At 37.3% G+C, this 144179-nt stretch overlaps 4 protein-coding genes across 20 annotated transcripts; 2 read left to right on the top strand and 2 right to left on the bottom strand.

The window, feature by feature from the left end:
- Nucleotides 1–19012: 19012 nt before the first annotated feature.
- On the top strand, nt 19013–20868 carry LOC105060425 (membrane protein PM19L). 2 transcript variants are annotated; one of them, XM_010944108.2, is made up of 4 exons: nt 19013–19182; nt 19465–19684; nt 20307–20352; nt 20481–20868. In XM_010944108.2, exons 1-4 carry the CDS (start codon nt 19056–19058, stop codon nt 20595–20597), a joined length of 510 nt encoding a protein of 169 aa, XP_010942410.1. In that variant the 5' UTR covers nt 19013–19055; the 3' UTR covers nt 20598–20868. The 2 variants fall into 2 exon arrangements, with proteins under 2 accessions (XP_010942410.1, XP_073116829.1); XM_073260728.1 differs by having other exon boundaries at nt 19378–19684.
- Nucleotides 20869–21011: 143 nt separating this feature from the next.
- LOC105060426 (DEAD-box ATP-dependent RNA helicase 57) lies at nt 21012–30972 on the bottom strand. The gene is made up of 12 exons (XM_010944109.3): nt 30599–30972; nt 30372–30480; nt 30157–30275; nt 29969–30060; nt 27148–27244; nt 26860–26940; nt 26540–26772; nt 23467–23661; nt 23291–23381; nt 22628–22750; nt 22274–22424; nt 21012–21680 (listed from the first exon to the last, which is right to left on the bottom strand). The coding sequence occupies exons 1-12, from the start codon at nt 30677–30679 to the stop codon at nt 21472–21474; spliced, it is 1581 nt and encodes a 526-aa protein (XP_010942411.1). The 5' UTR covers nt 30680–30972; the 3' UTR covers nt 21012–21471.
- A 32133-nt stretch (nt 30973–63105) lies between these two features.
- On the top strand, nt 63106–84151 carry LOC105060427 (protein ABCI12, chloroplastic). Of its 10 annotated transcripts, XM_073260752.1 has the most exons (9): nt 63107–63553; nt 76134–76250; nt 76820–76886; nt 76965–77056; nt 78535–78699; nt 78883–78958; nt 82442–82506; nt 83410–83580; nt 83719–84151. In XM_073260752.1, the coding sequence occupies exons 1-8, from the start codon at nt 63200–63202 to the stop codon at nt 83560–83562; spliced, it is 1089 nt and encodes a 362-aa protein (XP_073116853.1). In that variant the 5' UTR covers nt 63107–63199; the 3' UTR covers nt 83563–83580; nt 83719–84151. The 10 variants fall into 10 exon arrangements, 9 of the variants coding, with proteins under 9 accessions (XP_073116855.1, XP_073116853.1, XP_010942414.1 ...); XM_073260754.1 differs by lacking the exon at nt 76134–76250 and having other exon boundaries at nt 63106–63553; XR_834427.4 differs by lacking the exon at nt 83719–84151 and adding an exon at nt 83108–83230 and having other exon boundaries at nt 76820–77056; nt 83410–83543.
- A 3200-nt stretch (nt 84152–87351) lies between these two features.
- LOC105060429 (branched-chain-amino-acid aminotransferase-like protein 2) lies at nt 87352–128419 on the bottom strand. Of its 7 annotated transcripts, none has more exons than XR_834428.3 (20): nt 127838–128077; nt 127203–127301; nt 126726–126797; nt 118593–118685; nt 112396–112533; nt 107080–107138; nt 104507–104609; nt 100261–100446; nt 100068–100168; nt 99822–99876; nt 99534–99620; nt 99324–99375; nt 96858–96943; nt 94740–94793; nt 94568–94651; nt 94420–94491; nt 92962–93042; nt 90137–90172; nt 87630–87832; nt 87352–87520 (listed from the first exon to the last, which is right to left on the bottom strand). XR_834428.3 is itself a non-coding variant. In XM_073260696.1 (20 exons), the coding sequence occupies exons 3-20, from the start codon at nt 127290–127292 to the stop codon at nt 87707–87709; spliced, it is 1575 nt and encodes a 524-aa protein (XP_073116797.1). In that variant the 5' UTR covers nt 127293–127301; nt 127694–127747; nt 127838–128077; the 3' UTR covers nt 87352–87706. The 7 variants fall into 7 exon arrangements, 5 of the variants coding, with proteins under 5 accessions (XP_073116797.1, XP_010942422.1, XP_073116798.1 ...); XR_834430.3 differs by having other exon boundaries at nt 87352–87514; XM_073260696.1 differs by adding an exon at nt 127694–127747 and having other exon boundaries at nt 87352–87832.
- Between the last annotated feature and the right edge of the window lie 15760 nt (nt 128420–144179).

The following is a 144179-nucleotide window of genomic DNA, read 5'->3' as shown; positions in this document are numbered from 1 at the left end:
TTCTTTAGACACCAATAAATTGATCAGATAAGCGAACGAAATTAATTAAATAATCATCTTTCAATTACTTACCTTAAACATCAATTGGGCAATTGATCTGAATAGGTCAGCTTAGGTGAATCAGACTCGAACCACAGAGCCGAATTAGATCCTTAGGTTAATTAATTCTATATATGAATGTCAATCGATTTGATCAATAATAATTGAAGGATCTTAGGCTCTATTGACCTCAACCTAATCAATACTTGACTCGGTTTGATCAACTGCTAAATCGATTTAGATCCAATATGATCAAATCAAAAACTTTTTTATGTAATTCAATTACAAGACCTAATTTGATCTACCCATGACCAATCTCTTATGCATAAATACTAATTTCAGATCTTAAATCAAAATTTTTAGATCTAAATTCTTTGCATAAAGAGTAAATTTTGATCTCAAAATAATTTCAAATCATGCATACAAATATGTAGCATGTACATAAACAAGTTCAGGTCATAGAAACAAATTTCAACCCTAAACATACATTTATATATTATATATATGAATCAAAACATATCTCGAAACTTTTTTCAGATCTAAATAACAAAATATATATCACAAATATGTTAAAAAAATTAGATCTAAAAATTTAATCTAATTAAAAATTTTAATATTATTCTAAGATAATTATACAGTATAACAAGTTATGCCAGGACAACCTTATGTTAGAACAACATCAAAACCTTTCATATCTGAAATTTTTTTCTACAGATTTCAAATCTAAATCTTAATCTCATATATACTGATACCACTATTAAAGTTTTATGATTTCATGCATGCATGATTTTGTGAAATAAGTATACAGTAGAATTTAAAAATTTTAGATCAAATCTAATTTAATCTAAGCATGCATAAGATCAAATCTTCAAACCATAAACAGGACCATCATATGTGAGATAAGATTCAGATATAAAAATTAAATAAAAAAAATAAATATAAAATATATCTGGATATAGATCAATCTTCAACATGAACTGATGACCATGGATGTCCTTAGAAGGTCCCTTGTAGCGGTACAAGCGTCCGGCCTCTATGGGTATCCACATGAGACTCTGATCTAATCAGAAGCCTTTTGATCTCATCGGGGTGCTAACTCTCTTGTAGAGAGAGCATCTTGATGGTTAAAAATCTTCTTTTCTTCTAAGACATCTTAGAGAACAAGAAGATATAGGAGGATCTTGATCTCTATGCTAGAGATCATGGAAAGAATCTTTTCTTCTCTTTTCTTTCTAAAATCCATGCACCAAATCTCTACAATAGAGATGTAAAAATTTTATCCAATTTTTGGACAAAAAAAAGAGAAGACATTCATATCTAAACATGGATAAGAGGTAGAGAAGAAAATATCCAAAACAACCAACCTTTGGTTGTGTAAGAAAGAAGAGATCAAGGCTAACAAACCTCATGCCATCCTCATCCATGCCGTGCCCTCTCCCTCCATAATTTTTCATGAACAAGTTCTCTCCTTTTAGGCATCAATACCTTGTCATGATCAGCCCTCTAACCATCCTAAAGGGTGCTGCTTTTATAGGCAAATAGGAGTTATAAGTTAGATAGCAATCAAGAGTCCTTACTACCTTGGACTCTTCTAATTATACCATCGCCCAATCCAAATCAGATGCGCCCAGATTTGTGCACTATTATTCATGGGAGAAAGAGGTTTTAACTTTCTTTCTGACACACACAAGAGAGAGAGAGAGAGAAAAGGGGGTGCGAAACCTGGTTGTATGAGGCATCAAATTGGTTTGGGGCGTGAGCTGAATTGTTGGCGCATGGAAAGAAGAAACTCAAGATCTTGGGACTCTTTTTAATGGCTGTTTTAAATCAAATAAAAACACCAATAAGTCTTAATCATATTAGGACCAAATTGGACTCAAAAAGATAAAAAATCAAATCTGATTTGGAGCTCAATTTATTTAGATTAGATGTCTCCTAATTGGAAGAGGAATCCTAGTCCTATTGGATTCTTTCTTGATGATGAATTTTAATCCTAATCCAATTAGGATTTGATGCATCATGAAATGAAGATTCTTAATCCAATTAAGAATACATACATTCTAGTCTAATTAAGAATTGGATCAAACTCAAATCCTAATTCAATTGGGACTAATCATCCAATTCTTTTGGGGTTATCCTACGACCCTATAGAGTTGATCAAATCAACTCCAAAATGAGTCAAATTAAATCCAATCAAATTGGACTTGATACAAGCCCTATTGCTCAATCAAATTGAGCCAATTAGCAATCCTATTGCTAATTAATCCTCCTATAACTTACTAATTCTTTAGTAAGTTACATAATACAATATTTGCTTTGGATCAATTATCAATCAAATTGATAATCAAATCTTGTTACGATTCATAATCGTAATTCAACTATCTGATCAGTCAAAAGTCTCTTTTGTGTGTGACTCCATAGGTTTTATTCTATCTGATAGTGAGATATATTATGATCTCTATCACAATATCATTGAAATTTTTTTCAATAGATTGAAATAATTTCAACTCAGCCCATCAAGGATCATTGATCATCAAGATGATCCTTATGAGTCTCACAATCCATCAGTGACACCTAGCAGCATGTAGTGGCAATCTAGCAGAATAAAATATGAACTTCTAGGTACAGTTAGTATATAATACAGTCCCTCTATCGTGAGTCCCAACTAGATGACAGATCATGGATAAATCGTCAAACCTCAACGTCGGTCATATGATAAATTCAATAGCTTAAGTCCATATGTGATTCTATGAAAACTCTTTTCATCAGTCACATTGCTATGGTCATAGACTTAAAGATTTAGCCTCTTAAATTTTATAAGACTACTCCCTTCTGCTAGGGTCGATAGATCTCATCTTGATACACACCCCACTCCTACAGTGGACCAACTGTCGCCAACATCCACTACAAGGGCTCATTGAGATCCATGTTGATATGTCAGTTAAACTCCAACAGCCTCACTGGGAGCAGTAGTGTCATCTCAGATCAAAGGATCAGTTATACGAATGCAGCATCGAGAAAGTCACTAACGAATCAACAGACATCCATGTGACTTCTCATGTTGGTCATACTCAGTGCTAGTTATTCTCTAACAACCACCTGCACTCTCACTCCAGTATCTCTACACTGCAGACTCGAGATCTATCTATCTGAAGGAAGCGATCCATGCACTGATCTATCTGAATCAATCACCATTCTCATGATGATCCTATGATCAGGAGCAATTTAGGAATTAAGCATCAATGACACATGCCTCAAATTTTCAACTCTTTGAGAATATGTGTCATCATCTTGTTAATCCCTTGGATGATTCATAGATACATAAATATGAATGATAATATAACTGCCCAATAAGTATAAAATTATGTCCTAGAAATATAAAATATCTCAACTAAGATTGACTTTTAGGACATACATCCAACAGTATCGGGATCCTTCTTTTAAAACTTTCAACTTTTTCAAAAAATCCTATTTCTTGTTCATCCGAGCTTGCCCTATTCCTCCATTTTGTGGCTTTGAGTCCATTCTCTTCAAAAATCCCATCTTCCCTCTTCATCCAACCCTCATCTACTAGGATTTTTGAGATATGGCTCTAAAATCTCGTGCGGCCGAGGTAAAGAAATGACTGGCAGCTGGATCAACTAAAACTTGTTCGTCGAAGAGGCCACATAGAGGTTCTGCTCGATTGACCCCATCCTCATCAACCTTTGCTTCGGCTCGAATTTCTATGGCATCTCGAGCTATTACAACTGGCAAGAAAGTTGATTTCAGATTTTTGGACCAGTAAGGGTTTAGGATCAGATCGTGGATCTGACAGTAAGGGTGGAAAATGATATGTTCACTTGAGGTACCAACTTATCCCCACCTTGTTCATAAATTTTTTGACAATCTGAAGTTGGGAACCGAGTCGATTGAATCAGAAGTAAAAGGCATAGAGATTGTTTTTGGATCAACGTAGTTTGGGGCACCTTCTGAAAATGCCCTATTCTAGTCTCCAAAATATTGAAATGCCACATGACTTTGAGACAATGGAGAAGCTTATGGGCAAAAAATTTTCAAAGAAATTTGACATCAATAATGCCAACCTTCTGCTCATTGAACTGAAGCTACTCCACAACAAGGTCGGCAGAATCTTTTTTCCAAGAATTGGAAGATTTGATTGGGTTTTCTCTAGGGATTTGGGCTTTATGTCTCATATGGTTGAAGGTACTACAATCAACCTGTCATTCTTCATGATTGAACAGATTAAGACAACGACAGAAAAATCAAAAACTAAGGCCTATCTGCCATATGAAATGGTGTTCCCTTGATTTTCAAAGAGGTTGGCATAGATTTGGATGGCGAGGACTGTCAATCACTCAGGCATGCTGACTACTATACTGTCCAAACTCTCCATTGCATGAAATTTGAAAAAGTGGGAAATGAGTGGGTCAGACAAGTTGAAGGAGTTCAGCCAGAAGCAGAAGGAGAACAACCTGAGGATTCAAAGTCTTCTGAGTGGTCTTCCCCTTCTGATTTTGCTCGAGCACCGTACCCTGCATCCACTGCTGGCCCTTCCTCACCTGCTCCAGTTGCTGCTCCACAGTCCCCTTCTCCTGCTCCAACCCCTACGTCAGTGGCTAATGAGCATCATCTAACTTCTCCTCGCACACCTCGCATGAACCACACATTTTCTATAAAGGAATTTCTTGATCAGATTTTGAATAGGATGGAGAGGATGTTTGAGGATTTCAAGACTTAGATTTTATAGAGTCATGAGGTATCTCAGGAGCACACTCAATCTCAGATACAGTAGCTCTATGAAAATTTGTTTAGAATCACACTGAGGCTTGAAAGCTTGGAGCGAGTTGTGAACCACAGACCCATTGCAAATCAGAGGATTGACCTCTTCAACTCTTCAACAATATATATCACAGAGTCTTGATGAGCAGAGGATATCTATTGAGGAACTTTTTAATTCATTGAGCCAGTAGATCAGCAATTTATCCCAAAATTTGGATATTTTTAAGAAGAGGCAGCTTGGGATAGCTGAGATGGTTGATCAGTCAAAGGGAGAGGCTACTAGAATTCTTCGACGAGCTGAGGAGATCATGATTTCTTAGCAGGCCAGTATAAAGATTTTTGTCACTACACTTCATCAAGTTCAAGAGCATTTGGATCAAATTTGATCTCAGATTTCACCATCCTCCACCCAGCCCAGATCCTTCACTAGCCAGGCCCACCCTTCCACTCCTAAACCTCCTTTTAATGCCACTATTAGACCTGGCACTGACTTTTCTTCCCTTTGTCCAAGCCCTTTTGCTCGCACCTGGAGCAAAACATCAGCCCCATCCTCTTCATCATCCTATCCCCTTGATCTTATTATTGAAGAACTGATAGATGAAGACTAGAACCTTTACCATAGATTATCCTATATCTAGCTTCATCTTTTGGTTATCTTTTTTTTGTAATAGATATTGTATTGTTTGAATAGCCTCATTTTGTAAGCAATACAAATTTGTACTAAAGCTAATGATTAATGCATATTTTTCTTTCTTATTCTTCTTTGTCTGCTTATGTCTTATATTGAATGTTCCATGTAAATATTTCTTATGACTGTCTACTTTCAAGTTAAATACCCTAAACTAGCTAGACACCTTGTAAAAAATTTTTAATCAGAATTATAATAAATTAAATAAACAAGTCTAGCCTAGAAATTAAATTGAAAAAGTAATTCTACCAATGACCTCACTCTTTGTCTCCTCATGTGATTTTGATGATGACAAAAAGGGGGAGAGTTAGCAAAGAAATAGATAATGCATTGGAACTTAAGACTATGTAAAAATGAAAATTTAAGCTAATGCAAAAATGATTTTTTTTTTTTTTGGTTTCAGCATAATCTAAGGGAGAGCACAATTGGAACTTAAAGTTGAACTAGAAAATAATTTCGCACAATGTAAGGGGGAGCATTATTAAAAATCTAAAAATTTTAAAAACTTAAAGCATTTGGCTGTCTTGTAATTAAATTGTACATATTGTATATCTTGATCATAGTAATTATTCTTTATTGAGTGCTCAATATTTTATCATCATCAAAAAGAAGAAGATTGTTGACCCCCTAAGTGATTTTGATGATGACCAAACATTGGAGGACATAATTACTAATATTTTTTTTTAAGTATTATAAAGATTGAAAGAAAGTAAGCTCTTTGATCAAAATGAGAAAGAAACTAAGTTTGGAGAGTTTTGGCTCAAGAAAAATCAATTTGAACAAGTCGAGCCGACTCTGTTAGCAACCGAGCCGACTCTGGCATGATTCGGATTTAATAATTAGGCTTGGTATATAGTCGAGCCAGTTCGAGGTGGATCCGAGCCAGCTCTGTTAGGGTGACAAAAAGATTATTTTTTTGGATTCTGAGAGCCAAGCTAGCCAAAAGACAATCCAAGCCAGCTCTATCAGAAAAATAGAAAGTTGATTTGTGGTGGATGCTATCCAGCTAGCTTGAAGATTAATTCGAGCCAGCTCTCTCAGTCGAACAGAAGGTCTGATTCTTAAAAATTACTGATCAAGCTGACTTGAAGTCAATCCAAACTGACTCGAAGGTGTCTGACAGTCTCAATGACTAATTTTCAGATGCAATTTTTTGCTGCCTGTCAAAGTTTTCAACGACTATTTTTCACCTCCAATAGTCAGAAATGACTAGTTTTGAGCTCCAATCACTTCAAACTTTGTGAGAATACTCAAGATATAAAAAGAAGTAAGAGGAGCATTTAAAAAGAAATTGTTCCATTGAAAGAACAGGATTTTTTGAATTTCAAGCAATCAAAAGAGCTGACCTACTTTCATCCAAATATGTTTTGATTCTTTAAGAGTATTGAAGAGCCATTGAAGAGTATTAACTCCAAGCATTCAAGACGACAATAATTGAGCTTCATCGACAATAAAATCTGCTCAACCAAGGAGCTATACTTCTTGTAGAATTTTTGTTCTTTTTTATCTGCTATAATTAATTTCAACTGGGGCTGAAACTAAGAAAAAGATTTAATCCACCCCTATAATTAGATTGTGTGGTCTTGGTTAAGGCGTGTAAAAGTTATGGCTAGTAAACCAAAGGAAAAACCAACTAGGTTAGTAGATAGTGAGTCTGATTAAAACTATCCAGTTATAATCTTGAGGGATTACAGTAAAATTTCTAAGAATATTACTGGGGGAGTAGACGTAGGTGTTGGGTGTGCATCGAACCACTATAAAAATTCTTTTGTCTTTGTGTGTGTGTTTTCTTTCTTTATTCTTTCATTCATACATTGCATTCACTGTATAATTATATTAAAGTTAAATTAGATAATTTAGCACATATCTATTTTATGTTTTAAAAATTCAATTCAACCCCCCTCTCTCTTGGGTTGTTTGGCTAGGCAACAGTTTGGTCATGATGAGTTCAGAGCATCATTGTTCTCATGTTATGCTTTTATTTCTTATTTAATTTTTTTTGTTTTTTTGACTTTTTTAACCATTCAATGCGTATTTGGAGTAATCTTTCTTGTTATCTATCTGAAAATGAGAAACAATATACTCTACCTTGTTATAAAGGGGGTAGGGTGGGTCCCAATTCCATATGGCTATTCTGAATTATTAACGACAAACTAGTGTGCTTGGTTAAAGTTTAATCATGTCTAGCATTGTAGCACATGCATCAAAAGAAATCCAAAGCAACAATTATTCTAGATTTGTTAAACATTAGTTATATACTGGTTTACATTTGAATTAGGCTTCAAGTATTGTAGGTGTTAAAAGTGGGTATTGCATAAATGGGTTATATTTATCAAGGAATAAATGGAGAAAAATGGCTTGTCTAGGAGATTAATAATCCATCAAGCAATTTTCCAGTTCTTTATTCTTTTCTTTTCCATTTTTTTTCTTTTCTTTTTCTTTTTCCAAGAGGAGGAAGAGCACTTTCCCCACCTTGAGTGCTTCTTAAGATTCAATAATATCCTGGCTTCAGATTATATTTTTGGCATGGTGGATCTTGCAATCTTGAAAAGAATTTACACGAACAGGATAAATGCATTGTCTGGTTATTCAGATGAAGAAAGAGGGCTAACTAGAGAAGTGAGAATACACACACACACAGATGGATTGTGCTCCTTTAGAATGGATCTAGGGCCAAATTTAGTCGAATCCTGGATCATCCGATATGCACAAATCCTAGAATGTATGCATACACATAAACATACAAAAATATATGTATATATATAGATATATATAAAGAGAGAGAGCAAGAGAGATGGATTGAACTCTTTTCAAATGGATCTAGGGCCAAATTCAATCGAATCCTGGATCGTCCGATATGTATGAATCTTAGAATGCATACATACACATGTACATGCATAAATATATATATAGAGAGAGAGCGAGAGAGATAGATCAGGCTCCTTTCAAATGGATCTAGAGCCAAACTCAGTTAAATCCTAGACAATTCGATATACGTAAATCCCAGAATCCATACATATACATACATATATATGTGTGTGTGTGTGTGTGTATAGAGAGAGAGAGAGAGAGATGAATCATGCTCCTTTCGAATGGATCTAGGTCAAATTTTAGTTGAATCTTTGACTGTTTGTTATGAATGAATCCTAAAATATCCACTTTCTAACTTAACATTAATGTTAGCTATTTAGAAGAAAGAAAAATAAAAAAAATATTTAATGAGATCGGACGAGAGGTCACATACGCCTGTCTTTCAATCACTTCTTTTTAAACCACCAGCCTCACCTCTCTCTCTACAATATAGAGCTTTCTACTGAAGCCTCTGTCTCCATGAACTTCGTATTGAACCCTCTCTCTCTATTGAACCCTCATACCTCTCTCTCTCACCAATAGCAACCCTACTGCTCTCTCTCTCTACTGATAGAAGGAATCCCACATCTCTTTATCTCTCTCTCACTCACTCACTCAAAAGGAACCCCCAACCCTCCCTCTTAGCCACTTAACAGAATCCATCATCTCTCTTAGAGAACCCCATACCTCTCTTTCTCTCTCTCTCTCGGCTAAAAAGAATTTCCAAATCCTAAACCCTCCCTCTCAACTATTCGTTAGAATGCATCCTTTATCCTGGTGAAAAGAAACCCTCAAATCCTTTCTATTTAGCCCTCTCCATAGGATGTCCCTCATTCTCTCTCTCATCCAAAGGAAACACCCAAAACCCTCCTTCTTCACCATCATCAGGAGCCATCTCTCTTACCAGAAGTAGCCCTCATCATACTCACCAGAAGTAGCCCTTGTCATACTCACTAGAAGATATCCTTCTTCCACTCTTAATCCATTATGGTTTAGTTGTCTGATAATAATTTTCTAATTTATGTGTTTTAAATGGATATGTTTGAATGATAATAAATTATTTATTTGATGTTAAAAAATTATTTAAGAAGAAATTTTTCATGTAATGATAAAATATTTTTTTGATTACTTGGTGCTTGTTTAGACCAAGACTTACCATAATTAGTTTAATGCCATGTAATATTAAAATATTTTTTTATGAATTATTGCTTACTTGTTCATACTATGAGTGATATGCTTATATATATATGTACAAGAGGTTTGTCCTTGTTATATGTGTTACCAATTGTGCATTTTCACTTGCCACTAATCCAAGGACTCCATATGAAATATATTCTTGAATTAAATTTTTTGATTTAAAACTCCAAATGACATGTTTGTCTATGTGTAAAAGCCTTGATATATATTCATCTTTGTGCAAGTTCTTTATTAAAAGCTAATTTTTCCAACATTAAATATGAGCATGACCTTGTAGTTACAATGGACATGATAGGTTCTTTTAGATTTGATGATATTGGACATGCCTATCAAGTTGATTTTAGATTTATGTTAGTTATATTTGTCTTAAGGTTATCGAACCCCACCTCGGGCTTGTGATCTTCCTTTAATGGTCCAGAGGTCAGGATCGAAGCCGTTGTTGGTCCCAAAAGTGTAGCATCTATCCGCATTCACGAGGACTTAGAAATTATCCATCTTCATGTTTTTGCGAAGTTCTACCTTGAGCTCATGGATCCAAAGGTCAGATGACTGATCCTCCCTCAAGGTGGCTAGGTCTATGCGAACAGATCCTTAAGGCCGGCCTTTGACTTCCTCTTTATCTCTTGTTCAAATTTTAAAATATTTCTCCTTTGTTTCAACCCTCTTGGTGCCGAACTATTGGAGGTTGATTATAGCTTTCCTCTTCTTCTATTTTCTTTTAGATGTCTGACTATCAATATCGCTTTTTTGAGTTTTCTTCATCCTGATGAATCATCCTCAGTTACGAGAGAGAGAGAGAGAGGTGGGGGTTCAATGGAGTAAGAGGGGCTTCAGTATAAGATCTGCACTATGGAGAGAGGGAGGGACTAAAACAAATGTGGCCTCCCATTTGGTGTCATTAATTTTTTTTAAAAGATTAGCATTAATGTTAAATTAAAAAATAGATATTTTGTGATTCTTGTAGAATTTGGATGGTCTAGAATTCAATCGGATTTAGCTCCAGATCTATTCAAAAGAGGCCTAGTCCATCTCTCATACATACATATATATACATATATAAAGAGAGAGAGAATGAGGGACTAGGCTCAGATCAACTGGATTTGGGCTTAAATTCGATCAGATCCCCATTGGTCCGATTGGTGCATATCTTGATGCAATCTCTTTAGCTAATGAAAAGAGAGATACAACTATTTGGATAATCTCACGAGAGAAAAAAAAAATCTAGCTTTAATGTGGATGGGATGGGTGCCCACGCGCACCCAATCTTTTCTCTATCTCATTTTAGGATCAGATCTCCTGGACAGAAGACCTTCAGCTTGACTTTTGCATTATAATATCGGGCTACTTTTATCGATATACTGTCATCCGAACTTGAGCTTACTGTCAGACTTTCGAAAGTAAATTTAGATCGGCTCTTCGACATTCTGAATTGCTCGGCTCATTATACTGTTCTACTCTTACTGATGGTAATCCGATCTCAAGTAGAATCATCGATTCTATTTCATAGGCCAAGTTGAATAGCGATTCTCTCGTCGGTATACGAGCAGTTGTCCAATATGCCTATAAGACTGGATACAGTTCTTCCACTTAGAAGCCTTTAGCTTCATTTAGTTTGATCTTGAGACCATATAGGATTGTTCGATTTATTATTTTCACCTCACCATTGGACTGTGGATGGTCGACTGATGTGAATTTGTGCGTAATATAAAATTTTGTATAAAATTTTTTAAAGTTATGATTGTCGAATTATCGACCATTGTCAGTGATCATGGTGTGTGGTAGATCGAATCTGCATATGATTGACTTCTGAATGAAGTCTTCCATCTTATTTTCTGTGATTTGTGCCAAAAGTTCAGCTTTCACCTATTTGGTGAAGTAATCAATGGCAACTACTATGAATTTTCTCTGACCAGATGTCGGAGGAAAAGAATTGAGTATGTCGATTCTCCATTGTGCGAAGAGCCATAGTACAATAATTGATGTCAGCTGATTGGTCGATTGATGTTGTATATTAGCATATTTTTGGCATGGTTCACATCTTTGGACAAGTTCAGCTGTATCTTTTTTCATGATGGGCCAATAATATTCTTGTCGTAAAACTTTATAAGTTAAAGATTTATCTCCCAAGTGATTTTCATAAATTTTCTCATGAACTTCTCGAAGTGCATAGTCGGCATCCATTGATCTCAAACACTTCCGTAAGGAAAGAGAAAATAATCTTTTATAGAGTTGTCCATTCATTAAAATATGTTGTGAGGCCATCCATCTTAGTTGTTTGGCTTCTGAAAGATCTGCAGGTAGAGTTTCATCAGTTAGGTACTGAACGATCGAATCCATCCAGTTTGGCTCATCATTGGCTTGTAGCACTTCTTTGAATTTGTCAATGCTCAACTGTTCGAGACATTCGATGAACATCCGACCCAGCGAGTTAAACAAAGTGGTTGCAAATCGAAAAAGTGTGTCGGCTCAAGCATTCTCTGTTCTTGGAATGTGAGAGATCTCAAAATATTTTAAAGTTGATGTAAGATCTTTCATCTTTTGAAGGTACTTCATCATAACGGGATCTCGAGCTTCAAACTCACCCTTGACTTGTCCGGTAATCAACTGTGAGTTGGTGAAGATCTTCAGATTGTCTATGTTAAGTTCTTTGGCAATTTTCAAGCCAGCTAGGAGAGCTTCATACTCGGCTTGATTATTTAAAATTTTGAAGTTAAATCGAAGGGCATATTCGGTTACAATCTCTTCGAAATTGATGAGGATGAGACCGGCTCTATTGCCTTGTGCATTGGATGCTACATCAATATGTAGCACCCACACCGATGTTAAGTCGGACTCAAGAGTTTCAACTTGCTTTAATTTATCGTTAGGTTCATCCTCAGAGTTATTATCAGATATAGTACACTCGACGATGAAATCGGCCAAAACTTGTACCTTCATCGATGGTCGCGGGCGATATTGAATATCAAACTCATTGAGTTTTATTGCCCACTTCGTCATTCGATCTGAAGTATCAGATCAGTATAAAATTATCTTCAACAGCTGATCTGTCAAGATAACAATGGGATGTGTTTGAAAGTACGGATGAAGTCGCTGTGATGATATGATTAGAGCATAGATCATCTTCTCCGTCCTTGAATATCTTATTTCAGTATTATGAAGCACCTTGCTGGTGTAGTAAATTGACCGCTGAATTTGATTTTCATCCTCCTAGATGAGTATCGAACTAACTGCTTCCGTTGAAGTCGCCAAATAGAGATACAAAATTTCTCTGACCTTTGCTTTCATAAGCAATGTGGAGATGCCAGATATCTTTTTAGATCTTCGAAGGACTATCGGCACTTGTCTGATCATGAGAAGTCTTTTGCTTGTCTCAAGATCTTTTAAAAGGGCAAGCATCTTTCTGTCGACCTTGAGATGAATCGACTGAGTGCGATGATCCTTCCATTAAGTTATTGTATCTCTTTCTTAAAGTTTGGATGCTTCATATTGATGATAGCCTTTATTTTCTCAAGATTGGTTTCAATTTCTTGTTGTGATACAAGAAATCTAAAAAATTTTTTGAAAGTTACTCCAAAGCATACTTAGTCGGATTCAATTTCATCCGATGTCGTTGAAGTATACTGAAGGCTTCTTTCAAATTTTGAACATGATCAAAAGTTTGAGGGTTTTTCACCAGCATATCATCAACGTAGATTTTTATATTTTGCCTAATTTCACCCAATAAGTAGCTCCGATATTTTTTAAACCGAATGGCATTACTTTGTAATAGTAGATGCCTTTATCGATTATGAAGGCAGTGTGCTCCTCATCCTCGGGTGCCATCCGAATCTGATTATAGCCCGCAAAGGCATCCGTGAAACTTAAGAGTCGGTGTTCCGAAGTCGCATCAACTAGTTGATCGATCTTTGACAAAGAAAAACTGTCCTTCGGACAAGCTTCATTTAGATTTGTATAGTCAATGTAGATTCTCCATTTTTCATTGACTTTTCTCACCATCACTACATTGGTAAGCCAATCGAGATAATTAACTTCTCTGATGAAATTAGCTATGAGGAGCTTGTCAACCTCTTCGTCGATGACCTTCTGTCTTTCAGAAACAAAAGGTCTTTTCTTTTGTCTCACCAGTCTTACTTTAAGATCAATGTACAACCGATGGATTATTACTTCCAGAAAAATTTTTGACATATCTATTGTCGATCAAGCAAAAATATCGATATTTGCTTTTAATAGATTTACCAGTAGTTGCCGCTCTGGATTAGACAACTGTGATCCAATTTGAACTGTCTTCTGAAGATCTTCTTCTTTTAATGGGATGGAAATCAGTTGCTCGATCGGTTTGCTTCTTTCTTCATTATCTTTTTGGTCCAATTTATCAACAGACAAAGAGCCTTCAGATTGATTATTTTGTGTGGAGATCAAGAAGCAATATCGAGTAAGCTGTTGATCTCCATGCATTTCTCTGACTCTATTTTTTATTGAGAATCGGACTAGTAAATGGTATGTTGAAACTACTGCTCTCAGGACATTAAGTCCAGATCGTCTAAGTATGATGTTGTAAGCCGACAGAACTCGGACGACTGTGAATGTCAGGAGAACAGTACTTTGTTATGGATCTATTCCCACGGTTAGTGGGAGAGTAATTTTTTCTTCTACGGTAACTGTATCTCTAGTGAAACTGATAAATGGCATCGAGACTCTTTTAAGTCGGTCAGTCGATAGTCACATTTGAAAAAAAGTCGAGTAAAAAAGAATATCAATTGAACTTTCATTATCAACTAATTTTTTTTTTACATCATAATTTGCTATCATCGTCGAGACAATGACAGCATCATCATAGGGAGTTTGTATTCTTCGGATATCATCTTCCAAAAAAAAAGTTATATTGTCAAGTCGTCATTTCTTCGCCGACTCTTCTTCGAAAGTTATCCTCTGGTCCTTCGGTCATCCAGAGATCATATTGATTACTCTCATCGTTGGCCGATTATTGATCGTTTTCTCAGCTTGTGGCTGAGGTTGTTGGTCGGTGGGAGGTTGAGTCGGACGATCTCATCAAAATTTTTCAAGATAGCCTCATCGAATCAGGACCTCTATTTCATCCCTAAGTTGGATGCACTGTTTGGTATCATATCCGTGATCACGATGAAACTGATAGTACTTCTTCCTATCATGGCTCCTCGGTGGCACTTTTATCGGTGGGGGTTATCGAAGATACTCCTCTTCTTCGATGTCCATCAAGATCTGCACACAGAAAGTAGAAAGAAGAGTATAAGAGTCATACCTGCCATAGTTGTTCGGCTTTGGACTTCGTCGTCGAAGTGAAGCTCGCTTATTGATGGTTGACCGACTTGATTCGATTAGAGCTCCACTTTTCTTCTGCTTCTTTTTCTGACTTTTTTCTTCTGTCTGGCGTCAGTCAAAAGCACCCTCATCTGTCCAAATATTCTTGTATGCGTGCTTCAAAAGTTCAGCATAGGTCCAGGAGAGAGTATTATCTAGAGAATAGATAAATCTGGATTCCCTTAGACCCCTCTTCATGGTCGATATGGTCATATTTTTATTGATATCCCTAATCTCAAGTGTGGTCGCATTGAAGCGAGCCACAAAATCTCTCAACGTCTCTATCTCGCCTTGCTTGACAGAGAAGAGACTGTCTGAGGTCCGCAGTATCTTTCGGCTAGTACTGAAATGGGCCATGAAAGAATATTCGAGCTGCTCGAAGGAGTTTATACTCTCCGGCTTAGCCCAGAATACCAAGCTCGAGCAGCTTTCCGAATAATCACCGAGAAGCCAATGCATAGGAGGGCGTCGGTTGCGCCCTGGATCATCATGAGAGCCTTGTAGCTCTCCAGGTGATCAATTCGATTGGTGGAGCCGTCATATAGCTCCATCTGCGGTATCTTGAATCAAGATGGAATCGACTCGTCCAGGATGCACTGAGAGAGTAGTTGGGCAATGTGGAAGTTATAGTCGCTGGAAGATTTCTGACCTTCCATTTGAAGTCGGATAAGTTGGCGGTCGATCTCCTGAAACTTGCACTCATAGTCATCGAGCCGTCGTTGCTGAGATAATCCGGGGGTAGAGTCCTCCAAAGAATTTGAAGATGGAGAAGGAGAAGGTTCACGCGGCCTTTTTCCTTTCTTGATACTATATACATGAGAAGGAGAAGGAGATCGTCACGAAGGATGGACGGTGTGGCGAGAATGTCGAGAACACGGTTGCTCGACTCAATGAGAATGCTGAGACGGCCGTCGTTCTGGAGATGAAGAGGGTGAATGCCGTGAAGGATGGTGGCTGTGCCTAGACGGTACTGAATGAGCCACCGACTCCTCCACCGACAGTTGTTGTTGCTGCTATGTTTGTTGCTGTTGGAGGCTGTGAATTGCCTCCGTTAACATCTTCATTTGCTGCATCAAGACAACAATTTATGCATCCGTAGTGACTACAGGATGCGAAGAGCTGGGCTCTGTTAATGGGAGAGAAGGAGGAATATCTTCTCGGTGGGAAGATTGCCTCGCGGATCCTGTTGAATGCTGAGCTCTGATCTTAGCCATGGTTGCTCATATTCTCCTCCTACCTAACGCGCCAATCTATTGCGGCCAATCTCCTGTTGCGCATGTTGCTAGAGAAGAGCAGCTGCAAAAGAAGTCCGCACTAACAGGAGTTGTGTCTGGTGGGGACTCTCCGATGCTTAATTCAGTGGAGAGTGGTGAACAGCAGATAGAATTTTTAGGAAGGCAGAGTATCAGCCTATAAATGTCTTACCAAATGCTGTTCATTTACATCCTTTTATAGATGAGTAGTTGATAACCGTTTGTAACAGTTAGATATATGGGTCCCACATATTCTGGCATTATGTAATCGCGAGATGGATAGTTATACCCACCACTAATCATGTTCTGACCATTATGTGCTTTTTGCGCTGGCAATTTCAGATAAGCCGACTCTATGTTGGTAATAATAGTACGTCGATCGTATGTCGGTAGTAGTCGTGAAAATTCGAATGAGCATCGATCGGTAACTCTGTTATACCGATGATCATCAATCTAAGATTAGCCGAGTTATCGTGGTTAAGTCTGTCGATGGCTGAGGATCGCTGACTGTAGGTCGGTCAAGTGATTGTTAGTCGGCATCTTATGTTCGTGAGGCCGATTTAGAGTCAGAATCGAAGGTCGGTTGAATAGTCCCAACAAGCCATATGACATGTTTGAAGTCATGGAGCTTCTTATGCACTCATAATTTTATTTTGTTTCAACAGGAAGTTGAGCTCAATTATGCTTTGGAAAACGGCATTGTTTTGTCACAGTTACAATAAATATCAGCCTGCTTGCGTGTGCCTGAGAGTGATTGAATAGAGCAAAAGTGAAAAAATGCTTCTAAAATATTATGTGTTATTGGTTAAAACATCATTGAAGTAAACAATATTAAAGCAAATAAAATAGAGATAATAAAAATATTTTAGGAAGTACAATACAAAAACAAGGATTCAAAAATCTAGTACAAAATTCTCTCTTTTAATAAGTTTTAACATGGAATGCTTAGCAGGCTTTAAATTTCCTCAAGTTCACAAATTCTAGAAAATGTCTCAAACAATTAAAACATTTCTACTCTTAAATGAGGGAAAAGATTTTACCAATGTGTAATAGCAATAACAGCAAAGGTTTGATTCTGCCTGGATCATCTTAGAAAAAGGATTTTTGCATCTTTTATAATGAACAATTTTTCTGAGTAATTACATTACTAACATAGACAGGCAGACCTGCATATCAGTTCCAGTCAGGCTTAACATGCTAGTCCAGAGTTCCACCTCTTTGATAACTCTGAATTATCAAAATTGTTTGCATGAAAATTTACAAACAACATTAAATTTATGCACTACTTATGTAGTACTAAGAGTAAATAAAAAAGGCAATTCTTGTCAACCTCCCACTCTGGCACAAGGCGCATATCAGCGTATATGGAGAAGGAAATGCATGGAGGTTGACAAGGAAGCATGAGACAGCCAACATAAACACCTTCTCTTGCTTATGTGCTGGGAGGCACATCTAAAACTACTACGTAGAAATACATCTATTTATGTGTATACTTCTTTTAATTTGACCATGTTTCACTCAACATATATTTACGCATACCAACTTTTGCTAACAGGGTGTGGCAAATCATTGCTGGTTTATTCATGTGGGACATGAAACCGAGAGACGAGGCAAAGATGTGTTTTTGCGTCTAAAATGTTTACATGATTACTAACGAGCAGCAGCTGCCCCCCTGCTGATGCAAAATCTACCTGTTGCTGAAATTTTACATAAAAGGTTAATGTAACTGCAATTGTGACATTTTAGACCATGTTGTTTATATTTTACTTAGGCTACTTGGAAGATCGTTGCCCAGCTTCAAAGATGGAGCCATATGTGGTGACTTTTGTGCTAGTTGAAACAATAATTCTTTGGGAGCCAACTTTGAATCTGAGGCTCTTGCTGCTAAGAAGTTGCAGGTGCAGGTTTGAAGCAAGAAATTGATTTGAAGTGGGGCACAAAGCAAAGATTATATGCCCTTCCACTTTATACCACCTCTTTTCATGTTCTCTGACATATTTTTAGTCTCCTTTTCTTTTCCTTGGTTTGTTATTTTTTTTTAATAATTTCATCTGCTTTTTTCTTTTGGGAGTTCAAGATAGAATATTCCATGAATAGGAGCAAATTGTCAGCAAGCTCTATAATGACAACTGGAGAATTTCTTGCAGTTTCCTTTTATTCCTGCAGAGATTACTTGAATTCAGATTATTATCGAGATCCAGGCTTAGATTACTTGCTAATTCCATATGATAAACCACAAAAAATGGGCCAACTGTTGTTGGTTATGGATGCAATTAGTAATAGTTTTGGCAATACCTGACTTGGATGGCTCACTGTAGTAGAATCTCTTTTTGCTGCTAGTAGATCATAATCTATCTAAATATACTAGTATCAAACAACATTTAATTAATAAGATCTGGGATGCACATCCTGATGAGGAAGTATTGGTCCCAAGGACCGTTAAATGGTGCTGCTAAGACAATAAGGTCTGATTTTTTTTTCTTTTTTTGATGGTGATAAGGTCTGAAATAATAGAAATGTGAATCTGACATAGTTCATCCCAATAAGGATTGCATTTGTAAACACCTAATTTCTGTGTTAAATGCATGTATCGATATATTTGTATAGCAAATCATAACTTCTCCCAGATGATTCTTCTCGTGTATGGACTGGCTTGCAGGCATGGAATACTAAAAAGAAATACTTTCCTTCCCATAGGAGAAAGGGAAGGAGATATCTCCTATAGCAGCAAGGAATGTCATCCATTCCTTTGAACTTAAGGCAGACCAATTTGTTATGCTGCAGTCATTAAATTACAATCACTCCCTTTATAGACTTGGCCTATATATATATATATGCATTTGAGCTTGCCAAGTTAGTCATACTTGGTTCTTTAAAACACATTCAGGCTACACTTACCACCTTCTACCATGGCCTCTGAGGGGCCAGCAGCTCTTGCATCCATCCTCCTCTTTCTCAACCTCATAATGTATATTATTGTCGCAGCCATTGCTGGTTGGGCCCTTAACTATAGCATCGATGAGACTCCTTATGCAGGTAAGTTGATTAGCCTACAATGGTGCCCTAATTTGAATCGGTGTTGGCAATATCTTCATCTCAGCCCTATATGAAGGATCCATGATCTGATGAATTTTGAATCACTCTATTTTACATACTTCTACTCCTCCTTTCCAACTTAATAATACTTTACATTTCTCGAATCATGGATCCTTGATATGTGGCTTGATACAGGGCCAGATGAAAATAGAAGGGATGTGAGTTTTGGGCAACTTAGCAGACATGCTACTGATAGTGTTCAACATTCATATGCTTTGGCAGTGTTAAACTTGCCGGTACCAATTAGACTGTTTCCAATATATGATCCGATTGGAAACCTGGCAACTGGATTTTTTGTGATCTTTGCACTCATTGCTGGAGTTGTGGGGATTGCTACTTCGCTCTCTGGCTTACGAGATGTCCTCGAAGGGAGTCCGGCTAGCTTATTATCAGCCGCAGCCTCTTCTATAATTACTTGGGCCCTCACTCTTCTAGCCATGGGGTAAGCACTTCAAGTTTTTGTGGTTGAAACTTCTCATTCTAATAGATCAGTTAAAAGTTTTCCATCATTAATGTTGTCACAGCCCGAGCCTGAACATAGATGTAATATTTTTGAGATGCTTGAGAACTGCTCATCTGTCATGTGAAGTTTCAGAATGCTCATTACGTAGATAAAAATTATATGGGCATATAATATGCTTGAGTTCTCCCCCTTTTTTTTTTTTTTTGTTTTGATTTTTTTTTGTACTACTTAGAGTGAAAAACCTGAAGTTCAAATTTTTTTCCAATATGAATATTGATTTAATAGGTGAATTTTGTCAACCAAAATATTTTAGCCATCAAATTGATTTTTATGGATCAACATTAGCTTCCACTGTAAGCATAAAATTTGCAGTGGGGATTCATGCTCTTGCTTCATTAACAAGCCACCATTAACAGCTCAAGTTCGAATCCAAAATTATTTGAGCAAAGATTTGAGATTGGAAGCTTGGCTGGAGCATGGCACGACATCCACATCAAAGAAATAATTGACTAAAATCTTCAACATTTAGGCCAGCAAAGCCAGAATATCTATGAAAAGAACCAATCATCATGTCATTCACCAAAACTCTTCTTTTCTTCAGGTTGGCATGCAAAGAGATTAGCATAAGCTTAAGGCCTCCAAACTTGGTAAGTGCTTGTTGACTCAACTGATAGCAGACCTGGCTTGATCACCACCATGATTAACTTTGCTCCGGGACACGAAGCTATAGTTTCCAGTATCTAAGAGGACATCCATTTCATTACCATTTGCGCAGAGAACACTGGAGGCACTGACCATCATCTTGAGTGGCACACAACTGCTGTGCGCAGGGGCTCTTAATGCTGGAGCAACAGCCACCACCGCGCAGGAGCGCTTCACAGGACGACGCTAAGACCATGAAAATCATTTCTGCTATATAATCTATTTCTCCATATTCCCTATGTTTAAATTACTTAGAGCTATCTTCATCCATCAGTTTCATGTTCCACATTTTTCTGTAATTCTTGGAGATGACAAGACATCAGTAAATAAAAATTTATAGAGTTTATGAAGACAGATCTCCTGCATGCACCATGGAACTCCATGGATCGGAAAATTACAGTTCAATGAATAACATACACACAAAACAAGATGCAAAAAAATTATGATTCTAAAGATTTGCCAGTCCTCAGATATTTAATATATCAACCTTTGTTTCTCAGGTTACAAAGTAAGACATGGAGAGTCAAAAATCACTATAATACAACAGGAATCATTACTAGGCTTCAAGTATAAATTCAGACTTCAGGAGTCAAAAAAAGCACTCTTTCATAAAACAGGAACCATTACTTTGGCTTCAAGGACCATAAATAGTCTTATCCACATGATACAAATTCACAAAAGAGATAAACAAAGAATGAGCAGAGAACGAGCAATATCTAAACAAACGACAACCATCCTCAACATCTAATCACTTACAAAATTTTTTTGTCACAAGTAAATGGATTAAGAATGGAAATGATTAACCTTGGTCAGCTTAGGCAGATGGCTTCAGTGATTGCATTTAGACTTATATCTGAGCATCATGATTGGAGGCTCTTGGATATTACTGATGGCAAGAGTGAAAAGATAAAGGGAAGTAAACAGCAGCAGGTGTCCGTATAGGCAAAAGCTAACAAGAGTTGACTAATCATAAGGTCATGATGCCATAAGGTGAGTAGGCAAACAAAATCCAGAAGATCCAAAAAGAAAGGATTTTTGATGTTGTCGATGGACTTTTTGCATTCTCATTCCGCATTATCCTCAGGAATAGTTGAGATTGAGTCTCGCTTTGGCCGGTGCTTCTTACGCTTGAGCTTGGGCAATGCCAGTATCCAGTATGGAACCTCACATCCTGAAGCTACCATCACATTGGCTATGTTTCGCAGGAATGGCTTATCCTCTTCAGTGTAGAATGTTATTGCTTCCCCTGTTCTTCCTGCTCTTCCAGATCGACCTGATGGTGCATTGAAATTTGTAGATTTAGTAGCTAAGAAAATAAATGGAAGACAGGGCAGTCATAACCATGTCTAGTTTAACTTTCTTCCCATGGGCATCATTATGTGGTCATATTAGCTTTATCAACTACCTCTGTTGTAATAGTAAACATCATCTAGAAGCAACGGAAAGGTGTTTGGATGAGCTTTTGGATTCTGCATGCACAAGACATGCAGAGCCTATCAGGATGACCCCATCACATCTGGGATGTCTCCCACATGAGTCAGGGTGAAAAGAGATGGAGAGCTCCAAATTGATTTGCTGGGATTTTACAACCCCAACCACACCACCTCTTACTTCCTCAAAATCTATGCTTCCTCCAACTCACAAGGGAGGTATACCAGAGTGTCCAGATACAGGCTGCCGAACAGGCCTGCCGTATGTAAAACATGGTGACCCTGACTGCTCAAACAGGCAGGTTGACAAACTGGCTGATGAACACAGGATACATGTAACCAAACATAGAATACTATGACATTTTGTTATTTTAGACATCATTATCACTTGCTGATATTAGTAAGAACAGCCAAGAAGTAAGATCCAGGGTGTTACCAATTCGATGAATGTAGGCTGCAGCTGATTCAGGAAAATCATAATTAATAACACAGTTGATGCCCTTAAAATCCATACCCCGAGCAACGACATCAGTTGCTATTAAAACCCATGTTTTGCCTGCTCTGAAGTTATCAACCGCATCCTCTCGCTGGACAAGCAAAAATGAAAAATAAACAATGAAAATCATTAGAAAAAGTGATAAAGAGTGGATTAACAAAAAGAAAAAAAATAATAATGTTTAATGGGCCTCCCAATTATGGCGTTCAGAATTGTAAAGTCTTGGTGCATGAGATAGAAAACTAGTTCGTAGTAGATTGCTCTTCATGAAGAATCCATGCTATATGGGTTTACCTGCTGCTGAGTTAGATCTGCATGAATGACATCAGCTTTTATGTCATCAAATGCCAATTCCTTGTAAAGCTCCTTCGCCCTTTCCTTGCTTTGTACAAAAACTAATACTGGAGGATTCAGACACTACCAGTTAACAGAAAACAAGAACTAGTAAGCAGAATGAACATGCTGCAAGTACTAGAAAGCAAAAACCTGAAACAAAGTGATTCAGATGCATGAACTAACACCTCTGAAATGATGGTTCAAGTGCATGTCTTCTATCAAAGAATGTTTAGGTAAAAACTTGAATAACTCTAACAATTAAAATCAACAGTCAAACAGCATATTCCAGTTAAAGAGGGTAGCAACTTCTACTGCTCAGATGAATCAATATTAATGTACCCAAGTATTATATCAAAATCATGTAGACACAAGCATTAGTTTACCAAGATAAAAATAAATAAGGAAAAAACTTACTCTTCTGCTACAGAAAAGGGGAATCAGACAAAAGGAAGCATGACCCAGGTGTAATTGGAGAATAGTAGCATAACTAGCTGAAAATATATCATTTTTGTGTAGCTTTATTCACAGCATGCAACTACACAAGCATCAAATTGGCACAGCTACAAGCCCTACATTTGCCTCAAGCAAGAGACGTGGACACCATGAAAATAAGTAACATACCTCTGCAAAGCTTTGCCGTAGAGCAAGCAGCTTTCCTTTTTCACTTCCAGCAAAAACCAGCTTTTGCTTTATCAACTCTGATGCAGAATTCCTATCAAAATTTCTCGTAATAAGAAAGAATGATTTGGAAAATTAGATATGGAAATGGTGATTCTTATTTAAATTGTCGTACTCACTTTCTACCCACAATAACTCGAACTGCATCATGCATTATGGAGCGTGCAAGTTGTTCAACAGTATCAGGCAGTGTGGCACTAAACAAAGAACGTATAATTGAAGGGTTGGAGCATGCTTTAACCACAGAATCAATTTGCTCTACAAATCCAAGCTCAAATAGCTTATCAGACTCATCCAAGACAAGGTACTCCACCCTGCATGAAGCAAATACTAGAGCAGTTACCAAAGTATCATGATAGAAATGGAAGCATATTAATGTGGTATTCACTGTTAAAATAGCAGATAGATGCATGATCCTGCTAAACAGCTGTTTTATTTTAATTTCAGTTCTAATTAATTCTTGGAACTTAGCAATCTGAGGGAACAAAAAATATAATTTGCAGTAAGTGCCACACGTTCACTATTTCCGGTACATGATTTTTTTCATAATCGATGGCATTTATGTTTTCTTTATTTGTTGTTCTCTTTTTTTTTTTTTTTTAATGTGATAGCAAATTTAATTTTTGAATACTCACATAGTTAACTATCAGAAGCATTAAAAGTTTCCATAAGATTTCTTCGGTGTATTTCTTGAATCTCTTATTTGCCTTAGATTTACATAAAAATGCATGAATGGAAAATAAATCAAAAACATAATTAATTATGACTGCATCATGAAAATTCATCAAAATAATGTCAATATGGTACTTGAGAAATCTATGCTACACCTGCAGTTTCGAAAAATGACGACAGTTATCATGTGACTATTACATTGCAAGTGTAAAGCCACTCATAATTGAGTACTCAATCAATATCTGGTGCTCAGTGATCAATGCAAAGGGAATAGAAATAAGAGAGGAATGTACACATGTCAAAGAAATCATGTGTACAAGCTATGTACCAAGGGCTCTAAGTTTGCATCAGATTTTCAAAGTTTATTTGGACTAATCAGATCATGTTATTCCGTCTTATGAACACACCAGCTTATGACGTGTTTGATTGGTTTCATTATGGTCAGCAGCCACAGCCCAACATCATCAAGTCTTTATGTAGCTACAAATGTTTGAAACTAACAAGGATAAACCAGAAATTGTTAATTGAAGAAAAATTAGAAAATATGGCTCAACTACATAACTTCATTTCAATAATTGTTGTTACTCATTATTTTAATAATATCAAACAGTGAAAAGTGACATTATGTAATAGTTTGTATGATATAACTTGAAGGAATACCTGGTCTGTCTTTGGCATGTGTCCACTACTCCTTCAAGGACACTTTCATATGTTTACAAAAAGCAAAAAAAGATTAATCTCTATACACACTGAAAATCAAATCAGAGATCAAATGGACTTTGAAGATATGTGGACTCTCCATACTAAAAGAAATCATGGTCCAGACTCTCCATAGTTCAGAAAAGGATCTAGCCCCACAATGAAAACTTCCAATATTCACAAGTCCATGGCTCAATTGCTTGCGCAAATACAACAACTTTAGCCTGCAAGGACCTTAAGTCCAATCTAAATTCTTAGTAATGTCCTATTACATCATACAGAGTTACAGACTCAAGGCACTCAAACTCCAGCAAAATCCTGGGAACTATCTGATCACGTGAGGGATGTTTGTGGGATCCCAAGAGGGATAGAGGGAAAAGCATGTAACACTGGCATTGTAATAGGGATGCTGGGATTGGGATCATGAATCCTAACTCGCAACATCACTACAATAGCTTTCTAACAAACAGAATAGTTGATGGGAGTGTTCTGGATTTTGGAAGAATCACAAAAAGAAATGAACTTTGCACTCTCAACAGCTGAAAATTGGAGCTGGATTTAGGAACGAAGACATCAAAATTTGTGCCAACTCAACGCCCAATGATTTATATGGACCGAAGCAAACCCAATGGTCCAGAATTTCTCTTGCCAGACACTATTCATGCATGAATGCATGCACATGCAGATAACATATGTATATGTATATATGCATACTGTAATCTACATGTACATGCATATGTATTATGTATACTCAGACAATTATTTGTGATTTTCCTCATGTAAGACTATTGTGCTATGTGCTAACTTTAATGATTTTAAGGATTTCTGGCTCTAGTTGCCTACTGCCTAGGCATTTTGCCTCAAGGTTCTGCCTACACATTTGTACATAATAAGGATATTTCCAAATATCTGATTTTACAAAATATCATGTCAACTCTTCCGGACACTTGGACAATCGACACCCATGTCATATGTCCATACAACATTGAGTCTAACAATATTTGTACATGATCTTAATTATTAAGGATCATGTATGTTTAGATGTGATCGGTGGTCTTACCTTTCTCCCAAGTTATGGTTTCCATCTGATCTAAGAAAAAATTTTGCACAGCCTGTATACCACCACACAGAGGGGGGGAGCCCAAAAGTTTCATGGCATCATTTTCTGCTGAAATTCTTCCTTGGGTATGCATGCCCTGACACTGACAAAGAGATCTGTGTCACTAAAAAAACTTCTTCATATTCTCCCCCAAGCTTTTCTCAGTTCTATTTCCTGCCTTGAAGTTGGGCAGAAACTATTCTACCAGAGTATCTAATATTTTTTGTAAAACAAGTATTTATCAGTCTCACTCCCTTTTTCATATTAACTACACTTCTCTTTGCATACATTGTGGTCAACTTACTACAGCTTATCAAGAATTTCACACATCCAGATGTACATGCTCTACACCAAATCCACCATGTAATCTAGGCTCTCTGTTCTGCTATTTGTCATCCCACCCAATAATCCTTGATCTTATGCTTTTAAATTTTGCAATGCATTTGGGTTTCACCATGCAATCTACACTACATATATTCTAAACACTGACATGTCCCCTGTGTGGTGAAGCTTACTAGCAACAGTCAGCATGACAGAAGCCATGACAAAAGAGACAATGTTTCCATGCACCATGCCAAGCTTTGACCCTTAAGAATAGCAACCACTATTAGAATGATCTAGGAAACTACAAAACAAAATTAAAGCATAACTTAAGACAAAAGATGATCATGTGTATTATGTCTTAAATGCAATAGGATATTTTGGAAAAATTTAGAGCATACCTACTTAGGTCAAGTTTTCTTTTGCGCATAGCAAAATCCAAGCGAAGTGGAGTCGATATGAGAATGTCACAGGGCATTTTGTCAAAATTACCACATCTTGAGAGCTCCTTAGTCATCAATTTAATGTAGAATTTCCTTCCTTTTACCAGCTTCTTGCACTCTCTAGTGGTCTGTGCAGCTAATTCTCTTGTGGGACAAAGTATTACAGCCTTTACACCATCTTTGCATCCTGGCTAATGACAGTAAACGAATCCTCTCACATATGTGAACACAACATTTTAAAGAGATGATTGTCCATACCCTTTGTAATATAATGCTACCTTAATTTTCATAAGAATCGGGCATAAAAAGGCCAAAGTCTTGCCAGAACCTGTGGGGGCACATGCAAAGCACTCCCGACCCTGAAACAAGTTAGGACAATTAAACATTAACTGAAACGATCAAACAGTAGCTAAGTACATTAACAGTAAAGGATAGTAAAATTATTTTGGTAATAGTCAGAGAATGCTCAAATAGAAAATTATTGAGCTAAGACTAAAATCTTTGGATGAAAAAAGAGCAAGAGGAAAAAAAGTGCCAGAGAAAATAGCTTAAACAGAAGAGCATACCGAGAGCAGTACTGGAATAGCCTGCCTTTGAATAGGTGTAGGCTCTTTAAATCCACGCTCTTGTAAGTTGCGCATTAAATATGATTTACAGCCATACCTGTTCACAAGATCAATATCTTTTCAGCATAACTTGAAAATAAATTTTTCATATGCACACTAAAATACTGCCTTAGGACAAGAAAAGCAGTTTTTTGGAAAAAAAAAGGTATTAAAAAAAAAAAAGAACCAAGAGTTTACATATATAGAAATATGGATGCATCAAAATATCATGATATAGTGGGTTAAACTACATGTAGCATCCTCCTGAAAATCAATTTTCTAACACGAGAGAACTTCAACAGGTAGGTTATGTCCCAATCCAACTGATTAAGCAAGTAGTCATGAACAACAACAAACTAGAATTTTATTCTTCTATCGATATAGATATAGAATCTCATCCCTCATAAATTGAGAATTTTCTTTTGGGAGTTTCTATAGCATTGCCTAAAGTTATGACACTTTTTCCTCTTGTGGACATGCCAAATCAAGTTATGATAAACAGGGATAATGGGAACAACCATTTTTGCATTGTGGCCTAAAATTAAGTTTCTTTCTATATCATTCATTTTGATGCTTAATCATAAACTTTAATCAATTATCGGATGCTAGTAGTTTGCAACTATATTGATCTTAGTGGCATCATCTTGCAACAAAATGACAGACACTCATGTAGCACAAGACAGGTCACAATTTCAAGAACAACAACACAATCATCTATTTTTCTACAATGACTAAACCATTTAGGAGAGGAATCCAACACTAATAATGCCCTTACGTATTAGCAAAGAACAAAGAGCTTGTAAAGCTTCCCAGAGATGTGCATAAGGGCATGAACAGTGAATATAGCTACAGTCTATCTTGTTTTTTTTTAAAAAAAATTACCCACAATAAGTAGTTATAAGTTTATAAAAACAATAAACCGCTTAAGAAAAAAATTAACTAATCTCATGCATAAGTGAATACGCTGATCTAAAATTGAAAATAAAATTTGAGCTTTAGAAGGTAAATAATGTATATACATGTGAGCGAGTAGTTTTAGTGCAATAAAGGATAGACAAGGTCAATGGAGGAAGATTTCCACATAATAAGACCCTAATTAGTTGCACAAGTTCCATCAGCTCCTATAACGAGAGAGAGTGCAAAACTCTACCAAAAGTTCTCTTTGATCTTACAATGAGGTCACATGTCTATGAAGTGAAAATTACTCAATTCCAAAATAAATGAGCTAGATTAAGAACATCCATTTAAACTAAATAGAAAATTTATATTGTAGACGACAGAAAAGACCTACCAAGTGGCACTGCAAATTGAGAAGTCAAGAGGCATAAGAGCATGACATATACTTTTATAATTAAGGGCAACAAACAAGCACATCAACACAAAAAATAGGAAACAAGAAGAGAAGAAAGGTTGAGCAACAACTACATGGTTTTAACATGAAGATGTGAGTCGCTTAGCCAACAACTGACCTAACTGATGTGAGTAGCTACATTGTAGGAGGAGGGTGAAGAGTATGAACAGGTGCTGGCTGGCAAAAATGAGAAGAAACATGTAAAAAAAAAAAAAACAATACCAACAGAGAGAATTCTCCTTAATCCAGCACACTAGAATGATGAATTCAAGAAAGAAGATCACATAATAGGTGGCACAAGCAGAAGATTGAGCATGAGCAAGTAAGAAATTAAGTGCCGTTTGTTGTGTGCTTTTTTCCTTATTAGAGGTTTATAAAAAAAAAAAAAAAAAATTCAGTGTCTTTTAGGGCAATCATAGGTTACTAGCTTAATTGAGGGCTGTTTCCTAAGATGTTTCTGGTATAAGTTTCCAGGCCCTCCACAAAGAAGTTCAATGTACTAGGTCAGCCACTATAAGGAGGCCAAATAGGACAGCAATTACAGCTGGGGAACTGACGTGCATGAGAGGTAAGGATAGATGGGGCAGTTGATTTCAATGGCTAGCCAAAGCAGGGAATCCTCAGGCTAAACAACCCTATTTCTTATCTCCTTGTTCTATCTACAGGCTCTTGAACCAATTTTAGTTCTATCTCTCTTGATTTTAGAAAGAAACAAGAGTAGAGTCATACTGTAGAAAAGTAGAAGCACCATCTTAAAAAGACGGGTTCATTCAAGGTTTAGAGAGAGTTATTATTGATAATAGTTCTCTCTCTCTATTTCTCTCTCTTGATGCAAGTTAGTGCTGCTGCAGTTAGCATCCTATCTTCATGGAAGTAGTCTTCAAACCTCTTTTGTCATGGTCTGTCTTTTTTTTTATTTTTTATTCTGCAATTACTCTTCAGTTTTTTGGCTAAGAAATTGCCCTTTTGGATTGCATGCTCAACCCCCATTAGTTTTCTTTTTTCTTTCCCTGAGATCTAAAATACTTTCACATATTAACAAGTTCTTTTTCTCAGATCCAAAAATCAAATCAAATACCAACATATTTATATCTATGTCCTAATTACGAACAGCATTAAGGAGAAATACCAAAAAAAAAAAAAAGAAAGATACAGGCATGATGACCCAATCAAAAACTTGGATGTGTGGTAAAGAGATCAGTATGCTTGAAGTCAAAGACTTAATTCGAAATGAGTAAAGAATAAAAGCATAGTTTATAAAGTTGATCACATTCAGCTGGGTAGTGGTTCAGAGAAAGTAGTTTTAAAGTTTTTAGCTCAAAACAAGCAGCACAAGCTGCACTACCCTTCCAGTTATCCAGACACTAGCATTCAATCGGGAAACTATATCAAGAATATCAAAGCAATACATCACCAAGTTGAAATATATACCTTGAACTTAGTTCTCCAAAACTCTCAAGTGGAGAAGGAATGTTGTGGCCAGAAATATGTATCCCATTTTTCTTACGCAGAATCGAAGCTTTCTGCAATCAAGCAAGCATTTTTTATTAAAAAAGTTTTTTATTATCAAATAACTTTACTTCTGGACTAAAAATTACATAACTAAGAGCAAACTCAACCTCCAGTTGCTTTTCAATTTCCTTCCTCTGCTGAGAGAGATCGACTTCCATACTATTTGTCTCTCCATCAGACTGTAAGGTTTCCGAACTCCTAAAAACACTGAAACCTTCTACGATTTCTGAAGCACCAAAATTCAAATAATACAAAAGAAAAGATTAAAAAAATAAGTCCTTTTAGAGATGATTAAAGCCCCTACTAAGTACAGATAGATCACCAGAACTCTTAGCCTTCCGCTTCCTCTTCCCTTTCCTGCTTCCAGTCACCTCCATCGACTCCTTTGCTTCAGCCTCCACTTCCTCAGGTTTCTCCAGCTCCTTCTTCGGCTAACAAAAACAAAAATTACAACTGCGTTCGTTTAGACTCCTAATAAAAATTGGTTTTTTTATCAAAAAGAATCGCGACCTAATTCTATCAGGAGGAAAAAGAAGGAGAAGACGTTACCTTAAATCGGGTGATGTCTCCAGCGAATCTTTTCCGGTCCAGATGGATGCCGGAGAAAAGCAGCAACGACGCTTTCTCCATTAACACCGGCGACAAAGGGGACGAGGTCCCTGTGCAATGCGATGGAAACCCTAGGAGTTACAGAGTTCCTTCGTTATAGTTTACTAGATTTCCATTGAAGCAGGGAGGAGGTCTGCGTTTCTCTTTTTCGGAGATCTGTAGGAAGGAAAGCACCCGGGGGAAGGCCGACGGCGGGGATGATGGGGAGGAAGGCGACGGTGGAGACCGGCGGCAGGTGGCGGCGATGAGAGCGGGGTGGAGGTGGGCGTCCGCGAGGGCTCGGGAAGGGTTCGAAGCCAAACACAGACTGATTACACCTTCTTGTGGGACAAATATTTCAGCAGAGAAGTCTGAGTTCAATTTGAACTCAATTTTTTCGAGTTCGTTGAAAGCTGGCTAGGGTGAGCTTGGCCTCAACTCGTCTTCATTTGAGCTAGCTCAAGTCCGGCTTACTTAGGCCCATTTGCAAAGGGGTGCTATCGAGCCGAGCTTCATCAAGCTTGGGTATGATGTAGCTTGGTAAAATTAATTTTGAGCTTGGACTATGATGTAGCTTGGTAAAATTAATTTTGAGCTTGGACTCTGAGATCAAGCTCGATTTGTTTAGCTTTATTTCAAATTTAATTGAACTTATTTTTGAACTTGGACAGAAACGAATGTAAAAATATCAGCCAGATAATCTTAAATTGTGATGAAATCGGTTTAAGCTTGAATAAAGCTTAGCTTAAACTTGAATTATAGCGTTATTTGGACTTGATCTTAAACTTGAATATGTTTAATATATTTTAAAAAAGTGTTTTGGTAAATGTAAAGCAAAATGACACTTCCTAAAAAATGTTGAGATATTTGTGTGACACTGAACTTGTCTATCTCAGAAGATGATTGTTTTAATCCTATTTTCGTTTGAAAAAATCTTAATTTTGGTGATGCCATGGCTTCACATTTTGCAAAATATATGTATAAGATAAAACATGTTGGGGTGATCAAGTTGACTTTTATGTTAAAGCTGCTAAACTTAAAGGTTTTTTTTTTGAGATTGGATAATGAGCATTTACCTTTTATAGCTTTTCTTGATTCTTCATATAACGAGCATACAATCTGTGCATCGCATATGTGCAAATCTAGTTTTAAAAACACTTCTACAAGAAGAAAAGTTAACAAAAATACTTTTAATAGAAGCTAAGAAACCTAGTTTCTAGGTTCCATCTTTTCTTTTCCTATAATTCAAGTAACACCAAATACATCGATAAAAGCAAGAATTATATTTATTTTGAAAAAAATTATACGAACATCTTTTCAATTTTAGCTCAATTTTGCTTATATCCCCTATACTTTAACAAGTATCAAACTAACCTTTCTAGTTATCATATATTTCAATATGATCTAACCATCTATCTTCATTAATAAATTTTTATAAAATGATAAAAATATCCTTATCTCCATCTCTTCCATTCTTCCTCCTCTCTCATTGATCTCTTTCTCCTTCATCACCTGCTTCTCTCTTTCTCCCTCCTTCCTCCTCCTCCTCTTTCTCTTCTTCTCATTCCTTCTCACCTATTTTTTCTCCTTCATGGCAGCTCCCTCACCTCCATCTATTCCTCCACGTTCTTCCTTTTTTCTTTATCCATTTCTCCTCATCCTCCTCATTCAAGTCGCTCATAAGCCATCCTCCTCTACGACCGCCCCTACCATCTCCATCCCTTCTCGTCGGCAACTCATCCTTCCCTTCTTCTTTCTTCCCATCCTCTTTTCCTTCTTGTCCTCCTCTTCCTCCAATCCATTTCTTGTGAGTTGCCCTTCTTTCCTCCTCTCCTTCCTCCTTATCCATTTCTCATTCTCATTCTCTTCCTTCTCCAAACCCACCTATGAGCGAGGAATACTTCCATTCATTAAGAGAAAAAGCTAAGACCATTTGTTGATAAAATGAACCATTATACTATATTGAAATATATCGATAACTAAAAGGACCGGTTTGATATCTTTTTAAATATCAAGATATAAATGAAATTGAACTTAAAATTAAAAAGATATTCCTATAATTTTATTTATTTATTTATTTTTAAAAATAGGAGGGGCTAATTTTTTTTTTTTTTAACATTACATCCAACTAAATGGAATCTCCAACCTGTTGCCCAAGCAATGGCAAGAGGTTATACCATTAAAGTTCATGCTAGATGGTTCAAAGAATAAAGAATCAACAAAAGATACTAGAAGAATACACAAATTAAAACCTTGATCGAGCATTCTATTCTCAATATAATATATAGTATGTACAATATAACCATAGTCGATCCTTTCTCAGTTGAGCCTAAGTGAGCTAGGTCGATTTTTTTTGCTTGATTCAAAATTAATTTCAAACTTGTTTTGTTGGTTCAAATTTGTTTAATTGCAAATTAAGCTTGATCTTTCTTGAGTAACTTGGTCTGCCTTTTCCTTTGGTTGCAGAAAGAGGAGCGTAAGGACATATGGAGGGGATTGGATGGACAACTTGGTTAAATTGGCAAGTAGTGGGTGATATTTTTTACTTCCAAACCATTTTAGTTAATAAATTGGGATCCAACGGCAAAGAAAAATGTTATGAGAATTTTTAATAAAGCAAGTTATATATTATAAATTGTTAAAATAGTATATCTATCATTGATTATCAAAATGTTAATAAAGGTATAAATATTATAACAAAATGATTATAAATAAATATATTTATTTCATATATATATTCTTATATTTATATGGAGCTTATTCAAGCCGAACATGGGTGAGCTTGGTATATCTTATATTTGGCTTATTCTATTTTGAACCTAAATCCATGCTTCAAGCTAAGCTTATTTATCATTTGTTGTGGTAGATTCCTGGCTTGGATCGGACTGGTGGGAGTGAGATGGTAATCGACAAGATGACGGCGATCAGACCTGCAAAATAAGTCTCTAGCCGAAAGTGGCTCCGACAGGGATCCTTCAATGCTCAAATTAGAAATTGACTGAAAAGATAGGAAGGAGCGTGTGAGAGAATTGCATACCTTAGGAGTCCTCTGGTTACCTCAATTTATAGAAATGAGAGTTGTGGGAGAGAAGAATTGGAAGCCTCTTTAATTCCTTTGGATGCACTATTTCGAGATTTTTTATCTGATTTCTCGATATTGAGTAGTTGTAGCAGTCTTATATGATTGATAATCAGCTACTCCCAGTAGTAATATGATTTGATGGGATTGTATGAGATTTTTCTATCAATCTTTTCAAATATGACAATTGAAACAGAGGTCGAAAGGAGTGTAGCTCGACGACCCTCTGCATGTACTATTGGAGATGAGGATCGATGGTGGATATTTGAGTTGGAGCCGATAGGGGGTCGAAACTTGAAGCCTGATCAAAGATCACTTTGATGATGAGAGAGTCAGTCGATGTATAGGTCGACAAACTGATGCGCACGAAGACAGGGATCAGCCATCGATAAAAGGGGTCGACCGTCGATAGGGGGTCGGTGGCCGAAGTATAGATTGTTGGCTTATAAGAATGTTGATGATGAAGTCAGAAACTTATGTATAGGTCGACGATTGATAAAGGTGTCAAAAGGGGCTAGCCCAGCCCAGCCAGTCCGACCCAGCCCACAAGGGCCTAAATTTTGATGGGTTGGGGCGGGCTAGGCCTAGCCAAAAAATGAGACAGCATATAACCGGCCCAGCCCAGTTCTTTAAAAGCCATGGGCTGGGTCGGACCAGCCCATCAAAGTCTAAAAAAAAATATAATCTCATAAAAAAAATCAACATATACTATATGCTAACAAATCTGCATATTCTCAATTGAAATATCATCAATTCAAACATTTAAAATTCAAAATTCAACCCAAATATTAATAAAACATAAATTTAAAATTTCAAACATCATCAATTCAATAATTCATCGTACCAAATCATGTAAAATTTAATATACACAACAAATGATATTTCATTATCTTCATTTGTCTCTTCCTCAAGTTGCACAACATTTGAATCTGCTTTTGACATATATGTCTCAGAGCTATCCTCTTCATCTAAAATTCACAATAATAAAAGAATTAGATAATTAATCCCATTAAGAATCAATCATTAGTAAGGACATTAAAATAAATCTAAAGAATATAAAAAAATATCATTTGGAACAAAGCCATGCAATCAATTTTGCATGCAAATAAGAGTTTGGACCTTTTCAGGAAGGAGAGAGCTTTTATACTTGTTGAGAACACAACCTCCAATACTAAAACAGATTTAGATGCTGCTATAGTAATTAGAATATTTAGTACATCACGTGCCATAACTGAAAGATTAGGATATTGTGTAGCATCTCTCCAATACTTGAATATATCCAAATCACTAAAATAGTCATAATCAAGTATTCACTCTTTCAAATAAAGATCCAATTTAGATTTGCTAGCATTAGATTTAGTTACACTCCCATATTTCTTGAACTTCTAAAAATATTTAAACACATTCACAACTAAAAAATAAAAAAAAAATGAGATATCAAATAACATATAGCTGAAAAGGAAACAAAATTTCAAAACAACAAATTTTAAAGAATATTCAGAACTTACACTCAAAACTTTTGTATCCTTAGTTTTAGCTCTTCCACTTGGCCTAGGCAAAATATTAGATTGAGAAGCACTTGCACTTGCACTTGCACTTGATAATGTATTGGATTTGCTTACATATTGTTCATAGAGGTTGTATAATTTCATCTTTAAAATATCTCTTTTCTCTTTAGCGGTAGAAGGATCAATCTTTGAGTAACAAAATTTTAAAAATTCAAGCTTTATGCATAGATCAAGAATAGCTCCAAATGCAAGTACTACACTATACTAATATTTGTCAAACTTTTTTTTTCATTCTTTGAGCCATGTCTTTGATAACTTCATCTTCACAATACAAATTATCATTCAACATATATTCAATTTTTCAAACTTGAAAAAAATATAAGTTGGAAGTTAGGTAAGATGAGCAAGAGATCTTATCAGCAGTCTTATAAAATAATTTCAAAATTCACATATTTTCTCTCCTCTCCTCTATTCATCATCTGTTGGATAATATTTAAAATTTATATCAACCAATTGAAGATTAGCAAAAGTCTTTTCATATTTGAGTGCACTATCAAGCATCAAATATGATGAATTTCGCCTGACTGATACATCTAACTTTAGACTAATCCCTACATCAAGATCCACTTGCTTAACATATTTTTAAAATTCTTTCATCCTCCCATCTGATCCTCTCATATACTTGACACTCTCTTTGATTTTATATAGGGATTCAGTAGCTACCTTCAAGCCTTCTTGAACAATGAGATTCAGTGTATGAGCAGAGCAACACACATGAATAAATTTTTCATCACACAACAAATTATTTTGTAAATAAAGATGACCTTTCAAAATATCTGCCAAGTTGTCATTAGATGAAGCATTATCTAAGGTAATAGAAAAAACTTTTTTCTTTATGCCCCATTTTTTCAAACAATCAAATATAGTTGAAGCCAATTCAACTCCAGTGTGGAGAGCTTCCATATGAGCAAATTTAAGGATTTTACTTTTAATTTTTAATTTTTATCAATAAAATGAGTAGTTAAATAAATGTAACCTTCAGTAGTGCATGCTGTCCATACATCAGAAGTCAACCATACTCTATTAGAAACCTTAGCCATAGTTGTTTAAGCTTCTCTTTCTCTCTCAAATAAATTTTTTGAACATCAATCATGGTAGTGTTCTTAGAATTCATCACTATATCTAGATTCACACACTTTGTCTAAGCTCTGAACTTATCATATTCAATAAAATTATAAGGGAAATCATGCTTAATGATAGCTTTAGCAAGCATTTCACGAGAAATCATTTGATCTATTTTTTCAGATCTTATTTTTTTACTTGATTAATAATCATTTCTCCTATATTATAATATTTAACTATTTTACAACTTTGCAGATGATGATGCAAATGTGAAGTTTCATAATTTGATCTATCAGATTTAAGACCAACTTTATACTCATGCTAGCAACCATTACATCATGTTCTTTCTATTCTATCTTTTGCTTTATCAATTTTTGTGAAAAATTTCCAAACATCTAAAGTTCTTATTTTTTACTTCTTATTCATTAATCTAGAAATATTAGATTCAATTTCAATTTTAGTTGAAATTTTTGACTCATCATCTAAATTAATATACTCATCCATAAACTGAGACTCCATAATTTTGCAAAAATCCTATATGAAAATCATAAATCATAATGAATAAAAGGATACTTCATGACTAATAGAACAACCACTTAATTAACAGTTTAACATTCAATTTTTACAGCCACAATACAAAAAGATAGAGAGATATACAAATTACAATACCAGTAGAGACTATAATTTTTTTGAAATGAGAGAACTCATTGCTCTTTCCGCTAAAAGAAAAGAGAAAGGGGACAGAGACAATCTTAAGTGAAAACTCAAAATAAGAATCTGAAATCAAATAAGATAAGGCAGGTAAAGAAGAAACACCACAAAATCCACATAAGAACTCTAAGACATCAAAGATAAGAAAACGACATCAAACAAGATCCAACAAGAAATTAACAATGATGAATCGATCAGGTGATTATTTATACTGGCACGATGAGTAGAATGGAAGAGGGGGGGAGAGGGATCTAGGGTAAGATCGATCGATCGATCTAAATGAGTTGGCCATAGTCAGCGATGATGATAGTCTTGAAGGTCCTCCTACTCTAGGATCCGACCTTCTTGATGGCCCTGACAACATCCATCCCCTCCACCACCTAGCCAAAGATGATGTGCTTTTCATCGAGCCACGAGATGGTGGCAGTGTAGATGAAGAACTGGGAGTTGAAGGCTGAGTGGTCTATGATTGTGACAGAAAGAAAGAGATCGAGAGGGAGGAACCAAAGGTTGGAAGGGAGAAAGAAAACTTTTGTCCTACTCCTTAAGATAATCAGATGGCTATTTTTTTAAAAAAAAAATAAATTTTTTATTAGCCCAATTGGGCTAGCCTGACCCAACCCACCTCAACGCTTGGGCTGAAGTGGGGCGGGCCAAAAAGCCTAATTACTATTTGGGCTAGTAATATGACAGCCTAGGCCATCACATTTTCAAGGTTGGGTCGGGCCGGTTGTATGGGCCAAGCTCATTTTGATACCTCTAGTGATCGATGCGAGGGTTAGTGGTCGATATATGGATTGGCAACGATCAAAATCCATATTTTTGGATCAGGCACTAGAGCTCCACTCATAACATATGCTCCCTACTCTCTAGTCTGAGCTGGGATCAAGCATAGAGAGTATGAATTATTTTGTATCTACCGAAGACACATGTCAAACCTCTATTTCTTAGATAGAATGGCACATCTATAGCTTTTGAACCATCATGTCAGAGAATTGGTAAGATTTACAAAAAAATATTAGATAAAAGATCATCAGTTGACAGTTATTAAGATTTGACTAGATTTGAGACATAACACATGCCTTTAGAGATGTGTCCATAAATGTACCTTCAAAAGAGATTATTACGACCCACTTAGCTTCGCCATGCGATGACCATCCAGCAATTTTGGTTCAATCGATGTAGGATCATGGGTCGTCCGTAGCTTTTATAAATAGAGATGTCCTCTTCATTCTGCTCTTTTCTTCATTGTTTCACCTAGTCTTCTTATTTCTTGTGCTAGCAGTGCTCCTCTGAAAAAAGTTCAAAGCTTCTTTAGCAGCTTTCAGCCATCTTCTTGAAAATCTACTCTTAGTTGTGCAGGTTGGTCTCTTAGAGTTCTTCCCGATTACCTCCCAGTCTATCCTTATTTTTCTTTATATGTTCGTTTACTATTTTCTTTCTTCATTTCTCCTTTTGTATTTTTCTTAGGATTTCGATTTATTCATTAGTACTAGGATGGATAGATTAGGAAAAGAGCTGCTGAGAGAGCCTTCTAATTCTCCCTCAAGAGGCGACCCTAGGGAGTCTAGTGCCAAGCATGAGAATGAGAACTTTATACCCAAAAAATATTACTCTGTGCTAGACCTAGACGATCTTAGCATACCTAGGGCCCAGTTTGATATCCCCATCAAGTTCAATCTAGAGCTCTTAGACCCAGTCAGTAAGATCTGCAAACCCCTTCTAAGTCAGCTCCCTCTGTACGAGGAGTCATTTCGGGCTGATCTTAGACTCCTTCTTTTGCAGTCAAATTTTTTCTATCTTTTGTCATAGCCCTAGGTTTGATGGTCTCAAACTCATAGTATTTTGTCATTGGTTTTTTGGTTGCGTATTTTCTAACGGAGATTGAGCCATCCATCAATTTGTTCCGATCTTTCTTCACCTTTAAGAGGCATCCATATGCTGATGATTGCTGGTACTTTTTTTTTCAAAAGGAGTTTTATGCCTTGATCTATGGCAGTCCTTCGTCTATTCATCGTTGGAAGGAGCACTTTCTTTGTGTCTCCTGCTTGGTCATAAGGGACTAGGGATTCGCCAGCTGGGGTTAACCCAAAGAGTCTAACCTTCGAGCTCTTGAATTGAGGGATGAAGATAAAAAGCGCTTCAAAGCATTATGTGGGAATAAAATTCTACCATTATTGAAGTTGCTATCGGAGCAGAATCTCTTCAACATTGATCTCAGCCCAGCTATCCTGTGAGGTAAGGATTGGATTGGTCGATCTGCTCTTCTTTTTTTTCTCTCCCTTTTTTTTGCTTTTTTTTTTAAAATTCACTTTGGTTTGATGCAGAAATGAGGTCAGAGGAGATTGAGGTGATGAAGAAATTGAGCCAGAAGAAGAGAAGGCTTCGAGTTCATCTTCTGACACGGTCATGTCAAAGAAGCTACATCAAGCCCAATTGCCTAGGTGAAAGAGCCCACCAAGAAGGGCCCAACTTCAGTGGTCAGGGTGGTCCAAGCCTCCTCGGTGCAAGCTCGAGTGCCGGCAATTTGTCTGCCACCTTTGACTTCGGATCCTACCCCCCAAGTCTCAGCACCAGCCCCTTGAGTCGAGAGGGTTGGCTTGGAGCCAGCTCCCCCCTCCAGCCAGGGGCTGAGCACTCCATTGGTCTCGTCAATGAGTTCCGCCCTGTGCGACCATAGGATAGTCTGTGAGCTACTCCAAAGCATCCTCTTTTTGGCTAATACCAATCAGTTGGAGGGACAGGGTATAAGCATCCAACAGAGGGACACCATCAACTCCTTTATTCGGGTGAGTTTTTTTATTTTCTCCTCTCTTTTTTTGTATCTTCAGTAGTTAACTTGATCATTTTTGTAGCTCGATCACTATATCGTCCTATTTACTAACTCGATAAAGATGGTGAGGGTGGAGACTTCTAAAGCTTGCAAAGAGATCGAGGCCCTCCAATCAAAGGTCGGTAAGGTAGAAAAGCTAAGGCGAAGTGCCTTAGAAAGACACACGAGAATGCTAAAGCTGTGCAGGTGTCGATCGAGGTGGTGTAGTCAGCAGCCAAAGCTAGGCAAAAGAGGGTAGAGGCTGTGTTGGAGAAGATGCAGATGACACTGAAGAAGGCCAAGGTATAACTTTTAGCAGAGAAAGAGAGGCATCGGGAGGTCGATAAGAAGCTTGCCGATGCTGATTGGTTGGCGGTCAAGGCATCTGATCCTCCCTATAGTTCACTTAGGAGAAGGTTGACTTTTTCAAAGAAAATTCATCTTAGGATAGGACCTACTTCAGAAAAGGATAACCGCTCATCTCTCTGATCTCGACTCGACCTTTCTGGATGAGGATGAGGCAAGCGAGGACCAGCAATCGATCGAGCTTGTCACCAAAGAGCAACCTCAGTCAGAGTCTATGGTCACCAAGGAAGCTCAGCCCTAGCTGAAGCCAGTGATCATCGAGGAGACTTTGAGAATTCCTGTGGGTTCTTTGGAAGCTCTCCAGACTGAGATGGCCAATGTCTTCTCTTAGGCTTCAATCTTGTAATCTTTTTTCTATTTTATCTATCACATAACAATAAAATTTAATTAATAAAGGAACTTTTTACCTCAGGAGTTTTCTTCTGATTCTTGGTCATGTGCTTGTTCGCTGTGCAATCTAATCATCATGGTTGTATGATCACTACCAAACCCCTTCCATAGGTCATGGCTTTGCCTATTAGAGCCTGTATCAAAGTTCTTGAGAAGGAAATTTCGGAGGCCAAGAAGAAGGCTTTAGAGGTGAGCCACAGGGTTTTAGAGAGAGAAAAGATGTGCATCGAGGCCTTCACAGAAATAAAGCACCTTAGGAAGAATACCAGACAGACGGACAAGTCATATTTTTTGGAAAAGAAGTGCTTGACCAAAGCTTGTTCGAAATCAGACAAGGCTACTGAGGAAGCTAGATGGGCACTACTGAAAGAATTGTCCAACTCCATATGAACTTCATGCAGTATATGATAGGATCTTTACCCTTGAACATCTGATCAATTCGGACAAAGAAGTTGAAGAAGTGAGGTGGGGCAGTACCGAAAACATAGTTTGGCTTTGAAATGAGATCCACATGGCATAGGAAAGAATCATCATCTTAGAGTGTTCGGTTGATAATGTTAGATGTGTGTCCTAAAAGCCAATCTTGACTGACACATACTTTTCTCTAGGTCATATTTTATACTTGATGGACAGTCTTTATAACCAATCATGTCTTATGTATCCATGATTTGTCGTAAAAATTAACAAAGATGATTTTGCATATTCTCAAGGTGTTGAGAATTTGAGACATACATTATTAGTGGTTAATTTTTAAATACTTTCAATCGAAGGATTGTCACGAAAGACAGTAATCAATTAATTCAAGATCGATGCATGGATCACCTCTTTTTAGGACAGATGAGTCTTGAGTCTGTGGTGTAGAGACACTGGGATGAAAGTGCAGGTGGTTGTTAGAGAATAACTTGCACTGAGTATGATCAACACGAAAAATCACTTGGATGTCTACTCACTCGTCAGTTATTTTCTCGATGCTGCAGTGATGTGACTGGTCTTTTGATCTGTGGTGTGTTGGTTATTCACAGTGAGGCTACTTAGTTTGATTGCACGTTCCCTTGGTCCCTAGTTATTCAGATCTTTGTTGTGTATATTGGCTATTATAGGTTCAGATTCATCGTTTGGAGTAGAATGCACCTAGATAGGATCTATCGATCTTGGTAAGAAAGGAGAAGTCCTATGCAATTTACAAGACTGAGTTTAGAAAATCTCTGATCAGAGTAAGTATGAATACTGAAAAAGAGTTTTCACGAAATTCACAGATGAACTCGAGTTGAGCCAATTAGCATATGACTAACGATAGGGTTTGAAGAGTTCTCCATGACCTCCGTCTAGTCAGGACTCACGATAGAGAGATTGTATCACATGATAACTATACTTAGGAGCTCACTTTTATATTCTTTTGAGTTGTCATTACATGTTACTAGACATCACTGGTGGATCGTAAGAACTCACTAAGATCATTTTCAGATCAACGATCTTTGTTGAGGTGAGTTAGAATCATTTCAGTCTATCGAAAAGAGTTTCGATGATACTGTGATGGAGATCACGGTATGTCTCACTATCAGACAGAATAAAATCTGAGGGGTCACACACAAAAGGAGTATGACCTGATCAATAGCTTAGATCATATTCAAATTATCAATCAGATTGATAGTTTGAATTTTAGAAACTGCTAATTTGTAAGCGTTACAGTTTTGGTAGCTGCTAATTGTTAGTGCAAGGACTTAATTATAAATATTATATTTTTTTGAAACTGATTAGATTATAAATTAAGTATTAATTAATTTAAATTAGATTTAATTTAATTAGATTTAATTTAATTTAATACTTATTGAGTTCAATTATCCAAATCAGATTTGAATTTTAAGCTTGATTGGATCAAGCTTGACAGCCTTTTCGAATTTGACTCGATTCGGATTCGATTTGAACCTGATTAAGATCCAACATAAACCAGAAGAACTATGGCTCGGAGTGGCTAGATCTCCTAAGACTCTCTCTCTAGAAATCATATCAGCAAGGGAAGAGGGGTGTTGTTTTTCTCATCCTTTTTTTCTTGCGTGCGTGAAAGGGGGGGCGCCAATAGTTGGCGCCCCATCTTATCTGGAATTTTTTTTCTTTCAAATTTTGTTTTATTTAATTTGATTCAAAATAGGATAGAAATATATCTGATTAGGGTATAGAAGAAGTTTTTGTGTGACAAAAAAATTGGAGAAAGGAGGGCATGCGCTAATTGTGTGCATGAGAACATTCCTTTCTTTCTTCCCTTATCTCAAAGCCCTTCTATCCCTTTGATTTGGATTTAACGCCTAAGATCAAATGGGATTTGATCTTTTAAGGTGTTAAGAAGTGGTTTTGCATGAGAGAAAAAAATATGGTGCGACAAAAATAAAAAGAGGGAGAGAGGGAGCGTGTAATAAAGAAGAGGGTCTTCTTCCTTGCCGTGTGGGTGGTCTTCAACGTTTCCTCTCCTTGCTTCCTTCATCCTCCACACCTTAGATCTGATAGAGATCAGATCTAAGAAGAGAAAAGAGAGAGAAGAAGAGAAGAAGAATGGTTCTTCTTCTTTTCATGGTGATCTAATTCAGATCTCGTCGGATCTGTGTGAAAGAGTTCGCACAGCGATATCCTTCTTCAAGATCTGGAAGAAGAGATCTAGATCCAAGGATGAAGAGCGAGATCTGCAAAGTACTAGCACATCGATGATCTTGATGCTTTGATCAGATATCTCCATGTGGATATCAGTAGAGGTTGGGTGCATACACGGCTACGATCAGAATCCCGGACATCCATAGATCCAAAGATATGGAGATCTGATCTCTGTTTGATTTTTTTAACGATTTATTTTTTTTCAGATTTTAGATCATGGTTGCATGTTCGTGTCAAGATCTTAACTATAATTTTTTAGATTATATCTGGTACATAGTTTAATTAAAAATATTTTAATTGATTTACTTTTGCTGCTTAGATGCTTAAATTTTTTTTGAACTTTACGTATGAAATCGTAACGAATTTCTAACAGTGGTATCAGAGCATAGGTTCTGATACGAACATGAAAATTTCTCAGATCTAAAATTTGATTTATAGAAATCAAATTTAAAAATTAGTTTAATGATCTACTCATTCTGAAATAAGGTTATCCTGGCATAATCTTGTTATACTGAATAGTTGTCCTAGAACGATGTAGAACATCGATTAAGATTAGATCTAATTTTTTTACATACTGTAATACGATTACAGATTTATTTTGGATCTAAAATTATTTTATATCCAAAATAAATCATGAATTATTCAGATCTGAAATTGGTTTTAGATCTGAAAATATTAATTAGAATTTAATTTGGATCTAGTATGATTGCTGAAATTTTTCTTATATGTATAGATTCGATGTTATTGTTCATATGTTTGACATGTGAAAAATAATTAGATCTGATTTTTAATTGATTACAAATATGATATGTTAGATTAAATTTTTAATAGCTTAGTATTCAAATTGGGATAATCACCATGGCCGTCCAGTTATAAGATGATGAAGGGATTAAAATCCTTCTCTTATCCATTCGATGGGTTCTCTCTTATGACGTGTAGAGGGTACCGACTGTAATATTTCTCATGAAGATGAACAGTGAATAGTAAATTATATATGATACATATTTTAAATTTAAATCAGATTATGTATGTATTTTTATATATTTTAGATCACTAAAATTTTATATTTGATATATTATTTGACACATGATCTAAAACTTAATTTCTGTAAAACTCTAAATCCAAAATCCTAAGCTCTGTTTGCATGAAAACATGAAACTATGACCGGTATGCCTGTGGAGTCAACTCGATTCTAAATTGGATCGACTCGAGTATTTGGTGAGTTGATTTATTTTGTTGGAGTCAACTCAAGATCCTGGTAGGTCAACTCATTTGCTGATGAGCTGACTTAATTGTACAGGCTAGGTCTATAGATTTCTATTTGTCTTAGTGTGTGCCAACTTACTGTGACAAGTCGATTTGTATACCAGAGCAAAGTCGACTCGATTCTGCAAACAGTGACATTGTATGAGATGCAATATAAATTATTTAGATTAGAAAATATTTCGAGATCTAAACTTTAATCCATGTACATAATGTACTTAATTGAGAATTAAGATTTAAAATTATAAGATCTAAAATTATGAATTTAAGATCTAAATTTCAATACATAAAATATGGACTTTGGGGATGGGTTGAACAAATTAGGTTTAGAGACTAAACTACAACTAGGGTCATTGATTAGATCATGTTAGAATTCTTTTTGATTTTGAGCAATCGATCGAACCTAGCTAATCAAGAGTTGGTTAGGATTAGATCAAAGGGACTCAAAATTGAATTTAGTTGTAGTTGGTCAAATTGATTCACATGTGATGTGAATTGATTAAGTCAAGATCGAATTTGGCTCAGCGGTTCGAGCCCGGGTCTATAGGTCAACCTAATTAATTCTAATCAATCAATTTGGTATCTAAGATAAGTATTAGATGGTAGTTATTTAATTGGTTCCGTTGTCTGATCTGATCAATTTGTTGGTGTCTAAGGAAAGCAATGGGGGGACTCCCACTTATCTTTATTTACCTAACCATCTTGAGAGATTATATTTTGTATTAGATTACTTGTTGATCCGAGTTCACCCATATTGATTAGATTGGTCAGACATGAAATATGCTGACCCAAACCAGATTAGTCATTACATTTGATGTATATGACTAATTAGAAGAGATCTGAACCTAAATCTCCTCACTAAATATTAAGTCTACTGGTGTTCCACCGTTGTAGAGATGCGGGTGTCTTTTCCGGCGTTGATCATTTTCGACTGGTTACAGTGGTTCAATTGCATAAGAAAAGCATAACCACTCTATTGGCATTAGATACCCTGGGGTAAAGATGGGGTTAGGCCCAATAACTGTTAGGTGAGGGACTTAATGATGGCTTTATACTCGCTGGTGAACGGTGGATCGGACTTAACTAAGGAATGTGCTAATAACTATTAGATGAGGTCACAGGACTTAGAGACCAAATCACTGCAATATACTTGGAGAAGTATTTGGACAAAGAGTTATCTACATATTGATATATGTGTCACCAATAACTGTTAGGTGAGGTACTGTACATCGATGGGACTACAGCACCCACTAGAACCACTTATAGCATTAGAGTTTTTGTTTCTCCATCCGAGGAGTGTGAGAGACTCGAAAAATTAGTGGAAGTCTTTGTTTGTTTTTAAAGTTTCTAGAACAAACTATTACAAGTACAATCATCTAATTGAAACTTTACTCTCTATGATCAATTCTTCAGCTTCCAACCCTCTAGTTCGAATCCTAGATATCAACCATTTAATCAAAATTAAGTACATATTCTAGCTCAAAAATCTAAAAATAGTTATTAGCTTTTAGAAATTAAACCATGATTCTTGATCAGATTAATCCAATGTCATCAGCTTGTCCAATCCATGGTCAATGAGCTATACTTGATAAATGGTTGGATATTGATAATTAGGTTAGGTGCTATAAATTAGATTTCATAGTTGATGAAATCTAATATATGCATAAAGATATGTAGACTGCCAATGACATGATGATTCATCTGCAATAGTTGTGAGGTGATCAGATTCGCACAGTGTATGAGATGCGTAATGGATAGCTTATCCATGATCGATGATCAAAGATGTTGAAGAGCTTGAAAAGCTTGACATGACCATGCATAAGAAATTGCTAATGGATTTGATCCTGCAATCTTTAATTCATATGAATAGTTTATGAAACTATTATATGAATAAATATTATAGCACCTTAATTGAATTGGTCAATATGCTGGTAACTAAGAGACCTTAAAAAGTTCAGAGGTACATATCTGGAGAACTTAAAGAAATATTGAAACATCTTTGGAAGGTATGTCAAATTGTTCAAAATTGATCTTACAATTTTCTCTTTTGCATTAGACTCTAGTGCATATTATGCACTTTAATATAAAGTCTAAGGAAGGAAGAGGACTGAGGGAAAGTGAAGTGACTTTTTTGAGTCGGCAATAGTGCAAACATTGCATTGAGGCCGTAGGCACCTAAACTCGATGATTATCGTTTGGATTTAATTTTTTATCATTTGCATAGTGATGCATTTGTGAAATTATTTGAGCAAATAGTCCATTAGGTCTGAGAGATCCAGAACCAAATAACCTGAAGTATACAGATGGTTCCTTTGGCTAGATCATGTATAAGAAGAAATGATTTGCCGACTGGAGAAAATAGATTTTTTGGGCTCATTGACTATTAAGTCATATCTAGTCTGTGAATTATCTCTTTGAGGATTAATGACCAAGCTATCCTTTATGGGTCAAAGAGATAGGATCACTGAGATACTTATTCTAGTACACATACGATGTGCATGACCTATTTGATGAGCTAGACTATGAGGTTATCACTACTTCATCACCTTTACTAATGAACTATCGTGGTATCGGTATGTATGTGAGATACAAATCTAAAAAATTTTAAAAAATTCAAAAAATTCAGATGTGAAGTAGAAAAGATAAATCGAAAAATTCTAAAGATACTTTGATCAGATCGAGGATGCAATATCAAATAAAAAATTGATCAATTATCTAAAGAGAATGGCATAGTTTCATGATAAAATTTTTCTTATACACCTTAGCCCAACGGTGTATCTGTGAGGAGACCAAATAAAAAATTTATCGATTATCTAAAGAGAATGGCATAGTTTCATGATGAAATTCTCCTTATACACCTCAGCCCAACAATGTATCTGTGAGGAGCAATGGCACTGTATGAGATATGGTCCAGTCCATCATAAACATCACTAATTTAACTATTATTTCTTTAGAAGCAAGATTTAATTTCTAAAATTTAAATTATTTTTTTTTTAAAGTTGATTTCATCACATCATATGAGATATGACATGATGAACAAGTTAGAGGATAGGTCTGTGAGAGCTCGTTTATAGTGTATCCCAAAAAGATTTGGGATGTCACTTTCTCTTCCCAGTGGTTCACAATGTGATTGTGCGCAATCATACTATTTTCTTTGAAAATAGTGGGAAGATGAACTTAAAGAAAAAATCTCTAAAGAACAATGAGTCACAGGACATGTACAATCTATTTAAGATGAGCCAGTATATGTAGTACCTCCTTCATCTCGTAGATCTAATAGGATCTCTCATCCTTTAGAAAGGTACTTTGTATTCTTATAAAAGATTCAAAGAAAGTATTTCTCAAGGGAGATTGAGAACATAGGGATGATCCCAAAAGTCCTACAATGACGTGATATGAGGAATCATGTAGTTACATAAAGGTCAGTGAGAGGGTCCCATACTGACATTGGTTATGATGTGGTTACATATAGAATTTACTTTTCAAAGATCTAGGTCAAATATTCTGAAAATAAAAGGTCTATAGAGATAGATCCTAAAAGGATGTTTGGTTTTCATAAATAAGTACATAGAAGAGGTGCTAAAAGGATTTAGCATTGGAACCTCTAAGAGGGATCCGTTATCCTCTTGGGCATAGGTGTATATCATGCTATGTATTCGACTTGGTATATCTTGCTGTGAAAGTCACAAGCAGATATTAGTCGAATCCAGACTGAGAGTATTGGATGGCTGTGAAAAATATCACTGAGTACTTAAGAAGCACTAAGGGATTATTTCTCATCTTTGAAGAAGGGTTAGAGCTAAAAGTGAAAGGATACACTGATGCTGATGGTAGAATATCTACATCAGCATATATTCTTGAGTTATGTTGGTTCGATATGTTGGAAGAGTTTCAAGTAATCGACCAATAGAAGCTGAATATGCTATAGATGTGCAGGATTCATTCTGGTTCTTATGATAGTTACAAAACTGGATGTCATACAATTAGATGCTTTGATATTGTACTGCAAAGATAATGATCCATAGCTCTTGCTAAGGAGCCAAGGTCTCACCAGAAGTTCATGCACATAGAATAGAGATATACGTGATTACCTCAAGTAGAAATATATGAAGGTACAGAGAGTAGACTCCACATAATAGTGGTAGGCCTGAGTCGCTTAGCCAGCTAAACATCGAAGCCTATCTTTAGAAGATGGAGCTCAGGTATATGACAGATTGACTTTAGTGCAAGTGGAAGTTTGTTAGATATATTTTTTAGAACCCAATCTTGGCTGATACATACTTTCTCTAGGGCATATTTTGTACTTGATGGGCAGTCTTTATAACCAATCATGTCTTATGTGTCCATGATTTATCTTAGAAATTAACAAAGATGATTTTGTATATTCTCAAGATATTGAGAATTTGAGACATACATCATTAATGGTTAATTTCTAAATACTCCCGATCGAAGGATTATCACGGAGGACAGTGATCAATTTATTCAAGATCAGTGTACAGATCACCTCTCTTTAAGACAGATGAGTCTCAAGTCTGTGGTGTAGAGACACTGGGATGAGAGTGCAAGTGGTTGTTAGAGAATAACTTGCACTAAGCGTGACCAACACAAGAAACCACTTAGATGTCTACTCACGCTTAGTGATTTTCTCGATGCTACAGTGGTGTGACTGATCCTTTGACCTACAGTATGTTGGCTATTCACAGCGAGGCTACTTAGTTTGACTATACGTTTTCTTGATCCCTAGCCATTTGGGTCCTTACTATATATGTTGGCTATTGTAGATTTAGATTCGTTGTTTGGAGTAGGATGTACTTAGATGGAATCTATCGATCTTGGTAAGAAAGGAGAAGTCCTATGCGATTCACAAGACTGAGTTCAAAAAATCTCTGATCAGAGTAAGTGTGAATACTGAAAAATTTTTTCACGAGATTCATAGATGAACTCAAGTCGAGCCAATCTAGCATATGACTGATGATGGAGTTTGACAAGTTTTTCATGACCTCTGTCTAGTCGAAACTCACGATAGAGAGATTATATCACATGATAACTGCACCTAGGGGTTTACTTTTTTGTTCTACTGGGTTGCCACTACATGCTGCAAGGTATCACTGGTGGATCGTGAGAATTGTTTCAACGATCTTCTTAAAATTAAACCCTTGGACCTCCTTAAAATTAAAAATAATATATAATAAAAAAAATTCTAAGAGAAGACAGATCTTCTCTTTCCAGACATCAACGATTGATATCCTGAGAACATCTCTATGCTAGGACATGAGGAGACCTTCTCCTCTAGATGTTTCTCAAACTTTCAGATCTTATGTTATCTGATTTTTCTCATAGAAAAATTTCATGATTGATGGAGAAGAAGGGTTCTAAAAGAAACCTTAAGAGATGACCTTCTTTTCTTCTTTTTCTCTCATCAGAATATGATCAGATCATGTCCAAAATCAGATCACCATGCCCCAACTCATTGGAGCATAGATCCATCACGCCATCTCTCTTTCTCTCTCAGATTTTTATCACATAAAAATCATAAAAATAAAGAGAAAATAAATTGAAAGAAAAATAATAAGAGAAGACAATCTTCTCTCTTACCTTTTGTCTCTACAAGACATCGACTTTTGATGTCTTGATAGAAGACTCTCCTCCAAGAAAACTGGCATCTCAAAATACTCATGCCATCCTCTTTTTTCTCTACTTTTTCTATGAAAAAATCACAGATTTCTGACTCCCACCTACTATCATATAGGAGGCACCACTAGATAAGGTAGACTAGGTCAAATGACCTAGTCAAACAAGGAAACCATGGGGCGTCCAACTCTTGGATGCCCCTTCCCTTATTATCTGCATGGAGATCAGGAAATCACATATAAAAGAGTCGATAAAAAGAAAAGGTAGGCATGGAGAAAGTTGGCGCAAGAGAGGGGAGAAGAGTTTTTGTCAAGAGAGACTTTTTCAAAGGAAATAAACTCAAATCACTTTCCATAATGAATCAAATCAAATCTGATTCAAATCTCTAAAATAAATGGTATGAGATAATATTCCTTAGATGTAGATATCATAGAAAAAATATCTAAAAATAAATATGTGGGCATGGGCTTTCTTAGGTGGTGCAAGGGAGAAGATGGAATCCTAGTCTAACTAGGATTCTCATGTAGACTAGGTCAAACTCTTTGAACCCAATCCAGAATAATTGTAACTTAATTAAGGATGATTCTAGTCCAACTAGGAGCCCAATTAAATCAAATTAAATCATATTTAAATCTGATTTAAATTCTAACTTAATTAAAAATTAGGTGCATACAAGTCCTAGTCGAATAGGGACTTGTTCTCCCTTGCAACTCGCTTATCCAATAAATCAATTAGACTTAATCTAATTAAGTTCAAACTAATTCTAATTAAATTAAATTTAATTAGACTTGATCTTAGCCCAATTGCTCAATCAGATTGAGCCAATTAGCAATCCAATTGCTAATTGATCCTCCTGCAACACTTGCATTATGTCAAACATCAATCACATTGATCGTTTAACCTTAGAATGATTTTCAATCATCGATTAACCATCTGATTAGGTTACAACCTCTTATATGTATAACCCTATAGATTCAATCCTAAGCTGATAGTACAGGAATCAATTTTTATACCAGTCGAAGTAACCATCTAGCAATGGTTTCCGACGTCCAGATAGGTCGAATGTATGCAAAGCAACATTCTAAGAACCTAGACTCATGGTTATCGTATAATTCATCTCTTTGACCAATAATGCTTAAGACAACTTCGAGTATGCTATCAATACTCATACAAGTCATCTCTATTGTATCTCAAAATTTTATAAATCCCGTGACTCCTTACGAGGATTATCCAGGTCTAGGTTTTGCTAAATTAAAACACAATGAGATATTCTCTTTCTAAAGTTAATCAGGAGTGATCAATCCCATCTTGACTCACACACCGATTTCATAAGTACTTGACTGTACCCAAAAATCTTTCGAACCTATATTAAAAATACCGGCAGTCCGACACCAAAGTACAGTGAGTTGCTTGCAAGTTGCCGTGGTGATCTCAGATCGGAGGGACACTTATATCCATTGGCCTTAGCTAGCTACTCTTGACAGTAGAGTGTTACATTGATCACGTTCAGTGCAGATGTACTCCTACATCTCATCTGGATGCCATACCAGTGTCTCCACACCACTTGATTACGAAGACAACCAACGCATATGGCATACAGTGATCTACACTTGATAAGTTATCATCCTTATTAATAACTTATCATTGGATCGTGAATAATTTAAGAACCATCCGATAAATCTTCTTTTATCGATTGATTGTGGTTCTAAGGACTTCATCATAATTTAGGAGTTTATTTAAGGAAGATAAAATTTTTATGATGAACTTGCCAAATAACTATTATTATTAGATAATTCATATACTAATTTCAATCATCTACCACTTAGATGATTGACTTTAAGATATATTTTTCAACATTCTCTCCTCACTTCCTTCATCCTCCATGCCTAAGATCTGATAGAGATCAGATCTGAAAAGAGAAAAGAGAGAGAAGAAGAGAAAAAGAAGGATTCTTCTTCTCTTCATGGTGATCTAGTTCAGATCCCATCGAATTTGTATGAAAAAATTCGCGCAGCGATCTCCTTCTTCAAGATCTAGAAGAAGAGATCTAGATCCAAAGATGAGGAGCGAGATCTGCAAGGTGCTAGCATATCGGTGATCTCGATGCTCCGATCAGACATCTCCGTGTGTATACCAGTAGAGGCCGGACGTGAGTGCGGCTACGATCAAAACTTTGGACATCTGCAGATCCAAAGATATGGAGATCTGATCTCCATTTGATTTTTCTAACGGTCTTTTTTTTTTTTTCAAATTTTAGATCTTGATTGCATATTCGTGTCAAGATCTTAACTATAATTTTTCAGATTAGATCTAGTACATAGTTTAATTAAAAATATTTTAATTGATTTATTTTTACTACTTAGATGTTTAAAAAAATTTTAAACTTCACATACGAAACCATAGCAGTTTCTAATAGATAAAGGGTGGTCAGCGATAGGGGAGCTTCGATTAGAACTGGTGGCGAGCAAGGTGGTGGTCCATTTTGCCAAGGGTAGAATCAAATGGATGGAAGTGAAGTTTGCCACGAATCAAGTCGAGCTCATCTATATATGGAGTATTGAAGTCGGCTTTGACGGCTTATGAAATTGACTTCATGAAGTACAAATCTCTAGCTAAACAACTATTCATGGGGATCGATGTTGACTTCCTCAAGATGACATCACCTGATGACTCAGAACTTCTTATGATCGTCGTCGACATGTCAATAGGAGACAACGAGGGGCCCTCTCAAGTAAGGGATGTTTTTATTTTACTGGTTCAACTTGTAAATCATATTTTGTTAACCTGTAACATCAGTCAGTTATTCCAACATTTAAGATTAATAAAATATCATTTTATTTTCATTTATCATGTCTTCATCTCTTGATGACCTAGGATTTTACATTATTGATGTAACTCTCATCGATTTTGTGTGACTCCGTGTGGTTAAAGTAACCATTGAGGGTGTGTTAGTAAATTTAATTTCTTAAGTATCTTGGACCTCCCTTTAACTTGGGTGTGGCCGCAAGATCAGAGGGTCTTTTGCTACGTTGTAGGTTCCTGAAGTCTAGCTCCCTCTCAATCATCAAGATCGTTAAGTGTTCTTGTAGTTGTTTGGAGACAAAGTGCTTTGTGGTTGTATTCATCTTGGTGATAAAGTTTTCTTCTTGTGGCTACGCTTGTCTTGGTCATGAAGTGCCTTCATGGTCTTGTTGTGGCATATTCATCCAAGTGATGAAGTATCCTTCTCATAGCTATATTCATCTTGGGATGAAGCACCTTCTAGAAAATCATCGTGGCTATATTCGTCTGGATGATGAAGCACCCTTTTCGTGGTTATGTTCATCTTAGGATGAAGTACCTTTAAGAAAATCATCATGGCTATATTTATCTAGGTGATGAAGTGCCCCTCTTATAGCTATATTCATCTTGCAAGGAAATGCCTTCGAGAAAATCACCATGGCTATGTTCGTCTCCGTGATGAAGCACCCTTCTTGTGACTTTATTTATCTTGGGATGAAGTATCTTCAAAAAAATCATCGTAGCTATATTCATCTAGATGATGAAGCATCATTCTCATAGCTATATCCATCTTGAGACGACGTGCCTTCGAGAAAATCATCATTTCGAATCACTCAGAAATAGCCCCTGCTTTTCTGCAAAATTTGTAGACAAGAAAAAAAAATTATTAAGAGTACTTATTTACATTTACTGATAGTACATCCATAGGTTGTTTGAGTTTCAGGATCGCTGTAATAGAGTTCTATCTAGCTTTTTTAGATGGTAGGTTCTCGATCTGATAACCTCATCCACTCGATAAGGACCTTTCCAATTAGGAGATAATTTTTTTCATTCATTTGGTAGTGACACTTCGGCATGGCATAGGACCAAGTTATCGACCTTGAATTTTTTGCTTCGAATATGGAGTTGTAATATCATGCCATCCTATGTTGATATGCCATCATTCTTACTCGAGCTTTCTTTCAGACCTCTTCGAGTAGATCCAGATTTACTTGAAATATTCTGGCTATCATAGCTTTCGACTCATAAGGAGGGGAGTTCAATCTCCACAGAGATGACCGCCTTCATTTCAAAAAAGAGGCTGAAGGGAGTCTCTCTGATATATATTCTTTGTGTCGTCCTGTAGGCCCATAGCATGTAGTGGAGCTTGTCTACCCATGATCCTTTGGTGCAATCCAACCTGACTTTCAAATATTGCAAAAGAGTTCGGTTAGTGGCCTCGACCTCTCCATTGGCTTGGGGATGTCCTACTGATGTGAGATAATGCGAGATGCCTAGGTCCCAATAAATTTGATAAATTAGGCTCCACTGAACTGACGTCTATTGTCCATGATCAACACTCATGGGAGACCAAAGCAGCATATGATGGCTTCCTTATGAAGTCTTTTATCTTGGCTTCGATAATAGAGGCCAGAGGCTCGGATAACACCCACTTGGTGAAGTAGTTGATGGCAATGAGTAAGAACCTCTATTAGTCTGATGCTTGAGAGAATGGGTTAAGGATGTCCATTTTCGATTATACAAAAGGTTAGGAGGTGGTAGCAGGAATCAATGGCATGGCTGGTTGGCATTGGATGTTGGTATTCCACTGGCATCAATCATATTGTTTTATTAGATCAACTACATCCTGCTGCATTGGCTAATAATATCCTTGTCGAAATACTTTATAGGCCAGCAACTTGCCCCTAAATCATTCCCATAAATTTCTTCATGCACTTCTCATATGGCATATTCAGCTTCAAATAGGTGCAAACATTTAAGAAGTGGTAAGAAAAATGATATCTTATATAGCTTGCCTTCATAAAGGACATGGTGGGATGTTTAATGCTTGAGTTTTCAAGCCTCTGTTGGATCAAGCGATAACATCCCATCCCTAAGAAAGTGGATGAAGGGGTCTATCTGGCTTGACTCACTATTAATTTGTAAGATCGAAGAGGGCTCTTCAATGTTGGATCTTTCGTAACTTCGAAGAAGGGTTCTGGAGGTAGGTCTCCTAGTACTGAGTTGCCAACTTGGATAGTAGGTCAGTCCTTGAGTTTTCCATCCTGGGTACCTATCGAATATCAAAACTGATGAATGCTGTGATTAGATCTTTTATGTTGTATAGATACCTCTTTATATTTTCTTTCTGAGCCTTGTAGTCCCCTCTTACTTGTCCGACCGTCAGCTGAGAATCACTGTAGATTTTCAACTCTTGTACTCTAAGTTCTTTAGCATTTTTTAGTCTGACGATAAGAGCTTCATATTTGACCTTGTTGCTGATGGTCAAAAACTCGAAGCACAGGATATATTCTGTGACAATTCCCTTTAGTCTAGCGAGGATCAAATCGATACCTGACCTGGTGAAATTTGATGATCTGTCCACATGCATGACCATAACTTCTTAGTTCCTCCTTGGGTAGATCTTCTTTTGCTGGCTCGTTCTCCTCGATGATGTTTTCTGAAATTATACATTTCAAAACAAAATCAGTTAATACCTACGCCTTAACAGAGGGATGAGGTTGAAACTTTACGTCAAACTCGATAAGCTCAATCGTCTATTTTGCTAGCCGACCAGTTGTGTCTGGCCAATAAAGGATTGACTTGAGAGGTTGATCGGTCACAACCACTATGGTGTGTACCTGAAAATAGGCTTGGAGCTTTCGAGCTGAGATAATGAGGGCATATATCAGCTTCTCGAGCTTTGTGTACCTGGTTACTACATCGTGAAGGATTTTGCTGATATAGTAGATTGGTCTTTGAATTTTTTTTTCGCATAAGCACCAAGTTTATTGCCATTGGAGAGACTGCCAGGTAGAAATATAGTTCCTTATCCAATTCTGATTCGATGAGAAGTGGCGACGAACTGAAATAACTTTTTAGTTCCTCAAATGCCTGTTGGCTTTCTTTCATCCACTTGAAGTTTGTTGGTTGCCTTAGGATCTTGAAGAAAGAGAGGCAATGGTCCATCAATGCCTTAGGATATTGAAGGTTTTCTTGAGGTTCGGCGTATATCATAGTTCGTAATATTTAAAGATATAACTATCGTATCGTTGTGCGGGAACTGGACCCTCTCTGCATCCTTCTTAGAGAAAGTGATTGCCTCCTTTGAATTTTGCCTTTTGGTCGATCCTTTGGGCTCCATCCCACCATACCCCCCAGGAATGGTGTTGATCATGCCAGTGGTAGATCAATTTTCTACTGACTGCTCCTATCAAGGTTGCTCTGAATGATGAGGTGCCCTTGGGGGTTCCATAAGTCCCCTTATATGGTGGATGAAATAGTCCAATCAGCCCCACCGAATAAGCTTCTCAATCTCATTTTAGAATTGGATGTAGTCCTCAATGTCATGGCTCTGATCGAGATGATAGAGGCAATATTTCTTCCAAGTGTGATTTTCTAGCTTGGATTTCATTTTTTTAGCCCTGGGCAGCTACTCTCTGATTTTCATGAGTACTTGAGTTTTGGAAGTATTCAGAGGAGTGCAGTTAGTAAACCTCCTCAGTGAAGACCAGTGCCTTTGTGATAGACGATGCTATCACTAAGAACTTTTAGGTTGCCAGCCTCGAGGAGGAGTTCTAAATCTTTGGTGCTAAGATGAAGTTCTGGATCACGACCGACTTCATGAGAGACTCTAAGAGATCGGTGAGATCTGGAGACCCTTCTTTCTTCGATCGAGGCCTCGATCAAAGTTTTATACTTTTTGAAAGCTTCATCCGCTCTGACATACTTTTCAACCTGATCCAGGCCTCGATCGAAGTTCCATACTTTTCGAAAGCTTCTTCGGCTCTGGCATATTTTTCAACCTAATCCATCATCTTCATGAAATCCTTTGCATATTTTTTCTTCAAAGAATAAAGGAGAGAATTTTTTTGAAGTCCACCTTTGAAGGCGGTCATAGCAACCTACTGATCTAGGTCATACACTTTTAGGATGGCAGTGTTGAAGCGATTTACATAGTCATGGAGGGATTCTTCTTTCCTTTGTTTGATATTCACCAAGGAGCTGGATTGCCGATGCTATCTTTTACTGCTCACGAAATGAAACACAAACGATCGACTCATCTGGTTGAATGAATAAATAAAGTCTGACTTCAAACTAGAATACCAATCCTGAGTGACCTTCTTGAGGGTTGAAGGAAAGGCTTGGCATAGAATTTTATCGCTTACTCCATAAAGAAGCATAAGAGCCTTGAAGCTCTCCAAGTGATCTATTGGATCGATCGATCCATTATAGATTTTCAACTAAGACATCTTAAAGTTGGTGAATAGTGACTCCTGTATGATCTTACTATTAAAAGGTTGGTCGATGCGGAAGCCAACTTGATCACTCCAATTTGCAATTTGGTGCTGCAGTACCTCGATCCATTGGTTCATCTTCTGAAACCTAAGATCCACGTCTACATTATGGACCATGTAGTTCTTTGTATGCTAGGACAGGGATCGGCCCGGGGTAGACCCCTTTCCGAAATGAGGGGTCAGCGTCTGCCTCCTTTGCTCAAGACTCCAGGGTTGGCTCAACCATGTTTGCCTACCTTGATTCAGACCATATGACGGAGATCGAGGAGGTTGCTATTGGGGTGCCTTCTGCACTGAATTTGGTTGTTGCATGCATGCGTTAACTACCACGGTTAATGCCTATACTTGGATGATCAAAACATTGAATTGATCCTGATTTACCCCCGCAGCTGGTGGAGAGGGCTATAGAGGTGCCTCTGGTTGTTGAGCCGGAGCATGTTTCTTGATCAAATTTTCAATCGATTGGCCCGCTATAGTGTTGGAATATCTTGAGGATATTCTTTGTGGCGACATGATAATAGATTATATACTCATTCTCAAAAATGGGCTTAGGCACTTCCTCTAACATCAATCTATTGCGGCAAATTCTTAGCTTTGGTCGGACTGGCTGGAGTGATATGGTGATCGATGAGATGATGGCAACCAGATCTGTAAAATAAGTCTCTAGTTGGAGGTGGCTCTGACAGAGATCCTCCAATACTCAAATCAGAAACTGACTAAATAGATAAGAAGAAGAGTGCAAGAGAATTATGTACCTTGGAGGTCCCTTGGTTACCTCAATTTATGGAGATAAGAGCCATAGGAGAGAAGAATTGGAAATCGCTCTGATTTCTTTGGATGTGCTATCCTGAGATCTTCAATCTGATTTCTCTATATTAAGTGGTTGTAGCTGTCTTATTTGGTCGATAGCCAGCTACTCCTAATGGTGACATAATTTGATGGGATTGTATGGAGATTTGTTGTCAACCTTTCTGAATATGGCAATCAAAGTAGGGGTCGAAGAGAGTATGGCTCGACGACCCTCTATGTGTAATGTTGGAGATGAGGATCGACGGTGGATACTTAGGTTGGAGCAAATGTAAGGGTTGAAACTCGAAGCCTGGTCAGAGATCACTTTGATGATGAGAGAGTTGGTCAATGAGTAGGTCGACAAATTGATGTACGCAAAGATAGGGGTCGGCCATCGATAGGAGGATCGGCGGCTGAAGTATGGATTGTTGGCTTATGGGAATGTTGACAAAGAAGTTGGAAACTTGTATATAGGTTAGCGGCCGATATGATGGTCAATGACCAATGTATGGGTCGGCCACGATCAGAGTCCATTTGTATCTTCGGGTTAGGCACCAGAGCTCCACCCATAACACCACTCAAGCAAACTCATATTGAACCAGATTTCAATTAAACATGAGATACTCATGATCTACTAATTCCTCTAACAGCCACATCTAAAAGATGAAAAAATTTGATTTCCTAATAACCTAACTCTAGCTAGCGGTAAATTTGCATTGTCCAAATAGACATGCTATGAAGTACCCAAGGATTTTGCAAGGTTTGGTAGGATTAGGGATGGGTGTGAATTGATAAAATAGTATAGATTCTCTGTTGCACCCTTCATGATGATATAAAGAGAATGCTAATGATTAATTGATGAATTTCTATATATTAATTTGGAGACCTCCATTGCACTAAAGATATGGTTATTTGTCAAATGTTGTGATGTATCACTTGAAGTTAATATTTTGTTGTAGAATGTCTTATAGGATAGTGGTTGTATCTTTCACACCAAAGAAGGATTCACCTTCCATCACTGAATCTGTTGTTGGATTGTGCAATGGTTGCTTCGAAATCTCTATGGGTAGATGAATAAGATAGTTGGGATTGCATTGAGATCTATGCAACGTGTGATCCAATGGATGCCATCGTGAAAGAAAATCAGTCATTCTACCATGTGGAAGATACAATCTGAATCCTGCCCTATAGTTGTGTTGATGTGCAATAGTTCTCTTCACTTGATGTTTGGGTATGATTTTTATTGAATGCAGGCATCAAAATTGAAGCTTTTGGTGGAGACCTATTTAAAGTTCCCACCTATACTAACATAGAACCAATACAAAAAAATATGTCATGTGGTTTGCCCATTGGTGGAAAATCTATATCATTACTTTCCTCGATATTTCATTGCATGAATTTTTATTTTTTCATTTCTTAGATTTTACATATCAATATTGATTCAATCTATCGGTAATTTATAAACATGTTTGCCTTAATATGTCTCTATCATCAGCTGGAATGATTGTGCATACATTTCAATCACAAATTTGATAATGGTTGGCGCTCTAAAATCATTAATAATAAGTATCATAGAATCATGTTAATTGTCAAATCAACATTCTATTTAGACATGTTTATGAGCTTGAAGAATCATCTTGATATTTTACTAGTAGTGATTCCTTTGAACTACCTCTACTATGCACTGAATCAACATGGGACCCCTAAAAGTTTATTTAGGAAAGTGCTGGTAGAAGCCTCCAAAAGATCTGTGCACTACTCGATGGCACCTAATTACTAAACAAAGACTTCTAAAATCTGATTTCAATTCGGTTAAGAGAGAGAAGAGGAGAGAGTGTAGGGAGAAGGGAGTGTTGAGAGAGCGAAGGGAGAAGAGAGGGGAAAGAGTATAGGGAGAAGAGAGGAACTTGGAAGCTTCATGAATTCAAATATGAGCTTTGCCGAAAGCTCCATCCTAAGCTCCTTCCAAAACCTGGGTCAAAACTCTCATCAACTTCTTCTCATTTTTTGCAATTATGGATGGAAGGCTCTATTGAAGATCTCATGAACCATAACAAATCTCAGATGTCGGTTCTATAAGTGCTCTATGTACGAGGTAAGAAAAAGATATTGTTTTAAACATTTTTTCTAAGCAAAATCTCTCACAAATCTTTTTAATATAGTCACAAGAGATTTGTTGGTGTTGAAATGAAGTGCCAGAAAATGGGATGTGATAGTTAATATGAGGGATTTCACCTTATAAGCAGTCAATCAGAGAATGAACTGAGTATAACTATTTGAAAGTTTCAAGATGTACATGAAAATCATAAAATATTGAAGAGGTATCTTTATAATTTTTTGATAATTTTTTTTATTTTTAAAATAAGAGTGTAAATTAGTAATTTGATAGTCATCATTAATGACACTAAATCTCTAGAAGCCTCCATTTGACACATGGGATTTTGGAAAAAGTGAAAGAGAGCCACGTGGCAAAAAAAAATTTTGTTCAATGTGCTTCGAATTTGAAGCACGAGGTTCAAGTAATTTGAGGAGAGAGGATCGAGGAATTAGAGGAAAGGAGAGAGAAAGAGAGCGCATGAGATGTGGCCATGAAGTCAAATGAGAAGCTAATGGAGATATCGCGGTTGGTGAGTGATGAAGATCGAGACTCGGATGGTATGTCCTATCATCGACTGTGGCAGGTCTCGAAGATAGGCGGCAGTTGTTGGTAGAGAAGGCAGCGATGGCGACTGCAGTGGAGGCAGAGGAGAAGTGATAAGGGGTTGGAGGGGATGGCCAGTGGAGGAGGAGGGGTTAGGGACGAGGACAACGGGGAAAGATTAGGAGGGGAAGGGTAGAAATGGGCTGTTGCCCAACTCACTAAAGATTATCTCCTTGTGTTTGAAGACAGTGTCATCGAATGTTGGGTCGATCATGGAAGGAGAAGCAGCAGAGGGAGGAAGCAGTAGGGGACTCGAGGGGGAGGGTACAGTCATGGGCGCAGGTGTGGCGAAGGGAGGACAGAGGTAGAAGAAAAGGAAGAGGGCTAGGGATGAATGTGGGGGCTAGCGGTTAGTGGCCCTGCTTGGAGGAAGAGGGCTAGGGATCAGTGTGGAGGTCGAAGGCTTTGAGATCGGTGTGGGGAGCAGCGGTCAGCGGCCCTGCTTGGTATACATCTCCAGCACCATCCAGACTAGATTTATCATTATGATCTTTGGCGACATCATCACAAGCACTGACCCCACATTTCACTCGATCGTCACCTTCAGCAGCAACTTTGTCAGCTGTTGTGCTGCTGCCCCTCTGTTGATCTTTGGCCATCTAAGGAGCTTCAGGTAGGGTGTAGCTTATCTAGAGTTCTCAGTTGGGCATGTCACTATCGATTTCGTCGGGTTTGGGCATGGGGATAGCATGGATGAACCAGCCGGCAGCTTGGTGACTCTACCCTCCTTCCAGCTTTCATCGATGAGATCTCGAGCACAGGACATTTGTCAACAACTAAGCCACTTAAAATGGGAGCCCATGAGCGACGTCGGATGGGCTGTGGCCAAGGCTGGGAGAGAGGGGCAATGAGGATAGAAAGTGCTTGGATTAAATGCTACTTGCTTTTCGTATATTTATGGATTTGCTCTCACATAAGATGAAAATTAGAATGGCAGACTTATGAACATCATCCAATCTGATGGTGTGATTTGAATTTCATCACATGAGATGCCAAAAAGAGTCAGTATTAATGGGATCCGGTCATGATCACAATGCTTGGCTACAAGTTAGAAGTCAAGATTTCAATGCTTCTTCAAACGAGCACTTTTTCTTGAGTAAAATGGATATCCCTACAATGTGAGGGCTCTCTTATATATGTTTTCATTGTCATAGAATACTAGCTTATGACATGCTGACATAACCATATTACCTCTTGGGAAGAGCATCAAAAGAGTCTTTGTATGGGCATTTATATTCGAATCTTTAGCAAAATAACACATTAGCCTAAACATTATTTTATTGTTTAAAAAAATTCATTAGCACATATATATATCATGGCGTTGAAGCAGTCAAATATTATCTAAAGAGTTAGAGCTGAAATCCTCTGTCTCCTAATAACCTGATTCTAATAGCGGATGTCCGAGAGATAAATCTCAAATCTGAATAAATTTTAATTTTAAATTTTAAATTTATTTTAAATTCTATAAAATATTACTTAATAAATTAGATCAAATATCTAAAAAAAATTATTTGACTATCATTATTGAGCCCATTATAGCATCAAATACAAAATTAGCTCGTTACATTTTTAGGTCTATAAATATTTTAACATAATTTTTTTGATAAATTTTAAGAATTTATGTGTAAACATATAAAATATCTTGATTTATAAAACACAGATGAAAAAAATATTAGAAAATTTAAAAAATAAAGTGGATTATAACATATAGAATTGAAAAATTTATCAAAATTTCGAACATAAAATATATAATAATCTTTATTGCAGAATACAAACATATGAACAATATCAATGCATCAATACAATAAAAAAATATCCAATAAGAATAAAAAGAAAATATAATACTTGCAATAACTTTTTTTATATGAATATGATACACAAAATTATTTCACTTTATTTTTTTCAAGAAAAAAATATATCTTTTTTGGCTTAGAAGATATTTTTAAAATATATATAGAATAGATATAATAAAATAGATAAAAAAATTATATAATCCCATGCAGTGTATGTGTTATAAGCCAGTAAAAAATTTAAATTTTGAGATCTAATTAAAAAGTTAGAATTTTTGAGATATAATTATAAATCATGAAAATAAGGTGGATGTTGCTGTAATTTATTCATGACGTAAGCATGTAATCTGCCTTTTCTTGCCGTTATTCTCTTCTCTTCTCTGCTATTTTTTTCTCTCTCCGGTCGGCTTCTAGTCTTCCCCTTGTCCGTGAGATATAAAAGCTTGCAATTACTCCTACACCTGCCCCCTCGCCGGGCTTATGACATTCCAACTCCTTTCCTCCTCCTCTCTCCTCTCCTCTTCGATCCCAACCCTCGGCTCCCATCTTCCTCCCCCAAATTCTCTTCATTTCCTGCAACCATCTCGTCCGAATCCAAGACTTCTTCGGTCTCCATGGAAAGGAGGAACTCTCAGGCCAGCCCAGACGAAAATCTCCATAACTTGTTTGGCGGCCGAACGCGGGGGAGCGGCGAGGTGGGCGTCATGGATTCCTCGTCGAGTGTCTCCAGAGAAGATTCTGAGGCTCATTTCGGGCGCCACTTCCAGCCCCATCTGCCAGTTCATCGAGTCTCCCCACACTTTCCTGCACTCCATCGACCCGCGGATCAAATTGGTATCTTGTTTATGTTTCCTCTTAGTTGGATGAAATACTTGACCGTTGCTTGACCTGCTTCAGGTTATCGGCTTTCTGTTTCAATTTGTCATTCGAACAAACATGTCGTCTGCAAACTTTTCTTTTCCTAATCCGAAATGGCTTATGTGAAGCATAGTTTCTTACACGCATAGGAGGATGACTTTAATGCACTAAATTGCCGAGTTTTAGCTATAACCAGATTTACAAGGATTGTTCCCTCAATATGAGACGTAATGATGGTGGCAGTATGATTTGTCGAATTTTGAGAACATTTCATGACAGTCTTTTGATCAAATGTCAAGAGTCAAGATACTCGGTGCTATGTTCTGGGTGATGGCAACTTTGTTGGACAAGAGGAAACTATGGTGAAACCTAAGACAAATAGAGAGACCTTTCGTACTGGTCATGTAATTTAAGCTTCTTTTTCCAGTGTTCCAATTTTACTTGGAAACAATCTGGGCAATGAGGACTGGGATCATGGCTTGATATAGAGAATGTTATTCGGTATTTCGGTGCATATTGTAAGCCAAAGAGCTAGGTTTAAGTACAATTCCCAAATGAAATTTGTCTATCTAATCTTAAAATATTCTTGATTAAGCTCGCAAGATGAATGTTACATATTTGCGAAAGGTGCATTGTTACAAGATAGGGGGGCAAACCCAAATGGTTTGGAAGTGGGTGAATTCTATCCAACTAGGAAGGAGCTTGTCAATGAGTTGACTATGGACCTTTGACTTGACCACCCATCACTCTTGTTCCTCATGAGAATGACTCTTTCTCCTCAACTATCATATTTGAAACTTCAAAGCCCATTTGTTTGCATTTGACATTGATATGCACACCTATTTGTTGATTCAGTTTTGATGCATGGGAGGCAGGGTTGACTAAAGTTCTCAAGTATACCTTTTGTTTGGATATAAGAGTTTGAAGTACGTTAGGATTATACATGGCAGCCTGGTAATAATAGTAATAATAGTCAAAGTTTGTCTTTTACTGAAGTTCTAATGCCAATGTAGTTAGTCTTGTAGTTGGAGTTTTTCATGTGCTAGTTCAGAGTGAAAGGGATCACTCTACATATGAACTATATATATGTGCCTTACTTGTGCGAACAAAGAGATCATGGCAACTAGTTTCTTTTCCTCACAAATTTAAATACTTTGCTTGGTCATGATACTGAGTGTTTGTCTCCTTTCTTTCCTTAATCCCTACTTGAGTTTGTCTCTTTCCTCAGTGCGCTGCAGTGAATTCAAGTGTGTTGTTACAGAGCTGAGCAAAGAGCTAGCTGCTTGTTGAGTGGGAGCTGGGTTCTGGGAAAGAAATCATTTAGTTAGTTTACTGTGTATAGATAGGACTTTGATGTTTTAAGGACGTAGAAAAACTGCAAGGCGGCTGACTTTCTAGCTTTATAAGACTGATTGACTTTGCATCCAAACAATGTCTTGTTGGACATGCCAATATGGGAAAAGGTTTTTCTCATACCTCAGTGTTGTTAAGAAAACTAATGAATAAAATTTATTTTTGCTATTGATGGTAAAAAAGTCTTTTGGGTATCCAACAATACTGGGCAACAGTCCCACCAAAATGATTTTAGAAAACTTATCTACAAAGCTTTGCAAAATTCAAAATTCATGAAAGCAGTCAGACTGGTGGTTATCAGAAGAGTAAGGAGGTTGCTCAAGGAGTGGTATAATGCAGCAGGACCAAAGGCTCGGAAGTGAGAGAGAGAGAGTTTTCAAGAGGTTGAACATCATATTTTAGAGGTTTGCAGTATCTGGCAGTGTGAGAAAAGGGTGGTACTCATGTGAGCTTGGGTATAGAAGATTGTAGGCAATTTTGGTTGGGTTGGTTGTCTTGTGTAGTTCTGTTTTTCACCCTTTTCTTTTCTTTTTTGTGTTCTCTTTATTTCATTACCTTAATGAAATTTGTTAGGATCTTTTGTGCCTGACCCTTCTAAGAAAAAAAAAATCAGAGTGTAATATCTCATTTTATTATCTGATGATAATATGAATACAACAACCTTCTTAGCAGATCTGAATTGCAAATATAAACCAAAAATAAATTATAAATATAACCAAATCTATGTCATAAATTCTCTTTTCTCTTAAGCTATTTGGAACCTAATGTTACAATGTTTCCAGACCTTTGCAAACCCTGCAAAGTCTTAGGTTGCCTATACTCTATAGAATATGCTTCTCAACATTTTAATAAATGAAGAAATAACAAAAAATAAAAGAGCATTGATAGTTTTTCTGTACAATGAATCAGGCCTTGTAAATTATTTTCATTTTGAACTTTGAAATTGATCCAAATTTCAAACTGCTTCTAGTCCAAACTGAAACATTTTGGTTTCACTTTGCTTCAGGCAGATGTTCAAGCCAAGTGATTTGGTTTGAAGCATGGACTTTGAGGCTGAAGTAGTCAGGCAGGGTCATTGTCAGTTTTATTAACCCAACGTTTACCTTTTTTGGTATTTTCTCTTGTCTTATACCACTGGTGATACACACCTTTTGGTTAAAAGGTACACTTAGAGGGGGATATGTTTCCGCTTCTTTTGGTTTTTTTTCTTTTTCTGCTCTCACTTTCTTCCGTTAATCTCTTTACTATACTTTTATGGAGTTCTTGACCCAGACCATCACCCTTCTTTGACTCTTCATCACCAAAAGCGGAGAGAGCAATGCCATCCCTCTTCTCTTTAGATCTTTTTCTCTTTAAATATGCAAACCTACTTTCTGCTTCTTTTTTTATGGACCTTGCTTATTGCTTTCCATAGTCCCAGGAACTAGCAGAAAAAATCCCAAGATGACTCTATACCATAGATCAATGTTAGAACAATTACATTTTATCAGATGATTGTTGTTATCTTTTTATTGATGGATCATTAAATGCTAAATATTTAAATACTTTTTTGTTATTGTTAATTTCTGTGAGATGTTTAGTTGCTGCCTAAGATACAGTATGCTGGGTTTATTAGGATTTGAACTCAAAGTTTAGTACTATATCTATAAAGGCTTATATATAATTCCAATCTTGGTGTGCATCTTTTGAATTTCTGCATCTTTTGGATTTATTGATGAACATTTAGTGCACGGAACTGTCTTGTTTTAGATGTTGGAGTGACTTCATGAAACCATTTTCAATTATTCTTAAGTATTTTTGTTTTTACTGTATGGATATCCAATATAGTTCATACTTTATGGAATTATATTTTGATATGCAATTACCCATCTTAAGAAGTCATCCTTTTGGACTCCATTGATGGTATGGTGAATGCTTGCTTTTCTAGGGATTTCATGAAACCATTTTCGATTCTTCTTCAGTATTTTTATATTTACTATATGTGTATATCCAATATAGTTAATCATTTATGGAATTACATTTTGATGCCCATCTTAAGAAGGCATCATTTTAGGCTCTATTACGGCAGAATTTTGTCTCGAGGTCGGATTGACTGGAGTTACATGGCAGCGGCAGGTTGGCGACGGTAGGACCTGCGAGAAAAGTCTTTGATCGGAGGTGGCTTCAACGGATCTTATTTATAGGCAGAGGCTAAAGAGCCTTGAGGTGGAAAGAGAATCGGGCGATTATCCTTGTTTATCGGACGAAATTTGGCTGTTATCCTTTCTTTATCTGGAGAGATTTATTTATTATTTCTTCCTTACTTGCTCTGCAACCAGTTGTCATGTTATGGTCATTTGAATTTTGAAAGAGATACAGAATTTTCAGATCAGGTCGGGTCCGATAAGGGAGACCTAGGATCGGCCGAGGATCGAGTCCGTAGCCAAGTAAGGCTCGGAGTTACTGAGGTAAGCGAATCAGGAGGGGCTGATCGAGTCTGGGGTACTCATATGCCTCATGTCTTCGACTAGTACGAAATCACCCCCAACATAAGTCTGACTACCCTCGAGTCTGAGTCAGACTTATGTTGGGGGTGATTTCATACTAATCGAAGACGTGAGGCATATGAGTACCCTAGCCTCGATCAGTCCCTCCTGATTCGCTTACCTCGATAACTCCGACCTTTGCTTGGTTACGGATCCGATCCTAGATCGATCCTAGATCCCCCTTGTCGGACCTGATCTGAAAATTCTATCTCTTTCAAAATTCCAATGACCATGACATGATAGTTGGCCGTAGAGCAGATAAGGAAGAAATAACAAATAAATCTCTCCAGATAAGGGAAGGATAATGATCAAATTTCGTCCGATAAGTCAAGGCTAACCGCCGATTCTCCTTCTTCCTCAAGGCTCTTCAGCCTCTGTCTATAAATAAAAACCCATAGGGAACCCCTAAAGTATGAAATCTTCTCTCTCCCAATACGCTCACTCCTTCCCTCTGTTGTCCAGAATTCTGACTTGAGCATCGGAGGATCTTCGTCGGAGCCACCTCCGGTCGGAGACTTTTTTTTGCAGGTCTTTCGGCCGCCGACCTGCCCTGCCGTCCAACTCCAGTCAATCCGACCTCGAGACGAAATTCTGCCACAACAGAATGGCACTAGAGGAAGGGTCCAGGCCCTTTTATAGGAGGAAGCAAATATTTAATAGGAGTTTCATCGCACTATTCCAATATTGACCGAATCTGATCATCCGCAGAATGGCCAAATATAAATCAGGACCGACCATCTGCAGATCAGTCGATGTCGATCAAATCTGACCACCTTCAAATCGGCCATATACCAATCAGATCAGATCAGTTAATGGCCATCTGGGACTATCCTAGTCGGGCTCAAAATGGGAGGGCTCCAGATAGGGAAGGAGATCATAACTTTTAGATAAAGAAGATTATGGAAATTTCTCAATTCTTGAATCATTTTTGCTTCTTTGTTTCCATTCAAAATTTTAAATTTGAATTTATAGCAGGATCCAGATAAGAAAAGAGGGTCTAAACGAGGATCTGACCAACATCTAGATAAAAAAGGAGGATCCAAACAAGGAAGCAAGGACATTCTAAGAGAACGGGCTCAAGAGGGAGAGATGCCAATGATTTAGAAACCTTTACGGTAAAAGGCTCTTAGGCCCTCATTTATTATTCCATATTATTTTTTTTTTTTGTAGGATCATGAATCCTTGAGCACATGAGCCGAGGTGAAATTCAAGGTCGAGCCAAAATGAAACTGAGTTAGGATGAAGCTCCAGCCTGAGCCAAGACTACGACCAAGCCGAGGCTACGGTCCTCTCCCCATAAGAGACTTTGAAGTCTCCTCCACTCGCACCTCGACCAGGTGTTGATCTCCTTTAGATTTGTGATCGAAAGTACCAAGGCAGCCCCGAATGGCCCTGAAGTTCCCCTATGGAGGTGCCGATCTTCACCTCTGGTGCACCCACGCATGATTTCGGACGACACCAGGGCCACCTATGCATGGTCCCCCGCGGGCGGCCACGCTTCTCTTGCGCGTACAAGCAGCCCTGAAGCAGATCCAACTGAAGGAGATCCCTTGCGAGCACCCACAAGCAAGATTTGACCTCCGACAATGCCGAAGCTATCCACTCAGTATCGTAGGATTTGCCCTCATTATAGAGCACCTCAGCATCTTTTGTTGCCTTCATACCGCATATACCAGGAGGTCATTGATGTACGGAATGTCGCACTATCCTGCAACCCTTGAACCTGGTGCATGCAATGATTTCCACCCCTTATGTCACCCCTTAACAGGCGATGTAAAAAAAAAAGAGAAGAGAAGAAGGGAGAGAGAGAAAGGAATAAGGGGTAGTGGGGTGGGGACGGGGCGAGGACCCCGCATGGGATGTTGGGGGGAACCCCAACCATCCTGCCTCGCCACCCCACCACGTGCGCTTGCCTTGCACATCGGACGGCCTCGAAGCCCTCCTATGCATCCGGCTTTCATCGGTCTCTTCAAGCTCTCAAATCCGAGCTCGCTGGATCCGAGTCATTCGAGCTCCCCCTACTTGTATCCCCCCTATTAGCGTCGAACTCACCGAATATGTTGGAGGGTGATATATTGGCTGCGTTAAAGAGATCATGGGCCAGGCCATTCACCAGCTTGGGTAGCACCACTCTGCCCTTGTTATCTCCACCAAGATCTTTTGACTCTGCTTCGGCCTTAACACGCTGACGCACAGACGCCTTGGGTTCATCGTCTCTGATCTTGCCACCATGAGGGCGAAGGTGCTTGGTGTCAGGACCCGCAATGACGCCAACGCCCCTGTTGCCTTCTTCCATTGCTATCACTGCCATTTTCTCGGAGACGTCCTCTGTCTTTTCTCCTCAATCGACGCCACCACGACCTCGAAGCCACATTTCATGGTCAACTCCATCAAATTCTTCCAACAGCCTGACTCCTTGGATTTCTTCAAAAGATGGTTTTGATGACCCCCAGATCAAAAAGCTCGTATCCTGGCATCCCAAATGGCTCTCCCTAGATATGGAGAAGAGGCTGGCCCCCAAGTTTCGAGCCTTATGGGATCTCAGCTTCTCCTAATCCGACATCATCCACATCACGCTCTCAAACGCCTCCATCCTCCATCTCAGGCTCGACACCAAGCTTCTTCCTGAGATCGAGCTGTGGAGAAGTCTCTTCGGATCGAACGATGTCCTGATGAAGTTCCATAAGAGGAGACTTCGGCTCAAGATCTGCTGTACTGGTACCGGAGCCCGTACTGACACTCGGCCGGTACGATACGGTATGCTCCGACGTACCGACCGACACACGGTACGCTCCGACGTACCGGTTCGGTACCGGTATAATTTTTTTTTGTTTCTTTTTTTTGGGTCTCCAAATTATTAATTCATAAATACAACATCAAAATTATATTATCTTGCAAATTATTGACATATTTGGATTTAATTTTTGAGTTCGATAGCGGTACAGGGACTCTTGATCTAAAATTTTAAATATATATTTATTTATATTTTATTACAACTATATCATCCTAAATTAAAAAGAAAATATATAAATGTGCATTAAAATGAATCTAAATTTTTAAAGTACAAAGTATAAAAAATGATATACTAACCTCAAGATCTGCTCTGCATTTAATATTTCGTCGAGTGTCTGTAATACTCGTAGATATCTGGATCATTGGCATAATCTGGAGGAATATCAGTCTAACCCTCTAACCAAGATACACTGTACTCCTGAATATTCATCCCATAAGGCATCCTCTCTGTATTGTAAGACATCTCAGATCTCTCACTCAAACTCTGGCTCTGAGAAGTATCTTTGGAATGATGGTATGGCTGTGGAGGAGCCCATTCGAATATGTCGGTAGCAAAATATGATCCATAAGATGCTCCAGGCTGTATAGGATAGTAACTACTAGAAGACGATGCCTCGGATGCACCATATATATATGGATCATAAGGTGGCTGCAGATAATAGGATTTATAATGCGAGGATGATCCAGATACATCCATGGACTCTATTCTATGTACAAGATCGTCTGCAGCTGCATCCTGTGTTGGACGACCTCTAGGAGCCCGTCGTTTAGATGAAATCGGCTCTCTATGGTCTATACCGACTCGTCCACCATGGTCCCTATCTTATGTGGCATGTATAAACTAGGACTCACCAGTGAATCGAATATCATCCTACGATTGTGTCTCATAAATAGTGATCTCCTGTCCTCCAATTTCTTCCTGATCATCAGATCCATGACTACTACTATCAGTATCATCATCACTCTCCCTGGTCTTCGAATCTGAGCCAGATAGCTCCTGTACTCTCTAGAGTGATGCACGTACAACTGTCTTTTCTTTTTCTCCCTTGTGCCCCTTTATGATTGAGTTTCCTGTGATTGGGAGGATGGATGTTTTTTTGTGGACTGCCTACCTCGTTTAAATATCTGTTGCTCAAACCTCTGCGAGGACGTATCGGACATCGAGTCATGTGATGAATGAGTCTCTTGTATCATCTCAGGCTGTGGCTGATCAGCTACAACTTTATGTGAAATATTTTTTTTTATTCATTGTCTTGGATCCACCCTGATCTCTCTAGCTGCCACACTGATTGGTCATGGAGAAGACCTCAACTCATCAAGCTCTGGCTCCTGCTGCTGACCTGCAAGCCATTCGATGATCGGATCGTCGTCCTCGTCAGCATAATCATCTAGTATCGGATCAGTGTACTTCAGTTGTACTTCTTTCTGAATATATTTTAGCCTCAATTTCAGATTATAGTGAACATATACAAGATCATTGAGGTGCTTTTGTGTCAGACGATTTTTTTGTTTGCTATAGATAAGGGCGAAAGTCGATCAATTGCGCTCACCGCCACTAGCAGAGACTATCTGGGAAAGAATGCGGACAGCCACAACTCAAATATTTTGCAGACATTCCAAAATGAATCTACCATTCAACTGTAAAAGCAAAATTACATATCAAATTTTATGATATTATTAGGCATTTGATGTCAATCTATGCTGCTTATTATTGATATATAATTATCTGAATTTATCTGCTTTTTGCTTACGACAGCTGATGGGACTCCAAAGCTGTCTGATCCCTCTCTAAACTATTTCGTCTGTAAAAAAAATATATTTATTAAATTTATAAATATATCGTTGAGTACAGATCGAATTCAGTTGAATAATCATATCTGTTTTAAACTAGCATACTTCTTGCAGACACAACGATGTAATATCTGAATCGGACACTGTCTTATATATCACATTACGAAGAGCAGCAAGAAGCTCGTTATCCATATCTATCCCAGAAATGGTATACTGAAATTTCGGATTCAAATATTAAGCTGCAGATAAATTTCATAATTAATTAAGTATAATTTTACAAGTATAAGAAAAAAATATTTTAAAATATTTTTGAATCCGTGCTTACCGGTTAGATACAAATCTCTACCCATTTGATAGTCCTAATGGCGCTCAATGATGTTAATGAATTTTTGAGCATGCTTCGGATCATTCTCACTGATCTGTTTCTTTGTCCTCTCTATCATGTAATATAAGAAGCCCATTTGGGGGTATCTTTCACTATCCACGGTGCGAAGCACCTCATATAATGGCTTAATAGTCTCCACTATCTTCTCAGCCCACTGTCAGAATGACTGACTCGTCATCAAGTTCTCCACGTGACTTCCATCAGTGCCAGCCTTCGCATATCTGCTCTCCTGCCATTCGGTACTGACAAACATCTGACGTAAGGCTGCTTTCTTCTGAAGAAGACTATCAAGTGGTATGTAGTTAGTAACAAATCGTGTGATACTTGATTTTAAAATCTCTCCCCAGTATACGTCCGCATCAATGAAAGAATCTATGTGTGATTGTAAATGAATCTAGTAATAGTCTGGACAATCTCCACTACCTGCTACATCCTACGAATCTTCTCAATATCCATCAATATAAGATCAATGCAATGTACAGCATATAAGGTCCAGTATATCTGCAGTTGCTGCTCCATCAGCAACTCTCCGACAGCCTTATATTGTGGTCCATTATCTGTGATGATCTGCACGACATACTGCTCATCCTCTGAATCAATCATCTTCTCCATCAGATCAAGGATATATGTGGCATTATGCATCTTATCTGAAACATCAATTGATTTGTGAAAAAATATTTTTCCATTACAGTATGTCAAAAAATTAATGATGCTCCGTCTAGTAGGACCGGTCTAACCATCACATATCACTATCAGCCCGTATGTAGGCCATTTATTCTTGTAAGAAGCAATCCATCTCTGCAGATCCTCTTTGTTACTGTCAAGAAGCTGACTATAGATGTCCTTAGGTCCTGACGGATCTAAACCCTGGCCAGCAGCCTTTATGGCTGAAATGACAGATCGATAGTAAGAATTGCCTGCTGCATTGCTGGAATATGGCTGAAATGAAACCATGATCCAATAGCTCGCCACATATCTTTCTTCTTATTCTTTTTTACCATAATGTCAATCCTCTATTGCTTTGAATCTTTGCTGAAAAAAGTATGTGGATCCAAATCATGGTGGTTCCTACTGGAATATCTCTGGAGGATCTCCTCCTACTGCCAAAAGCTCCCAACAAAGATGACATGCTGTGTTTGCTCCCTCTATCATCGGACTCTTTGATTGAAGTAGTCCTCCTGAACTCGAATTCTCCCTCATCGGTCGTTGATCCAGATTTTGATTCGTAGCATGATGGTCCAAATCGCTCTCTATACCTGGCCATCTCCTCCTGTCGGTACTAATAAGCCAACTCATCTGAATGATAGCCTCAATCTGTGCCTCCTCATCATCTGGAGCAGAAGTCTCCTCTGACTCTCTAGAGTGATAAGAAGGTGGCTCTGCAGTTCGACGGTCCACTTTCGTTCTTTTCTGCTTTGCTCTTTCCTTCATTGCTTTCGAATCAGCGAAGTACTTTTTCATCAACTGTCGAATCTCCTGTGGGCATTTTTGACACATGGATACATCAGGATAACCATCAGTTAGATATTGCTTCAACCTAGTCACCCCTCCTCCCTTGAACTTTGTGTTACACTATTTGCATCTCCAATGATGCCGAGCCGAGAGCATCTCGTCATGATTCCAACTAATATCATACTATGAATCTTTCTTCTTACTTATTTCTGTAAGTATAACAAAACACGATAATTTAATAATTATTAAAAAAATATTATATATAAATTCAAAAAAAATTTACTAATAATTTTAAAACTCATAAATTAAAAAAATATATTATATGCTTCAAATATTGATAATATTTTTTTATTTAAATAATTATAAAAATATTTTTTAATTTTAAAAATTTTTAAAAAAATTCGAGGTTAGATTTAAGTAGCTTGAATCATTCTAAACATGATTCTGAAACTCTGATTTTTTATTTTTTGAATTTATTTTTTAATAATTTTTTATGAATAAATATATATAAATATTTAAAAAATATATAATTAATGAAAATCAACAATTTTAGTGTCATCATGGAGATTTTTCAAAGATCTATCACATATGATCAAATCATACCAAAATCACAAAATTTTGGCATAATTTTCTTATTTTCATACTTTTTCGTTCTTATCCTTTTTTTAATAATAAAAACGTAAAAAATAAAATATTTACTAAAAAAATAATACATTACCTTATTTTCGGTCAAAATCAGTATCTTCTCGAACTAATACTGCAATTTGATGGAATTTTTTCTCTTTTTCTAATTTTTTCAACATCTCGTAAGAGTCTCAGGCGAGGAATGCTCTCTCGGGAGTTCTCTGAGAGAGCTCTCGAGTCTCTCAGACAACCCACCTGGGCTGTCACTAAAAGACAGCCCAGGCCCCACCCCACACCCCCCTCCACACCCCCCACTCCCCCACGTGAAGGGTGTCGGTACGGTTCGGTTCAATGCTGAACCATACCGGTCCATACCGTCCGATTTTGGTCGGTATGGCACTGAATCGTGCCGAATCGCCTGGTTCGGTGCGGTTCGGAGCTGTTTTTCGGAGAAAATGGTCGAACCAGATTAGCTGGCCGTAGGTCCGGTTCGGTATGCCCCGTATCGGGCGGTTCGGCCTGGTGCGGCATTCCTTGCTTCAGCTTCTCTCTTGCAGCATGGAAAAGTGTGTCCTCTTGAACCTATCAGTCCTGTGAGATTGCGAGAGAGCAAGATCTCTGTCATCTTATAGGTTAACTGATCTGATCTGATTGACATATGGCCGATTTGAAGGTAGTCAGATTTGATCGACATCGGCTGATTTGCAAATGGTCAGTCCTGATTATATTTGGCCATTCTGCGGATGATTAGATTCAGTCGATGTTGGAATAGTATGATGAAACTCTTCCCATTGAATATTTGCTCCTTCCTACAAAGGGGCCTGGGCTCTTCCTTTAGTATCTTTTTGTTGTGGTAGAATTTTGTCTCGAGGTCGGATTCACTGGAGTTGGGCGGCGGCAAGTCGGCAACGGCAGGACCTATAAGAAGTCTTCGACCGGACATGGCTTCGGCGGAGATCCTTCGACGCTCAAGTCAGAATTCTGGACAATAGAGGGAAGGAGCGAGCATGTTGGGAAAGAGAAGATTTTATACCTTGGGGGTCTCCTATAGGTCTTTATTTATGGACAGAGCTTGAAGAGCCTTGAGGAGGAAGAAGAATCAGGCGGTTAGTCTTGATTTATCAAGCAAAATTTGACCATTATCCTTCTCTTATCTGGAGATTTGTTTGTTATTTCTTCCTTATCTGCTCTGTGGCCTGTTGTTATATCATGATCATTTAAATTTTAAAAGAGACAGAATTTCTAGATCAGGTCGGGTCCTGCAAAGGGGAGACCTAGGATTGGCCGAGGATCGGGTCCGTAGTCAAACAAGGGTCGGAGTTACTGAGGTAAGTGAATTAGAAGGGGCTGACCGAGCCTGGGGTACTCATATGCCCCACGTCTTCGGCTAGTATGAAATCACCCCCAACAGGCTCCATTAACGGTGAGCTTTTCTCATTTTGCTAGATAATATTTCTTGTCCTGGAGGTTACATGCTTTCTTGTTAAATATTGCATTATACATCTAACTGAGAAGTTTCATTTGTTTTCATAATCATGAGAGCTACTACTGCTTGATATCAAGTTTATTTTGTAAATGTTCTTTGATATGCTTGGTGTGGTTTTCTTCTATATAACTTTTTTCACTTCTGCAGGTTTGGCTGTTGGTGCTTGTTGTCTTACCTGCTAGGTCACACATTTACATGCGCTTTGGATTAGTTTTATACCTTTCTATACTGTCAATATGGATTCTTCCAACTCATATTTGGATGGTAAGCTTGATGCTGAATTTACTTGGATCATCACAAGTTTTGTTTTGGTTATCAAACATACAAGTTTGTATATTCAAGTGCATGCAATACTGTGAAATAGATTTTCCTATTTCACAGACACATTGTTATACCTTATTGCTCTTGTCATGTACTAGATGATTTATGGTACACTTCAAAATTCAAATTGTTTGACCTTTCGGATATTGGACAGTTTTTGATTTACTATAATCCCAACTTGTATCGTGAAACTAAAATTGCATCATCTTCCTATGTCAATTCATGGCGCTTTTGACAACGGTGTTGAACCTTATGTAGCCCTAAATCCTAATAATAGCCTTGTTTATTTCATTTAGTTGTGGGCCAGCTGGTCCAATTGGTCATCCGCATATATCTGTAAAATACATGCATACTTTGATGGATGTATCGTGTGTTGCTGTATCAAGTTTTTGAAGATTGTTGTTACATATTCTTCTCAGTTTCTTACACAACATTCCCTTCACATGCACACTTTATTTAAATTTCAGCTCAAGTTTTTTAAGTAGTTAAGTGAAATACTTTCTTCTTTGCAGGACCAACTAAGAAGAGTGGCTTTGCTTTCAGGGATCTTGTTTATCATGCTGGGATTTGGTTCCGATGGTGTTCCTCCACTTGTCCAGTTAAGAACTCCTCCTGCATCTGTTTCTGGATTGTCATGTCTTCCCTCGTCTTTAGCAGGTTATTCATATACAATCATGAAGTTAGGACCATTGCAATTCACAAGGAAAGGCTTGTCAGTGGCGAGTACATCTGCCTGTTTAACTTTTACGGTATGTTCCCTTTCTTCTCACATACAATTTTGCAACATGATTTCCCTTTGCATCTTTTTGACACATCCTCTTAGCTAATTTTTTATATGACTATCTTCAGCCTTTGCTTCCTTTACCATAATGGCATGATCAAGAAGACTTCCCATCAATTTAGGTTTGGGTTCTTTTCACTAAGAACCACCTCTGATGCCATGATGGCTTCTTTGTATATTTTTGGACCAGTGCTATCCGTCTGATAAATGCTTGCTTATTCTCTTTGTGGATCTTTTAGTCTAATTTGTAATCCTCTTGTCTAGACGATGGCTGCAATTGCATTATGAAACCTTTTGAATCATTTCTTATCATTATACTTGGATTTGTATTCATTATAAAGACCTATTAGATTTTACTCTGTAACTTTTACCCACATCCTCTTGTAATACCTATTCACAGTTGTAGAGGTAACCTAGATCCCTTGTTAAATAATACTGAGTACAGTCTCACCAGAAAATGGTCATAGTAGGATCCTCTATAAAGGTTGGCTGTACCGATGCCTGGCAGTATGGTACCACTACCATGCCGTTTTGGTCTATTTGGAGCCCTTTTTTTATTTTCAAATTTTGAAGTGAAGTCAGCATGTGGTTTGTTGACTTCAATTCAAAATTCAAAAATAAGAAAAAGGGAGATGGATAAGGAGATCTCACGGTGAAGAGGAAGGAGGAGGAGGAGAGAGAGGGACGGAGGGAGGAAAGGGGAGCGAAGGAATCCTAACCTGCTGAGAGAGAGAGAGAGAGAGAGAGAGAGGGTGGAAGGTTTGGGGGAGAGAGTCGTGAGCAGAGGAAGATGCAGAATAGTTGTAAGGGGGAGGGGATGATTCGTGAGCAAGTTCCAAACCATTTGAGTAGCTGGGAAGGGGGTGGAGGAAGTTTAATAGCTGGTTCAATAGTGAATCATTTGAGTAGCTGGAACCGTGCCGGTCCTCAACTGGTTTGGTTCAGTAGACTCTGAATTGGCTGGTTCAGCATGGTTTGGCAGGCCTTGCTTTGTCATGCGTGTTTTGCACCATGGAGAACTGTGCATCTTTGGATTGTTGCCACATTACCATCTCGAAAATGGATGGCTGTGGCTCATCTCCGCACCCACCATGTTTGGACCCAAAGCAACATGTTTGGCATGCAACACAATGATCTCTATTTTTGAGATGAATGATAGCCGTCCATTTCCAAGATAGGTAACATGGTGGATCCAATGATGCACAACTCTTTGTGATGCAAAATATGCACTACAGAGGATCCGAACTCTGGTCATGGCAGATCCATACCTTCACCTACAGATCTGATAATATTGCTTTCTTTATTACTACTTCCTTCTTCCAGTCTTTGCTAACCAATTATCAAAAGTAGCTGCAGTAATTTATGTATCATTGCTTGTTTTCCTATTTTCACTTTTTAGGTTTTATAGTTACTTTCTTACAATTTTTAAAAACATTTTTTTAATAGATCTTTCAAAGTGCAAGTCTATGCTTGACGACGACTACACCTGAGCAACTTGCATCTGCATTTCGGTGGTTTATGGTTCCATTGACGTTTATAGGTGTTCCAGTAGCTGAGATAATACTTACTCTCCTACTTTCTCTGAGGTTTATCAATCTAGTCTTTGATGAGGCAAGTATCAACGAATAATTGTAGTAAGCAACAGAATATATGGTTTTGGTTAGTAATTCTCTATTTTTCATCTTGATATATGTTGATTGGTTATTGACCAAAGAGAATCTCCAGTGTCATATTTATCTCTTTCAGTAATACAATTGCTTCCTTAAGTGCTGATTTGCTTATTAAATTTGACAGTTTCGAAATGTCGCATTGGGGATTGTAGCACGTCGAATACAATGGCACCAGTTAACAACAATGGAAACATTTGATGGTAAATATACCTAGAATATTTTGTATCTAACTGTTGATTTGCAGAGGATTACTCTTGAGCCAATATGGCCTTGGATGCCACTGAAGAACAACCTTATGTTTTGTTTTTTCTCCTACAAATTCTTGATTTATTTGTACAATTGGAGTTGCAAATGCAAACACATGCAGATATTAAGGAAAAAAAGTGTGTTCTTAATAAAAATATAAGCAAACATTCAGGTCGGATCCCAGCAAATATACTGCAAGTACCCTGTTAAACAGAATATGCAAATGCTATAGTTTTAAAGCTAACACTTGAGATATAACCTCAAGTTATACCTGACAATAGCATAAAGACTAAACAATTTTGATATAAGCCAACTGCTTCTATTGGTGGTTAAAGAAGCAAGTTTTATTTAATATTGAACAGATAGTGGTTGTTAGTATATTATATGCTTTTTTTTGAAAAAGAATCGCAGATTGTACCTTTTAAGATACATTGCAAACAAGACCTCCATTATGTTTTTTTAATTCAATACCTGAATCTTTGCACCAAGAGAAACCAGGTCAGAGGCTAATTTCAGTAATAAAAGGAAATAATTATGATGACAAGACATGGAACCTGCAAGAAATTGTAGATACTGTACTCATAGATCCTGCTGCTGCCTGCTGGTAACTGAATCAACCTTTAATACAACTGATACAATTTTTTTTTTTTTTAAGTGTCAAAGGGAGATGAGACTTGGGTTCATCATTATACAGGTGATCATCCCTTCACCTTACCTGCTAATATACATATGCAACATGATCTTCCGAAAAGCATTTTGGAAGAAGTATAAAATATTCAAAATATGCAAGACTTTGGTACCAAATACATGCGCATAGACAAGACTTTGGACTTAAAATCTAGATTTTTAGCTGTCAGGGTTCCTTTTCTTGTAGACTAAAAGATTCTCTTTCCTAATTATTGGAACTGTATTACACATTAATATTATAGATTGCATGCAACTTTTCCACTACATTGTTATCAATATGTCAAGGAAGAGAAAAACTAGTGAACCAAAATTGCTAGCATATACCACAAATAATAGGTTCTATAAAATAAGTTATAGTCAATTTTCTTGATTCTGTAACATCAAAAAAGTTTGTACATTGTCACATGTGTGGCACAATAATCCAATTAGCGGGGTACAATTTGTAATTATCTGGCAACCACAAGTAGCGACAAATTAAGTGCTACCATTGGGTAACTAAAGGGGCAAATGATTGCATCATGAGATTGGTCATCAAGTTCCAAATATCAGAATATCAGGCCGATTTGGATGTGAAGACATGGTTACAGATGCACCATACTGCAAATGACAGTATACAATATTGCAATCTGCAATTCAACAATATTTTGGTTCTTCAACTTCTCATAGCCACTCAACATATGAGGACCTGAGCAGTGCTTGTTTGGACCCACATAGGTTCTGCATTGGGAAGGTCATGGGTACTTAAGTAGGGCCAAGGACCTTGATTAATAACTTCTGGCTAGCCCTTTTTGGGTGAGAACATATGTCATTACATGATAATTTTTCTGTTTTCCCGCTACTTGTGCACATTTGTAATGACAAGATGATATATGATATCATGAAAACATTGAATAATCTTTTTCTGTGGAGTTTTTCTACCTTACTAGAATAGTGAAAGCAACAATATTTTTTCCTTTCTTCACATCATTGATTTTTGTTAACCTTTCAAATTCCAAGAGCTTGAATACTTTCAAGATTTCCTTGTGTTTTGGATCATCCTAGTCATTATTAACTGGCCATTTCCATTACTATTCTTCTTCTATTGATGATAATTATATTTCTAAGCATTCAGCATTCCAAGTCATGCAGAGAGTAATTCCTTTTTATATATTCTAGGTTCTTTCCAATGGACCCTGTGTTGAGGGTCAATTTTGGAGGATTCCTGCTAGTTTCCTTAAGAGAGAAAAATCATACTGACCAGAGGACATGGTCTTGAGAGAATGGCTCCAAAGAGGTACCAAAAGAACAAGCAAAGAGTCAGAAACAACATTAAAATTTCCTACATTAAAGTAGACAAAGCTTTTCGTCTCTCGATTTATCATTCAATGAAAATGAGAGAGGTCTGGAATTTTGTATCGATGTCCATAAATCTGATGATAACCCACATGGTTCATTGAGAAATCTGCTTCCATATTGTTTTCCATGAATATCTGATTGAATTTAGTGACCATTGGAGAAGGTAACTTTTGAATTTTAGCTAAATCATATCACCAGTGGAAGTCTATCTGATAGAATGTTAATAAGTCATAGAGAGAACAGGTTGCCTTAGAAACTATGACATTACAGGGATAAGAAGAGAACAACTTATGAACACTGAGGGAAAACACCTCAATACGAATTACCCCTCAGTACATACCACCGCCTTTTGAATGCATGATGAAGCCAAAGTGCAGAGAACTGCAGATTATAGATTGGGTTAGGCAGTTTATATTGGATTCAGATTTGGATTGTTAAATGTCTTAATTTCTTTGATGCCTTCAATTTAGCTCATGACTTCATGCACCTTTTATTGATGTGGATGATGACTTATATTTTGGGTTAGTCTTTAGGCGTCGTCCAAGGATGAAATACTGATGATAGAATACTTGCTAGAAACATCTTCTGATGTATTAGTTAAAACAATCATAATGGGTTGTGGTACTTATAAAGGAAGAGCTGAAATATATAACAGAGATAATGTTTACATTCACAAGCATATAGCATGGTTTTGATGTTGCATTCGGGAAAGAAGAAAACAGACAATTTGGAGGATTATTGTTCTGCTGTATGTACAATATACAGTAATGAGCTTTTTGGTACATGGTGAATCAAGGAGGGTGGTGGAGATACATCATCTCATGCTAAAGAGGAGGTATATCTTGCATGCTGATACTTGTGCAGCCAAAAATAGCAAAGGACCAGTTCATTCAGGGCCTTGCTGGTTCGCTGATAGCTGCGGTCAAAGATAGGTTGGCTTTGCCCTTTGCCTGAGATGAAAGTTATCTTAGTTAAGATTTAGATCTTTTACAAAGTCTACTAGTTAGGTGTTTTTTTAGGGAATGTCCAAATTTGAGAGGATTCTAGATTAATTGCGGAGTCCCCAAAAGGCCTCAATTATTATAATTTGTGGGTGGTTAAGCCTCTCTTAAAAGTAGTAATAGTTCTGTCGTTTTTGGTGGTGCTGAGATAATGATGTGTGGAAATTTAACAACTGCAGATTACATTTTGCATATTGTCTTATTTGTGGGATTTTAGTATTGTGGAAGTTATTGTGTTCTGCAGTTCTTAGAAGTAAATATCCTTTTCATGATGATTAGTAGTAGGAACATGTTGTATTTGCGGCTTTGCACACATTTTGTGGCTCACCGGAAACATACCTCAAACTTTGTTGTCTTATGGTTGAACTGAAATACATGCTTATGGTTCTAACTTGTTAAGTCTGATTTGTGTAGTTTGCTTCATGTATGTTCATCGAATCTTCAAGAATATTTTTAGTCATGCCGAGCAGATTTCCAAGGTCAGTTTTCTATTTGAGATCCCTTTCCATTATTGAAATCCATTCAAATATCATTAGCTCCCATAAAATGGTTAGATGTGAAGGTATTTCATGATAAACATTGTTAGTATATTGTAGATTCAGCTATTTTATGTGTTAAAAGCATAATTTGTATTGTAGCAAACTTTTGTGAATTTGTTGTAGATCATAATTTGATACATGACCAGAACTAAGGCATAGAACCAAATCACCACAATACAGAAAAAACAAATTTTTAAGTTGACTAGGAAGAAAATATATTGACTTAAGTGGGGATATTGAATGAAATGCTCTGTTTGCCTAAAAGTTGATCTCTATTTATGAACACTCTATTTTATGTTAGGTTGATAACCGACACAATCATCCTAAGATCATGCTGTCCCCGACATTGACTAATCGGTGATGCTCTTGTGAGACTGATTATCGAAGCAACATCCCCACGGATCATGTGTGATATATATTTGATAATACCTATCTACCTTTTTTCTGGGTCTTAGTTCCTAACATGATTGTTTAATTGAAGCTTGTCTGGTCTTGAGTTATCAACATAAAGGTGACCAGTGGAACTTTTTGATCTTCATAGTGAAATCCAGGCTCATGAGAGACCATCTACTCTTCACCTGTTCTACATCCCACTTGTATGACATGCCTTTTGGAATTTCAAGCAAAAGTGTGACAAATTTCAGTTTCAATTTGTGGATTTTTGGTAATATGGTTTACTGTCTCAAACTGTTTCATATGTCATTCATTAAATTTTGCTGTAAATTACGGATCTGGAAAAATGACGATCTAATGAAGTTAAAAGTTCTCATCTGAAGCTTAGTTCTTTAGCTTGGAATGATGTGTCAACCTTTGTACTTGATCTTTCAAAATTGTCTTTGACAGGCAATGGTTGCTAGAGGTTTTCGTGGTAATAGCAACACACATAAGATATACTTATTTTCTGACTCTTCCCTGGGTATTGGAGATTTCCTCTCCTTGCTGTGCCTTCTTGGTCTCATAGGTGCCACCATCCTGTCAGAACAACTCCTTATTTAATATAGGGTATGTTCTTTGGTAAGTCCTTTACCTATTTTTAGTTAAGATTTATGAATGACTGCAGTTTTACATTGTAATGTATGACTGATTTCAGCTTGCTTTCTTCTTCTTCTTCTTCTTTATTTTTTTTTTATTTTTTTATTTTTTATAAAGCAGATCCCATACACAAAGTGCAATTCTTTCTGGTTTAACATATACCGATTCTGCTGCCAATCCTGCAGCTCATAGTCATTGGCTGACAGTGAGGATATCAACTTTGTACTTATAAACAAAAGAAGAATCTCTTGCACTAGTGGATGACAAAATGTTTGTTCTGATAGATTCTGACCATTTTCCACATTCAGTTGTACGAACTTTCTTTTTTCCTTCTGTGGGAATCTGTATATATTCAATGATGCTCGCAATACTTTAATTTGCACACTGCTGTTCTGTTTGTAACTATCATTTATGCGCTTTACTTTCACCAAGGACCATGTTAATGCTGGTGAATCTGATTGATGAGGTCATTTTTTGTCAGATGTGAACATCCATAGCATGTAGTCCCCTGGTGGGCTTTAATTGTTGCAATCATGTTAGACCACTTTCTGAGTGTACGGTGCAGTTTAGTGCTTCTAATGTATCTAACTTGGGACCTATTGCTCACCGACATAATTTGCTCATATTCATTGCAAAATTCATGGCATTTAGCTTTTGTTCGAGCCATGAGGTGTTGTATTGCAAAATTTAGCTAGATGCTTTCTCTGTGATTTCCCTTTGTCAGCCTGTTCTTTACATGTATAATAAGACAATATTTGATGTAGTTAAGTGCTTCATTTATTTTGTTATAAAGTATTCTTAATGTATTTCTTGAAGTAGAACCACCAGATAATATGTTTGCTTAATTTTACAAAATCTTTTTATCTTCTTTTTGTTGTGATTGCTGCCTCTTAGCTCCTGATTTTGCTGCTGTATCTACCTTAGCTCCAACATCGCTTCGTGCCTTCAGGGTTTTAGAGCCTTTGCTGGATTTTAATTATTTTCTGCTTAATTAGGCTTTAGACACAGTTTTAGGGCTTTATTTCTGATACACGTTTATGTTCTATCTGTGCATCCGTCTGTGTGTGTGAATGTACGTATGAAGCAAGGAATATGTTAAATACTCTACTGATTGCAAGAAGTCTTTCACCTATCTCTTCCCTTTCTTTTTTTTTTTTAAACTCATGTCATCTATTTCTTCTTATGTTCCCTCAATTTGATCTATGTTGTGATCTATAATGATAAGTTTAGATTTAAATCTGAAATTAAATCAGCACCTTTTTTTTTTTTTTTTTTTTGCGAATTACGATGAGAGGAAGCCTGGTCAAAAGTGGGGCTAGCCTGAGATTGAACCTAAGGCGTAGATATCCAATTCACAGGTTACCTTTCCCACTCAACTAGCTGGCGATCTCCCAGAATGTTGAAGTTAGCGTTGCTTCTTTAGTGGTTGTGTCGGTTGGTCCAATGAATTCTATATAATCGACGCTAATGTGCATCAATGTTATATTGCATGCAGGTAGGTACAAACTTACCTGCAAATGCGCGTGCGGATGCATACACAATTCTCATACTCGACAAGGCTTATGTGAAGTACCATAATCTCGTGGGAGTATTTGAACGTGCCATGATGTTACCTATGAATCAAAATTAATCGAATTCTGAGTATGTCCAATGTTTCACATTTAATCTTTATGGAGTAGATCCGCTATAATCGAGTTCCGGAATGATCAAATTGCCAATATGTAATCTTAAATTGTGAGGTCATTATATAGTAGACTAAGTCCAAATCAAGCACATAAAATCCAAATTGTTTTATAAGGTTATTTCATTTTTAATTTTACACATATAACTATCAAAGAGCTTCAAATATTTGTCGTGGATGCATGGTTTTTGAAAGTATTCAAGCAGTTTCAACAATGCAACCTTCAAAGTTTTGTAGGGCAATAGTCCATAAATGCATATGAACATGAGTTTCAAAGATATCTAAGAATTTCAATAATAGAATATCTCTTCCTCGATCCAGTTGACCATTGAAAATAAGACATACAAAGAAAATTATACAATTTTCAAAATTAATATCGGAGAGTGATAGATAGGAGAGGGAGGAAGAGAGTAAGAAGTAACGGGGAAAGGCTCTTCCCTTCCCACTTGGTTCCTCCACACACGCGCACACACACACACACAAGCAGAGAGGCGGGGTTGGGGGGGTGGGGGTGGGGAGCGGTTGGTAAGAGAATGAGAAGTATGAGGCTGACAGGGTGAGAGAGAGAAACAAGCAAGTGGTTGTCAAATGGTGGCAACAGTTGATGGTTTGGCTGGGGAAGAGGAGATAGTAGATGCTCGGGGGCTTTCGACATCCTCCGCTTGTATGACGGGAGAAGGAGAGCTTGACAGTGTTCAGATGGTGGTTTGCCCAATTGACCTAGATTGACTCATAGGCCAAGTCAATGTATATCATTACGATATTTGAATATGAGAAATTCTATCTACTATTTTTGATAGAGAAAAAATGAACCGCTTCATCCAATTGAGTCATCCAATTGAGTCATGTAACGTAATTAATGTGATAGACATTTAATGCAATTTAACTTTTTTCTCAAATTTTTTCTGACCAAAATATTATTCCTTTTTTTTTTTACTCTATTCTGCTTATGCTTGGCTAGGATGTCATAGATAATAACAAAACATCATAACAATCAACAGGATGTTATATAAAATAACAAAATATCATAATAATGATATGATATTATATAACATCCTATTACAATAATTATCAAAAAATAATATTACCAATATAGGATATCCTATCAAGCATGGGATCTCATAACATTATCCGGGATGTCATAGGATTTATAAAAAGCCATATAAAACATCAGAAAGTAATAACAACCTTCTTTCTTTGTTCTATGACATCTTGAGCAATATATATGACTTTCTATATTTTTATATGACTTCTCGATAATTATTTAAAACATCATTATAATCAACAAAATATCATAGAAAATAACAGAATATCATAATAATGATATTACATCCTATTGTATCCTATGAACAGTTATCGAAAAGTAGTATTATTGACACCGGATATCATATTAAGCAAAGGATGTTATAACATTATTCCGAATGTCATAAGATTTATAGGAAATCATACATCAGAAAGTAATAATAATCTTCTGTCTTTATTCTATGATATCCTAAACAATATATATGACTTCATATATCTTTATATGACATTCCGATAATTATTCATATGATGCAAAAGGATGTCATATCATTATCGTAACATCCTATTATTTTATAAGATACTTCGATAATTATTCATAGAATGCAAAAAAATATCATAAGATGCAAAAAGGATGTCATACTACTATCATAACATTCTGTTATTTCTATGACATCCTGTTGATTAGTATGATATCTTGTTATGACATCGTATTGATTGTTATGATATTTTATTAAAAAAAAAATATATTTTGATTAGAGAAAATCTGAGTAAAAAAATTGAACCACGTTAAATGTCTGTTCCATTATTAATTGCGTTGCTTTATGCACTTTTTCTCCACTAGCGGCAGTGGACAAAGAATTCTTATTTAAATATATAGAATTTATATACTTAGTTCCTAATACCGATATAAAAGTGTATCAGATTATATTGTTCTATTCACAGTCCTATTCCTCAGATTCTTGGCACTTACCCTTTCTGAGGTTTCCAGCTCCCTGCCCTAAAAATTATCAGGTGTTCATTGCAATGCCTCAATCAGGACATCTACCATATTTACTAAACTAACACTATGATATTCTTGACGGACAAGCATTTATGACAAGATTTATCAAGTACAAATTTCTACATATTGGCAGACATAATAGTATGGCAGGACAAAAGCAAGTATCAGCCCATGGATACATCTTGGTCAGGAGAGATCCACTACCTTGGATACTGTTGCTGCCATCCACAGAAGGAAAACAAGATACCAACAAGAACTGAGCACGAGTAAGAATATTGATATTAACTTCAAGTTCAAAATGAAGCTAAAGACACCACAGATTTCCACCTTGAGGTAATGTATGCAAACAGAACAGATCAGAAGGAAATGGCTTGAAGCTGAGCTCAGCTCAGTCTTCAGAATGATTACTCCACATTGATAGGTATTGGCACCCCTGATTCAGCAGTGAGGACCCTGTAAGCATCCTGGATTCTTCTAGTCACAGGACCAACTTCTCCATGTCCAATGATGCGGCCATCAATCATGACAACCTGTTGAAAGCAGCGATTGCTAATAATGAATCATCATCCATTCAAAGAACCAGGAATCAGAAAAACAAATGGCGGGACACAGGTAACTCAAATTAATTGAGCTCAGCTGTTACAAGGAAATAGTTTCTTTTTAAAAAAGTTTTTGGTAGTAGCATGGGCTGAAGGCAATAATATCTGAAGGAATTTTTGTGACTGATATGCAACGGAGAGCTAATTATTACTGGTTAAAGCTGTTAGTTCACTAGGAAAGCTCCACGTATTTCAGAAACACATTCTTTTTCAATTTTGATTAACACAGAACTTGATGAAGTTACTTAACAAAGGGACGTGCAAGTTAAAAATGTGCTATAACCCTCTAAATTTGGATGGATAAAGTGACAATCAATTAAGTCATATATAGTCGAACCAGTGATGATGATTGCTATTCTGTTACCCAGCAGCCCAAAACTGGTACGTGTGACATGCTGTGTGCACAGCATGCCAGGTCAACTTCCCCTAGACCAAAAGGTGTTGATCATCTGACTAATTGATCTAAGGACCACCGGTGCAAGTGGTATGGTCTCAAGATAGACGAGATGTGCACCAAAGATATCAAGGGTGGAAGAGCCCTTCTCTTTTGTTTTTGTACTTAAGAAATAAAAGGGTATAGAAATTAAAGGTACATGTTCGATAAAACTGGAATGCTTCAGTGGTGAGGTAAGTGATAGGATAAATTCTTATGACAAATCGGATCCCTACTATGAGAGGTTGCTTTCATTGGGCAAGGCAACACACATGAGGAGCAAGTCGGACCTTCAGTCACCAAGGAATGTCAACAAGCGGCTTGATGATTTTGGCCAGAGAGGGACGGACCAACGACTTCATGGGGTTTGGAAGGACACTTGGGATAAGTGGCACAGTACTACTTTAACAAGTTTGGTAGATAATTTGGCATTCGGAAGGATCTCTGGGATACGTGGCACAGTACTACTTGAACAAGTTTGATAGATAACTTGGTGTCATTGCCTCTTCTTTGATGCCCCTTGTTCCCTTTTATAGATTTTCCTAGATCTTAATATTAAAGGCTTGTTTAGATATTCCTATAAGTTTGGACTGAAAATCCTGCAGGATTTGTGGATCGGGCTGCACATTTAAGCATGCTATCTACTAAACACCTCCCAGCCCAAATTCTATGGGAAGTTTTTTTTTTAAAAAAAAAAAAAAAGATGTATGGACACCATTTTTCCTTCCTGCAGTTCAAAGGCTGAGATTGAGCAGGCCCTTAGAAAATGCAAGCTAGATGAGCCAACATATCCGATTCCTACAGGATTTTTAGCCCAATCCTGTAGGGATATCCATACAGGTCCTAAATGAAAAGATTTCACTGATGGGAGTTTTTCTTGATCGATTACTTGTTCCTCGATCAAGGTGGTCTACATCCTCTATTGGACAACTTTCTCTCAGAATGAATGGGAACACTTGAGTGGTAATTTTTTAGCATATTTTTTTGGGGCAGGGGGAGTTGAGACGACTTGCTTTATCCATTTCTCCTCTCAGATGTGCCTGTCTGCCCTCCATAAAGCTACCGCACCATCTCAGTTGCTGAACAAACCCTACGTATCCCCTCTTGGTGGGGTCCTTCCACCTTTTGGCAGCTGGTCCCACATCCTTGTTGTGCCAGGGTGGTGTTCTTGCTCTGTCCTCCCCTCTGCCCCGGGCACATGTCATGGTAGCACATGCATGCCTTTTGGGAACAAGTGTCTGTCGCTGCACTATGGCATTCTTTTCTGGGTGGACACCAGAACTTGAACACAATCATGTATGACACTATAACTAAACCCTTCCACATGAACAAATGATTTAGTAGGTGTCACCATTAGCCTTGTCGAAAGACTGGTGGTGGTAATTATTGTGGCATAAGACTGATTAATAAAACAACTGGAAGAATTACAAAGTCAGAACCAGTAAGGATCTCATAACCAGTCGGGATCTTGGCATGTAGAGATATTTAGCTGTTAAACTTACTAATCAGCCTACCAAATTGGTTTACTACAGTTTTTCTGCTTTTGCCGTTTTTCTGTGGTAAACAACCCAAAAGCTGAATTCACTTGCATGTTATGTATCATATGTTGTATGGATTATTGAATATACTGGGAGATAATATATTGCCTTAACCTAGTCACTTGTTTCTTTAACCTAGTTATTAAGTTTTTGGGATTAAAGATGTATGGACATAGTACAGAAAAAAAATGATAACCATGAAAACTGGCATGGAAGATGGAAAACAAATAATTTCAGTTCAATATCACACACAGAGGGACTCACTGGTGTTAGTTCACCCATAGTTCCTGTAGTCCACACCTGTACATAAAAAAATTTAAAGTCACTAAAAGGAGTTGAGAGGATGTAAATTCTATTCAAAAAACAAGGATAATCAGAAAGTTTGAAACTCTGACTTTTCTAATGCACCTAAACATTTAAACAAGTCATTTATTTATTTAGTATTCTCCATTTAGTTATTAGAAGGCAACATGCATAGTGACATTTTGGGAACATGAGATTAAAAGAATGCCCTACAAGGACAATAGTAACTTATCATATACGATAATGAAAGAAATACCAGAACAGATGATGGAAACTCTATATAATGAGCAATATGTTACAAAATAACCAATATCAAGCCTTTTTGCGATCATTTTGTGTTTGCTAAAAGAATCCTTATTCAGCAATTCTTCTTATTAAGGACCTATTTACTCTTACTAAAAAGAGGAATTATTTACTAATGGAAGTATTATAGTAATACTGCAACATATCAAGGGGAGAAGAAAACATAACCATGTACCATAAGCCTTTACTAAAGTCATAGAATAGCTTTTATAAGTCATGTCATGGTCTCAAATCCGAAGGTGATATCCCTTCTCATCAACTTTGTCAAGTAAATCCATGTGGTTCAACATCCTCTGCAATTGCAGCCTTTGGCATGGATATGCCCCAATTTTCTATGAGATCCTTAGTTATTTTTTCCTCACGATCAAAACTTAATTAATTTCTAAATATTATATCCCTTAGGATACCAAGGAAGATTATGTAGGCAACTAATTGTCGTTTGTCAAGACAATTTGAATAACACAGAGTTCAAAGAGGGAGTTATAGTAGTCATGCTGTTAATCCTTTTCAGCCGTCAATGTTGTTAATCAATGCTCAACATGCCATTTCAGTATCCTTGCTGTCTCTCCATTAAACCTATGATCTGATATGCTATCCCACCAACATATTGATGCAAGCTTGGCAAAGCATGAAACAGACTCAACTTATAAATCATAGAGCAAGTGAGCAACCATGTCTGCAGACAGTGGAACCTGTATCTAAAGAAAGAATATGACATATTTGAATTAAAGCATAGGTATACCACAAGATACTATATATGCAGCTAAGATATGGTTCCTGTGAATCAAAATATCTTGTTCATAGCCCCATCATTCCTTAAAGGAAGCAAGAAATGTTTGTATCAAGGTTTTATGTCCCCATGGGATAGAGGGCATCCCGACCGTCCTATCCATTCCTGTGAGAAAATGGGATCAGGACTGCTTTGGGACTCCGAAACCTAGCCATGTGGGGAATGAAGAAGAAAGAGGAAAGGAAAGGAATGAAAAAGATGAAGAAAAGGAAAAAGTGAAAAGAAAGAAGAAAAATGAAAAAGAGAAAGGGAAAAGAAAAAGAAAGAAAAAGGAAAGGAAAGGAAAGAAAGGAAGGTAGAAGAAAATAAACAAAAGAAGGAAAGAAAGAAAGAAAAAAGAAACAAAGAAAGAAAGAAAAAAAAGAAGGGGAGAGAGTGAGGTTATCTATCGGGATGCACGATCGGGACTGCTGCTGCCTGCTGGGATGGGATAAGACAGTGGGGCATCCCGTTTCATAGAGATACTAAGACACCTTAGTCCCATGAGATTTAAAACCTTGGTTTGCCTAACAATATAGAAGCATTAAATTTCTACTTTCCCCTTTACAGATTTTTGGAGACTAGGAATGTCTAAGGACCACAAAGTTAGTCTTGGTCACATAGGAAATTTAATAAACGCAGCTGTTTGTTTGTGTCGAGGTTCTTTCATATATAGGAGCAGCTGATAGGCACTTCACAGACATTCTGCAAAGTAGGATAATCAAAAGACTCATGGAGGCATCATCTTATGATGTCATTTTCTCTCAACAGAATGTATGTCCTATGAGAAGCACTTATGAAGCAACTATCTCAAGATAACATGTCCACTATTTTGGTACTGATTACCATAGCAGTCGGTGACCGGTACAATATGGTACCAAATCATTTTGTATAGGCACTCGATATGATTTGGCTTACCAGTTCGGTACTAGTACACTATTTTTTTTTTTTCTAATTTTTCTTCTTTTTGTTTTAGTAGATTATTTAACGTTTATGGTTGTTTAAATTATTCAAGGGTATTTTGATGTTATGTAATATTGGTCTCAACTCTCAATAGACCGTATGACTGCTTAATGAATGCAATTATAATACAATTAATATAGACTGCATATTTTTGATATGAAAATACATATATTAAGTTGATTTGAAGTACAAAATACACACCAGCATCTAGTTTCTCATGGAGTGTTTATGCTCCTTGTAGACATTGGGATCTTGGTCATAGTTGGGGCCTACGATCTGACTCCAAACCAGATATGTGCCTACCCCTACATCGCATAAGTTGAGCCTCCTAGATAGCCACCCCTTGTTTTCTAGATATTTATGGTTTGAGTCATACATCAAATTTGTAAGTCTTGTAGATTATCATCAAAATTCTCTCAACAGTCACGAACATGCAAGATCTATCATACAAGTTTCATGACTGCAGCTTGACTTTATTAATCTTAGTCAAGTTACAACATAAAAACTGTCATTGTAAAACTCAAGCGAGGAAACCTATAAGGACAGATGACACAAAGAATTTGTTGAGAGTTGAATGGTAAATAGTTAATGATGGAAATAGAATCACATGGTTCCATAACAGAATACACAAACATGATCATACCAGTTACAATTGTTACAAAGCAGTTTCATTAATATTTATTTGAAATGTAACACAGAAAAATCCCTTCATTGAAAGCTTCAATAGTTCTCTGTATTTGAAATTGCATACCTCATCTGCAGTATGAAACTCAGATAGACTAATACGTCGCTCATGTAGGACCAGGTTCTCTTTCACCACAAGATCCAAGACCTGATGTTTCAAAGAAGAAGTTACTCAACTGTATTTAAAAAAATAGATTAATTTATGTAACGATGTTCTTTCACTGCAATTAATGCTCTCGTAACACAATTTTCAAAAAATCAAACAATTCTTGGTACCAAGATTCACTTGCTACATTGGATATTCTGATATTTTCTAATACTCTAGGCTTATTCAATATTTGTATTGAATCCTATTGTTTGTATAAACGACTATTGATGAGAGCGTCTGGTGGGTTTGGTGGCCTTATTTTTGAGAAGAAACCTTCTTTATGAGAAGCTTGAGGAGGTAAAAATATCTTACCTTATTGATTTGTATTTTCCAAAATTCCAGGTGATTAGGATGGTTCTAGTTTGCAGAGGTTCAAGAAAATAGAATAATGTTTTACTAAATTGTATTATTGTTATCTCATCTTCACAGCATTGTGCATAGTTGGTAAATAAGTTGAAGAACCTTAATTGTTAATATACTTGCTCACTGTGCAATATGCAAGGTTTAAAGTGCCTTTTTGTTGTTGGTATTAGTCTAGGACTACATTGGGTACAAATACAATATCAGTTGGCTAGGGTACCGACACGGTAAATGGTGGCATCTCAATATTGCAATTAGACCTTTTTTTTCATTTTTCCATATTTTATGGTTGTTTACGGTTTGCCTAGGTCCTATATAAGGGGTAGGTTAGGCTTTAGGGCTCATAATTGGATTTTATGGTACCAGGTACTGGTACAAGCACCATTCTTTTTAGATGTTATCTAATGGTTCCAGTTTTGAACTCTTTCTCCTCGTCTCCCTCCCTCTTTCCTCCACTCACAATTCAAAAGCAAAAGAGGAAAAGGGCTCCTGGAGCTTTCTGAGTGGGTATTGCTTAGTATCAAGGAAAAATGCTGGTATCAAGCCTATGTACCGAATAGTACCAACTGTGTTGCATGTGGTTCGCAAGGATACCATATACCAAGAGCATCCCAAGATCTAGATCCTCATTAGTTTGATCCGGGACACTAGATATGGAACAATATCAGCCAGGTACTTAATTCTTGTTAATAAATGAGCTTAATAGGTCCATTTGGTGTTGCCTATTTAATTAACGCTAAGCTTTTCATGCTTCCAGTTTGGGAAGTTCGATTTGCTGGTTGTCTTGTTCTTCATCCTTTAAAGGCTACACGTTCCAGGAAAAAAGTGGCAGATAAGTGGCACATAATCTCATCTATGTTGTGGCTCAAAATTTTAAGAAAGATTCCAAGAGCAAGTATTATGCATGACAGAAGTGCTAAGGTGTATTGTCACTTGCATTTTCTTGCATTTGCGGAAGCAGATCCTCTAAGAGGTGAATTACTGCTACTTAAAAAAAAAAAAGGATATGGAAATTACAGTTGCTCGAGTGATGCCAGGAAGGCAGTAGTCAGCATGAGGTGTATGTACTTGCCCTTTTTTAACCATGAACTGCAAGAAAAATCAGTTGAACTATCAGATAAACATCAATAATATATTTACTAAACTCCATATAATATTTCCTCACAATGTTTGTGGCATTTGTTTCTGATACAAAACCATCTTTGTCTAGCATGATAGCATCATCTGCCCCAGCAAGGTTTCCTTCTACCTGCAATTTCACAAAATTTCAATGTCATCAAACAAACAAATAAGCCAAAGTCAATGAGCAAACATGTTTAAAGGACAAAACACAAAACCTTGGCCAATATGTTGTTGATAAGATTGTTGTGATGAATCTTGGAATCGATACTCTGGACCAAGGCAGAAAAAGATAAAATCAATGTCTGGCAAAATTTACTGAAATTAGACAAATGTAATTCTGCTTTGGCAGTGTGAACTGTGGCGATAACTTAGGTTAATAGCAAAGTACTCATGACTGTAGCTTGCAACATCTGTTATCTTCAGAGATCAAAAATTTGTGCAGTACAAAAAGCATCAAGTGTTATTAAGTGGTAATGCATTTTTACAGCCATAGGTCAGTAATAATAGTATACAACTAGAATGCAGCATATGCGATGCATGTGCAATGCACACACAAAGGAGCAACAATGGCCATGATCCCTTCCAATGCTACTGGAGGAAAAGACACTTCTAGTCATATTAAGCGCTAATGCATTTTTTTAGCCACAGGCAGTTACAAAAATATAAATAGAATGCAGCTTGTGTGACACACATGGAACATACAAATAAAGGAGTATCTTAATGGATAACCATGATCCTATCTAATGTTAATGAGAGAAAAGGCACTTGAGATTTTGAATTTAACATTTTAAAAAAGATTGCCTGTTCTCTTCTGCGACACACATGGAACATACGAATAAAGGAGCATCCTGATAGATAGCCATGATCCCATCTAATGCTAATGAGAGAAAAGTCTCCTGAGATTTTGAATTTAACATTTTAAAAAATTGCCTCCTCTCTTCTTCTTGGATTAGAATACAGCATGTGCAACGCACATGCAATGCACATAACAAAGGAGCATCCTGATGGATGGCCATGATCCTGTCTAATGCTAATGGGAGAAAAGACACTTCAGAGATTGAATTTAACATTTAAACAAAAAGCAACTGCTTAGGATCTTCTTCTGCTTCTTCTTCTTCTTACAAACAAAGGAGCATCCTGATGGACAACCATGATCCCATCTAATGCTAATGAGAGAAAAGTCACTCGAGATTTTGAAAATTTAACATTTAAACAAAGATTGCCTGTTTGCTTCTTCTTCTAGCTCCCTGCCCCGTCGAGTTAATGCTTCTTCTTCTATTTCTTCATGTTACTCTGTCTAATTGAGATAAAGCTGCAGGTTGTTATGAAAACCAATATATAAAATGTAGAAGGCCTATATTATGTTATTACACTTTTCAACAGCTCACTGTACCACTGTGATGCCATAAACCAAGTTAAGCTGAGGCCCAGCTGCTGCCCAGATTGATCCAACATTCACACTCTATAAAGTATAAACCTCACTGCACCTAGGTCAGCACAATTAGCAACTAGGAAACACTGATATGTACTGAGATACACCTTCATATTGTAGCAACATACAATGAGCTAGATGGATGTTAAATAATGCACAGCCCTATTTAGTCTTAGGTTCATGGAGAAGTGGTCTGTAATCAGGTTCTCTACATTGAAAATTAATAGGGTTTACCAACTTAGCTCTTACTTTAATAGACCAAATCACATATATATCCTTTTGCAAACATACCAAAGACAATCCAATATGTCTAGGTAATAATTATTTGATAAAACACAAATTCATGTTTAAAAAATTCACAGGGGCTTTTGTTGGTCAGCTACTAAATTGTACTGATCAATCTAACAACCCATTTTGCTAATGTGGTGATTGGTCATTACTCAGAAGTCAGAACCTAAAATGCCAGTTTATCTTCCATTGGCTGTGCTCAAGCAAGCACAGATCTACAACACAATCCATCTTAAGGTTGAAACATATTTGCAGGCCAGTTCAAAACTCTGGCATAAATTTGAAGTTCATACTAAAGCCCATTAGGGGTTTCAGATAGCCAAGCTTCTGTGAATATGATGCATCAATCTTACATGTTTCAAGCAGCAGCAAACTAACAATTTTTTGAGAGAAAAATTTGACTGCTCAAGATACCTTACTTGGTAACACCTGCAATCCTTGTAAGCTTACCATTCCACAATTCTTCTTAATAAGATCATTCATGACCATAAACAAAATTCAGCCCTTAAGGAAAAAAAAAGTGGCCAGCCATTTACATCACAACTTGTATACCAGGCTTTAACATAAATACATCCAACAAATTTAGAAAAACAAGTTACATCATCATTCTTACATTTGGTGAATTACGACGTGTGGTTGCAGTCACCAGTTTTATACCACCTGAATTGTCATAGACTGGTGGTTTCCACTCAGCAAGCACTGAATTTCTCAAAAAAAACAAATAATGATGCATTATAAACTCAGTTATTAATACATCAGCAAATTATTTCATAATTAAATGTACACAGATGTTGCATGGACATGGCGAGGGATCAAATACTAACACATGCTAAGGAGAATGCTAAGGTAGCAATTAAAGCAAGAGAAGGATATGGAAGCACAAAACAAAAATAACCAATCCATTAAAAAAGGGTATCATTGCAATTTTACAATTGTATCATCCAACAAGTTGTTTATACCAGTGAAATGACTAGGGTGACCCCATGTTTTGCATATGTATTGGTTAATGACTTATGGGCATCAGAGAATTTTGACCATTTTTTGGGTGCAACAATTGTAGTTCTTTTTTCAATGCTAGCATTGCGATGAAGAAAAGATCCCGATGCCCCTCAACTCATGGGAACAACAAACACTAAAACATTTGGGTATGTTAATGGTAGGAACATTCTCGAGTTTTCCATCATTGGCCACCGTCATTGTGCTCATCGTGGCCATGGGTAAATCTCGCCGGAGATGAGGTGATGGTGCCTTGCCCTCTTCTCTCTCTCTCTACCCCAGCCATCATTGCCGGCTGGATTCTGACAAGGAATCGCTAGAAATCAACCGAAATTGTCATCCCCTATTCCGCATTCGTCGGCCATCTTCCCCTGTTTTCAAAACCGACCACTATTGCTTCCATCTCCAGCCATCTCTCCTCGATGGCCTATGGCCAACGTTGAAGCCTAGCCACCATTGAGTGAGCTGAGGCACAGTTCGAAAGCAAGAGCATATTGAGACTGATTATCATCTGATAACAGGACTAATCTACTAAGTACCACAATGTCCTGGCTCTGAAAAGGAGGCAAACTGAGGGGGTCTGTTGGCATGAGTTTACAGATATTATATCATCGGATATTTCCTTCATATTGTATGTACTACTTTCCTCCATATTGCTGATCACAATCTTTTCTGTAATTTAGGCTAATGCTCTAATTAGGAATACAGTTTACATTTCAATATTCAGTTTCCTAACTTATCATTCAAACATCATAATTGCAGGTTCACCTTAAGTAGAATGATCTTCAGAGGAATCCAATATTGCATAGCCTTAGATATGAAGACCATGCCCTAGCCCAATAAGATAAAGGGAGAAGGGAATATATAGCTAGCCTCTTTCCTTCCCACATCATGTTACCTCAGCACTGCCCTGATGTTGCTTCTACCAATAAAACTTAATAGTTCGTAGTCTTCTTGAATTCACGATCTTAGTAGTGGAGGCCCTTCTCACCTTTATCTTTTTCTTGTGCATTTTTTAAAATGCAGTCCAAAGTCCAAACTGCCGCATATGCAGAGCATATGCGGATGCCTTCTAGTGACTGCACTGCATTGCGCCCAAACTGCATAATGGACCATTAGGTGCCAGCCTAGGCTCAAGCGGCCTGTACATGCAGCCTTAGCCCTATGCTGGCGAGTACATATTGTTCGTGTTCTCTCCTCTTCATTTTTAATTGACAGATTTGTTCATTACTCTAGCATACTCAAAATGTAAACAGAGCAAGCAAGGGGCTATTGTTAATTACTTTAGGCCAACATGTCATTCTATGCTAAAATGACCTTTCAGATAAGTGTAGAAGTGTATAATTGATTTTTCGGCATATATACTTATCTGTTGCTATCATTTCAGTAGTTTTTATCTTTTTAATAATTCTTATTTATCTTTTCAGTGTTTCTAAAAAGCCAATCGTATAGGCACCCGCATTGCATCTGCATACTGCATATGTGATGCAGTACTCCAGTTGCCTACATAGCATCACCACATTTAGAAAAATGACCTTTCAGATATGTGTAGAAGTGTATAATTGTTTTTCCTGCATATATACTTACTGTTGCTATTTTGTCAGGAGTTTTTGTCTTTTTAATAATTCTTATTTATTTTTTCAATATTTCTAAAATACCAATCATATATGTGCCCACATGGCATCTGCATACTGCATACAATATGGGGTACTCTGGTTGCCTACATAGCATCGCTACTTTTTTGAAACCTTGTTCTCATCTTTGTATCACATTCCGTGTTTTGTAGCCTGAACTTTTGGTATAAGAAAACCTGCAATACTAGGAATAGGAACTAGAGTTTTGTAGCATCTGCCACATCTGAACTGTCTAATGATTTTGACACACATAAAACATTTTGACATGACAGAAGACTCCTAGCTCACATAAATACAGCATTCTCGAAGTTTTCAGTATCTATAGCCAGCTCATAACTAACTTAAATTTTCTTGAACCTAGAAAATTCAAATGAAAACTTCTGTTTAGATAATACAAACTCAGTTACAAGAAAGAAATAAGTAATCAAAGAGAGTTTACAGGTTATTACCAATCAGAGTGCATCCATAAAGGTTGAATGCTGGACTCATTCCAGATGTAACCTAACAGAGAAAGGTGAATTGTGAAATAGAAACTAATTAAGAAAAAGAAACTGGAGAGTAACCACCAAACACAGAATCGGTTACATAGAACTATCATTTCCGAACAACAATGGATATTGGATGATACGCATATGAGTGAGAACCCTACAAGAAATTACCTTTTTCCCACGAGTTAAAGTGAGTCTTATATGTGCATTGTCAAACATCCCATTCGATATGAGAGTTTTGAAAATCGCTTCCTTTATCTGAAATTTTTTAATCAGAGAAAAAAAAAATTCAGGCAGATGCAACATAGCCTCTCAAATTAGAATGTCAATTTGCCTGAATCTATTTTTCTTTCCTACAATGTGGTAACCAACTGCAACCTTCAGCCATTATGATCTCATTATTCATAGAAGTTTGAAATAACAAAGAATGATGAAGCAAATAACAAATTTGGTAGTTACCGCTTCACGACTTGGAATGTTGCTGAAGGCTAAAGCTTTGGCTGAATCAAACAACCTGATATTAGAAAATCAAGATGCCCATGTTAAATATTTTTTAAAAAAGTCTGTTTATCCATCAAATAGATTGACAATGAATTCTTCAGAAAAAACTGGCTAAAGAAGTGCTGTGTGTCTGAAGATATGACATGATCCCAATCAATATTTATGGTAATCATTTTTCAAAGTAGAAAGTTGGAGGTAACTCACCGATCCAAGTGTTCATCAAGCTTGAAAGCTTTTCCATTATAGATTCGGAGTCCCTCCCACACTGCATCACCACCTTGTACAACTGAATCGAACACTGATACCTTCAACAAGAAAAACATTGTTAGATCACTAAGACTGAATGAGTAGAATGTACAGAAGATAAAGTGGTTAGCAATTTTTCATTTACAAATACCTTGGCACTCTCACGAGGTAAGAGCTCATCACCAACCCAAGCAAGCAGCTTCTCATTGGCAGGGACAGGAAGATGAGGAGGTAAAGAAGGTTGTAATGAGGATCCTGTTCGCCTAATCTTTTGTCTGAGCATGTTGTAGAAAGGCAGACTTTGCTCTAGCAAGTCATATAGGGCACATGGAAATGGCTGAAGGAAATTCATTTAAATGTAAGTTACACTAAAATTTTGATGCTCGAAGATTAAATGAAATGAAAAAGGAAAAATGCTGTGATAAAAGATAATGAAAGGCCAAATGTTATGACAGGCAGCAGTAAAATTCACATGGGTTGATGTTGAAAAGGTGGAGGAACAAAGATGTGTGATTCTCAGCATGGCAAGTGCAAGGCATAAGCCTTATGATATTTTTTGCATTTAGAAAATTTATAATATTATCTGAAAATAAAGCAAGGTATAGGGTATCAATATAGTATTTCAATATAAAGTTGCACCGATCTTCAGTAAGAGTCAAAGGCAGCAAATCGAATGTTACATATCCCGAAGTAAAAATTTCAGCTAGTGGATGCCATATCAGTATCACCAAGTTCTGAGCAGCTCTATGTAAAACACATGCCTATGTTTAAAGATCCATGTACTAGTGTGTTTTTTAAGTGCCTTTTAAAGCCAATCACTACATACAATAATTGAAGTATTGAACCTTTTCAAATAGTGATTTGTGCCTCACTTCAGATGGTCTCAAGCAAGGAATGCAATACCGGGCCGAACCGTCCGGTACGCGGCATGCCGAACCGTACCGGCAGAGAATCGAGACGGTTCCGGCATGAAAAATGGCACATGCCGGTGCCGGGGAAGAAAAGAGAGAAAAAGAGGAAAAGAGAGAGAAAGAAGAAGAAAAAGAGAAAGGGGGGGTCTGCCGGAGGGACTGCCAGAGGAATTTCGGCGGGCCGTCGTGGCCGTCGGACGGTGTAAACGCCTTCCGTAGTGTGAAACAGGAGCGATTCGCTCCTGTTTCCCATATTTTTTTGAAAAAATATTTTTTTAAATGAAGCCGGCAAACCCCATGCTGGCTTCACTTATATGATGCCGACAAACCCAGTACCGGCTTCATTTAAAAAATATTTTTTTAAAAAAATATAGAAACAGGGGTGGATCGTCCCTGTTTCACTCCACGAAGCCGCAGGAGGCGTAAACGCCGCCTGCGGGCTATGGTGGCCCGCCGGAGGCCCTCCGACGGCCTCTTCGACGGACTCCCCTCCCTCTTTTTCCTTCTTCCTCCCTCTCTCTCTATTTCTCTCTCTTTCCCTCTTTTTCTTCCCAGGTTCGGCTCCATTTTCCTTCGTCGGTTCGTCTCGATTCGGAATGGAATGGGGACATGCTGAACTATACCGTCGGCCGGCCAATACGGCTGCTGGTACCGGTTCCGTAAATCTTAGTCTCAAGTCTCAACCATCGTTTACTGTGATTATAAATGCATTATTTCAAGGCGTAGGGTGAGATGATCTTCAACTTACCTCTAACAAGAGACTGCTAAAATAAATGCATAGGGACTACATGGCGCACTAGAACCTAGGATGCAAGGACTTGTGTAGGCATATTTAGTCCCACATTGGTTGTGCATTGAGAATATCTTGGGAGCTTGTACAAGGTTAAGGAATCCAAGTAATAACATCTGGCTAGTCCTTTTGAACGAGGTCCTAGATTGTTATATAGTATCTATTATCGAGAGTCTCCGACCTGTGGTTGGGCTCGAGGCCCGATAGAGGTAGACATCGGTCACCTACCAACATGGAGATAGCTCTCACTAGAGTAAAGATGCTCCTTCTTCAAGGACACATGCAAAGAAGTCCATTCATTGGAGATTTTTTGGTGGAGGACCCTCCGATGCTTAAGTTAGTCGAAGTTTTCAGAAAGCAATAGAGTGGAGAGTAAGAAAATGACAGAGTTCTGAGCTCTATTTAATAAAAAAAGTTACTTACTTGAGGATCCCCTTTGCCCCTTTTTATATGGAGGGGTAGTAGCCACCCATTACCACCGAGCTCGGTGATGGCTCCAGAAAATCTGCGCCATTCAAGATAATGAGGCACAGATTAGTCATCCTTGATATCTGCGGATAGGTAATTGGCCTTGGTCATTCATCGGGCTGATTAGTTGTCGTCGCTTTTTGAGGATGGTCAGTCGAGTACTGTTGATCAAGCCAACTCTTTGAGATGGCTTCATACTTGACCTAGACGGACCCAGATCTCATCGTTGAAAGGAGGCGTTTGGTGGCTTGATCGGTATATAGTCGAAGTGGGACCTCGGTTAAACCTAAAGTTAGTCGATTTTTCTAATCGGTCGATCCTGTGATCAGTCGATGTCCGATCTGGAGATTGGTTGTCATCTGAAGTTGTATTTCTGCTTGAATCAGTTATTTCGAAATTTCCTGATCTCCATGCTCTTTATCTATTGGGGCAGTTGGTGAATATTGATGAGTTGCCTCCTCGTCGAGTGATCGAGCTATTCTAGTTGAAAAAATGGCTTACTCCCCCAACAGTATCCATTCACAATCAAAAAATACTAAAATGGACATATACTATAATAGGCTAAAGAAGCTAAGGAGGCTATGAATTGTACCAGTAGCTCCACCTAACCAAGATGATTCGAGAGTTGTTGCTTAACAACTTCTAAATTAGTGCCAACAGTGGTTGAACTAGCAGCGATGGCGAAAAAAAAAAAGCAAAAGTAGATGTACGCCTTGTAATGAGCAAAAAATTAAATAATTGCTTTTGATTACTCACAACTCATGCAACTAAAGAATTATGTTGCACCAATCTAAAATACCTATTCATGACTAAAAGATTCTTAGAATTCTCAGCAAGGATTAAGTAGCCAATCCATATCAATAATATCGTTATGGATTGGAGAGAGAATGAGTCTAAGACACATCTACAACTAAGGTTTTAAATGTAGATGGGATGGTGGGTCATCCCACAAACCTGAGTGTTGAGAAAGGATGAGTCTAAAAATGGACTGGAATGAGATAGGATCCATTGTCTTGGATGTTGGGACAGTGGGTATTCCATGTGTTTGGATGTGGGGCATCCCATTCTATGAGAAAAAGAGGATAGAGCTATCCCACGATATCTAAAACCTTGTTTGGGACCCCATGCCTCTCCATATTGGGTTGTTCTAGACCATTCTAGTCTGTCCAAGCTAGAATAGATCAGGATATTTGCACCCTCAATATAGGATGGCTAGGAATTTTGGATACCATTTTTTTTAATTTTCTGTTCATTCTTATTTTTAATGGTTGTGCTGGTCCATCATGATACTCGCCTATATCATGATAGACCTTGGTATCCGGATTTAAATCCTTGAGGGCATGTTTGGATGATTGGACTGGAAATCCTATGAGATTCGTGGGTTGGGCCAGTATAGCTAGGAAGGTCATGTAATTACGGCTGAGCTAGGCCTATATTCACAAATACCCAGGAGTAGCTTTAAAGTGGGCTAGCTGAGTTCTCTTTTCCTCTGTGGGATTTAGGCGGCCCACTCCAAAGCTACTCTTCGGGCTGGGTCTTTATGAGTATAGGAGTAGCCTAGCTTGTAATCTTATAACTTTGTTGGCTATATTGGCCCAACACAAGAATCCCATAGGATCTTTCAGCAATCATCCGAACAGGCCCTAAGACTTCGAATAGTAATTGAACTTGTCAAGGAAAAAAATTAAGATCTAACGTCACCTAATGGCCCATGTGAAAATGTGTAGAGGGAGAGGGTGAACGAAGGCACATGCCCTCCTACTTCAATGAAATGCAATGGACCCCTTTATGGAATGAGCTCTCTTTCCCCTCCTATATATGTGGATCCTGCAGCCCCCCTCCTTTATGCAATTAGATCCAAAACCTTTTCTCAAATTTCACACAACATCAATTAGCAAGGTACTAAACCATGTTAAGGCCTTGTTTGCACTAAAGAACAGACTCAAATGATTTCAGAATCATCGAAGTTCTCGATAAAACACTCAAAATTTGTACGACCATAGTTTGATGGTCCACTGACAAAAAAAAGGTAAACTTAGCGACAAGACATTCTTTGATCCTTTTAGATATGATTGACTTACATCATAGCAAACCTAGGTAAGTCAAATAACAATTAACAAACTCATTTTAAACAAATTAACAAAATTCAAAGGCAAACTCAATGCATGGCTTCAAAAATTAACCAATCAAAATTTAAAGCAATTTATGAAGCAGAAAAATATTCTTACCAATGAATGCATGCATGGCTTTGTAAAACCTGTTGACTTGTGTATGTTTCCATACCACCAAGGAGCCCAAATTCCATCAAATGGTTTTGAACCAGCTTCCCATCTGGTAATAATAATTACATTCCATGTAACTCAGGAAATCACTTCATGTTTCAAGGTAAAACATATCAAGCTACATTTCTCAAGTAAATTGTATTTTTCTTTACTCAAGACAGGGAGAGCTTGTTCTTTTTTCTTGTAGTTCGCTATTATGAAAATTTATTTCTTAAGAGCACACATTACTCAGCTTTAATCTAAACCATGCCATAGGAATAAGTATTCTGCCCTTGTCACATCAGGGTTCCAACTTCCAAGCATATAATGCTATTCACGGGTCATCTTTTCTTAGAGCTGCATGTAAGAACATGGATACTCCAGACTTATTTTGTATGTAATAAAGCTTATTTTCATGTATTTTTTAAAACTTGCAGAAACTAAGCTTATATTTGCAATATAGACTTAAACCTTGCCAACAAGACTTAACCATCCAGAGGGCTGATTTCGTTTCCTAAATATGATTTTTAACTGAAAGAAAAAGATGATTAGAACAACCTATACAAAGGGAGAAAGCTGTAATTGACGACGCTCTGAATGGATATTGGTCATTTTCTAACAGCAAATGGTTACAAAGAGTCAAAGATAAACAAGAAACACCATGAATACAGACCATATCAGGAATGCCCCGCCGTATTATCTGTTCTAGATCTTATCTTTCTTCTTTTTTTCTATCCTCTCATCTTTCCCCATATCATCAAAGTAACCTACGTTTGAATGCTGAGGTGTGTATCCCTAAAGGGATTTCAGATCTCTTTCCTATTCTATGCTTTAGATCTACCAAAGCAAGCTAAGTTATTCATGATGATCATATGCTAATGGTCATTCTTAATGATTCCAAGGTTCTTCTTTTACACTCTGTGTTTTGGGTCTTTTGACTTTACAATCTTCCCTGTTGACCACATATCATAGAAGAGGGTATGCTGCTACAAATGTCATCACCATCATCATTAGAGTTTAACTACTCAATAATGTGTTTTTGCTTCTTCAAGGCATTGTACTAACATGGAAAGAGATCCCTTTGAATTAGAGCAATCATCTTTCACCTATAAAGAAGCTAACTGTCCATCAAAAATAAATCATGCAGATCTGGATCTAATCAGGTCAAAATCCATCAACAATTAATTTCCTAGATCAGACCTACAATGATGTCATTATATTCTGTGATGCTATTCATTGTTGACTTAAAATCTGAATTTACCATATGTAAGAGCCGTGACCACAAAACCTCTGCCAAACAAGGGCATTCTTTCAATCATTCATAGCCCTTGTTGTTCTTTGAAGCAAGATACTACCATCCTAGGATCTATTTATGCCGAGTAGTGTCACCATGAATCAAGCAGTTCATCCACAATATTTGAAAATTTCAATAGTGAGATTTTAGAATAAAAACATAATGTAGAATTGTAGGAAACCAAAAGCCAATTATAGTTGAACTATTAATTGGGTTATCTATTTGAATAGTCCAATTTTGTCTGGTCATCTATATCTAGTGAAACTGAGATGAATAACACCATTTACTGCTGATTAAGGTGCTAGACCCTGATCATAAAGAAGGGAGGACAGCAATTTATTTGTGATTTCATAGCTCTTAGATTCAAAGAATGGTAAAATATGGAATAACATAGATGCTGTAAGAACAAGTGAAGAAGTTTAGATACTTTAGGCATGATGCCGGAAGAGGAAGCTTTTTCAGTCATTCAACAAGAATATCTTTATAATATTCATATCAAGATTTTAAATCCCGTGAGATGGAGGTGTCTCGGTAACTCCATAGAACAGGACGCCCCGTTGTCCCATCCTATCCCGACAGCTATCCTGGTCATGCATCCCGATAAATATCCTTCTTTTCTCTCCCCTTCTTCTTTTATTTCTTTCCTTTTTTTCTTTTCTTCCTTCTTTTCTTTCTTTTTCTTCTATTTTCCTTTCTTCTCTTTTTGTTTCATTTTTTATCCTTTTCTTTCTTTCTTTTTTCCTTTTTCTTGTTCTTTCTCTCTCCTTTCTTCCTTCTTTCCTTTCTTTTTCTTCTTCTTTCCTTTCACCTTTTTTCTTTCTTCATCTTTCTTTCTTTCTTTTCTCTTTCTTCTTCTCTCCCTACATGGATGGTTTCGGAGTCCCGACCCCGAAAACGGAATGGGACGGTCGGGATGCCCCCCATCCTATCGGGATGTAAAACCTTGATTCATATTACTCACATTTCTAAGGGCAAAAGCTTCTTTCCACATGATTGTGTGAGTTAAGACAGTTTAGTATCTGTGGATTCAAAATACAATTAGTTTTGGATGTACACGTTATCAGAATGTGAAGTTTTTTCTTCATGCAACATGAAATTCACAAACTTTGCATTAACTATATTTTCTCGGGGGAAAAATTTTCTTCCCATCATGATTAGTTTGAAGTGCAAACTAAGGCTTAGTTCAGTATTGGTGGATTCGAAATAAAATTTGATATGTGAGCAATGTAGTATTTGTTCACCATACTCAAGCATTGACGCATGGAAAGGAATACCCAGATCTTGACAAAGACCACTTAAGACAGCCTGCATAAGATTACAGAGAAATTGTGAGTTCAAATATGGCATAACTTGTTGATCAACGTTTTAGCAGCATTGATCATATTATATTGAAGAGCAAAGTATAAAGCTGATATTCAGACTTAAAGCAAAATTCCTGAAGCATGGCCTATCTTTAGGATATGACAAGAAACAAGGCAACTTAATATTCATCATAAAATACTACTAGAGCATGACCAAACTGAAGATCAAATAATTAATCAGATATAGAATTATAGGAGCTCAAGTGCTTAACTTTGTATGTGAATGAAGACTATATTCTTAAATCTTTAGAGTTTAGACTTGAGACACTAGATTAGATTTATACAGATCATAGAAACTAGTACCCAGGCACATGCAATGAACATCAAACTTAAACATGTTAAGAGTATTTATCATAAGCTTTAAATCTATCAAAAAACTGACTTTCCTAAACCATATTTCTTCCCAGTGAATGGTGCCGCTCAAATGCATCAATAACCAAGAAAAAGGAATATGATACACTCTATTAGGAAAGCATGAGGAAAATTAGCAAGGAGAGCAGTATATGTAGCCTGGGGAGAGTTTTTTTCCTTAATTATTGTGGGGATCAAATGTATGAAGGGAAAAAGAAATAACAAAACCATCACCTTCAGGCCTTACCAACAATTTGAGGTTGGCTAACGGATCCACATTCAACAAGAATTCTAATTTAATGAAAAAATATGTATAAAGATGTGAAAAGAAACAACAACTGGTAGGAAGAGAGAGGCGGGGGAGGAAGTGGGGTGGATGTGGGGGCCGGGGAGGGGGGTGGATGGTGTAGGAGTTTGAGATTGAGAAAGAGATCTTTCTGTTGAGATTCCAGTTATAGGGGGAGAGCGTTAATGGGGAAAGAGAAAATTGAGGAGTAAATTGAGCTTTCCCTTTACAGACAAATAATTGAGTCAAAATACAGAGGATTTTCAGAAGGTACTACGATGTTTCAACAAAGACATTTTGGGGAACAATTGAGATAAATGAATGTAGAGAGGAAGATGCCAACATTCCAAAACTATCATTTTCAATAGAGTATATAATCTGAATTGTGAAATTGGAAATCTTGAATCTTGATTACAGGAAGAATATGAATGTAATACTCCATATATAGGAATACTCTGTGAAGGTCCTTATGGTGTTCTTTTGTTTCTTTTGTCAAAGTTACACATGCTTAATTAGTAATAACTTTAGGAAGACTTTAAGAAGTAGAAAAACAGAAACTAGAGAGTAGAGACTAAATTTTTATAGATAACAGCAATTATATATATCAAGCAATGCCTTCCATTGACTTTGTTTAGACCTTCCCAGTTTATAATTGTTACTCCTTCCAAGCCTAGGGACCTTGCAGTACCCCACCATCGCCAGCACATGGATACAAACCCCCCAAACACGACACCATCACCCCCCACCACTCACGCCCCTCCCCCCTCCCCCAACAAAAAAAGGAAAAAAGAAAAAAGGGCATCACAATGCATGAGGCTCCTACCACAGGAGGATCTGGGGAGGGAAAGATGCGCACAACCTTATCCCTGTGTGTAGAGAGACCATTCATGTTTTGAAGCCATGACAACCAGGTCACAATGAAACAACCTTACTGTTGCGCCAAGAAGTGCCCTCACACTAGCAGCCCAACAGACAGAAAAACTGCATGAACCTAGTTTATGTTACTAACTGCTCACCAGGTCCTATCAATTTTGTGACAGGCCCTCCTAGAGTTTATTGGACATTTCACAAAAGGTTGAAAGCTCCTGCTAAATGTTCTTTAATCAATTATACTTTGACTCAATCCATAAAGATCGCTGAGTTTTGTTGGTTAAAGTTGTTGAATATAAGATATGCAAGAAATCTGTATGCAGGTTAAAAATCATAATGTGTTTAAAATGAAAGATTTTATAGTTAAGGGTGGACTATATAATATATAATGATCATAATGGAATGAAAGATTTAGCTCTCGTATGTTTTAAGATACTGAGTTCAGCATCATATATTAACAAATAATGAATAATAATCATTCCAATATCCCATGTGGACATCTGATCATAAAAAAGACAGTCGCATACTGGCAAATATGTTATCAAGTTGCTACTTGGCAAAAGTAATCTTGCATCAAATTCTTTCATGGCAAGACTGAGACATCTTTGTGTATCCAATTTTCCTAACCTAAGCATGGAGACTAGTGGATTTTGCAAACTTGGGAGAGCATATGTGCAGATAATAAGCATAAAGTCCTCAAAATCAAGGTTGGCAAGGAAAAAAATTGAATGTAGAAGAGTTTAAATGCATGTAAAACTTCAACTTGGAACATATAAATATAGGTCCATAAATATCAATTCGACAACTTGGATTTCAGAATTTCCAAATAAAAAACCAAAATATAAATTTAAAATAACAGAGTAAATTTTCATGGTCTGCTAAGTCAATGCTTCTGCAACTATTTTTAAATTTCAAACTCAGAATGACATTAAATCTGAATCTGATTGCAGAGTCCATAATTTCAGAAGAAACCCTCTGTTTCAAAGACTCACTAGTGTTTTAGGGTTTCCAAATAATACTTGGTTGGGAAAAGGATTAGACCACTAAATCATCTCAATTCTCAAGATTCAGATGTATAACAGTACATAGGTTAAAAGATTTCAAAAGAGTTTCAAAAGTAGCTTGAGTGTTAAGGTTTCAAAAGAATATGTAGGAATAAATTGGACTGCAACGTTCACCCAAAAAAAAAAAAAAAAATCTAACTTAAACTCAAGGGGTCTAAAAGCAACAACTAAATTCAAAACAAAAGATAAGCTCTTTATGAAGAAATTAAATATGTAAGCTTCAGATTGATTCGAAGACCCAAAAGCATAAAACTTAAATTGATGATGCATGGAGAAGCAATATATCCTTATCCAAGATTTCTGCCTCCTAAAGGCGTACATGTTACTTCCTTTTTGTCCCTCCCCAGCTTGCCCTCATTACAAAGAAAGGCAGTTTGATAGGTGGGACACACTAGATCTGTTCACTAGGTTAAGTTAGTTCCCCTCGTAGCTCTGTAGGTAGCAGTCGGGTTGCTTTTATACACAGCAAGGCAAATGATGAAGTTAGGCTGCTGATCAGGCTTATTTATTATTTATTGTTCCTATTTACTTTAGATATTATATGTAAATAGGAACAACTACCATCCGAGTTTAATAAAATACTAAAAGTTCAAATTTCAGGGGAATAAAAAGGTTATTTTTTGGCCTTGCTTTAATTCAAATCCCAGACTTATGGGGTATTGACAAAATCTCAACTTTTGAATTCAGAGGTATTTCTCAAATCTTAAGATTTTGTAAATTTTATTCTACACTAAGACATCACTAAAACTGGAAGTCTGGTCATAAAGTCATGCATCTTAGTCTCCAGAGGATGTCCCATTATCATTGTCATCATCGTTGTCATGATCATCATCATCACCATCATCCTTGTCATTGTCGTTGTCATCATCGTCATCATCAGCCTATGATAGAGACTTGTATCATCTCATGATGTATTGAAGGCCATGAGACTTGGGTTTCTCTTAGATTTAATTTTAGTCATTAATTTATTATATTTTCTTCAACCTTTGTTTACTTTTTGTTTTGGTGGGTTATTTAAAGTCAGGGGCTGATATTAAAAAATCTTCAAATTTATTAACACTTTGACAGGCTTAAGTATTGTAGCAGGACTGTCCATGTTATTGTTCATATGGCACTACTCAGACTGCATAGCTGTGAATAGCAACCATGCCCTATGGTTGGTAGTTTTGGGATTGCAAAAAATTGTTAAGACTTAAGAGTTTCTTTTTCCTAAAAATCTGGGTCTTGGAGTTTCATGTAACAGAGTTGATTAATGAAGAATATGCAGTCTTTGGTTTCTTCTTATAGTGCAATTCCACAATGGATGTATATAAGCCCTTCAAACTCGAGGTGTGATTCCTAGGTTTCATAGTGAGTCTGATATTCCTTTACTCTTTTCTTTAATATTGTCAACAAATTCTACCTTTGGAGTTCATGATTTTCTATTGTTCTACATCATATTTTTTCCTTAGTTTCGTTCAAATTTAAGTCTATGCACCATCTTTTACCTTTCTCTTTGTTCTTTTCTTGACTATTGTTTATACTCTAGATCTTCCTGGTTTTTTCACATCTCCTGTTTTCATTGCTTTCTTTTCTTGTTGATTTTCCATTGTTGATTTTCCATTTTAGTTGTTCTTTGGCATAAAAAGTTCCTGTAAATTCCAGCACAAACACTTGGTTTTAGTTAGTCCAACACATGAACCCTTAGAAACCCAATTAGGCCCTAGAATCCTACACCCTAGGTGAGATGATAGCAAACGACTACTTATTTTCTTTGAGAACACTACTTAACCCGAAATTCCAGCAACATATAGGTTCTCTCCTATCCTAAATCCAAAAGGTCCTCTTCAAGACTGTTTACATCAGTCTAGGTTATACTATTACACATACACTGGGCATATATGGCATTTGGTGTTCAATCCCCATAGTGACACCAACCTCCACTCCCCAACTCTTTATCTAATTTCTGTCATTCCAATTTCCCATTTCCTACTGCTAGTTGCATAAACCTAGTGTTCCCAGTATGCCCTACTAACTGTAGCCATCAATTCAAAGGAAAATTTCCAAAAATGAAACTGGTCCTTCCCTATATCATGGCTCTTTTCAGAAATCGTGGCAAATCCACTAGTTTAGATTTGTAGGAACCTAGCTATGCATGTATAAGAACATAATCAGTAGCAATAGAGAATAGCTTGATGATTGAGTAAATAACTTCTAACTCATTATACAAGCTCTACTAATATGTTAAAACAAGGTTCACCATCTCGATACTTGAGCCCATACTAGTAGCATCCTATTACAATGTTGACACACAGTATGGTATAAGACGGCGAGGTGTATTGAGTGTCAGTATGATACGAGACGATGAGATATACTAAGTGTTGGTAAGATATAAGATTGCATACTGGTTTGGTACCAGTCTGGTACGGCACATCCGGTATGGTATTGTATCGACCAGTATAATAAACCTTTTGTTGAAATGTAGACTATTGATCACAACATATAAGACATGAACATATGAAAACTATAGAAAAAAATAAAACTATAAAAGTTTAATAATTAAGTACTACATAAATTGTGTTCAATATATTTTAAAAAGGACCAATATTGCATGCTCAAAAGTAAATAAATGGTGTAAAAGGCAAGCGAACCTGAGGATCCTTTTGTAAATCGTCAGCATCAACTATAGCTGGAGGGTTCCCAAGCTCACATAATTCACTATAAATGGAGATGAGGTTTCCCAAACCTAACTCTAGAAAAGATGGTGGTGCAACTTTATTGAAGGATGACTGACAAGATATACAAGTAGAGAAACAGATGAGCAAACAAGGTATTAAAGGAGCAACAAACAAAATAATGACATATTTAATTTAAATGCAACAATCATCATCCAAATAAATACAGTATTGATACTACAATTCCAGCTTTATATATAAAATATAATATGAAAATGTGTCTATATCTGTGCAACTCCAACTATGTTTTGTACATAGACAGGCTCAAGCTCGAATAAAGAGGGTTGTGGTAGATTGACAGCCACTGTAAAACTATAGTCACGTCATATACATGACTCCTAAGAAAATGATTGCGGCTTTTCCTACTAGCGACGCACTACATAGGACTCCAAGTATAGTGAAAAGTTGGCAGGGGTTAAGTAGGGCACTCCCTATAAATGATGCATCATGCCAGTGCCTAGATATACTAGAAATAGGCAAGGGTTCCCACACTTTAATGGAAAAGTAAGATACATTTAGCAACTTGGTATGTAGTGTCATCGATAGGAAAATTAGTGGAACTAGTAGATACAATGGCTAGGACAAGAGTTAACATAATTTGCCTACAAGAGACTAAGGGTGTGTTTGGTTCGCAACCAAAGTTGGAATCGATTGGAATTAGAATGGCCATATTCTTCGACGCATTTGGTTCATGACTAGAATCCAAATTGAAATAGAATTTGAATCAGGGTTCACTGAACCGACCCAAACTAGATTGTTCAGGGTGTGTTGAACCATACCTACAGCTTATCGTTATAGCTCCGACGTGGAATCCGGAACACCGAAGAAAAAAGAGGAAGAGAGAGAGAGGGAGGGAAGAAGAGAAAAAAGTCGGAGAGGCCCTCGAAGGCGGCTGGAGGGCCGCTATGGCCGCAAGAGGGCCACGGATGGCCGTGGCGTGCAGGATAGGATAAATAGGAGAGAGAGAGGGAGGGAGGGAGGGAGGGAGAGGGAGAGCCAGCTATGGCCGGTGGTGACCGCCAGAGGGCCGAGGAGGCTTATGGAGAGACCTCCCCCTCTGCAGCCCTTCGACGGCCATTGTCAAGGCCGATCGGCCCCTCGCACTACTTTCTTCCCTCCCCCCTTCTCTTTTCCTCTCCAGTTCTCCCTCTCCTTCGCTTTCTTTGTCGTATCAGTTCAGGCCTGATACGGTCCAATTTATAAGTATAAAGATGATATTTAAAATTGTTCTAACTATTATGGCATTAAACTCATCGGCCATACTATGAAACTTTGAGAGAGGGTGATGGAGCATAAATTGAGTATGACATAATAATATCAAAGAACCAATTTGTTTTGATTTATGGATAAGCTTGCTGGGCATATTCAAGATGATATTTCTTGGTGCATATTATTTATAGATGATATAGACTTAGTGGATGAAACCAAGGCCAAGGTTAATCAAAAATTGGAATTATGGAGAAGTGCATTAGAATCCACGGATTTTAAGTAGGAACAAAATAGAATATATGGAATATAATTTTAGTAAAATTAGAAAGAGAGATTAACATGGTATGAAAATTGAGAATCATAAAGTTTCTAAGAGTGATCATTTTTGGTATTTAGGATCGAGCATACAGAATATCAACAAGTAACATGTGCACAAGATGAGTATGGCCAAAATGAGAATGTTCAGATAAATGTATGGTAATATAAGAAAAGATAGAATAAGAAATGAAATCATTCGTCAAAAGGAAAAGATATGACCAATTAAGGATAAATTGAAAGAAGGACAACTTTGATGATTTGAATATATATAATATAGACCGAAGGATGCATCAATAAGAAGGAGCAATTTGATACATACAAAAGGAATGTAGGGTAGAGGTAAACTAGAAATCACATGGAACGAAATAGTAAAGAAGAACATGATATCTCAACATCTTTTAGCAAAAATGGCCCTAAACCAAGCATAGTGGAGGAAAATGATACATGTAGACAAACCCACTAGTTTAGGATTAAGGCTGAGTTAAGTTGTATGTATTTGCATGCACTAGATTTATTATGTCTCGATTTGATCTAGGAGCATCCAAGGAGTTTACTTAATTAACTACTTTTAATATATTCTTTTATTACTTTACTTTAGTTTATGGTAATAATTATGTTTCTAGTTTATATTAAAGTAGTCACCTGACTGGCATATGACTGTTAATGAGTTTGTATGGCTAAGACTACATGGCGGTTATTTGTCATCAAGGAATAGGATTAGAGAGCTGCTGTAACCCTAGTATAAAGAGCCTTTTGACACAAAGTAAGCAACCATCTTATTCCTGTTTTAGCAGTTCATGGTTTACAAATCCTAAATCCATTATTCTTGTTCCTATTTCAGTCTTGCTGAATTTTAGCCCTTATTTTGCTATTTATTTCTTTTCTTTTACTTCCAGCTCTATGACATGATTTAAAATAAATTTGAGGTTTAATATCTATAAATGGACATTAATAAAGTACATGATGCATAGATGGAGCTACTAATGCAAAGAACCAAAATTAAGGATGCAAGTCCTTAAAGAACCAGTAAGGCCAATAATATAGAGGATCTAGTATTGAAGATACCAAGACTACATAGGTACTACAAACGTCATGATAAGTGATAACAATACCATCATATTGGATGTTGATAGAAGCCTTAGCTAGATATTCCAAGGACTGGATTTCCTTAAGTTACTATATTCCACACAGGCGCTTTGTAGAAGTCAAAGAAAACGAATATATAGTACTGTTAGGCTTTAAGTGCTTCCAAAGAAGCGATGGTGATTTTACCTATTACGAACATGGTAGTTCATAAAATAACCAAGAAAATGCTGGAAAAAATTGCACAAAAGCTATTTATTCTGCAAATAAAACCATTAATTTCCAATCATTAGAATCGACAAAAGCATTATAACATGGTCTTCACAACCTGATTATTTTACTTATTAAAGTCACTCAGGGTAGTGTCTAGATACAATGTAAACGAGCATAAATTTGAAATATTTATCAGAGTCCTACTAAAAATTTATAACATTGAGTTCGAATCGTTCACATAAAGGCACGATAATATGGCCTTGAACAGTTCATCAGATATTATACTGTGGTAATTGTAATGAGGACTTTGATCACCAATGCAGGAACTATGATAATCTGTAACACCTAGGTACCCATATAATTTTTCAGAAAAGTTGAAACTTCCACAAATTTTAAAAATAAACAACGCTATCCATTGCTTTCAAATTTCCCCAAGAAGATTGAAACATACCAAATGGGTTGCCAGTTATCTTTTAGGATAGGAATTAAGAGTAAAGAAGCAGAAAAGAAAACCACAAACCCCATATGATCCTCACCTCTTAATGTCCCTTTTGAGGCTTCAAGCCATCTCCCTTTCAACTCCCCCTCTCTCACTCCTTGATATCAGTGACTTCGAAACACATCCACACCAGTAATGTAGCTCAGCACTGACCAATCGTTGACCATCCAGCAAGATCTCTCTCTCTCTCTCTCTCTCGCTCGCCCAGTGCCGTACTGGTTAATTGTTTATTGCCATTTTATTTTTCATCTTTTAGTATTTAAGGTTATTTTAAGTTTTATGGATCTTTAGATTATAATTTTACAGGTGCTTTAATTTTATTTTATTTCATATTGATCCTGAGAGACCATATGATTGCCTATTGAATGCAATTTTAATAATTCAATATAGATTTGTAACTTGCTATGCATATGCATATCATTGTATGCCCTAGTGGTCATCATCTATACCTTTCTTTTAACCATTACCTTCTTCTTGAACACTTGCTTCTAACTTTTGTCATGCTCCCCTTACTTTTAGCTCTACTTTTTTTACATAAATTTACATAGTTCACATTATCCCAATATATAGGTAGACATGACATCCAAAGGTAGTTATTGCCTTGCTCCTAGGCTGACGGTTGCACCTCTCTATATCTCTCTAATTGTTGTTGTCGCTACCCGATTTCAATCATCATCTACTAGAGAAGCATTGGCCATCTAATCCTTAGTTTTATTTTGTTATGCAACCATTGTTCCTATGAAGAGTTAAAACATCATAGGAGGATTTTAAGGTTTCTAAATGAAGTCTATGGTTAAGGTATATTTTGTTCTTTGGCATACTAATATGTAAGAGCTTGCCTTCTCCAAACACTATTCATAGAAAGTGTTTTTATTTGTTGATGGTTCAACAAAGCAACATAAAGCACATATGGTGGTAACTTATTTTACTTAAGAGAATGCATCGGTTATGAAGAAGGTCATTAATGGTGGCCAAGATTTTTATTCAAATATTAAATACTGTTGTTGATGAATTCAATAGTCTCTCTTTTAAAAAAACTGAAGTCTCTTTCGTGGGAATCCATGTGAGATCCATGTGGCCTAGCCTGATTTATTCTCTATACATTTGGAAGCCGATTATGATCAGGACCATCTCCCTTTCAATGCTTTTAATTAGTGCCAGGATTTTAAACATGGGATGGCAAGCTGTGTGGGTGCACCATGCATCATGTCAAGGGTTTTATCCAGTCCAAGAAAGGATGAGATGAAGTCAGATTTGTATGTTTTTGTTTCTTAGCATGCAGATGTCTTAACATTTTTGTGTTACTTAATCATGTAAACCACATGTTAAAGAATAGTGTGATTATGTTCATAAAAAAGCTACCCTGTTGGAGGAAAATGAGTCTGATCTAAAGAATAGTCCTTGGGAGGAGCAGTCCAGTTCATAGGTAAGCAGCTGAAACTGTTATTGACCATAGAGTGTTGTCATTGAACTATTATTTTGTTGAGAAATTCAAGTAGAACCTTTAAGTTTTATTGTTGAGCCCCTCTTTTTCTGCTGAAAAAAAAAAGAGTGGGAAGGAGAAAGAGTTATGACTGCTGTAATACATCTAGACAAATATAAGGATGTTGAGGCATTATTCATTGGATATGTTCGCAAATACAGAATAACAGGAATCTAAGACCCACGGGTCAATATTGGATACTACTTTCTTTTTTTCCTTTAATATGCTGTGGGTCCACCTTGTGATATTTGCTGGTTTTTTTTGGGCCCACTAGTGTTGTCCAGGCTGCTGCTTTATTATTTGGCCATCCCAGTGTTAATCGGTTCAACTAAACAACTTTGATATATGACAAATATTTTAGTAAAAAAATAAAAAATCTGAATCCGTTTCTGCTGAGAAAAATACTTGAATGGGATGACAAATTCATTCCTGATCAATAACCCTGGATTCATCCAAATGTGGAATGGGAATCACTCATTCTGGACAATTCCGTGGAATGATATCATGGGGGTAAACCATACCCAATTCCATTTCTGCAAACTAAATGTGGCCTTTGTGTAGATGCACAAATATTCTACCAGTCTCCTAAAAATATAACAGCATACTTTATTGACTATTGGCTTTCAAAATTTTTGAGAACTTGAAGGATTCAAGCTGTGTTTGAAATACACTAGGAGAAGCACACAAGTGAAAAATTCTTATACCACTTTAAGCAACCAATGATGAACAAAGAAAAGGATAATTCAAGCACTGCTGACACAAATAATAAAGTAGTTACTAAACCCTAGTTAACAAAAGGATTATGCAATCAACTCTGTATCTCTGTTATGAAAATTCATAAGAAGAACTTTCATTTTATATTTATATATAATCTTCAATAGCAAATTTCTACGAACTGTGACCAAAATTTTCCTTTTACACTATCCAATGAATTTCTGGGGAGGAACTACAAATTAAATAAATGAGCAACTGCAATAAGAAATTGCAACAACTTCTTTGGTTGGGAATCAGGTTGTCTTTTGTTATGGAAAATTAATATCTCAGCATAACATTGACTCACATTAGATGCTACCACACACTAAAAAGGCAAGCAGGAAAAGCACAACCTAACATCTTCATAATTACTTCACATCCACATGACATGTAGAGCTCTAGATAATAATCACCTTGTCTTCTATTATGGAATTAATAAGAGATATATGCACAAGGTTGCATCACTTAAGACAGCAGTCACACAATAAAGACAAGTTGGGAAACTAATCTAACATCCTCACAATTTATCTTCTAGAACCAAAAAGTTGTACATACCAGGACATTGAGGGGGTTCCGTATCAAAATGAAGTGTTTTCCTTTCTTCATCAAATCATTTGTTAAGTTAGGAAGATGTTGTTTTGCCATATGCTACAGACAAAAAAGGAAAAAGAAATATGAAAAGACTATCTCAGTGGTCAAGTAGTACAGCATCAACAAGCAATTATAGAAAACAGTTATTAATACCGGGGAGCACATTTAGATAAACAATGAGGGTCAACATCTGAAAATGCAAACTTACATATACAAAAAACAGTCAGGTTTATGTACATTATAAAAAGTTTTCTTCAAGAAATTTATCTAACTACCAAAACTAGTTCAGCAGAAATGATAAATCCTGGTGGCAACAAGGCTGCTTTATCAACAGAAAAAGATGAATATGTATTTCATTAATGAGCTGCAAAATATATAAGCAAGTGGCTATAATATTTCTCGTTCACTTGACCACATCAATAAAAGTCCAATCCCAGAATAAAGCCCAACAACTTAGTCTACCCAGTTGACAAACTCCAAGCATATCAGATAAAATTTTCTTTACAGAACAAATATTCATGCATGCATCCACATATAGAAAAAGGATAATGCAAATACTTCCAGAAAGATATATGATATGCTCAGCCCAGCCTTGATGATAGTTGGCTTGTGTTCTTGCCAAAGTTAATCTTCCAAATGATGCTTAGGGAACTATTTTAGATACAAATGACCTATACTAACGGTGCACAACATGCCCGAACTGCTCAAAGCATAAGAACTGCTTAAGCTAATGCCATGTTAAGCAGGACTTGCACCTCGATAAAAATGCAGGTTTTTATATGCACAAAAGGAGAGTACTTGCCTGATAAAAAAAGAGGTCGGTAAGTTCCTTGTGATTCACAATTTCATGTTAGGCAGTGATAATATTACTTACTAGTGAAGTAACTTAATTTTTATAAAACTTACAAAGTTACAAGTGAGAAACTTATCTGCGAAATTATACACAGAATTTTGGAATGACATAGATGTACCACATGACTGATGCTTAATAATCTGGATTATGTGATGTACAGAAGCAGTCATGGAGCTAGTCAGACCATTAGAAAGTGAGATCAATGACCAGTCTAGCCTCATCAGTATTATGAAACCCTATCCCTTATTATTATATGTAAAACTATAAAAGTGTGGTAGCCAGAAAGTAAGGATTCACTAGCTAGATGGTCTAATAGTCTCTTGTTGGGAATGGAGAGTAAGGAAGAAGGAATATCAATAGAGTCATAGGAGCCTGGACGTGCAGCAATCGTGACTGCATCTTGCTTATCAGCCCTAAAGGATTGCAAGGTCAAACTTTCCACCATTCAGAGTTTCCAATGAAACTCTAGTTCTTTGATACCTGATATTGTGAGCCCGCAAGTCATCATGCATGACTGAAGATTTTATTCTTTTCCCACACTAATCCGTTATGTATATTTTATGTAGGGATCTCTGACTTTTATTTCAATGTGCTGAAACATTTTTCCTGTACAGTCAAGATATTGGATAGGTTTGATGTAAAATATAGCTAAATAAAGTGTCCGTCAGATTTGGAAAATTTGAGTTTTTTGGGGGCTTGGTGCATTTTTATCCATATTCATTTCCTGCGGAGGAATATTTTCTTCAGGGGTGAATTAGTTTTTGTACTCTAATGAAATTCTCTTCCAATTTCTGTCATAGAACTGCTAATTACATTGGGATAAAAATCCTAATAAAGGTCTAAGACTGATGTAGACGCCATAGCAGATAGATACCTTGATTTGATGGATCGGACCAAAAAAGATGAAAAATCAGACTGATTGCACATGATCATATCGATTTTGACCTTGCCGTGCTAGAACGGATGTAACTCTCTCATCCAGTATCAAAATCACTTATAAGACTCCAATTCGGAAAGCTCTTTTCATACTCTACGAGCTTGATTGATTCGCCGTCCAGTCAGTTTTGGGGCCAGATTCTATTGTTTGACAGATCAACAAGAGCTCGAAAGAATCCTAGACGAATTGGAAGTCTTAATCTTTGTCTTACTTTTTTTTTATTTTATTTCAGATTACTTGGATGTTAAGTTAGGACTTTTTCTCTATAAATACGGCTCTTTTGGCCAACGTTGTATTCAATTTATTTTCTTGATTATTGAATCAAAACTCCAAAAGAGAGTTTCTTTTTACTCTTGTTGTTTTCTTGTTTCGTGCATCTTTTTTCTCTCTTTTTTCCATCAAAACGTGCCTAGGCTGCATCAGTTGGTATCAAAGCCCAACTGATCCTTAAGTGGAGTTCTTCCCTGCAGTCGAGATGGCAGGTGGTGCTGGTGGCTGCAAGCAAAACCAACCTGCAACTAGACAGTGGAAGCTCTTGAAGAAATCATGTAGTGGGAGCGGGATCTACTGATAGAGTGAGAAGATTTGAGAAGACAGATAATGGAACTGACTGCGCATCTTACGTAGTTGGAAAGTCAGGATTCGAGATTTCAGGTGGAACCAGAAGACCACGGATCTAATAAAAAAGCTTCAAATTTCGAGAACCCTCTTTCACAAGGGTATTCCCACCCGTTGGCATGAAGGTCGAGGCAATTTGTTTGAGCGACCAATCTGCTGGTATGATACCATCAAAGTAGACCTATCTGAGTATTTGGATAGTCTATAAATGGAGGTGTTCCTCGATTGGCTAGATCAGATCAAGCGCATCTTCGAGTATAAGGAGGTCCCTGACGATAAGAAGGTGAAGCTTGTCACGCTGAAGTTAACAAATCAGACTTCTGTCTAGTGGCAACAGCTGAAGAAGACCAAGAAGTACAAAGACAAGCCAAAGTTCCAGGATTGAAAAAAGATGAAAAAGGTGTTTAAGGAGCAATTTTTGTCCTTCAACCATGCACAGTCCCTGCATCAGTGCCTGCAAAACCTTCGACAAGGGACTAAATCTATGGACAAATTAATGGAAGAGTTCTACCAGCTGATCGCCAGAAACAACCTGACAGAGAGCAAGGAACAGATGGTGGTGAGATACCTTGGTGGACTAAGGCAACTGATCCAAGATGCCTTGAGGCTCCCCTCTCTATGGACGGTCAAAAAAGCTTTCCATCGTGCTGTAGTTGCTGAGGAGCAGCAGCGACGAAGGCCTATGCTCAGGTCAGATCCTCCCCTGTGGAGCAACCAAGCACCAAAAAATCAGAAGGATATGCGGTGCAACACAGCTTCTACCCCTCCTATTTATGGTGCTACTGATGTGAGGTCCTCTAAGCCAGCCCCGACTGGATCTTCTACACTATGGTGCTACAATTGTAGTAAGATTGACACGTGCGAAGCGAGTGTTAGAAGCCTACTGGACAGCTCGAAAAATATTGCTAATAGAAGAAGAAAAACTATCAAACAAAGATCAAGAGCCTACTTATGATGGAGGCGAAGAGGATGATGATGCTCTACTGTTTGAAGATAGAGGAGAGGCTCTAGTTATTCAAAAGAACCTACTTGCTCCAAAAAAGGAGAAAGAAGATTGGAGGCAGATCAATATCTTCCATACCTGCTGTACCATTAAAAAGAAGGTCTGCAAAGTCATCATCGATAGAGGTAGCTGCAAGAATATCATCTCATAGGAGGCCATCACCAAGCTAAACTTGACCACTGAAAAGAATCCTCTCAACCTTATAAGCTGTCCTAGTTCCAAAAGGGAGTAAGATGGTTGTCGATAATCACTACCTTATATCGTTTTCTATCAGATAGAAATACTTTGACAAAGTTTGATGCAACATCGTTGCCATGAATGCTTATTATATACTTTTGGGGAGACCGTGGCAGTATGATCATAGCATTACTCATGATGGTTGTTGAAACATCTATTCATTCTGGAAGAATAATCAGAAGATTATCCTAGCACCGATGAAGGAGGATCTACCTAAACCAAAGCCAAAAACCAGCATCAACCTTCTGACGAAACACGCTTACTTGAAGGAAGCAATGGAGATTGGCTACTTCTTGGCAGTGGCAAAGAAAGGCGAGTTGGTTAAGCGAAAAATCTCATTCATGATACGTCCTATCCTTCAAGAGTTTGTTGATGTTTTCCCTGAAGATTTGTCTATAGGATTACCATCCGAAAGGGATATTCAGCATTACATTGATCTTGCACTGGGGGCAGCCTACTGAACAAGCCGGCTTACTGCATGAGTCCGGTTGAACACCAAAAGTTGCAGCGGTAGATCCAGGAGTTGTTGGACAAAAGATATATTAGGCCGAGCATAAGTCCTTGCGCAGTATCTTCTTTGCTGATTCAAAAGAAAGATGGTTCATGACGCATGTGCATAGATAACAGAGCAATCAACCGGATCACTATCGAGTACCAATTTTCGATCCCGAGGTTGGACGATATGCTTAAGTCAAAATCTTTTCTAAGATCGACCTGAAGAGTAACTACCATCAGTTGCGCATTCAACCTAAAGATGAGTAGAAGACAGCCTTCAAGATAAGAGAGAGCCTGTATGAGTGGCTGGTGATGCCATTCGAGCTTTCCAATGCATCGAGCACTTTCTTGGGACTGATTAACTATGTGTTGCAGCCTTACATTGGTAAAATTATTGTTGTTTACTTCAATGATATTCTGATTTATAGTTCTACTTTGGAAGCTCACTTGCAGCATTTTAAAGAGATTGTACATCTCCATGAAGTGCCTAAGACCATTACATCCGATCGAAACACGAAATGCATGAGCCACTTCTGGAGGAGTTTATGGAAAAGGTTGGACACATCTCTGTAGTCTAGCTCAGCCTATCACCTTGAAATGGATGGTCAAATAAAGTCCGTTAACAAGAGCTCGAAGAACTTACTAAGGAGTCTTGCTGATGAATGACCGAAGCTGTGGGAAGCTGTGGGACTTAGCCTTGGCGCAAGTTAAGTTTGCCTTCAAACATTCAGTGAATCAGACCACGGGCTACAGCTCGTTCCAGGTAATATACGAGTCAAACCCAAGTAGTGTTCTGAACTTGACTCCAATCACTTCTAGGGAGTGATCCAATGTGAAGGCTAAAAATTGGGCCAAAAAAATCCAAGCTATCCATATGTCCGTCAAGGAATAAATTGAGATCAGTAATGCCAAATAGGATTTTTCATATCGATATCGGTAGCCGTTTTGACCGACAGACGGTACGATATGGTACGATGCCATACCGTACCGAATCGAGGCGAACCGACGAAGGAACCCAGAGCTGAATCGGAAGAAGAAAAAGAGAAATAGAGAGAGAGAGAGGAAGCAAGAAACGAAGGGAGAGGAAGGAGCCGACGGAGCCACCGGACGGCCTCCGGCTAGCCGCCGTGGCCGCCAGAGGACGCAGTCCATACGTGTGGTGCCGCCGATGTGAAATGGGGGTGATGCCCCTATTTCACAATTTTTTTAAAAAAATTGGGTATTAAGTGAAGTCGGTTGATTTTTTTTACAAAAAATAAGTTTAAAATCAGAAAAAAAATGAAAACAGACCGTCGCCTATTTCGAAAAAGAAGAACAGGATGGAGCGGCGGAGGGGCTTCGCCCGCTTGACCGCCCTTAGGCCATCGGCGTCGGCTCGTTGGCCACCGTGGACCTCACAATGGAGGCGCTGTCCGTCCGATACATTGCCCTCCCCTCCCCATCAAGCTCTCTCTCTCTCTTTCTCGCTCTTTCAAGTGCCCTATCGGGCAATAACGGGGTCGGAAGCCCTCCAACGACCGTAGTGGGCCACTGTCGGCCTCCGACAGCTTCCGCCTCCCTCCCTCTCCTCCTCTCTCTCTCTCTTTCTCTCTTTCCCTCTCTTTCCCTCCCGATACAGTCAATATACTATTTGAACTGGCCGAATCGTGCCAGTTCGCCGTCGATCCGGTACGGTATGGGGTGTACCGGCCGATTCGGCACGATACAGAAAACCCTGATGCCAAGTATAAAGAGACCGCTGACAAGCATCGAAAGAAGTTAAGTTTTGAAGTCGGTGATTACATATAGGCTATTCTAACCAAGGACCAATATCCTGTTGGTGAATACAACAAGCTGAGCCAATGCAAAATTGGTTCTCTTAAGATAATCAAAAAGATCAATGATAATGCTTATCAATTAAAGCTGTCTAGTTATCACCGTATCTCTGATATGTTCCATGTGAAGTACTTGGTTCCCCACACAGATGATTCGTCAAAAGACGAGGAGACTTCTAACTCGAGGATGAGTTATTTCCAACCTGGAGAGGATGACGTAAACGCCATAGTGGACAGATACCTTGATTTGATGGATTGGACACGAAAGGGCGAGAATCAGGTTGATTGCACCTGATCCTGTCGATTTTGATCCTACCGTGCTAAAACGGATGTAACTCTCTCATCCAATGTCAGAATCGCTTATAAAATTCTAATTCGAAAAGCTCTTTTTGTACTCTACAAGCCTAATTGCTTCGCCGTCACAGTCAGTTTCGAAATCAGATTCTATTGTTTGATAGGTCAACGGGAGTCCAGAAGAATCCTAGACAAATTGGAAGTCTTAATCTTTGTTTTACTCTTTTTTATATTTTATTTCAGATTACTTAGGTGTTACGTTAGGACTTTTTCCTCTATAAATAAGGCCTTTTTGGCCAATGTTGTATTCGGTTTATTTTCTTGGTTATTGAATCAAAACTCCAGACGAGAGTTTCTTCTTACTCTTGCTGTTTTCTTGTTTCGTGCATCTTCTTTCTCTCTTTTTTCCATCAAAACATGGCTTAGGCTGCGTCAAAGACCTAATTAACCCAGCCAATGCAACATTCAATCAGATTATAAAGTTTGAAGTCCACAATTATACATAAGGAACTATTGGAACTCTTTTCTTAACAACTTGTTAGGCAGTTTTGTAAAAAGGGGGCCAAGCAACATTTACTGAAATTACTTCAGTCATCTTCAAGAACCTTTAGCTAATTATTTATTTCATGTTCATGAGGAGAATTTAGGAATGAAATGAAGTTCTATGAAAGTTTGGGATACCATAAAAAAGGAATAATGTTCTTTGCTTACTCTTCTTCTCGTGATCATTGCAAAGAAAACCTCTCCTAGCACTATCAGATCTATGCTCCCTTTCTTAAAGCTTAGAACTCTTTTAAAATCATTCCAACAATTTTAGTTTCGGCATGCTCCCCTTAATTGTCCCAAAAAATGCTGTGTTAGACAGAGACTAATGGTGTTGTTATTGGTAGAATCCTGTCTTTAAATACACTTCTTTAAACTGTCATTTCATTGTTATTCTCATGAACCAACATATGATCTTCCTTTTCGTAAGTTTCTCGTCATTATGATGGTTAATTCTACCACAGAAACCAATTACTAACAACAAAGTGAGTTCGCTGTCCTTTCCATAAGGCTGTTCTAGTTGTCTGCCAAATTATCTGCAAAAAATGGTGGTGGATCTATTTGTTCTCCTCATCCATCTTTTATTTCTCTTAAATTGTTCAAGCAGAACAATTAAGTAATTTGTCCAAATTGTACGATCATCAAAGGGTTTTCACACACATTAAAAAAAAAAAGGGAAAAGAAATTCTTAAAGGATGGTGAAATGTTCATCAAAATCTACACCTAAAATCTGCACAATTTTGCCACGCTATGATGTTGAAATCAAAATATTTACAAAATTAAATGATGCAAAATCTTATACTACAATGTTGAGAAGAAATAAGGCAACATATTAATATGTAAATATATCAAGAAGCGAAGTTAACTGTTTAAATATTTTATGTAGAATTTTTTAATTAACCCTGCTTGAAAAGATTCTGTTACATACTCGAAAAGAAATATGGTCAAGATATTTTACCCTTCTTCTTTGTTACTTTGGTCAAAAAGAAGTAATGCTCGCATAATAATTGAATTTTGAAACACATTATCTTAATTATGCTGTCATGTATAAACAACTCTTTTTTTGAGAAAAATATAAAGACAGTACTTAGAATGAAGTTTCTTTTGTTTCCTTTTCTGTTTCAATCTGTTTTTCTGACTTATAACAAACATAGTCTACTACAAGGCAGAACAATTTTTTTTGATGATATATATATATATATATATATATCACTTTATATAGCTTTTATACTTTATTGAAGAAATGTTGAGCCAAACTAATATCTGGTCACACGATCATGTACCAAAAATCGAAAAATGATACCTTGCAGTATCGATATTTCTTCTTCCCAGGACCAAAAATCACCTCCTTGATGACTTTATTGCCATCAGATTCCTACTCAAAATGAGAGAGAAAGAGAGATCAGCAGATGGAACTGGTATATTGAAATATAATGTCACATATGAAAGAAGGAAGACACCATGAAGGGCACTAACAATATAATTTTTATAACAGTAGTGAAGGAAGAGAGTGAAAGACCAAGAGATGAACAAAAGGAGAGATACATGAAACCATAGTATCTGAAAATGTGAAAAATTCTGAACCTCAAGTGTAGTTCGTGTAAATTTTCTGGAGGTAATAATGACTTTCATTTCATGACAATATCACGCTCCCAAAGTAACAGCTTGAACCAAATGACACACGCAAATTAGTAAACAAGTTAAATGCAACATGTACAGATCAGTTCCATTTTAGCAGTCATAACAGAGAGAATGCCTCACATATCAATAACTACCTTACCATTTTGGACAGCAATTCATCACGATATGGCCTTTCGACACCAGTGACCCTTAAAAAATTCGCATAGAGAGGTTCATCAAGCACCTCCATGTCATCCCTCTAAAACAGACGCGACAGAAAGATATTAGTATCTGCAGAAAGCAAAAGCATAGTAGATACAACTTAGATTTTTTTTTTTTTTTAAGTCATCTAAAGTCAGCATCTCAGATTACATCCAGGTGAGCCAACATTTTTTTTTTTCCTTTTTTTCCAATTGGCAATAAGTGGGATAGATATCGAATCATTTGGAACAATTAATTAATTCAGCTATGGCTGTGCTCTCTAATCATGGCCATTAGTTTGCAAGGCCCAAGATGCCAACAACAATAATCTTTGAGCTAAATGAAGAAAATTATGAAGTGGGACTAATTGCCAATGCTAACTCCTTAACTATGGTTTTCACTCAGTTCTGTTCCGATTAGATTTTTAAATCAGACAAATAGTTAGGAGACCTTTCAGGGAAGAGTAGTGATCGAACGTGGCTTCCAGACTACATATGAACAAGTCTACAATTAACGAAAGAGATCTCAAATTAATCCATAGATCATATTAAACATAAACCTAATTTTAATTGGCATCACAGCGAGATGTCCGACCTGAGCGAAGGAGTACATGAGGCTGGTACTGAGGGATCGGGGAGCCGACCACGAGTGGATCACCTGCACCTCTCCCCCCTCCATCGCTCGCTCTCTCTCTCTCTCTCTCTCTCAGATTGTTGTACAGCTGGCAGATCTCCGTCCGAACCCTAAAGGCAGATCACCATCACTGTGTCTTACCCCAAGCTTTCGCACCATCCGTAGGATCCTATATTTTTATTGGTCCGAGTGGATCCACGGTATCGTCGTTGGACCCCACCATTCTCTCCAGTGACGCATGCTAACGGTCTCCCTTCTCACGTTAATGGAGCGTTACAAAAAAAAAAAAAAAAGAAGGATGAAAACTGAAACCTGCCGTCATCTTTTGCATGTCCAGCGGCGGGCAGCGAATACGGCCGTTCAGGAGACCGACGGTGTATAGCGGGCAGCTGAGGCGGTGCGAGGCGAGAGACCGATGGTGCTACCGATGGTGGGGGTGGCGGCCAACGGCGCCGTGAGCATGATACCTGAGCGAAGTGCAGCAAATCTAGTCTCTATTCTTTTTTTTTTTGGGTGAAGTGAGGAGCCGGAAGCTATATCGAACAGTTAAAAGAGTATAAAGGCAAAGAAACCCAAAATCCACAATAGGATTACGGTAGCAGAATAAATTGGTATATAAATAACATGAGAACACACCAAGGAAGTTACTATAACAGAAAGAGAGTGCAAAGAAGATAACGCCGCTTCTATTACGGTGGGTGGAAGTCGGACCATGAGATTGCATTAATATAGTAGAAGAATTGACAACCACATCTGAGCATCTATATGATAATAATAATAAAATAATATATGAGAATAATAAAGTAGATATTTTACATTGACACATCATATCATATTATAGATAATCTGCAAACATACTACGTGTCGTTATTAGCTATTCCAAGCTCTCTTTTTTTAGCTGTCGACCCCTAATAAGATGTATTTTGCCGGAGGATATGTGCGTATTGGTTTTTTGTCAAATGCTTTTTATGCTTTCTTTAGATTGATGCCAAGGGCCCCATGCATACATATATTATTAAGATTTTTGGTTTTTTTTGGCAATGCTCTTGTGGCCTCTATTTGTTATTTCTTTTTCTTTATTTACCCTTGCTACTTTGTTATCTAAGAACTGCATGGAAGTTTAATTTACCTAAGGACCTTTGGATTCCAAACCAGTTTTGTTGCAACCCATAGTGCAGGTTGATGAGATGGTTTTAAATTTGCAAGTTGTAAAGAATTTATGATTTGTTTCTCTTTCTAATAATATGTGTATTTCTCTCTCCAATGAGATGAGTTAGTAAAGGAAAATAAAATCAGTATCCCTTACATTTCATTTGACACCTGGGAATGACATCTCCCACACTCCATCTCTTTCCAGTAATTTAAGGGGCATCTCAAAAGGTAGAACAAAAATTTTCCTAAATCATCCCCTCCTCTCCATCTGAAGAAACCTTTCTAATCTGTATGTCCTGTTTATTAAAATTTCAGAGGTGAATAAGTAGTACACTGAAAAGTTAGCATACACATAATAGATTGCGGTGCATCTCTACGCAATTGGAACATTTGAGATAAGGTATTTGACTTGTGAATCCCTATAAGGAGATCCTAACCCTTGAGCACAGGTCTTTCTACCCCACAATCCATTAACTCCATTCTTCACTCTGAGACCTCTGCATCAACAAGAAGATATCCATTACTTAGACCTGAAATTTGATAATGCATTATGTTAGATGATGTACCATATTGTGAATGAGCCATATCAATAAATACTCTTTCAACAAAACCTCTTGGAAATTCCCTTTAGCTACAACATAACAGTTCCTTTCATAGACCCAACAGAACAGTTCCCTTGGGTGAAGAGGAGAGTGGAAAGAAGGCTACCATGCTTTGCACCCATTCTAGGTATTGAATGGATCAATTGGCTGAAATTTAAATCAGAGTTGATTGGAAAACCATTTGCTTTTTCTCTATTTTTTCTATCCTCAGCCCTTTCAACAGGATGAGAGGTTAGGATCTCCTTATAGGGGTAGAAAGACCTTCCAATGGTTACGTAAACTTTTTTCTGTCGTTTGATCCTGCATGGGGGAAAATTGAAATATTTATGATCTTAGATGTGTGGCTATAGCCTTCCAATGGTTACCTAAACTTTTAGTTCATTAGGTACCAACATGGGCATCATAAATCAACTGGCCAAAATAATCTATAATTTGCTTTATATTAAAATCTATTATTGTGGCGGTTATTTTTTTGCATTTGCAAAATCAATGGGTCCAGACATCGTCTGGCCATTATGCTAGTTGTATATCTATACAAATACATTAAAGGGGAAGCTTGTAGCCTCCCGTACGTTACGTGTCAAGCTCTGGCTTCTTCGATTATTAATTTTTTTTTTCTTAGAACATTCACCGAACCTTTTTTTTTTTTTGAAAAAATTAAAGGCCGGTCTATTTGTGAACCAGAGTTTAATTTTTAAGTCCTGTTGATCCAACTTATAACTCCCGATCCATTACAAATGGCATTTTAACTTTAATTCCCTCAATAAAACCAAAATGCTCTCGAATTGAATCATCCTATTTCCCCAAATTTTCATCTCTTCAGTTTCTTTCTTTCCGACAAATACCTCCGCTCCAATGATCTATTACTGCACGATTTTACTCATGCTACCGGTGGCAAGGGCTACGATGCTATTTCGTGATTTCTCTTCGATGGAAACGACGACTGAGATGGCGGATGCATGTGGAGGCAAAACCCATCGTAATGTTCTCTCTCTCTCCCTCTTTTCTCTCCTCTGTCTTCTCTCTTTTCCCTTTCTTCTCTCTCCATGGATCTTAGCAATTTCAGTCGACGTATTATTGGAGCAGAGGTTCTATCTTCTCTCTTTCCCCCTCTCTTCTCTCTCCATGGATTTTAGCAGTTTCAGTCGATGCATTATTGGAGCAAAGGTTCTCTTCTTTATGAATGGGACTGCATGAATACTCTTAGTTATGAATAATTCTCTTACTTAAAGTAGAGGTTTTATTACTTATGAATTGGTACTGTAAATATAACCAATTGGTTTAATCACATAAATGCTCATTGTTTGTTTTAAGCAACCAAATGAAAATATAGTTGGTTATATGAAAACTATCAAACAATTATTTCAAAAGGAAATATTGGAAAGAGTGATGCTACAGAAAATCTATCCATAAAAAAGAAAAAATTATATGAAAACTATCAAACAAGTCCCACCAATTGTTTGTCCTCTTTCCTAAAAATATGAAACTTTTAAAAACTTTTAAATCTTATTTTAATGATACATAAATAATACACAATTTGAATTTCAACCATGTTCATTTGTACTCTGATTTTGTTAGTTAAAATTAGCTTCTATGATAATGTAACATAATATATATTGTTCGAATTTGCTTTGTGATGCAGTATTACGATGGCTAGTTCAAGGAGGGTCAAAGAATTTTGTATTAGCTTAATGAATATGGTGAATGGAAGATGCTATTTCAGTCATTATATCGAGGTCATGGATACACTTATGGAGATCATGTCCGAAGAGCAGAAAATAAAGGTGGCTACGACTCCATTTGTGCATTTGCTCCGACCTCCATATATCAAGCAAAGTAGGCCATTATTGGATGCGTTGCTTTTCTTCTGGGATGATGAGGAGGGCTTTAGACTGGATATGACTATGGTTCCTTTTGTGGGGATTGACATTGTCCTCATCCTTGGTTTGAGGGCTAGCTACGGGTGATGAGATTAAATTGTATAGGGAGGGGAGTATTTAGTCGGACCTCATCACCCAATTTTTTGATGGTGACTATAAAAAGACTATGAGGGATTTAGTTAAAAATAAATTGATGTCTCTTGTTGGAAAGTCCGGGTTGCAGGATGTAAAGGACTTTACCAAGTGTTAGGTTCTTTATCTTTTTGTAACTATCCTTTTTTCAACTATACACTACGAAGTTTTAAAGGTATTATATCCATATCTTGATGATTGGATCATCTAAGATCATATAATTGGAGTCTTGTGATTTTTTCTTTCTTTTGACAGTAGATCTCTAGCATAGCAGAGAATGTGTACATAAGAAATACAATTGAAAGAGGATCTGTTGGCTATATGGATGGATACACGATGGCTCTAGTGGTAAGCTTGTCTGTGTTTACTTCCAATTCAATTATTTGATAGTTAATCTAGTATTATATTAGTTACTTTAATATGGTATATAATTTGTAACACCCTGATTCCAGTAAAGTGGTAATCTAAGAGATTGACAATTTCATTTGGTATTCATGTATATAAAGTATAGCACCTCATCAATGGCATATTGAGCATTTAAATATGAATTAGGCAATAATAATGAAGTATAAATTTAGTTGTTAATTAAAAAAAAATAGTTGAGAAATTTGATCAATAACAATGGCATTAAAGATAAATTTTGATGGTTATTGAGTACAGAAAGCATGATATTTTGAAAGATAATTAAGATAATATTTATGGGTATGGTAATTTGGAATATAAATTCAAGATTTATAGTAATTTTTGAAACACAGGAGATTGGGTCGACTTAATTTTAAGAAGAGTCGACTAAGTCATAAAAAGCAGAAAGCGTATCAGAGGGGACTGTGCTGGCACGTAGGTGAGCAGACTAAGTTTTAGGTTAGTCGACTAAATCTGAGTCGACTAAGTCTTAAGTTAGTCAACTAAGCTACGGAAAAGCAAAACGGTGGTTTTGAACTGAGGTATTTTTGATTGGGATTTAAAATAGATTTTTACTGGGACAACTCAGCAGCTTGGAGATATAAAAAAAAAGAGCTTAAAAATCAAGATGTTCTACTAGTTATTTCATGGGATTGACACCAAGCAAATTTTTTAATTAATCATTTTCAAGGGTGATCTACGGTTCTCTTGTGTTGGTTGCTATTCTGGTTTTGGTAAAAAAGAAATTAGAGGAGATGGCAGAATGAACTAAAGAGGAAGAGAGGCTAAAGAAGGTCATACTCTTAGCTGGAAATCAAAGGGAAGCCAATTGGAAAGGGATAAATTACTGGTAAATTCTTTAGAAGGAAGGGAAGATAGCTGACGGTGGGAAGAAGAAAAAAAAGATTGTACTTGTGTTAGTAACTGTAGTGTTTCAGCTAATCAAGGTAAGAATTTCAAACTCTAGATTGAATTTAAATTGAATCTTGAATAACTGTTATTAGACTTAGTGTTTTGATGAGTTAAGCTAGAATTTGAAGGTAATATGCTGCTACCAGAATTCACTAAAATCAGTTAGAATTTATTTCAGCAAATAGCTTGGAATTGGTATTAGTTGAACTTGGGATAAGTTATGAAATTATAATACAACTGAATTATTGGAATTCTTAAGTTTATGTTAAAGTTTAGCTAACTTTAATCAGAGTAAAATAGAATTGAATGAAAGTAAGGATTAGAAGAGCTAAGAAATTAGTCCAAAAGCAAAATACACCTAGTTTTGTTTATGAATTATATTGGAATGTGTTTATCAGTATTTGTTAATGTTATAGGAAAGGAATAGAGCTCAAAAAAGGGGATGTTTTGAATAAATTAAGCACCAAGGTGATATAGCAGCCATAAGAGGTGAGTGAATTCCATCTAATTGTGGTGTTTTCATTGTTTTGGGTTATGAAAAAGACTATTTCGAAAAGAAAGTCAGTATCCTATTATTTTACAGCTTATCCACATGTGTGTAAACCTAGGAAACAGGACATGGTTATATTGATAGGTTGCTTATGAATAAATATGCACGTGTGGAACCAGTTGGGATAGTAAGACTATATATATACCTGTGGCGATGAGTCTGTGGCACAATTAAAGGCCTGTGGTGAGCCGGTGGTGAAACTGTACACCTAAGTCTATGGTGAACCTATATTCCTGTGGTAAAATAATAAACCTATGTAGAAAAATGTGTCTGTGGCAAAATAACATGCCTGTAGCAATGGGGTATGCCTGTGGCAAAATAATGTGCTCGTGAGGGCTTAATGGTGAAACATCTTCATAGGGCTTAGTGGTGTGCCATGGTGTAGTCAATAGTAATTATATGCTTGTGCATGTTATGACTTTTTACATGGATTCATCTTTATTCTGCATCTTAAAGGTCTTTTATATGTCTTTATTCTTGGTTGGTGTAAAAGTATTAGAGGTATAGCAGTTTATTCCAATAGTGCTTAATATATGATATTGTGTGCATTATGCTATACTTTCCTGGTATCTTCACTATTAGATGGACTACTCGCTCACTGAGATTTTATTCTCATTATGTTGTTCTTTTTTTTCTTAACAGGGTGAAGTACTGTAGCTCAGCATAGAGGTTGCATTAACAGTACTCATACTAGTAGAGGCTATTCATGTTAGCATGTGGAAGAAATATTTTTTGAGATGTATTATAAGTGTTTAAGCTATGAAAAATCAGTAAATATTAAATGTATATTATGTTGGATGGTTTGTACAGAGCATAGTGAGATAAATAGAATCCTGGTTTAATTTTGAGAAATAATAAATTATGTTGAAATATTTGTGTTAGTAGATTGGAAAGTTTATTGAATTAAATGTGATCAGATTCTTAGCTCAGCTATAGTTAGTAATTTTCTTCGTCCTTACTTAAGGGTGAGGTGTAGCACGCTTGTCCGATTTTAGAGATAGAATATTACATATTTGATATCAGAGCAAAGATTTATGATCACTTAGGACATGTCTGAAGTGAAATTCAGTGCAGGGGTAAAATGGTAATTTTAATTTTTTTTCAAAATTATGATTTTACAGTGAAAAATATTAATTAATCTAATTAATTAACATGTATTTACTCTACACTTAGATCTAAATATGATATACAGCATGCATGCATTTAAATTTGAAATTCGAATTTGAACAGTAAATACTTTACTGTAATGTATTCAGAACACAATACCTTTATGCGGATAGTCGATCTCCGCAATCTGATCACCGTCGGAAGGCTCTGATCATCGCAATACGTCCACACAGAGTGTCTGGCCTCTGCGGATCATCCACATGAGGCTCCTAGTCTGATCGGCTCCTCACGAGTGCTAGCTCGTTGTAGAGCCCTTTTGACGGTTGATGCTGATCGAACTCCTTCGATCGATGTCTGCCGATTCTTTGGATGCTCTGGATCATCAGCAGACATGCTTGAGAGGATGTTGAAGATCTTTCTGAAATTTGGTGGGCTCACGACACTCATAGCTCACCTTCTCACTTGCCAAACCCCAGGCTGAAACCCTAGGGTACACTAAGAAAAAATATGTGCCCTTTTTTCTTTCTTTTGTTTCTTTTTCTCTAGGAAGGTTTTAGACCTTCACCTCATGCAGAAAGGTTCCTCACGCCCCAAACTTTCTCTCCAAAAAATTTCTTTCGCACGCCCCACCTTTCTCCCCTTTTTAAAACAACGTCGAACATGTCTTATCCGCATGAGAGGATAAAGATAAGTGGTTGCACATTTGAATTCAAATCGAGTTTGAATTAAAATGCAAACCAACTCATCCCTATCCACTTATGATGTGAGAAGAGAAGGGCGTGGACTCTTTGTGCATGGAAAGATTTCACGAGAAATCTTTTCTCGTGTAAGTTATGTGGCGCACAAGATGGATAAGCATGAAGGCACAAGAGATAAGTTATCCATTCAAATTCAAACACGCTTTGAATTTGAATGGTTAACTAATCAGCTTTATCCATCCATATGGCGCACAAAAATGGGCGTGGGGAGGGCTTTGCGTGAGAAAAAATTCATGAAAAATTCTTTCTCGTGAATTCAAATGGGCGTAGTGGATATGAGGTGGCGCAGGGAGTTCGAGTCAAGGTGGTTTCATTATTTAAACCAACCTAATTGAACCAAATAAGTTAGGCCCAATTAGATTGATTTAAATCTAACTTAATTAGACTTAATTAGGCTCAATAAAATCTTAATCAAATCAGAAATTGACTAAACCCAACCTCTGATCAAATCAGGGATCAAACCACTTCGACGATTAGGTCAACACTTAACCTAATCGGGTCAAATCCAACTGAATCTAATTCAATTGGACTTGATCCAAAATTAATTACTCAATCAAATTGAGTTAATTAGTGATCAAATCACTAATTAAATCTCTCATAAATATTGAGTCCAAATCCGATGGGCAATCGGGTATCAAAGTTCATCAATATGAAACCTTGATCGAAGAGTCCCAACTAGTGGGACTCTTGACCCCGGTACCCAAAATGCATGGGACTCATGATCAGAGAATCCTGATTCTCGATCACAGAGTCTCAGACATGTAGGACTCATAGTCTATGAATATTAGGACTCTTTATCAGCCATCAGATCAGATAGGATCCTCTAATGTGTGTGACCCCGCAGGTTCGAACCTAAGCCGGTAGCACAGGAACCAATTCCTGTACTAATTGAAGTGACCATCTAGCAATGGTACCCGATGTCTGGATAGGTCGAATAGTCGCAATCGCAACACTCAAAATCTATGTGAATATGGTTAGTGTATAATTCATCCCTTTTGACCCTTGTGTTTAGGATGACTCAGGGTTAAACTGTCAACCCTGAATAGATCATCCGAGTCGTGTTCAACTCAAACAGTCCTGTGATTTCTCACTAGGACTACCCTGGCCAAGGTTTTGTTAAATTGAAACACGACTGTATACAGCTCCTGAACTGGAGTGGTCAATCCCATCTTAACACACGTACCGACAAGTCAAGTACTTGACTACACCTAGTATCCTTTCGTCACTGAATTAGAAATTCAGGTAGTCCAGTGTCTAAGTGCAGTGAGTTGCTTACAAGTCACCGTGGCGGTCTCAGGTCGGAGGGATATTTATACCCATATCCCATCGGAGCAAATCTTGACAGCAGAGATAGCTCCGGAGTTGGTCACATTTAGTGCAGATGTACCCTTACATCTCACCTGTATGCTATACCAGTGTCTCCACACTCCTTGGTTAAGAGGACAACCAACCTATATGGCACACAACGATCTATACTCGATAAACATTGTTGTCCTTGGTAACAATGTATCATTTGATCGCGAACATGTTTAAGGACTAAACGATAAATCCTCCTTTGTCGAGTCTAAATAGTCCTAAGGACTTCACCACAACACAGGAGTTCATTAGAAGATGATAATTTATGATGAAAAATGCCAAAATAACTTTTATTTATTTATGATTTATGTACTAATACAACAAAGAGCACAACCGTCAACAGGCTGACGATTAGCTTTGGGACGCTATTTCCAACAATCTCCCACTTGGTCTAAAGCCAATTGGTGCAGTATCTAATACCCATCTTCGACTTGAAGTTGTCGAACTCCTTCATTGCAATGGCTTTAGTGAATGGGTCAGTCAGGTTCTCCTTCCCATTGATCTTCTGAAGGTCGACGTCTCCTCGATCTATGATTTTCTGGATGAGATGGTAGCGGCGCAGAATATGCTTCGTCCGCTGGTGTGCCTTTGATTTCTTCGCCTGAGCAATGGCTCCAGAGCTATCACAGTAGAGCAGAACTGGACCAACAAGGGAGGGTGCTACTCCGAGCTCGGTGATGAATTTTCTCAGCCACACCGCTTCTTTGGCAGCATCTGATGCAGCGACATACTCCGTCTCGCAAACTGAATCAGTCATTGTGTGCTGCTTGAAACTCTTCCAGCAGACAGCCCCACCATTAAGAATAAAAATAAATCCCAACACACTCTTGTTGTCATCGTGATCAGACTGAAAACTAAAGTCTGTAAACCCTATAAGTCTCAAGTCCGATTCACCATAAACAAGCCACTGATCTTTAGTATTTCTTAAATACTTCAGGATGGTTTTAACAACCTTCCAGTGATTCTCTCCTGGATCAGATTGGTATCTACTCACTACCCCTAGTGAGTATGCCACATCTGGTCGTGTACATGTCATGGCATACATGATAGATCCCACTGCCGAAGCATATGAAATTCTATCCATACGCTCTCTCTCTTGAGGTGTTGTCGGACAATCCCTCTTCGAGAGAGAAATTTCATGGCCTATCGGTAGATAGCCTTTCTTGAAATTTTCCATGCTGAACCTCTTCAGCATAGTATCAATGTCTGTGGACTGGGATAAGCCAAGCAACCTTTTAGATCTATCCCTATAGATCCTCATCCCTAGGATGTAGGAAGATTCTCTCAGATCTTTCATGGAGAATTATGACGACAGCCAAATCTTTATTCTCTGTAATGCAAGGACACCATTTTCGATTAAGAGAATGTCATCCACATACAATACAAGAAATACCACAACTGGACCATTAGCCCACTTATAAATACAGAGCTCTTCTCCATTCTTAACAAAGCCATACGTCTTGATCGTCTTATCAAAACGTATGTTCCAACTCCGGGATGCTTGCTTAAGTCCATAAATGGACCTCTGTAGCCTGCACACCGTAGACTCATCTGTGGATGTGAATCCTTCAGGTTATATCATATACACCTCTTCGTCCAGCTCTCCATTTAGAAAAACTATTTTTACATCTATCTATCAGATTTCATAGTCCAGATGGGCAGCTATCGCAAGCATAATCCTAATGGATTTGAGCATTGCCATAGAAGAAAACGTCTCGTCATAGTCTATACCATAACGTTGACGATATCCCTTGGCAACCAGACGGGCTTTATAGGTTTCCACCTTTTCGTCTGCACCCTTCTTTCTTTTGAAGACCCACTTACACCCTATGGGTTTTACTCCTTCGGATGGGTCAACCAATGTCCACACATCGTTGACCTTCATGGACTCCATTTCGAATTTTATGGCCTCTAGCCATTTCTCAGAGTCAGGTCTCTGCATTGCATCCATGTAGATGATCGGATCCTCATCATTTTCATCAAGTTCGATAGGATCTCCGTTCCGGATCAAGAAACCATAGTATCTGTTCGGTTGACGTGGTACTCTACCAGATCGCCTTAAGGGTACAGAAACAATGGGCTTCGGATCTGATCTAATCAAATCCAGTTTAGGTTCAGCTACTTGTGTCGGTTTTTTCACCTGTCGAACTTCCTCAAGTTCGACCTTAGAGGCAACAGTCCCTTCACCAAGGAACTCCTTTTCTAAAAAGATTATCTTAAGGCTGACAAACACCTTTTGCTCATCAGCTAGGTAGAAATAATACCCTTTGGTCTCTTTTGGGTATCCTATGAAATTATACTTGTCAGATCTAGGTCCAAGCTTGTCCGTAATTAAACGTTTAACATAAGCCAGACACCCCCAAACCCTAAGGTGCGAGAGTACTGGCTTACGTCTTATCCATAACTCATATGGCATTTTGGTTACAGACTTACTCGGAACCCTATTTAGAAGGTAACAAGTCGATTCGAGCGCATATCCCCAGAGAGAGATCGGCAGACCAGCAAATCCCATCATGGATCGAACCATGTCCAACAAAGTCTGATTCCTCCTTTCAAACACACCATTATGCTGTGGTGTTCCAGGAGGTATCCACTGAGAGAGAATCTCATTCTCCCCAAGATATATCAGAAAATCATTGGAAAGGTATTCACCTCCTCGATCAGATCGAAGAGTTTTAATACACTTCCCAGTTTGTTTTTCTACCTCATTTCGGAATAGTTTGAACATTTCAAACGACTCCGACTTATGCTTCATTAAGTAGACATACCCATACCTCGATAGGTCGTCTGTGAAGGTTATGAAGTAGAAATATCCACCTCTTGCACTTGAGCTCATGGGTCCACATACATCAGAATGTACCAGACCTAAGAGTTCACTGGCTCGCTCACCTTTTTCAGTAAAAGATGACTTGGTCATCTTTCCAAGAAGACAGGACTCACAGATTGGAAGTGATTCACAATCACCAACTTCAAGAATTTCTTCTTGAGCCAACCTGTTTATCCTGTTTTTATTAATATGACCTAGCCTACAGTGCCAAAGGTAGACTTCTGACACATTATCTATTCTAGGATATTTACCGAAGATTTGAACTACATTAACAGGCTATGACAGTAAGTAAATTCTATTATTTATTTGTCCAACAAACATTGTAACACCATTCAAAATGATATTGCAAACATTTTCTTTTATTAAAAATTGATAACCGTACATGACCAAAAGGCCTACAGAAATAATATTTAATAAAAAGCTTGGACAATAGTGACATTCACTCAGAATTATATTACGAGAATTGATTACAAGGTTCATGATTCCTAAAGCTAGAACTGAAACTTTGCTTCCATCTCCAACGTTCAGGAACTTCTCGCCGTCATCAAATCTCCTACTGACCTGCAGACCCTACATCGAATTGCAAATATGATAAGGGCTTCTGGTATCCAATACCCAGGCAGTAGTATCACAAATTAAAAAGTTGTAAGGTATTATCATATAATTACCTCGCTTCTTCTTCGGTCTGTTTGGGTTCAGGGAGGCAATGTATAGAGGACAGTTCTTCTTCCAGTGCCCCTGCTTCTTGCAAAAGAAGCACTCCACCTGACTCTGGTCAGGCTTGCGCTTCTTGGTTTGACCCTGTACAGACGTCCCAGCATGCGGCTGCACCTTCTTGTTCTTGTTCTTCTTGTTCTTCTTCCCTTTCTTAAAGGATCGACGACCAGAAGAAGACCCTCCCACTACATTCACCGACTCCTTATGGAGCTGGTGGTCCTTCTCAAAGTTCTGCAGCAACCCCAATAAGTCGTGGTAGTTCACTGCAGGCTTTGTCATTTGAAAATGAGTAAGGAAGGAGAGGAAGGACTTGGACAATGAATTAAGGATCGCATCCTTACCGAGCTGCTCGTGCAGGGGAAAGCCCAGTTTACTTAGGCACTCAATCATTTCGATCATGTACAGTACATGATCGATGACTGAGGCCCTATCCCTCATTCGAGCATTGAAAATGGCATAACTAGTTTTGTGCCTTTCAACATCGTCAGGCGTGCCAAAGGAGTCGCTCAATATTTGAAGCATCTCTTGTGGCTGGGCGTTCTCAAACCTACGGCTAAACTCATCATTCATTGCCGCCAGCATTATGCATCGAATGGTGGTCCAGTCGTTGAGCCACTTCTGGTAAGTGTCTCGGACCGTCCCTCTAGCGTTCGAGGCTGGCTCCTCTGGTATCGGATCCGTTACTACATAAAGGATCCGCTCATGCTCAAGGATGATTTTTAATTTTTGATACCAACTATCGAAATTAGATCCCATGAGCCTTTCATTATCTAATAATGATCGGAGTGACAGGGTAGTGGCCATAGCTGTATAAAGAAAAACCAGACCTTAATTAGTACACAAATTATTAATACTAAAGATTTGGACTTTAGTCTAAAGTTTCTCCCAATATTTTTACGAACTGGTAGCCTCAACCTCCAATTCGAGAAATTACTTTAATTCTTTAGTGGATACTAGAATTCACACAGACTACACACGAGCCCAACTTTGGTTGGTCAACCCATGTGCATCTATGAGTAGGTTCAAAATCAGTTGTTTTTCTAAACAACTTCTAGTAATTTATTTTGCCCCAGAACCTAATCAGTAGGCTTTGGCCTCTACTGAAAAGATCTGATTAGGTCCAACCATTAACATGACTTGATTTGGTGAATCGGACCAATAAATGATCAGGCCTGACTTTGGCCGGCCAACCTGACCACCATCAGAAAGACTCAAACCAAATTATCATACTATGAATGATAATTCTATTAGTCAATAAGCACCAGGCCTTTGGGCCTCCAATGATTATTAAACTAATGGACTCATTTTCACTCACTTAATGGGAGGCTATGACTTAGTTATCACTATAACTTAATCATTTTAGGGACCTAATAATTTTTGAGGATTTCTTAAAGAATGGAAGAGAAGAAATTAATCAGTCAATTTCAATCCTTCCACTGACTTCACCAAGTCAGATTAAAAAAGATTTAATTAAAGCCGGTATTAGGAGTACCTAAATCAGTCACACTGATTTACCTAATGACATGGGTGAGCCCTAATCACCAAGTGATCTAATCAAAACCTAACTCACCAGATTGGCCAGGTAAGTGAGATCAGTGGTGGGGATATGCCATTAACTCGTCAGAGATCAAATCAATGCGAGTAGCTCCCACTTAAGAACCACTGGTCAAACTGCCGAACTTACCTTAGACACTAACCGGTTCATTAGTTTTAATTTGATCAACTTAGTAAATAGGGTTCCACCGCGTAGCCATGAATTAAGTCCATCTTGATCTAGTTAAAGATATGGACTCATTCAACTACAACTATTGGAGTTGAGTCTAGAGTGTCCTTGACCTAATCTAATTCAACTTTTGATTAGATTTGACCAATTACTCTAATTTAGTCCATTTCTTTAAGCTAACCTTAGGTCTAACCCAATTATAGATCTAATCCATCTAACCCATTGACCCACAAGTTTATGCAATTGTCTTAGGTCTTAATTCACAATTCTAGACCAACTTGACAATACTTAATTCTTTTAATTAAGTATTTGGGCTGATGGGTCAGGGTTTGGCTTTTCGAAAATAATTTTCAAATTTGAAAGGTTTTATTTTCTGTTCACCAAACATGTTGACTCATTTCACAAATACATCAGCACATTTCATAAATAGCAATCCTATTGCTAATTATATAACAAAAAATAACTCAATCAAAATAAATCATGAATATTACTTTAGATCTAATCTAACACATTTATGATAAATTTTATAATTGAATCTTTACAATTAACTCCTTTCGCTGCTTCATCTGCATGGGATATAATTGCAGCGGTACCCCTACCGCCATAGGAGACCCAATCGAATGGGAGGAGAGGGCCTTTAAATCCTACTTTTCTCCTATGATCGGACGGTCATGGCAACCAACCCAATTTGATTACTTGCTACTTGGATCAAGTATATCTAAATATATCAATTTCAAAATTTAAATTTTAAATTTCAAATTTTAAATTTTGAATTTCAAATTTCAAATAAATTTTAAATTTCAAATTTTTGAATTTCAAAATTTGAATTTTAAATTTTGAATTTTAAAATTGAAATTTCAACCAAATTTTAAATTTTAAATTTTAAATTTTGAATTTCAAATTTTTGAATTTCAAATTTTGAATTTCAAATTTCAAATTTCAAATTTCAAATTTTGAATTTCAAATTTTTGAATTTTGAATTTCGAACAACTTTCAAAATTCAAATTTTAAATTTTAAATTTCAAAATTTAAATTTAAACTATTAGATTATAACTTAATCTACGCATGCAAATTCATATATCATATCTTAGAACCTGCTCTGATATCATTTGAAGTGAAATTCAGTGTAGAGGTAAAATGATAATTTTAAAACTTTTTCAAAATTATGATTTTACAGTGAAAAATATTAATTAATCTAATTAATTAACATATATTTATCCTACACTAGGATCTAAATATGATATACAGTATGCATGTATTTAAATTTGAAATTCGAATTTGAATAGTAAACACTTTACTGTAATGTGTTCAGAACACAATACCTTTATGCGGGTAGTCGATCTTCACAATCTGATCACCGTCGGAAGGCTCTGATCATTGCAATATAGCCACACAGGGTATTTAGCCTCTACAGATCATCCACACGAGGCTTCCAGTCTGATCGACTCCTTACGAGTGCTAGCTCGTTGTAGAGCCCTTTTGACGGCTGATGCTGATCGAACTTCTTCGATCGATGTCTGTCGATTTTTCAGATGCTCTGAATTATCAGCAGATATGCTTGAGAGGATGTTGAAGATCTCTTTGAAATTTGGTGGGCTCACGACACTCGTAGCTCACCTTCTCACTTCCCGAACCCCAGGTAGAAACCCTAGGGTACATTAAGAAAAAATCTGTGCCCTTTTTTCTTTCTTTTTTTTCTTTTTCTCTTGGAAGGTTTTGGACCTTCACCTCATGCAGAAAGGTTCCTCACACCCCAAACTTTCTCTCTCAAAAATTTCTTTCGCATGTTACACCTTTCTCCCCTTTTTAAAACAACGTCGAACATGTCTTATCCGCGTGAGAGAATAAAGATAAGTGGTTGCATATTTGAATTCAAATTGAGTTTGAATTCAAATGCAAACCAACTCATCCCTATCCACTTATGACATGAGAAGAGAAGGGCGTGGACTCTTTGTGCGTGGAAAGGTTTCATGAGAAACCTTTTCTCGTGTACGTTATGTGGCGCACAAGATGGATAAGCATGAAGGCACAAGAGATAAGTTATCCATTCAAATTTAAACATGCTTTGAATTTTAATGGTTAATTAATCAGCTTTATCCATCCATATGGCACACAAAAGTGGGCGTGGGGAGGGCTTTGCGTGAGAAAAAATTCATGAGAAATTCCTTCTCGTGAATTCAAATGG

The sequence above is a fragment of the Elaeis guineensis genome, chromosome 7 (assembly GCF_000442705.2).
Source record: "Elaeis guineensis isolate ETL-2024a chromosome 7, EG11, whole genome shotgun sequence".
Classification (NCBI taxonomy): Eukaryota; Viridiplantae; Streptophyta; class Magnoliopsida; order Arecales; family Arecaceae; genus Elaeis; species Elaeis guineensis.
The sequence above is the reverse complement of the archived record's forward strand: the minus strand, read 5'-3'. Positions and strand labels throughout refer to the sequence as shown.

What these genes read in the sequence shown, in the direction of transcription:
- LOC105060425 (XM_073260728.1), top strand. Translation starts at nt 19,056, where the DNA reads ATGGCCTCTGAGGGGCCAGCAGCTCTTGCATCCATCCTCCTCTTTCTC. An exon ending in CGATGAGACTCCTTATGCAG is followed by an intron (nt 19,183 to 19,377) that starts GTAAGTTGATTA and finishes GGCTTGATACAG; the next exon opens with GGCCAGATGAAAATAGAAGG. An exon ending in GCTTAAGGCCTCCAAACTTG is followed by an intron (nt 20,353 to 20,480) that starts GTAAGTGCTTGT and finishes CCATTTGCGCAG; the next exon opens with AGAACACTGGAGGCACTGAC.
- LOC105060426 (XM_010944109.3), bottom strand. Translation starts at nt 30,679, where the DNA reads ATGGAGAAAGCGTCGTTGCTGCTTTTCTCCGGCATCCATCTGGACCGG. An exon ending in TTTGGAGAACTAAGTTCAAG is followed by an intron (nt 27,245 to 29,968) that starts GTATATATTTCA and finishes TCTTGTGAACAG; the next exon opens with GTATGGCTGTAAATCATATT. An exon ending in CGATTCTTATGAAAATTAAG is followed by an intron (nt 26,773 to 26,859) that starts GTAGCATTATAT and finishes TACTGTCATTAG; the next exon opens with CCAGGATGCAAAGATGGTGT.
- LOC105060427 (XM_010944112.4), top strand. Translation starts at nt 63,200, where the DNA reads ATGACATTCCAACTCCTTTCCTCCTCCTCTCTCCTCTCCTCTTCGATC. An exon ending in TTCCAACTCATATTTGGATG is followed by an intron (nt 76,251 to 76,819) that starts GTAAGCTTGATG and finishes TCTTCTTTGCAG; the next exon opens with GACCAACTAAGAAGAGTGGC. An exon ending in AACAATGGAAACATTTGATG is followed by an intron (nt 78,959 to 82,441) that starts GTAAATATACCT and finishes TGATTTGTGTAG; the next exon opens with TTTGCTTCATGTATGTTCAT.
- LOC105060429 (XM_010944115.3), bottom strand. Translation starts at nt 127,921, where the DNA reads ATGGAGGGGGGAGAGGTGCAGGTGATCCACTCGTGGTCGGCTCCCCGA. An exon ending in AGAAATATCGATACTGCAAG is followed by an intron (nt 118,686 to 126,725) that starts GTATCATTTTTC and finishes TTTTGTCTGTAG; the next exon opens with CATATGGCAAAACAACATCT. An exon ending in CACGTCGTAATTCACCAAAT is followed by an intron (nt 94,794 to 96,857) that starts GTAAGAATGATG and finishes GCCTTGGTCCAG; the next exon opens with AGTATCGATTCCAAGATTCA.